This window comes from Erythrolamprus reginae, chromosome 9 (assembly GCF_031021105.1).
Source record: "Erythrolamprus reginae isolate rEryReg1 chromosome 9, rEryReg1.hap1, whole genome shotgun sequence".
NCBI lineage: Eukaryota > Metazoa > Chordata > Lepidosauria > Squamata > Dipsadidae > Erythrolamprus > Erythrolamprus reginae.
The window spans coordinates 24,843,037-24,961,906 of record NC_091958.1 but is presented as its reverse complement, the minus strand read 5'-3'; the positions used below and the strand labels follow the sequence as shown (position 1 = coordinate 24,961,906).

The 118,870-nt window shown below is 43.3% G+C and overlaps 2 protein-coding genes across 3 annotated transcripts; one reads left to right on the top strand and one right to left on the bottom strand.

The window, feature by feature from the left end:
• The first annotated feature begins 4,455 nt into the window (after nucleotides 1-4,455).
• LOC139171964 (UDP-GlcNAc:betaGal beta-1,3-N-acetylglucosaminyltransferase 9-like) lies at nucleotides 4,456-25,990 on the top strand. Of its 2 annotated transcripts, none has more exons than XM_070760514.1 (2): nucleotides 4,456-4,535; nucleotides 24,535-25,990. In XM_070760514.1, the coding sequence occupies exon 2, from the start codon at nucleotides 24,599-24,601 to the stop codon at nucleotides 25,844-25,846; it is 1,248 nt and encodes a 415-aa protein (XP_070616615.1). In that variant the 5' UTR covers nucleotides 4,456-4,535; nucleotides 24,535-24,598; the 3' UTR covers nucleotides 25,847-25,990. The 2 variants fall into 2 exon arrangements, with proteins under 2 accessions (XP_070616615.1, XP_070616616.1); XM_070760515.1 differs by lacking the exon at nucleotides 4,456-4,535 and adding an exon at nucleotides 12,892-12,911.
• Nucleotides 25,991-29,660: 3,670 nt separating this feature from the next.
• On the bottom strand, nucleotides 29,661-110,616 carry LOC139171963 (phagosome assembly factor 1-like). Its single transcript, XM_070760513.1, is given in 18 exon segments — nucleotides 29,661-32,192; nucleotides 36,506-36,578; nucleotides 38,116-38,174; nucleotides 40,613-40,656; nucleotides 41,696-41,739; nucleotides 43,628-43,710; nucleotides 46,424-46,507; nucleotides 47,257-47,390; nucleotides 48,721-48,833; nucleotides 50,337-50,434; nucleotides 52,220-52,314; nucleotides 58,200-58,279; nucleotides 62,550-62,593; nucleotides 65,405-65,488; nucleotides 80,706-80,788; nucleotides 107,949-108,027; nucleotides 108,029-108,073; nucleotides 110,590-110,616. Coding segments are annotated over 18 exon segments (1,359 nt in total). The 3' UTR covers nucleotides 29,661-32,102.
• Nucleotides 110,617-118,870: the final 8,254 nt, after the last annotated feature.

The window sequence follows — 118,870 nt, the reverse complement described above, 5'->3', positions numbered from 1 at the left end:
CTGGCGTGGTGAACGAGAGAGAAAGAGAGAGAGAGAAAAAGGAGGGGAGAGAGAATGAGAGAAAGAAAGCAAGAGAAAGAGAGGGAAATAAAGCAAGAGAGAGAGAGAAAGGGGGAAAGGAGGGAGAGGGAAAGACATAGAGGGAGGGAAGGAGGGAGAGAGAAAGAGAGCAAAAGAGAGAGGAAGGAAGAAAGAAAGGGATGGAGAGAAAGAAGGGAAGGAAGGGAGAGAAAGAGGGAGGGAGAAATAGAGTGAAATGGAGGAAGAGATATTTTTTTTGTCCAAACTTTTCTTTAGCCCCCCCCCCCCGCCCGCCCCTTCAGTGTTCCCCAGAATTTTGAAAACATGAATAATGTGCCGCGGCTCAAAAAAGGTTGGGAAACACTGCTCTAGAGGCTGGAAACAGCCTGTTTCCCAACTTCTGCTGGGCCCAGTAGACTCGTGTTTCAGCCTCCCCAGGCTCCAAAGGATTCCCTGGAGCCAGGAGAACGTAAAAACACCCCCTGGAGGCTCTCTGGAAGTGAAAAATCAGCTGGCCGGCACACACATGCATGTTGGAGCTGAGCTAGGGCAACGGCTCGTGTGCCAGCAGATATGGCTCTGCGTGCCACCTATGTCATAGGTTCGCCATCACTGATCTAGGCCAGTGTTTCCCAACCTTTTTTGAGCCGCGGCACATTATTCATATTTTCAAAATCCTGGGGAACACTGAAGGGGGGCGGGGCGGGGGGGCGGGCTAAAGAAAAGTTTGGACAAAAAAACCCTCTCTCTTCCTCCCTTTCGCTCTATTTCTCCCTCTTTCTCTCTTTTCCTTCCTTCCCTTCTTTCTCTCCATCCCTTTCTTTCTTTCTTCCTCTCTTTTTTTCTCTCTTTCTCTCTCCCTTCTTCCCTTCCTCTATGTCTTTCTCTCTCCATTGCTCTCTCTCTGTCTCTCTTGCTATCTCTTTCTTGCTTTTCTCTCTCTCTCTTGCTCTCTCTCTTTCACTGTCTTGCTATATGTCTCTTTCTTTCTCTTTGCCTCTCTTGCTATCTCTCTTTCTCTTTCTCTCTCTGTCTCTCTTGCTATGTCTCTTTCTTTCTCTTTCTTTCTCTTTCTCTCTCTCTCTGCCTCTCTTGCTAAGTCTCTCTTTTTCTCTTGCTATGTCTCTCTTTCTTTCTCTCTCTCTCTGCCTCTCTTGCTATGTCTCTCTTTCTCTCTCTCTTTCTCTATCTCTCTTTCTCTTTCTCTGCCTCTCTTTCTTGCTCTGTCTCTCTTTCTCTGCCTCTCTTGCTATGTCTCTCTTTCTTTCTCTCTCTCTCTCAGCTGACTGCAAGCGGGAGCCCTGACGGCGGCAGCTGGACGTGCTGCTGGACAACGTATATGCCAGGCCCGCAGCGCCAGCAGCACGTCCAACCGCCACCGTCAGGGCTCCCACTTGCAGTCAGCTGAGAGAGAGAGAGAGAGCTCCCTCTCGCCACCGACATCTCCCTGCGACTGCCTGCGGCCGCTGCGGCCACCCCCCCCCCCGCTCCCATCGTCAGTGCCCTCCCGCCGGGCCACAAAGGACACTTGCCGCAGGTCCAACCGCCACCATCAGGGCTCCCGCTTGCAGTCAGCTGAGAGAGAGAGAGCTCCCTCTCGCCGCCGACATCTCCCTGCGACTGCCTGCGGCCGCTGCGGCCGCCCCCCCCCCGCTCCCAACGCCAGTGCCCTCCCACGGGGCCACAAAGGACACTTGCCGTGGATGCCAGAGAAGCTCCAGCTGGGCGGGGCGCTGCCGGTACTTCCGTCCTGGGGCTCCCGCTCGCAGCTGTCCCCCGGCTCCTGCTCGATGCCGCGGTTTTCGGCGCTCTCCTGCTGGGCTCCAAAGAAGGAAGGCGGGTTCCCGCCTTCCTTCTTTGGAGCCCAGCAGGAGAGCACCGAAAACCGCGGCATCGAGCAGGAGCCGGGGGACAGCTGCGAGCGGGAGCCCCAGGACGGAAGTACCGGCAGCGCCCCGCCCAGCCGGAGCTTGGCGGCACACCTGGCCATGTCTCGCGGCACACCGGTGTGCCGCAGCACACCGGTTGGGAAACGCTGATCTAGGCCTTCCTATCTTCGACCATCCTCTGGAGTCCATTTGAGTTCACGCCGACTGCTTCAGTGACTCTATCCAGCCACCTCATTGTCAATCGTCCCCTTCTTCTTTTGCCCTCCATCGTTCCCAGCATCAGGCTCTTCTCTAGTGAGTCCTTCCTTCTCATTAGGTGGCCAAAGTCTTTGAGTTTCATCTTCAGGATCTGGCCTTCTAAAGAGCAGCCTGGATTGATCTTTAGGACTGACCGGTTGGATCGCCTTGCAGTCCAAGGGACTCGCAGGAGTCTTCTCCAGCACCAGAGTTCAAAGGCCTCCATTGTTTGGAACTCAGCCTTTCTTATGGTCCAACTTCCACACCCATCCATTGCAACTGGGAAAACCACAGCCTTGAGATTATAGCTATTGTAGATTATATAGAAATATCTCAGCTCTACCAACTATTACTCCATAATAGACCGTATCCAATCTCCACTAGGGCCCTGCTTTCAAGCTCTAATAATTTCCCTTTGGAGTTGCATCTACTATGATATTTTTTTAAGATCAACATTTTTATTGCGTTACAAAATAAGATACAAAATATGAAAGTAAATAGGAAAACTGGGGAGGAAGAGAAGTGGAGGAATATAAGACGAAAAGAAAAGATGTATTGATCTCCAACTCTGTTACTGGCATTAACATCAAATCACAACTTCAAAGCATCAAATCTATCAGTCTAATCCAGCAGCCACCAACTGGTGGTCCACTGACCACCGGTGGTCCAAAGGAAAATCCACAGAAAAATTATTTCCATGTTTTATATTGCACTAAATCAGGGGCCCTCAAACTACGGCCCCTGGGCCGGATACGTGCAATGAACGTTTGTGTTTCTGCAGAGAGTCGCCCCCCTTTAGGGTCTTGTGCAAGTGAGAGGGGGGCAGAAATTTGTTAGTAGGGGCTGCTTCAGCCTCCTGGTGTGCCGCTGGTGCCTGGCCTTGCACACCCTCAAACAGTGAAGGGCTACCAAAATTTTTACTTCTGCACCGTGAGCGTGGCTTATGCAGGACGCCCTGCATTTTCTTTCTACATCTTTCAGTGCAAATTAGGTGCTCTGGGATGGAGCTCCATTTTCACTACCCCCCCCCCCCGGTCGGGCAGTAGCCCACCCCTGCCCTCAAGTCTTTCCTCTGCTTGGAAAGCCTATGCTGGTAGTCCTCAGTGAGGGGCTTCTTCTGAACCTCCTTGGTCAGATCCAATTTGGACTGAGCTGTTTTGTCAACTTTCTCGTGGTGGCTGCTTGGCTCCAACAACTGCTTCCTGTTGGGGCCCTAAGGAGCCCGGGTGGGCAGGCGAGGAGTTTCTGGGAGGGGAGGGGTGAGTAGACGCCCCTTGACCTGAGTGACATCAAGTTGGCCATGCCCACCCAGCCATATGACCACCTACCCAGCCAGTCATTAGGCCTATTAGATATTAGTGGTCCGCGGGATTTAAAATAATGAATTTAGTGGTCCCTGAGGTCCAAAACGTTGGGGACCAAAACCATTGATAAGTTGTGAGTCACCCCGAGTTTTCGGAGAGGGGCGGCATACAAGTCTAATAAATTATTATTATTATTATTATTAAGTTGAACAATATTATTACAAGTTTGTGCATTATGTAGGAATTGTATTTGTAGGGGAAATGACTTTTGCATATGGAGGGATATATGTGTTGATAGGTTGCATATATTTAAAAATCGGGTATGAATGGTATTTGCTGTTAGGTAAAACTTTATGGAAAGGTTTGAACCAGAAAAGTCACACTATGGCCAATGTTTTTAATTGTTTATTCAATTAAAAAACTATTTTTTAAAAAGGTGGAAGTTCTGCTGGCAATGTAGAATAGAATAGAATAGAATAGAATTCTTTATTTGCCAAGTGTCATTGGACACACAAAGAATTTGTCTTATGATTATACTATTTTTTAAAAAAGAATAAAAAATGTCCAGCTTTTGGCAAGGCAATTTCAGCAGAGGTTCTGTGTACCGAACGAACGCTCCACCTCTGCCAATTTTTTTGGCTATTGCTGGCAAACATCTGTATGGGGCAGGCTACCAAGAGCACAGACAAGCCTTTTGACCTGAAACATCTGCTCAAGATGTCACGTGAGTAGGACCAGAGGCCAACTCAGCTGCCTCGCTTTATAGGCGCAACTGGGATTCTCCTTCCTCGGCAGGCGTGCACACGCAGGGGAGCAGCTTTGGGCTGGAGTGGGAGGAAGAGCGGGGTGGAGGCGGTCAGCGAGCCCTGTTCCCAGGCAATCTTGTTTTAGGAGAAGCAGACCCTGAGTGAAATGCTCCAGATGGGGAAAGCAACAGCAGCTCTCTTGCTACAGCTCAGCTACGTTTCCCAAGCGATACGTGGAGAGGGATGCCAGGACTAACACAATCCAGATGTGCCAAGTTGGCAACCGTGGGGCGGAGGAGCCTTATGGAACAGAGGCGGACGCTGGGAAAGCTGTAGAGGTAAGAGTTGAGGTTTTGCTGGGGATTGGGAGGATTTGCTTTAGGCTGGGTGATTGACACATTTGGAAAGGAGAAGGTCCTGCGGGGTTTTTTTGGACCCACTGCACTACTTCAGTGTTTCTTTCTCGTCTCCCCATCATCAGCAAAGGGGCATAAAGATCCCTAGCACCACCCCAAAATCGACTTCCCCACAGCCGTGTGTTTTTTCTCTTGAAGGGGCGGCAGGGCTGAGCTGATCTCCCAGCGAGTCAAGAAAAACAGGGTTTTATTTTCCAAACATTTCCAAATTTTAAGGACACGTCTGCCCAAAAGGCCACTCGCGCCCCACCCTGCAAATAAGAAGCCAATAGATCATGCATCCTAGATTGAAGAACTTTGCATCCCTAAGGGATAAAATGCAACAAGCAAAATAAATAAAATGGAAACAAACAAATAATAAAAGCCTACATTCAACCCTAACAACAGCAAAAAGAAAAAAAATGATAATGTACAAAAAAGGAGGAAAAAGTGGTCAATTAAATTTAACATGTAAATCTAGGATAAAACAATAAATCAAAGAATTTCATGTTCCAAACAGGAAAACTGCAGAAGGAACTATTTTGTAATTCACTTGTTAACTTCACCCAGGCTAATATTCCTGGAAATTGATGCCTGCATATTGCATGCAATGGGGTAGCTGAAAAAAGATCCCAAATGCAGTGGCTGTGGTGGGGTTATGAGCAATCCCCCCCCCCCACATTATCTCTCCCTGCACCCCTTTTCTGGTCTTCACAGGGAAGCAATGAGACAAAGTCCTTGATTTATGAAAGATATCAAGTGCAAGCACCTTAAATCAAGGAGAAAGGCAACCTAGCATTAAGGAGAAATTTCCTAACAATGAGGACAATTAACCAATGGCAGTCTAATGAAAAAAAGTGAGGAAGAGTGACAACTGACTTCCAATACTTGAGGGGCTTGTGAGGAGGAAGAGGGGGTTGACTTATTTTGCAATAAGGCAGAACAAGAAGCAATGGATGGAAGCTCATCAAAGAGAGATGCAACCTAGAACCGAGGAGAAATTTCCTGATTGTGAGATCAACCAGTGGAACAAGTTGCCTTCAGAAGTGGTGGGAGCTTCATCCCTGGAGGCTTTTAGGAAGAAACTGGACCCCTAAGGGATAAAATTGGTTTGAAATGGTTCAGGGGTTTCTGCTCGAGCAGAGGGTTGGGCTAGAAGACCTCTGGTGTCCCTTCCAACTTGCTATGCTGTTAAATATATGTAAGTCTTAAGTGATCTTCCTTCCTTCCTTCCTTCCTTCCCTCCCTCCCTCCCCCCCTCCCTCCCTTCCTTCCCTCCTTCTGTTAGAATGCAGTATTGCAGACTAACTGCACCCACAGCCAGAAGTTCAATCCTGACCACCTCAAGGTTGACTTAACCTTCCATCCTTCTCATGTTGGTAAAATGAGGACCCAGATTGTTGGGGGTAAGCGGCTGATTCTGTAAAGTGCTTAGAGAGGGCTGTAAAGCATTGTGAAGTGGTATAGACACCAGAGGGTTGTTGTGAATGGCGAGTATTCTGAGCAGAGTCAGGTTACAAGCGGTGTGCCACAAGGGTCTGTTCTGGGTCCTATTCTTTTTAATATGTTTGTGAGTGACATAGGGGAGGGTCTGGTGGGGAAGGTTTGCCTATTTGCCGATGACTCTAAAGTGTGCAATAGGGTTGATATTCCTGGAGGCGTCGGCAATATGGTAAATGATTTAGCTTTACTAGATAAATGGTCAAAGCAATGGAAACTGCAGTTTAATGTTTCCAAATGTAAAATAATGCACTTGGGGAAAAGGAATCCTCAATCTGACTATTGTATTGGCAGTTCTGTGTTAGCAAATACTTCAAAAGAAAAGGATTTAGGCGTAGTGATTTCTGACAGTCTCAAAATGGGTGAACAGTGCAGTCAGGCAGTAGGGAAAGCAAGTAGGATGCTTGGCTGCATAGCTAGAGGTATAACAAGCAGGAAGAGGGAGATTATGATCCAGCTATATAGAATGCTGGTGAGACCACATTTGGAATACTGTGTTCAGTTCTGGAGACCTCACCTACAAAAAGATATTGACAAAATTGAACGGGTCCAAAGACGGGCTACAAGAATGGTGGAAGGTCTTAAGTATAAAACGTATCAGGAAAGACTTAATGAACTCAATCTGTATAGTCTGGAGGACAGAAGGAAAAGGGGGGACATGATCGAAACATTTAAATATATTAAAGGGTTAAATAAGGTCCAGGAAGGAAGTGTTTTTAATAGGAAAGTGAACACAAGAACAAGGGGACACAATCTGAGGTTAGTTGGGGGAAAGATCAAAAGCAACATGAGAAAATATTATTTTACTGAAAGAGTAGTAGATCCTTGGAACAAACTTCCAGCAGACGTGGTAGATAAATCCACAGTAACTGAATTTAAACATGCCTGGGATAAACATATATCCATCCTAAGATAAAATACAGAAAATAGTATAAGGGCAGACTAGATGGACCATGGGGTCTTTTTCTGCCGTCAGACTTCTATGTTTCTATGTTTCTATATAAGTCTAAGTGCTGTTGCTATTAAAAGGTACTGAATATTCTGATTAGATCTGTTTGGGCTCTTAAAAATGAAGGCAGCAGAATGAAACAATTATGAGATAGCATTGAGACAGTGGCATGAGATGCAATGACAGTTCTCAACTTATAGCCATTCCTTTGGTGACAACTAGTCAAAAAGTGATAACAGCTTTGAACACAAGTGACTTATGCCCAGTCCTCGAATTTACGACTACAGTGATCCCTCGATTTTCGCGATCTCATTCTTCGCGAAACGCTGTATCGCGATTTTTCCCACCCGATGACGTCACTCTCTTCCTTCCTTTCTCATCTTTCTTTCTCTCTCTCTTTCTCTATCTTGCTTCTTCCTCTCTTACACTCTCTTCCTCCCTCTCTCATCTCTTTCTTTCCTTCTCTCTTTCTCTATCTCCCCCTCTTGCTGGCGGGCGGCGGGCGGGCGAGCGGGGGCATCAGCGAGGAAGACCCAGGGAAGGTTCCTTTGGCCGCCCAGCAGCTGATCTGCTCGGCAGCGCAGTGAGGAGCCGAATCGGGGTTTCCCCTTTGCGTGGGCGGCGGGGAAACCCCGATCTTCGTCTGCTCGTTGCTGCTGCGCTGCCGAGCAGATCAGCTGCTGGGCGGCCGCAGCAGCAGCGAGCAGACGAAGATCGGGGTTTCCCCGCCGCCCACGCAAAGGGGAAACCCCGATTCGGCTCCTCGCTGCGCTGCCAAGCAGATCAGCTGCTGGGCGGCCGAAGGAACCTTCCCTGGGTCTTCCCCGCCGCCCACGCAAACTCCACCATCTGCGCATGCGCGGCCATGAAAAAAGGGCACACATGCGCAGATGGTGTTTTTACTTCCGCAACCCTACATCGCGAAAAATCGATTATTGCGAGGGGTTTTGGAACGGAACCCTCGCGATAATCGAGGGATCACTGTATTGCAGAATCCTCATGTGACCACATGATCAACATTTGGGCATTTGGCAATCAGTACACATCTGCAGTGTCCCCAGGTAATGTGATCTCCATTTGAAACCTTTTCTGCCGATGTCCATCAGTGGCAGGAGCCGAATTCGCTGAACCTACGTTAGCAGCTGCAGTGATTTCCTTAACGACAATGGTGAAAAGGTCATAACGCCGAGCACTTAACTCACTTACCCTGTTTCCCTGAAAATAAGACAGTGTCTTATATTAATTTTTGCTCCCAAAGATGTGCTACATCTTATTTTCAGGGGATGTCTTATTTTGTTTCAATTAAGAAGAATTCACATTTATTGCTGAACAAAAAAAATGAACATTTATTATATCCTGTATAGTAGTTGTCCTCACAAATCAGCATAACCAGACAAACTGTGAATCCTATGAAGAATTTCTTACTACTACCATACCATTATTTTCATGTACAACAATTAACGGTATGGTACATTTATCAATATTTACCGTTTGAACAGAAACGAAACGTCTCCTACGTCTTATTTTCGGGGGATGCCTTATATTAGGCAATTCTACGAAACCTCTCCTAGGTCTTACTTTCGGGGGTGACTTATTTTCGGGGAAACAGGGTAACAACCAACTTGCTTACCAATGGAAATTCTAGGCCCAATTTTGGTCGTAGATCGAGGACTATAGCTTGCTTAACGGGATATATGTTATAATATATAATTAAATAAAGATTGCCTGACTGGCTGGGGAATTCTGGGAGTGAACTCCAAATCTTTTAAAAGTTACCAAGATTAATGAACATTGCTCTAAACATTTCCTGTGATTTTGAAAGTTTGTCAGCACATTTCCTTGAAACAAGACGAGTCTCGGGTATTTTGTATAGAACTGTTGTATTTTACTCAAATTTATTTTTTTTAAAGTAGACATTTGAGAATGCAAGTCTGACACATTCCTTGGTAATATTTAATAGATCTTTAACAGACTAACAGAGTTGGAAGAGATTTTATAGGTTATCTAATCCAGCCCAACACACCCAAGTAGGGAATTATTTACACCAACAGATTTTTCTAGGTTGGCCTTTTCAATCTCTTGAGTCATTCAAGAGGATGCTTCTATACCAGTATTTTTCAGCAATTTTTAAGAGGTTTGGAGTTGAACTCCAAACCTCCTAAAAGTTACCAAGATTTAAGGAATACTATTATATACATTTTTTGTGATTTTGAAAGCTTGCCAACATATTTAATAATAATAATTAATAATAATAATTTATTGGATTTGTATGCCGCCCCTCTCTGTATTTCCTTCAAACAAGATGAGTCTCAGGTATTTGGTATAGAACTGTCATATTTTATTAAAAATCATTTTTTAAAAAAAATAGAAATTTGATTATTGGGCTCGAAACAAAAAAGTTTGGTCTGCCTGACAATGATTTGACTCTTTAAAAAAAAAAAAAAAAGTTGAGCAGGGAAATTGGGCACATGTGCACTTTAATCTTTATAGTTGCTGTCCTTAATTGCTTGCTTCTTTTAGTCTTTTAATTAGTGCTAAAACATGGAGAAACATTTAACCTATTAGCATCATAATGCCGTAATGCTAAATCAAATACTGTACTAACAGTTATAATTTGACAATGATTAAAACCTTATCTCTTTTACATTAAAATAAACCCCAAGAGCATATAATACTAGAGTGCTATTTTAAAAAAATCTAGGAGTAAACTTTCTGAAGCACTGCTTCTGTTTCAAAATCTTATTGTAAATGACTCTCATCTTCTAGAATCATAAACACTTTAGTGATATTTCACTAATATTTCACTGCTCTTTTTAATCAGAGCTGTACCTTTGTTTTCATTCAAAGCGATGAAAGGGCAGCAATATCAATATCCTGGAGGCCTACCAGAAATTGTTAATAAAGATCTCACCTACAAAAAGATCTTGATAAAATTGAACGGGTCCAAAGACGGGCTACAAGAATGGTGGAAGGTCTTAAGCATAAAAGTATCAGGAAAGACTTAATGAACTCAATCTGCATAGTCTGGAGGACAGAAGGAAAAGGGGGGACATGATAGAAACATTTAAATATGTTAAAGGGTTAAATAAGGTTCAGGAGGGAAGTGTTTTTAATAGAAAAATGAACACAAGAACAAGGGGGAACAATCTGAGGTTAGTTGGGGGAAAGATCAAAAGCAACATGAGAAAATATTATTTTACTGAAAGAGTAGTAGATGCTTGGAACAAACTTCCAGCAGACGTGGTTGTTAAATCCACAGTAACTGAATTTAAACATGCCTGGGATAAACATAGATCCATCCTAAGATAAAATACAGGAAATAGTATAAGGGCAGACTAGATGGACCATGAGGTCTTTTTCTGCCATCAATACTCTTATGTTTCTAAGATTGCGCTAAGATTCCAAATATATTTTTGTCTCCCATCAAATCATGGATAGAATATGAGAAGAAAGAGCATGAAAATAGTGAGCCGTGGTGGCATTAAAAAAAATCAATTATAATTCTGATACAAATTATAATATATGCCTATACAATATATCCAATATACATCGTGATTTATTCCACTGATGATGCTGAGTCTACCATTTTTTAAACATGGTTGCATCTAATCGAGATTTTCAGACTGTAGCTCAGTGCTTCTCAAATAGTGGGGCAGGCCCTGGGGCGGGGTGGGTGGGTGTGGAGCAATGCCAGAGGGGTCGCATGGCCCCAGGGAACCTACTTTATTTTTGCCGCAGGGAGTGGGGTTTTTTTGCACCGAACAATAGCACACAGCACAGAGCAGGAGATATGAAGTGCAGATACAAACTCTTAAGAGACCCCATGGAAAAATATTTAACAGGGATGAAAAGAAAGGAGGAGGGAGACGGAGATAATAAGACAAATGTAAGTCTCACGAAAGCTAAGACGAGGAAATATGATGAAACGTATGTAGCGCTTGGCATCACTGTGACTACGGTGGGAGACAAGGAAAGACTGGGATGTTTACTGTGTCTAAAAATGTTGGCAGTGGACAGCATGAAGCCAAATAAATTAAGGCATCACTTAAACACATTACAACCCAATCACACTGTTAAGCCGCTTGATTTTTTTCACCAAAAATGTGCCGAACATTGCAAACTATCATCCTGGTGGAGTGCTTGGGTGGGTGGGTGAAATGTTTACTCCTTCCTGAGCACTGGTGTAGCCCAATACACCCCTGTCTTCACCTCCACTGAACTTGAGCAAAAGTAAATATGCAAAGGGCCTGTGGACATAAGTCACGTTCAATAGCGTGCAAACTCCTTATTCTGGAATCTCTGCTGGATTCTTTGCTTGCCTCTGCAGCATGCTAAGCAAAAACCTCTGGAAACATGGGCTGAATATATTTATCGTCCTATCACGCTCTCAATCAGATTCTTAAATTGACTTAACAGCCACAACTCTATTGCTGAAATCGTATCTTCTGCAGTCTAATTTGGAGCGATTTACATTCAGTTTGCATCTATTACGTAGATCCCCTCCTCTCTGTGACATCCCCTCGTATACTTGTAGACTGCTATCATGTCAGCTCTGGCCCTCCTCTTCTCTAGGCTATCCATGCCCAGTTCCCTCAGTCTCTCTTCGTAAGTCTTGGTTTCCAATCCCTTAATCATCTTGGTTGCTCTTTTTTGCACCTTCTCCAGAGTTTCAATGTCTCTTTTGAAGTGTGGTGACCAGAACTGAATACAGTACTCCAGGTGTGGTCGGACCAAAGCATAGTACAGTGGTATTAAGACTTCCCTGGTCTTGGAGTGTATTCCCCTGTTGATGCAGCTTAGGATTGTGTTGGCTTTTTTAGCTGCTGCTGCACATTGTTGGCTCATGTTTAGTTGATTGTCCACCAAGACTCCGAGGTATTACGTGCTCTTGTGTTGTTGTTGTTAAAGGTGAAGTAGTCACTGACTACTGATGTATGATGTATGATTTTATGAACAACAGTTGAATCAGTTTGGAGACAACGTAGTTGTAAATTTTCTAGACGTAGTATTTGAAGTCTGGAGGAGTAGGGAAATTTGTTACGTGAGCAGGAGTGGAGGACTCCTCTTGTGAAGTATTTCTGGACTCCTTCAATTGTATTAATGTCAGTTATGCAGTGTGGGTTCCATACAGGTGAGCTGTATTCTAGAATAGGTCTGACAAATGTTTTGTATGCTCTGGTTAATAAATCAGTGTTCTTTGGCAATGGGCTCCAGCATGAGTCCGTAAGCTTGGAAGACAAAACGTCTGGTTCTGGGGACCGATGCAGATGGGTCTTTCCTAGCTTTGTGGTTCAGCTCTTGTGGGATCTCTAGGTTTTCCACCTTCTGTTTGTGGATATCATTTTGGAAGCTGTTCGTGTTTGGAAAATCAAAAGCAGAATTCCAGCTGAAGACATCGGAACCAGCCCTGGCTCTCTTCTCTATGATCCTTTCATTAATCAGCTTTGATTGGAAACAGTCAGAAAAATGGGGGGACAGACACAGATTGTTTTTCAAACCCTGCATGGATCTGGCTTCCTGTTTTGCACAACCAGGCCAGATCCAGATCGTTTCAAATGTTGCGTCAGATGCCTCGGCCATAGGCTAGATGGGCTGGGCCTTCCTTATGTTAATATGCAACAGGAAACGGTTAGCCTCCCTTTGCTCGCTCTTCTCCTCTTAAAAAGAAAAAGAAAAAAGGGCCTTTGGAGAAGGTTGCCGGTTGCAAAATGTGTTGGAGAAGACTGTGATGGCTAATCTGGCTTTCCCCTGCGGCACCCATCAAGTCTGCACTGGCAGGAACAGCCAACACCCCAGGCAACAGGCTCAGGATTCACAAGGACCTCCACAGACTTGAAGACGAAATGAAATAAAATTCAACTGTGAGACAAGTAAGGTGGTACACTTAGGCAAACCAAAAAAACCAGGTATCAAATAGGTGGAACTTTCAGGAGAAATTTCCCGACAGTGAGGACAGTTAGCCAGTGGAACAGCCTGCCTCCAGAAGTTCCATCCCTGGAGTTTTTCAAGAAGAGACTGGAAAGCCATTTATCTGGAATGGTGTAGAGCAGTGATGGCGAACCTTTTTTTCCTTGGGTGCCAAAAGAGAGTGGGCATGCACTATCGTGCATGGGAGAGTGCCCACACCCATAATTCAATGCCTAGGAAGGGTGAAAACAGCTTCCCCTGCCCACTGGAGGCCCCCTGGAGGCTGGAAATGGCCTGTTTCCCAACTTCTGGTGGGCCCAGTAAGCTCGTGTTTTGCCCTCCCCAGGCTCCAAAGGCTTCCCTGGAGCACAGGGAGGGTAAAAACGCCTTCCCCCATTCCCCTGGAGGCTCTCTGGAAGCCAAAAACACCCTCCCAGAGCCTCTGTGCAAGCCAAAAATCAGCTGGCCGGCACACACATGCACATTGGAGCTGAGCTAGGGAAACAGTTCACGTGCCTGCATATATGGCTCCATGTGCCACCTGTGGCACCCGTGCCATAGGTTTGCCATCACTGGTGTAGTCTTCTGCCATAGGCAGGGGGTTGGACTAGAAGACCTCTAAGGTCCTTTCCAACCGTCTTATTCTGTTAATGTTATTTTCTGTTATTTTCTTTTGATGGTGATTAAAACACTCCATAGCTTAGAATCAAGAAAATGGTTCCTTCTGTGCTCTCCTTACCAAGATTTCTAGTTAGACATTTCTTGCCTTTTTGTTTGTTTGCTCCGATATTTTAAAGGTGGTCCTGGACGTGGGAGAAAGAGTTATTGCTGAGCGCGCAGGAGGTTGGCCTGCTTTCCGTGGCCTTCAAAATATTAGCCAGCAAAATCTGTTCAATCATGGAAATGTTGGCGTGTCTTCGCACAAGAGTGGGTTCCAAGGCCTGCGTTTATTGACTCACGCCGTGAAGGCAGCCAAGAATCACATCCAAAGTTGTCATATTTATCCTGAATCTTAAGTGCCAAGCCAGCTTCTCACTAAAATCCTCTTTAATCCAGGGTTGAAACATCACTGGGCCTTTCTATCATCTTCTTTTTGTGCATTAAATTCTCTGCCCGGACTGGAAGAAGTTCTCCAATTGTATGCAGAATTATTTCTCTTTCATAAAAACAGCATAGCTTGCATAAGTCAAGACTGAGCAGTCGAAGTCCAACGGGTGGGCCTCGGTTTGCTGGAGGGACCCAGAAGACACTAAAGAAATGAACAAGTTTTGACACGTCCTCCAAAAATCAAGACTTTGCATGACTGGTAATCACATAGAATCGGCCTCCTCCAGGTCCTGTCGACTAAACAATGTAGGTTGGCGGGAGCACGGGAGAGGGCCTTTTCTGTTGCCGCCCCAGTTCTATGGAACCAACTCCCCCATGATGTCCACACTGCTCCCACTCTACTGGCTTTTCGAAAAGCTGTTAAAACCTGGCTTTGTCGACAGGCCTGGGGGCAGTGAAGTTAACAGCAGCTGTGCCCGAATTATATTTGGTTGATGTGTATGTTGTTAGATTGATTTGGGGTTTTTTAATGGGCTGTTAGGGTTACAGGATGTTATTTATTATTGTAGTTCGACTTCTTTTTATTATTGTACTGTATTATTTTTTTATTGTTGTAAACCACCCTGAGTCCTACAGAATTGGGCGGCATAGAAGTGAAATAAATTACATTAAATTTTCCCACCAAGATGGTCCCTATTTTTCTTTTTTTTCTTTTTTTATTTTTTTTTTTCTATTGTAAAATAAAGTTTATTGAGTATATATACAAAACTATATACAAAAACAATACAAACAGTATGGACAGGACAGGGTGTTCTTATCATATGTATCTAATTGTTATTCTCATTAAGGTCGAACAAACCATATCTAACACTAACAAACAACAAAACAAAAACAAAAACAAAAAACAAACGTAGGACGCCCCTCCCCCCCCCCCCTCTGCCAACCTGCAGTTATATTTATATTTCATTTTTCCGGTTATATTTTCAGTGGTATCCTGTTTCTTAAAATTTGCTTGATCTATTAGTCTAGTGTTTCCTTTTCTAGGTGTTGGGTTTAAAATTCTGATTGTTATGTTTCTGGTATATTCCTTCGTATTGAATAAATAAATAAAAGAATAGAATATCGGCGAGCAATCAAATAAGTTGTTCTGTCTTGTTCTTCTCCTCCCTTCTTTTCCTTCCTGGTCTCTTTGTAATTTGTTCTAGTTTCTTCTCATTTCTGTCTCTCTCTCCCTCTCCTCAATCCAGTTGTAAAATTTATCCCATGTGGTTATATTTTCTGTTTCTTTATTATCTTTCAATTTTTGTGTTAGGGAATCATATTCGGCGCAGTCAAATATTTTTTTAATTATTTCTCTGTCTGATGGTACCTCCTCCCTTTTCCAGTTTTGAGCTATTGATATTCTGCTTGCTGTTATAATATGTTGAATTATATGATAGTCTGTTTTCCTTATTTTTATGCCTATTATTCCCAATAGGAAGATTTCTGGCTTGAGAGGTAGGTTTGTGCCCGTAATCTCGAATATCCAATGTTTTATTTTAGACCATAATTTTTTTATCTTTGGACAGCTCCACCAAATATGGAAAAAGGTTCCCGACGAATTTGAACACCTCCAGCAATTTGGTCTGGTTTTGGGAAAGATCTGTGCTAGTCTTGATGGCGACATATGCCACCTATAGAACATTTTTATGCTGTTTTCTTTGAATGATACTGACTTCGTAATTTTATAATTTTTATTCCAAATTGTCTCCCATTGATCTATATGGATGTTGTAGCCAAAGTTCTTTGCCCAGCTAGTCATTGGGTCTTTAGATATTTCCGTTTCCATTTCATACATTATTAAATAGCTATATATTCTTGTAATAAAATGTTTATCACTTCCTAATATAAGTTTATCCAGGGGAGTGTTGTGTGTTGCTATTCCTTCTTCTTTAGTGTCTTTTTGCCATTTAGAAAATATTAGCCTATATGGCCACCAGTTCAAGATTATGTTCTGCTCTGCTAGCTCTTCTTTCGTTTTTAAATTTCCTTCTGTAGTTAATAAGTGGTTATAAGTTATCATATTTTTTAATTCAATAGTGTTCGGGTGAGTAAGAGCTTCCAGACTGGAATACCATCTAGGTATTTTTGTATAATGGTCCTTTTTTAATTTAAGCCATGTTGTTATTAAAACATCTCTGATCATGTGGTTTTTAAAGTAAATCGGGATCTTTTGGTGCTGATTCCATAGCATATTGTGCCAACCAGAGAGTAAGTCATGGCCTTCTAGAGCTAATGTTCTCTCTGCTTTAAGATCTATCCAGTCTTTTATCCATAGCAAATTACAAGATAAGTGGTAAATCTTAAAGTCCGGTAATCCTAGACCCCCTTGTTTAGTTCTATCTTGTAGCCATTTTAATCTGATCCTGGGCCTTTTGTTGTTCCATATGAATTTAGAAGTGATTTTGTTCAATCTGTTGAAGAAGTCATTGTTTAATTTTGTTGGGATTGTTTGAAAGAGGTACAAGAATTTCGGCAGTACTGACATTTTAATTGTCGCTATTCTACCTAGTAATGAAATTTGCAACTTGTCCCAGTCTTTTAATTGTTTCTCAGTTGTCTTTAATAATTTTTCGTAGTTATCTTCTTTAATAGTACTACATTTTTTTGTAAGTAAAATCCCCAAGTATTTAACTGTTTTGACTATTTTAATTTTCAAAATTTCTTCCAAATCATTTTCCTGCTCCTTTGTCATATTTTTGGTTATAATTTTGGTTTTTTGCATATTTATTTTTAAACCTGCTACCTCGCCGAAATCCTCCACCTCTTTCATAGTAAATTTCCCCGATTCCAGTGGGTTTTCTAGTATCAGGGCCAGATCATCCGCGTATGCCTGTAATTTAAACTCTTGTCTTTTAGTTTTTAATCCTCTTATTTTAGAGTTGGCTCTAATTTGTCTTAGCATAGTTTCTGTAGTGAGAATATATAGTAATGGGGAAAGTGGGCAGCCTTGCCGAACTCCTTTTTCAATCTGGATTCTCTCGGTTAAATCTCCATTTATTGCTATTCTTGTGTGTTGTTTGTGGTAAATTGTCTCGATCATTCTTATAAATTTGGCACCAAATTTCATATGTTTTATTACTTCTATCATAAATCCCCAATTTAGATTGTCGAAAGCCTTCTGGGCATCTAGGAAAATAAGAGCTAATTGTTTGTCTGAGTGTTTTTCATAAAATTCCAATACGTCTAATATTATCCTCGTGTTATTCCTTATATGCCTGCTGGGTAGAAAGCCGTTTTGGTCAGAATGTATCTTATTATTTAAAACTGTTTTTAATCTGTTTGCCATTAAACACATAAAAATTTTATAATCCACATTTAGCAGGGAGATAGGTCTATAATTTTGGATTCTATGTTTCTCTTCTTCATTTTTAGGAATCAGACTTGTAAATGCCTCCATCCATGAGTTGGGCATTAGGCCTTTTTCTAGGACTTCATTATAGAGTGTTAGTAGGAGATCTCCTAACTCAGTGGAGAATTCTTTATAGAATTCAGAAATAATGCCATCTGGGCCTGGGGCTTTATTGTTTTTTAGATTTTTAATTGTTTCCTCCAATTCCGTTATCGTAATTTCTTTGTTTAATCTTTCCCTTTCGTTGTCTGTCAATTCTCCCGGTTCCGATTTTGTTATATACAATTTTTGTTTCTCTGGGGTTTTTATTTCCCTTTTATATAATTCTGTATAATAATCAGTAGCAATTTGTTTTTTCCTTTCTAGAGTGAATTGTCTTTCTCCCCTATTATCTTCTAACGACTGAATATATCGTTCCTTTTCTTCTTTTTTTAGTTTGTGGGCAAGCCACCTGCCCGGCTTGTTTGCATTTTCGAAGTAGTCTAATTTAGCTCTTTTTATTTTCCCTGCTAACTCCTCCTGAGCCATTAGATTGATTTGGTGAGTTAATTTATCCTTTTCCTCTGTGAGTTTCTCATTCGAGAGATCTTGTTGTATTGCCATTTCTAATTGTTTAATTCTAACTAGATAATCTTTAATCTTTTGATTTTTAATTTTCTTTACTCTAGAGGAGTATGATATAGTGATTCCTCTTAGATATGCCTTTAAGGTGTCCCATAGATTTTGTACAGAAGTATCGTCATTCCAGTTATCTTTTAGAAATAGAATTAGTTCTTTTTTAACCTGGTCAGTGTAATTTTTTTCTTTAAGTAATAATTGGTTCAAAGACCACTTTTGAAAGTTTTTCCTTGGTTCTTTTATCATGATTGTGATTGGGTGGTGATCTGCCCAAATATTGGGACCAATCTCCACTTGTTCTGTATATTTATCCATGTTCAGGTCACCCCAGGCCATATCTATTCTTGACCAGGATTGATGTGGGTTAGAAAAAAAGGTGTATTCACTATTCCCCTGGTGTCTTTCTCTCCATAGATCCATAAGATTAAATTCTCTTGTTAGTTCAAAAAATTTGTTAGGTAGGATTTTCCTATCCTGAATTTTTTTTTTAGATGTTTTGTAGTCTTTTTTTTTATCAGTGATCGCGTTGAAGTCTCCTAATATACACACATTCTTCGCTTCTAATTGTATTAATTGATCTTTTATTTTTTGGTAAAATTCTGATTGGTTTGAGTTTGGGGCATATATCACCATCAAGACTACAAGACTTTGACCAATTTTGATTTTCAAATTGAGTATTCTTCCGTCGGGATCAGCAAAGATTAGCTCTGGTTGTAGCCTCTCTTTTACATACACTGCTATGCCTCTTTTCTTTGTTTCTGCTAGCCCCGTAAACAGTTTCCCTAATTTTTTATTCTTAAGTAGGTTTTGATCTTGCGATCTAATGTGCGTTTCTTGTAAGCAGATTATGTCTGCTTCTTCCTTCTTCAATTTAATCATCGTTTGTTTTCTTTTTATAATTGAGTTTAGTCCGTTTATATTAACTGAGAAAATTTTTAATAATTTCATATTTATTTATAAAGGATACGGGGAGTGAGAGAGAGAGAGAAAAAGAAAGAGGGAGGGAGTAAAAATAATTTGCTTGCTCGCCGATGGGCTCCCCTGTTGTGTATTATTTATCTAAATGTATGGTCTGTTATGGTTGATATTGTGTATTTTCCTTTCTACTTCCTCTTTGCTGTTGCTCTTGTTGTTACTCTGTTTTCTTCTCTAAAACTAAGATCCTTCTCGCTTTCTGCACTTTGTTGTCCTTGCTCGTTTTCTTCTGGTCTGGTCTGAGGGATTCCTTCAGGGCCAAGTGTGTTTTCTCCTTCTAGGTTTTGTATAATAAAGTTGTCTGCTTTTTCGAAAGAATCGATCTTATATTTTCTTCCTTTCCATGTCACCAACAAGCCTTCTGGGATCAGCCATCTATATGAGATTCCCCTTCTCATCAGTTTAGCGGTCAAGAAGTGAAACTCCCTTCGTCCCTCTCTAATTCTCTTGGGTACCTGCTTTAGTATAGTTATTTCTCTGTCGTTAAACAGAATTTGCTCGTTTCTTGTGTTTTTATAGATCGCATCCCTTGCGGTTTTTTTTGTGAAACGGATATGTACCTCTCTTGGGACTTTGTTTTTTTTGGCATAGTTTGTCTGGATCCTGAAGACCTCGTCTATATGATTTTTTACTTCTTCTTCGTCTATCTGCAGATTTTCTGATAAGATTTTTACCATTTTAGAAGTCAGATCTTCGTCCGCTTGCTCGGGGACGTTTTGAAAACGGAGATAATAGGAGGCTTTCTCCATCTCTAGGACCGCCACAGCCCCTTCCAACTCCTTATTTTCCGCCCTTAGTCTTCCCTCAACAAGAACGGTGTTTTTGTCTGCTTTTATTATGTTTTCTTCCATGTTTCTGATTTTCAACTCATGGTTATTGACCGTTTCTTGGATTGATCCCATTTTTGCCTCTAGGCCTTCGATTTTATCAGCCATCTTCTCAAAATTTTTATTGATTTCTTCTTGGTTTTTGGCCATTGTTTCTTGTGTTGCAATAGAGGTCTCTTGGCTTCTAGCCATAAATTCTTGGATCAAATCCAGAGAGGCTTGGATTGACTGTAATGTTGGTAATTGATTTTGTTTTTCTGTCAAGGCCATCTCTGTAGTCTGTTTCAAGTTGAGGGTGTTCGGGCTTCCTGTAATGTTTGTTTTCTTGGCTGTTTTGGTAAAGGTGGTTGACATATTTGGAGGGAGATTACTTATAAAATTAATAGTACAAGGTTTGTTGTTAAATAATGCCGTTTTCTAACAGTGTTTAGTTGATAGTTAGTCTGCTTCTTTTTCTCATAAGCGGGTTTACAAATTTGAGCCACTTCTTCTTTTGCCCTCAGACCATCTACCTAAGCTTTCTTTTTTTTTTTATTTCATCGTAAATTGTCTAAAATGTTTAAATATCTTACTGCTAAAAAAAAACCTAAATCCGTTTCTTATTGAATTTACTAAATGAATGATTTTATGTGTAGTGTGTCTTAACACTGTTTAAATGTTTTGGTTCAGTCAATAAATAAGTCTTCCTCTGTTTTCCACTAGACCACAATTCCCAGTCACTTCTATCTTTTCAAGTCTTTTCGTTATACAACGTATATTATAAACAGGTTGATTATATAAAAACAATTAATTAGATTTCAGCTGAAGTACCAAATATCATAGATTGTAAAAGACTTGTATATCACTTTGTATGGCCCTTTTTAGCGTTAAAGATAATTTTGTAGGGTTAAAAATTCTCTTAGTGCTAATATATTTAGTGTACTTATGTTAATATATTTAATAAACTTATATAATTGATCTTCAATAAATATTAAATATTAAATATTAAATACTATGTTTTAAATATTTAAATATTAACTTTTAAATATCAACCATTAAATGCTAAACATAAAATTCTACCAAATACCAATACAAATCATTGAGTCTCTCAGGTCTCTTAAGTCTGTTTAGTCTACCAATAAGTAATAATCAATATTAAATATTTTTCTACTTGCATTTTTACATTCTTTCGAAGGTTGTCAGAAGCTGGGGCAAGTAACAGGAGCTCAGTCCGTTATGCAGTGCTAGGGATTTGAACCACCAAACTGCTGACCTTTCTGATCAACAAGCTCAGCGTTTTAGCCACTGAGCCCCCGCGTCCCCAGCCACCTTCCTAGTCACATACAATTTAAGTAGAAAGAATAGATACACAGCTTTTGCTAGGAAGTATAATATGTGGGCAGTTAAAAGAGGTTGGGGTTAGGTTGCAGAAATCTAGTCAAGCCAACAGGGGGTGGCAAAGAGGGAAGAAATCTGTGATCCTTTGCTGCCACCTCGTGGTGGTTCAACATTTTGCAGCCCTGTATTGGTAATTTAAAATTAAGATTAAAATCGAGCTCTGACACGTATGCCAGAAACCAGAAAGAAAAAGAAAAAAAGCAAGGCCAGAATAAAATTTATTCTTTGTTTTCCTAAAGGGTTTCCAGTTTCTAAAAGCCTAAGCAAAACCTCGATCCAATTTAAATTATATTTATTTTGGTAAATTGACACGATTATTCAACAGCTGGCAAGTCATTATTTCTCCTTCTTCTGTCACATTAAAAATTACAATTTGGCACAGGATAGGGATCGGCTCTGCAGGATCCAGAATTAAAATCTATGCAGAGTTGAAAACACTTCTACCCTCTTCCAATTTTTTTTATATAGCTACACACCTTAAAAACACTGATTTTGAAAGGGGGGAAAAAAGCACAGTAGTAGGAACATAAGCTATGAGCAGGTTAAAAAAAAAGGTCAAGATGGGAGTTGCAATGCCATGATTGAATCCCTGCATCTTTTTTTACGCCCTCGTGATATATTTTAGAAAGAATAGGACTTTCAACTTCACAGTCCTAACTTCCATCTTTAATTCCCACCACCCATTACACCACGTGCAAATCCCAGTCAATCCAGATAAACTCCTTTGGCCGGGAGAGATAATTCCGCTCCGTCCAACACTATGAATGAGGGATGATTGATTGTTTTATGCTGGGTCTTATTTTTATTTTTCTTACTCTTTTAACTGTATTGCACAATTTTTGTCTTTGCCTATACTTTATTTCTGTAAGCCGCCCCGAGTCCACAAGGACAGCCTATAAATCTAATAAATAATAATAATAATAATAATAATAATAATAATAATAATAATAATAATAATAAAATAAATGCTTTCTTGAAATGGGAATGTGAATTTTCCACCAATCAAAATGTATAAATATGTATGATTGCTATATTTTAAGGTATGTGTGTATTGATATACAAATGGAATTGTGGAGAAAATTTTTAAAACAAAACTTTAAAAATCCAGATCAGTGACTGTTAAGACAGTCCAATGATCAAACTTTCCCAAGCCGAATCCTCACGAATTATCTTGCAAGAAGCCGAAATCAGACAGTTGATTCCAACAAACGATCCATGGTTCAGGGCCATTGTTTTTGTAATATATCAGGCTGCAACCTCTTTAATCAGAGCCTTACCCTCTTGCTTGGCAAGGAACCACATAAAATGCCTTTGCCCTTTGCATCACACTACTCATAGGATGCAATGGGTTTGCTTAACTATTGCAGTTGTTTGCATTTGTGACACGTTCACACTTGTCAAGAGTCTGCAAAAGACACTGTAAAATCAGGCCAGCCATGAGTTAAGACAGGCTGTAGCTCAAGGATTTCCTCGATCTAACCGTTGTTTTGTGGGGGCTACTCTTCCCGCTCCACGAGACTGCTTTCTACATCACTCTGATGTCATGTATTTAACGCTGTGGACAACTAGGCTGCTTCCCTGATCAGGCAGTGGAAGTAACTGCTGGATGGGTTTGGTCTGGCTTGTTTCCTCTACCATCTATTGAACGTTCAGAAAGGTAAACGGGGACAGATGAACTGTCTTAACTAACACATGACCTGGAACAATGCCGTCTGGCGGGACCCAGGGGAAGAGCCTTCTCTGTGGCGGCCCCGGCCCTCTGGAATCAACTCCCCCCAGAGATTAGGACTGCCCCCACCCTCCTTGCCTTTCGAAAGCTCCTAAAAATCCACCTATGTCGCCAGGCATGGGGAAACTGATACACCCCTTAGATATTATGGTTTTTTATTTTTGGTTTGTTAGGTTGTATGATTGTTTTTTTTATAAGGGTTTTAAATTGTCTTTTAACATTAGATTTATACATTGTGTATTGTTGTTGTGAGTGGCTCTGAGTCCTCAGAGAGGGGCGGCATACAAATCTAATGAATTATTATTATTATTAACTGTATTTCCAAAATGAAACGGGCTTGATTAAGTTATTGCTCCTAACTTAAGAGGCTGAAAAATTGGGTGAGTCTTATACTCTGAATGTAGCTTTTATTCAGCTTTTTTTTCCAGCCCTAAGGAGGTGCTAACGTGATCTCCCGTGCTTTGCTAGCTAAGCGATCTTCCCTTTGCCTGCTTCTTTCATTGACAATCAGCTGAGACTTTTTTGAACCCTAATTAACAATGAAGGGATCTTCTGTGCTTTGCTAGCAAGTGATCTTCTTCCTTTTTTCCAGACCTAATGAGGTGCTAACGAGTGAAGGGATCTTCTGTGCTTTGTTAGCTAAGCAATTGTCCCTTTGCCTGATTTTCTCATTATTTCTCTCTGAAGAGAGAGAGAGAAGTGAAGTGTTTTAGAAATTGTTTTATGTCTCCAACCAGGGGATAAAAAGCAAGCACGTGGCCTCAAAACCAGCAAACCAATATGCTGAAGCAGACTAAGGACCAGCCAAATGAATACAGTGGTACCTCTACTTAAGAACTTAATTCGTTCCGTGACCAGGTTCTTAAGTAAAAACGTTCTTAAGTAGAAGCAATTTTTTCCACAGGAATCAATGTAAAAGCAAATAATGCTTGCAAACCCATTAGGAAAGAAAGAAAAGCTCAGAAATTGGGTGGGAGAAGGAGGAGGAAGGAGAGGAGGAGGACAGTCGCTGCTGAAGGAAGGTGAGGTGAGCGCCCCCTTTTGCTAGACGCTCCGGGAGGCAACCTCGTGCCGGGTGTATGGGAGGCAGCGAGAGGGAGTCACCACAACAAAGTGGTTTATTCCCTCTCCCAGAGAAAGGAAAACGCTCCGTTCACTCTGGGCTGCCAAAGCCTCCTTAAGCGCCACCGAAAGGCTCCTCTGGCAGCCCAGAAAAGCCCGAGATGGCCGGGATTAAAGGGGGAATGGCAGGAAACTGGCTGGGCCTTCATACTGCTCTCAAATTTCCTGGGAAATTTTTCTGGGCTCGGGTTCTTAAGTAGAAAATGGTTCTTAAGTAGAGGCAAAAAAATCTTGAGCCCCTGGTTCTTAGTTCTTAAGTAGAGATGTTCTTAAGTAGAGGTACGACTGTACCTGGCAGGCAGATTATTTATACTCTGTTGTGTTTTATACTCTGAAAAATAAAGTAGCTCAAAGTTGCTGGGAATTGGACAGCATGTACAGTACATTTAATGAATTATTATGAAGTTATGATTAATACCCCAGCCCTGAGCGGAGGACATTTTTGAAATTCTGAATGATGGGGTAAAGTTTGTACTAATCTAGTGTGTCTGTCTTTGCAGATGGAGCTCTCCTGCAAAGGTTTCCCCTAGTGCTACGTTGGATATTTCTTTGAGATTCCTGGAAATGATGAAAATTCAACCCAAAAGCGATGCTATCTGCACACTTTGCCTGGTGATAGCTCTTTTCACCATGTTGTATTCCCAACTGGGCCACCCATCGCAGACAGAAGAAAAAGCAGAAGGCCAGAAGAAGATCTCAACCACGTTTCACCGGCATCTTCGTATTCCCTTTTCCCAGAAAGAGTCAAATGTAGAGAGTCACGCCTCGGAGCCTAGAATCATCTCGTTTATGAAAGGTGCCATGTTCGGAAGCCGGAAAGACCACGTCACCCCTCCGCCCTCCCCGACTCACTCCACCTTTGATTTTGGACTTTACCTAAGGAACAAGGACAACAGGAAATTCAACCTTCTCATTAACCAGCCCAAGAAATGCGCGAGAAGCACAGGGGCGCCTTTCTTGCTCGTCGCCATCAAATCGCTGGTTGAGGAATTCGACCACCGTGAGGTTGTACGCAAAACATGGGGGAGAGAAGGTCTAGTGAACGGGATGCAGGTCAAAAGAGTTTTCCTCCTCGGAGTTCCAAAGAATAAGACGACGCTCCCAACTTGGGAAAGTCTTCTCCGTCAAGAGAGCCAGTTGTACCGGGACATTTTGCTGTGGGATTTCCTGGATACCTTCTTCAACTTGACCTTGAAGGAGATCCATTTCCTAAGCTGGGCTGCTGAATTTTGTCCCAGGACCAAGTTCATATTCAAAGGGGATGCGGATGTTTTCGTCAACATGGAGAACATTGTCAACTTCCTGGAAAGCTGCAATCCTTCCAAGGACCTCTTCATCGGGGACATCATCTACAATGCGCGCCCAATCCGAAACCAGAAAAGCAAGTACTATATTCCAAAAACAATGTATGGGCTAGATATGTACCCAGCCTATGCTGGGGGTGGCGGCTTCTTGTTGTCCATCAGCACCTTGAAGAAACTTGCTCAAGCTTGCACCCAAGTGGAACTCTTCCCAATTGATGACGTCTTCTTGGGCATGTGCCTGCAGCGCATCAACCTGAAGCCTGTCTTGCACACGGGGTTCAAGACTTTTGGAATACCCAAACCTTCCGCAGCCCCCAACCTACAGACTTTTGATCCTTGTTTCTACAAAGACCTCATGGTAGTCCATGGCTTGAAGATAGCTGAAGTCTGGCTCATGTGGACGCTCCTGCACAACCAACGGCTCTCTTGCACCCAGAACAAGCTAATAAGGAAAGCTTTCCGATGGAAGAAGACGATCAAAGACACTGCCAAAAATTATGGTGCCTAACGGCTGGTGACCACCAGGGCTGGGTTTGCACTAGGAAGTTGAATTATTCGCCGTTGCTTTTTTCGGAGTCCACTCAGTACACTGAACCAGAAGCCAAGCAGAAACCATTTACTAACCCACAAACCAATAAACCAAGATTAACTCTAATCAAGCTTACCATGTTGTGTGAAGGCAGGTGTTAGGTCTTCAAGGGACCTGGATCAGTTCTGCTGAAGGCGTTCTTGAAGGCTGTATAGTGTAACTTTTGTAGGGTGAGATATTGAAACACAATAATGCAACCATCTTAGTTCATCTTTTATAGCCAATACCGGACATGAAGTCACCTAATACTGTATTTTTCATAGTATAAGACATACCTTTTTCCTCCTTAAAAGAGGCTGAAATTTTGGGTGCGTCTTATACTCCGAATGTAGCTTTTTATTTTAAAGCTTTTTCTTCCAGCCCTAAGTTTTGAAGGCTTGTTTTCATTGCTGCTTCCTACGAACAGTACAATGGGCAAACCGCAAGTGTATTTCCTGAGGCGCATGAATGGGTGGTAGCATGCGTGTGTAGGGGAGAAAACGGGCCTGGGCATGTGCTAGCATACACACATCCTTTTGGTATGCGAACCAAAAAAGGTTCACCATCACTGGTCTAGTCTCTTTTTAAAAACATTCAGTGATGGAGCAATTTCTGGTGGCAAGCTGTTCTCCTGGCTAATTGTCCTGTTAGGAAGTTTCTCCTCAATTCTGTTTTGTCTCGCTTTTAGCCACCCAAGAGCGAAGTAATAAATCAAACACACAAACTGATAACAGTAAAACAAAAAGGGCTCCTTTACATACAGAGGACTGTACGCCTCCTTGAATGCTAGACCAATGCTGATTTATTAATCCAGAAGGTCAGAGTTACTCATTCAAAGTCCACACGATATGTTCAGGCTTGTGCCAAAGCAATGCTGAGTTATTAGTCCAGAAGGTCAGAGGTACACACTGAAGTCCACACAGCCCTTCCTGCTTGAGTGTCAGAAAGTTCACAGAAATCCAAACCAAAACGAAACCATGCTACGTTTCTCTCTTCAAAACTCAAATGATAATCACCCATGCAATGTACTCCAACCATACCTTTTTTATCAGGGTTTCAGCAGCGTCATTAAATCTTACCGGCTGTGTTTCTACGCTTGCACAGCTGCTCCTGCCTTCCCAATATACTCCTCACCCGAGGATTCAGAATAGGGTTACTCATTATTTCTTCTCCTTCTGATTCCGAGGAACCTCTGGCTGGAGGGCTGGCTGAAACCATTCCCATCTGTCTCTGCTGTCTCTTCCTGTTCCTTCTCTTTCCCGGCCTCTGACTGGATTGCTGTCTGACGTATCTGCCTTGTGCTGCAGCCAGAGTGGTCTTCTATAAACAGATGACTCCCACTGCTCTTCATCAAAATCCCCAGCCACAGGAGCTGGACTGAAGCCAACCACAACAAATTCTGGGTTGCTTCTCTCCTTGATTAGTTTCCAATCATTATTTCTTGTCCTAGTCACTGGTGCTTTGGAGAATAGTTTGATCCCCTCTTTTTTTCTGGCAGAGCCTCAAATACTGGAACACTGCTATCATGTCACCCAAATCTTCTTTTCTTTACAATAGTCAAACTGAATTTATTATTTTTTATTGCCATTTTAATATATTGTGGTTTCCTTTTCTTTTTTTATAGATTATTTAAAATTTATGATGAGGTTGTTGGTGGGCAGTATACAACTAAAGAAAACTAATCATCTTCCTTCCTGAATTTGCTCCTGAAGATGAGAACTTTTTAAAAAATGATCTAATAAACACTATTCAGATTTACTCTGTTTTTGTGTTTGTGAGTCAGGAAAAAAAACTTGGGAGAATTAAATTACAGTGGAAGAAATAATTAAGCTCCGTTTATTTTCTAGAGCCCTCTGATCAGATTCCTTTAAGGAATGTGATTTTTGCTTTGATTTGCACGTAACACTAAGGGGGGGGGAAACTTTTTTAAAAGTTTCCAAGTTAGCCGTAGGGTCTGGAGAACCTGATTTCACCAGTATTTTGTGGGGAAAGAGGCCCAAAAGTTAAAATCAACATTTGCAAGTCAGATCACATCATCTGATGATTTTACCGCAGGGGGAAAAATCTGTTTCAAATTAAGAACAAACGGAAGATTGTTATTATGTTGTGCTGAAAGCAATTGTCTAGAGAAATAAATATTAGAGAGAGTAAAACATTTTTCTCTTTGTGGCTGGCCTAACCAACTACTGTACTTCAGGAGAGAGAGAAAAATGGCTGTTTGTGCAAGAAAGCAATAATGTTATAATCTTTATGACTGTAAATGCTTATATCCAGTTCACACAACCTGGTTATGAATCTGTGCAGCAAAACAAACAAGCCATAATTAGAATACAGTGCATGGTGGTTACCTAGAAAGGCTGGAAGGGACATTGGAAGTCACCATGTGTGTATTATTCATTTATTTGTTAGATTTCTATGCTGCTCTTCTCGAAGCGACTCAGGGCGGCATACAACATTAATATAACCACATATAAGAAATCCAATAAAATATGAAAATTTACGAAAACATTTAAAAGAACCCCATGAACACTCACATACATTCATCCGATCCAATCGTATCTCATATCGGCTGGAGACAGTCTTATCAGATTGATGAGTGGGGCGGCATACAAATCTAATAAATTATTAATTATTATTATTATCACTCATGGCCCCCATGCCTGCTGGCAAAGGTAGGTTTTTATGGTTTTGCGAAAGACCAGGAGGGAGGGGGCGGTACGTATCTCCGGAGGGAATTCGTTCCAGAGGGCCGGGGCCGCCACAGAGAAGGCTCTTCCCCTAGTCCCTGCCAGTCGACATTCTCTAGCTGACGGGACCTGGAGAAGGACGACTCATGTAGCCGCTGGGATACATGAGGCATGTGGCAGCAGATGGTCCCGTAGATAATTTATTTATTATTTATTTATTATTTAGATTTGTATGCCGCCCCTCTCCGCAGACTCGTATGTGGTATGTGTGTGTGTGTGTGTGTTAGAGAGACAGAGACAGAGAGACAGAGAGAGAAAGAGAAAGAGAGGACAGAGAGACAGACACAGAGAAAGAGAGAGGGGGACAGTAACAAAGAGAAAGACAGAGAGAGGAAAGAGACAGAAAGATAGAGGACAGAAACAAAGAAAGAGACAGACAGACAGAGAAAAAGAGAGAGGGGCAGAGACAGAGAGACAGACAGACAAAGAGGACAGAGATAAAGAGACAGACAGAGAGACAGAGAAAAAGAGAAAGGACAGAGAGAGAGAGAGGCAGAGAGAGAACACACAGAGAGAAACAGAGAGAGAGGATGAGAAAAAGAGAGAGAAAGGACACACAGAGAGGACAGAGGGACAAAGAGAGGGAAAGAAAGAAGACAGAGACAGAGAGAGAACAGAGACAAAGAGATAGAGGTAGAGAGAGGGAGAACAGAGACAAAGAGAAAGAGAAGGAGAGAACAGACACAGAGAGAGAGAGAACATAGGCAGAGAGAGAGAGAGAGAGGGAGGAACAGATGGATGGATGGATGGAGGGGGCCATACTGGAATTTTAATTTACTTGGTAGGCTAAATGAAAAGTTGTGAATCAAGGATTACCTGTAGAGTACGCACACGAGCTCACAGGATGTATGAAAGTAATCCTAGCCTTAAAGAAACTTACCTTTGAGCACTGTACAAAGTTTACTCAGCCAACATCTCTTGCAGCCTAAATCTACTTTGCAAGGTAGCTCTGAAAGGTTTCTTCTGCAGGATCTTCTAGGCGGGAAGAGAAATCCAAGACCGACTCATTTATTGCAAAGTACATATATACTCAGCCACTGTAGCTAAACCCAGTGACCGAGTCTTCTTTATTTGCCCTGTTAAGGTACATGCTAGATGTTAACGCATTTCAGAGAATTTACAGGAGAATGATGAAAACACAAATTCATGGGATAATAAAAGAAAAGAAAATTTCTCAGCAAGCAATTGTCCAGGGAAAAATAGGATTTGGAGAAACATTTAAGAATAAAGGTAAATCCTAAACCATTTCTTCCAGTTAGCCCAATTGGGCTTCCTTGATTGATTAGTCCAACAGTGTATAGAGGTCCTTTTGAATGGCAAACAGTCATTCAACAGTCCTTTTGAATGACAAAAAGGAGGGACACAAACACACACACACACACACACACACAAATTTACAGCAAATTCACACAACATTTATCCTGCCACAGGTCCAGGATTCATAACTTTTCAACACTCTGAAATTCCCTATTCCTCATTTGTGGATAAATGTATACACACGCTTTTTAGCTGTACACAGAATTAAAATTACAAAATGTTTTTTTTCTTTGTATTTACAAAAAAATCTGTATTTACAGAGTTTTAAAACTCACAAAAATCATCTATAATTTATATCACAAGTTGCTACACCAAAATATTAAAAAATGGGATAAAATTATAAACGTCTCTCTATGCAGTCTTTTTTTAAAATTCTCTCTGCTGTTGTAAAAAGGGTTCGAAAGAAGAGCGAGGCCATTTATTAATTTACTTTTTTTCTTTTAGATAAAAAGCAGCAAAAGAATCGCATGTACCCCTTAAAATCTTTTTGAAATAACAAGCATTTAAATAACTTTTCCTTAACTAGAAGTCACAGAATTATTTTTTTCCCTCCCTGCTACAGGTGGAGGAGATGAACCTGCCCAACACGTATCTCTATTCCTATCTATTTCTATCTATTACATGTAGAAATGTTGAAACTAGTTTAAGGATCTCTTTGGCTAAAATTTTGGCATTAAATTTAAAAAGAGAGAGAGAGAGACAGAGAGGCAGTCCTCATTATGCTGTGCTCCAGATAAGACAACCCAGAAATGTCTTCTGCAGGGTTGGTGCTCTTTGAAAAGTTAAGGCGACCTGTTTTTCATTTCATTCAGCAAGATATATGTGAAGGGGAAAGAGGGACCTGGTTCAAACCATCCCAATTCCCCACCCCTGCTAACCTGGTTCACAGAAGGAAGAGGAACTGAAGACGGTCTAAATCGGGATCCATGTTACACTGCGGACAGTTAAAATAGCTGCATCCTTCTTCCAAGAATGCATGTTAGTTTATCGGTTTTGAATCCAAAGGGGAGGGAGAAAATGACATAGCCAACTCTTCCTAAAAAAGCATCCTAACGTGTAAGGAATCATCTAACTCGAGTTTTTTGTTCCTCCTCTCCAACCCCGGAAGAAACTGGGGTTTAGTTCACCGAACGTGGCAGGAGATAAAATTGTTTCATTGCGTCAAGTAAACATTAAGTGCAGAAAAAATTGCGTCGGATTCCCCTCCACCCGCGCACTGTTTTAGGTGTAGCAAAACAAACCAACCAACAAAAAACCCTTAACCCAGCCTCCACTCTCACCCAGCACTCAGTAAAATTCAAAAGGTTTTCTCAAGTAATTAAAGTGTATGTAGTGCAAATATATATATATATTTGTAACATATATATATTTACATATATATGACCACCGAGTCTTCAGGTTGCTTTGTGCCTTATCTCCAACAATGGAGGTCTGAAATTATGGACGTGTTGAGCCTGAAGCTCCTGAAAAATCCATATACTTAATTTTATATATACATCTATACATGAGCTCTGTGTGAGTCTGTATCCACCCATATCCTTGTCTTTCCACCACCACCCATAAAAACACAGAAACGTGACTCTCTATATGTGGAACGCAAACGCGGATGGGAAAGAAAGGGGGGAAAAAACCTATACATACATAGATGTATGTCAGATATATATCTATATATATGTTTATATCTCTGCTTTCAGATGCCCAAGGATGATAAACTTGTGCTTTTAAAATGTGCAGTTTTTGATGGATGCTTTGGATGCTCTTCCCCAGTCCAGCACTACAAAGCCAAACTCTTTGCATTTTATGTCGTATCTTCCAAGGGCCAAGCAAGAAGGGAGGATTAATGGTAGTGCCTGGCTAGTTGTGTGTTTGTGTATGGGTGTGTGTTTGCCTCTGCCACTGGCTCCAAGTCCTGCAAGGTTCAGCTCCAGAGGCTTTCTAGCCTGTGCCATCCCCAGATGTTGGGGGGGGGGCACGGTTTCTTGTACCCCCCCCCACTCTCTCTCCCTCAACCATAAACACGCACACTCGCACACGCTCTCCACCCGTTTTGTACTTTTCCGTATGATAAGCGGCAGCAACGCAAGGCACGCTGAGCTAAATTATGTAGCATTGTGTTCAAACGGATACATCGCTCACTGGGGAAGGTCCAAGATCTTGGCCTGGATGGTGGGCCGGGCTGGGCCGTAGAGCGTGACGGACGCGATGTGGTTATTCTGCATCACCTGCGGATAAGAAGACGGACAATAGATTTAAGACGGCAGCCAAGGGGGATTGGGAGCCAGATAATGCATTTATTTATTTATTTGTTTGATTTAAAAAAAATAAAATAACAATAATAATAATAATAATTTATTGGATTTGTATGCCGCCCCTCTCCGTAGACTCGGGGCGGCTAACAACAATAATAAACACAACATGTACAATCCAATAATAAAAAACAACTAAAACCCCTATTATAACACCAAACATACCATGCATAACTTGTAATGGCCTAGGGGGAAGAGCTATCTCAACTCCCCCATGCCTGGCGGTATAAATGAGTCTTGAGTAGTTTACGAAAGACAGGGAGGGTGGGGGCAGTTCTAATCTCCGGGGGGAGTTGGTTGCAGAGGGCCGGGGCTGCCACCCTTCTTAGACTCAACTTACAACATGTTAGCAATAGCACTTTTTAACAGAGCCAGCATATTGCCCCCACAATCTGGGTCCTCATTTTACCCACCTCGGAAGGAGGGAAGGCTGAGTCAACCTTGAGTCAGTCAGGATCGAACTGTTGGCAGTGGGCAGTTAGCCCACAATACTGGATGGATGGATGGATGGAAAGAAGGAAGGAGGATAGCGATGATACTTAAGAGTTATATACTGCTTCACAGTGCTTTTATAGCCCTCTCTAAACGGTTTACAGAATCAGCATATTGCCCCTACAATCCGGGTCCTCACTTGACCCACCTCGGAAGGATGGAAGGCTGAGTCAACCTTGAGCCGGTGATGAGATTTGAACCGCTGACCTGCAGATCTAGCAGTCAGCTTTAGTGGCCTGCAGTATAGCACTCTACCTGCTGCGCCACCCCAGCTCACTCCTTGGGCCTTCTGGGGTGACCCTTTACCTGAAGGTCACCCCAGGAGGCCCAAGGAAGGACTGGCTCAGCCCGACCCACGGAAAGGGACTGTGAGGTTGTTCCAGGCAGGAAGCGTTCCTGGGTGAACTACAGAGAATCCTCAATTAACGTTTGTCCGTTCAGGGATTGTTTGAAATTTTGAATGGGACTGAACGAGGGTATATAGACCCAGCTACCCAAACACGACAACCCCTCTGAAGTTAAATCAACGATTGTTTTATTAGGAGTGCTGGCAGTCGCAACAAAAAAACCATAACAAGTCTTCCCAGCAGGGAGATGAATAGTTCTCTGCCACTTCCATTCATCTCCACCTCCTGCCTTTTATCCACAGAACTAGGGTGGGTTTTCATTAGCAGCAGTGGCTCTTCCGTCCCGAGGACTGGCCCATAGATTTCCACTGCTCTCCTCTCCTCTGCCTTCTGCCCATCAGGCACTGGACCCAGCTGTTCCTCCTCTTTTCATCAGCCACCTCCAGACCTGGGGGCTGTTGACTCTCCCTCAAGGGCTGACGGACAGTCCAGGTTTCAACTCTATCTGTCTCTCACTGCCATCTGTATTTATCTCCACCCTGTCTTTTATCCCCAGAACTAGGGTGGGGCTTTGCTAGGAGTGGTGGCTCTCCCATCCCAAGGACCAGCCCATAGATTTCCACTGCTCTCCTCTCCTCTGCCTTCTGCAAATCCGTGCAGGCACTGGACCCGGCTGTTCCTCCTCTTCCTCCTCAGCCACCTCCAGACCTGGGGGCTGCTGAAGCTCCATCTGCGGGCTGACGGACGGCCCAGGCTCCGCCCCTCTCTCTCTCTCTCTGCCAGCTCCATCCCCTCTTCCCTCCCTGGAGCTCTCAGGTTGCCTTGATGCTGACCCAGACTCCCCATACCTCCTCCTCCTTTGATTCAGCTGCTGGAGGGGCTGGCCAGCGACAAGCCACAACAAATTGGAACTTACATCAGATCCTTGAAGTTCTGGCTGTCGCAGCATCTCTGAGCAACATGATCCCAGTTTGGTTGTTTGACAACCAGCTCAAAATGGTTGTAGGGTTTCATGGTCATGTAACTATTCCAATAAAGGACAATATTTGTAGTTCAAGGTTGAAATGAGGGGTCTTTGGTGCTCTCGGAGCTTGTTTTCTTATGAATGCTATGACCTGGGGTGGCACAGTGGTTAGAGTGCAGCATTGCAGGCTACTTCAGCTACCTGCCAGTTGTAGTTCAGCAGTTCAAATCTCACCACCGGCTCAAGGTTGACTCTGCCTTCCATCCTTCCGAGGTGGGTAAATGGGGACTCAAATTGTTGGGAGCAAGAGGCTGATTCTGTAAACTGCTTAGAGAGGGCTGAGAAAGCACTATGGAGCGGTATGTAAGTCTAAATGCTATTGCTTTTTGCAGCCTTCCCTGCCGTCTTCTCACAAGCAATTCAAAAGGGAAGAGAGCAAGGTTGCAAATTGTTCCAGACCTTCATCTATTAGCAGGAGCTACCTTTGGCCCCACCACACTCAAAGTGTCCATCTTCGGTCACCCACCCACACAAACCCTCTCCTCCCACCCAACAGCAGTAAATCCCCTGACTTCGGGGCTGCTTCCAAGCTTGTGAGAATATGGCAGGGAAGGCTGCAAATGAATGTTCACATGGCTTGAGACTTTCTCAATGACTCCACAATCCTTTTTTAACAATGGCCACAGTGAATGCCATCACTTAGCAATGGAAATTACCAATTACCATTGTTAACCGAAGACTACCTGTAATCCTACTCTATCGTAAGGTTATATTAACACACTCTTGCAAGTCTGAGAGTAAGTCCCCTCCCTCTTTGCCTTTACATACTAGAAAACTAGGGAGGGTCATTCCTGAGATATCTGCCACCCACCCACCCGCATTACTTCTGAGGGTTCAGCTCCTTCTAATCTGGCCATTCACACATACCATCATAGAACAAATCATTATAGAAACAACTTTAGCCCTGGGATAAGAAAGCAAAATATTTCAATACAATAATAGCATAATTACTGTATTTTTCGGACTACAGTGTTCCCTCGATTTTCGCGGGGGATGCGTTCCAAGACCGCCCGTGAAATTTGAATTCCGTGAAATAGAGATGCGGAAATAAAAACACTATTTTTGGCTATGAATAGTATCACAAGCCATCCTTTAACACTTTAAAGCCCTAAATTGCAATTTCCCATTTCCTTAGCAACTATTTAGATTATTACTCACCATGTTTCTTTATTAAAGTTTATTAAAAAAAATATTTATTAAAGGTGGACGAAAGTTTGGTGATGATATATGACATCATTGGGCAGGAAAAACCATGGTATAGAGGAAAAAAACGCAAAGTATTTTATAATTAATAATTTTGAAAAACCGTGGTATAGACTTTTCGCGAAGTTCGAACCCACGAAAATCGAGGGAACACTGTATAAGACGCACAGGATGAAAATGTTGGTGCTTCTTATACACTGAATACAGCCATTTCTGGCCTCCTGAAACCCCGCCCCCATGTCCCATTTTTGCTAAAAATGGCTTTGGATGTCACAAAAATGGAGTGGACAACGGGTCTGGGAAACCTGCAGAGACCTCCTGGGGACTGGGGGAAGGCAAAAATGACCTCATTTTTATGAAAAAACGGATGAAAAACAGCCAGTTTTCCACAAAAACGGGGGTGTTTTTACAATCCCCCAGCACCCAGGAGTTCTCTGCAGGTTTCCCAGACCCTTTGGTTGCCCCATTTTTTGGGGGGAAAAGACAAAAATGGCCCAGTTTTTGCAAAAACGGGGGTGGTTTTGCCTTCGAATTACCCCATCTAGCATGACTGGAGGAGGAATTCTGGGAGCTGAAGTCCACTAGTCTTAAAGCTGTCAGGTTTGAAGTTTGAAAAAAGTGTACAGGGTTGTAAAAAGTATTCTGCTACACTGGTATTTTATTAAATAAGATATTACTACATCATTTGGTTCAGAATACTTTTTCCTTGTTTTCCTCCTCTAAAATCTAGGTGTATCTTATACTCTGAAAAATACTCAAATAAATGCTTCCAATGGTTGCGGAATTGGGAAGCCTCTCCATGGAATAAGCAAACAAATCAAACCAACATACTTGGAAACATATCCAATATACATTGTGGCCTTTTGTATCTCAAATCCGTCTGTCCGTCCATCCGTCCATCCATCCGTCCATCCCTCTCTCCCTCCATCTATCCATCTATCTTGTATTTATCATTTATCTATATTTATCTAGTTATCGTCTGTCCATCCGTCCATCCATTAATCAAACTTGTATTTATCATTTATCTACTATATCTATCTAGTTATCGTCTGTCCCTCCCTCCCTCCCTCCCTCCTTCCTTCCTTCTTTCTATCTGTTTTTAAAGATTTTAAGTATTTCAACCCAACCCAACTCCAACTCCAACTGATGGTTGCTTTCCTCACCTCAAAGATCATCCTTTGTAATCCGAAACAAAAGGTTGACCCAAATGGATTTGTGTTGTTTGGAGAGGACGACCTGTAGACATGAAAGAAGCAAGTTGTGTTTGCCAGATATATGAAAGCAAATCTCAGCTAGAATTAAAAACCGCCCGTGTAGGAATGTTGAATTTTCCAACATGCAGTGCTATTTTGCAATGTATATTTTGCAGGTCTCGAGCCGATCTTATCAGCTTTCCCAAAATGCAAATACTCCACATTCTTTGCTATGCTACAGATTATTCAGGAAGTCATAAATTCTGTTGTGAAGCACATTATTCAACAAGAAAAATAATGATGAAGATGGATTTCCAAAAGTAGAGCTAATTATAACCATTCCTTTAGTGGCCATTTGAAGTTAAACTGGTTAGAATGCATCATTACAGGCTAATTCTGCAGATTTCCAGGAAATGTTGTAAACTGCTTAGAGAGGGCTGTAAAGCAGTATATAAGTCTAAGGGCCATTGCTAGTTATGAAAGTGGTGGGCAGGTTCCATTATAACCAGAATTTAATTTCATTTAATTTATTAAATTTATAAGCCGCCCAATCCTTTTGGACTCTGGGTGGTGTAAAAACAATGTAAGAACAGTTAAAACCCCCAAAATAAAAAAAGTCATTCCACAAAACATTCATTTCTTCTTGGCCAGAACTGGATGGTCTTGTTCAACACACTACCAGTATTTGGGGCTTCTCTCCATAACAGCTGCCAACCAACAATAGTTGAAGAACAGTTGCAGGAATTAGGTATGGTTAGTCTAGAGAAAAGAAGAACTGGGATGATATGATAGCAGTGTTCCAATTTTGAAGGGCTGCCACAAAGAGGAGGGGGGGTCGACCTATTTTTCAAGGGCAGGAAAAGAAATGATGGATGGAAATTAACCAAGGAAAGAAACAACCTAAAAGTGAGAACAATTAACCAGTGGAACAGCTTGCCACCAGAAGTTGTGGTTGCTCCATCACTGGAGGCCTTTAAGGCAAACCTTTTTTCCCTCGGGTGCTGAAAGTGTACGTATGCGTGCTATTGCACATACATGCGTGCCCATACCCATAATTTAATGCCCCGCATGGGCGCACGCCCTCTTCCCACTTTCCTGACTTCCAGTGGGCCAAGTAGGGCCGGTTTTTTTTTTATCCTCCTCAGGCTCCACAGGCTTCCCTGGGGAGAGTGGAAACTGCCTCCCCTGCCCTCCCGGAGGCCAAAAACGCCCTCCCAGAACCTCCGTGCGAGCTGAAAATCAGCTGGCCAGTGCATACTTGTGTGCTGGAGCTAAGCTAGAGCAATGGCTTGCCACCTGTTTGCCATCCCGAGTATAAGGTCTCCTGCTCGAACAGGGGTTGGACTAGAAGACCTCAAAGTCCTTCCTCGTTCTATTCTGTATTCTCTTCTGGCACGGAGTTTGGCATGGCACAAAACGGCAGAATTCTACAAGAGCACTAATCTAAGCTAGAATCTCTCCCCTTCCAGCTCCTCAAAATCATTTTTTGGGGAGCTGCATTTTACTTTCCGTCTCTCGCTTAGCAAGGCATGCTATTTCGTCCCAAAGGAAAATCGTTTTTTATTTTTTATTATTTTTACCTGTGAAGAACTACAGGTTTTTCCACAGGACGTCCAAGAAGCTCCTGAATATTATCCCACTACAAGGGTAAAGAAATGAAAGGAAGCTAATGAAGGCCGTTGTGAACCTCCTCATTTAAAAACAAAAGCAAAAAGGTTTTGCGCGCATCACATTTCTAGATTTCAGAGGTGCCATTGTGGAAGAACTGCTGACATCTCTCAGTGGGGGCCCTAGAGCTGTGTTTATTGCAGAGGCCTCGCTTCTGGCTGAGCCTGCTCTTCCTTGGACATTCCTGGAAATATCTGGAAATATCTCAAAGTAAGCTGTGTTCTGGTAGGAATCCATCCGCTCTAGATTCTTCTGAGACCCCATGGAAAACGGTCTTTTTCAGCAGCCCTCCTATTAACTTAGGGTGACCTGCTCCCTTCTTGATGTAGAGAGAGCGGAGAATCCCTTGCAGGGCAGAGCCCAGGAATTTGTTCAGTTCCTGATGGACAAAACCGCTCAGATTCGGGTAGACCCGGACTCCAATTGGGCAATGTCAAGCGAGGTGACTGGAGTTAGTTTTAGTCCTGTTGTGTGGGATGAGTTTGATCCTGTGACCCCCAATGAAGTGGACAAGGCCATAGGAGCAATGAGCGCCTTCACTTGTGTGTTGGACCCATGCCCCTCCTGGCTGGCTTCAGCCAGTAGGGAGGAGACACGAGGCTGGCTTCAGGTGATTGTCAACTCTTCTTTGAGTGGGGGACCCCTCCCACAATCTTTGAAGGAAGAGGTTGTAAGGCCCCACCTCAAGAAGCCTTTTCTGGATCCAGCCTCATTGAATAACTATTGTTTTGCCTCCAACCTTCCCTTTGTAGGGAAGGTGGTTGAGAAAGTGGTGGTGCTCCAACACCTGCAGACCTTGGAAGAAGCGGATTATCTAGACCCATTTCAATCTGGCTTCAGACACGATTACAGCACGGAAACCGCTTTTGTCGTGGTGATGGATGATCTCTGGCAGGCCCGGGGATAGGGGGCACTCCTCTATCCCGGTGCTTCTTGACCTCTCAGCGGCTTTCAATACCATCGACCATGGTATCCTTCTGCGCCGGCTGGAGGGGTTGGGAGTGGGAGGCACTGTTCTTCAGTGGTTCTCCTCCTACCTCTCCGGTCGGTCGCAGTCGGTGTTAGTGGGGGGGTCAGAGGTCGACCTCTAGGTTTCTCCCTTGTGGGGTGCCTCAGGGGTCGATCCTCTCCCCTCTGCTATTTAATATCTACATGAAACCGCTGGGTGAGATCATCCAAGGGCATGGGGTGAGGTATCATCAGTACGCTGATGATACCCAGTTGTACATCTCCACCCCATGTCCAGTCAACGAAGCAGTGGAAGTGATGTGCCGGTGCCTGGAGGCTGTTGGGGTCTGGATGGGTGTCAACACTCAAACTCAACTCTGATAAGACGGAGTGGCTGTGGGTTTTGCCTCCCAAGGATAATTCCATCTGTCTGTCCATCACCCTGGGGGGGAATTACTGACCCCCTCAGAGAGGGTCCGCAACTTGGGCGTCCTCCTCGATCCACAGCTTACATTAGAGAACCATCTTTCAGCTGTGGCGAGGGGGGCGTTTACCCAGGTTCGCCTGGTGTACCAGTTGCGGCCCTATCTGGACCGGGAGTCACTGCTCACAGTCACTCATGCCCTCGAGGTTCGACTACTGTAATGCTCTCTACATGGGGCTACCTTTGAAGAGTGTTCGGAAACTTCAGATCGTGCAGAATGCAGCTGCAAGAGCAATTATGGGCTTTCCCAAAACTGCCCATGTAACACCAACACTCCACAGTCTGCATTGGTTGCCGATCAGTTTCCGGTCACAATTCAAAGTGTTGGTTATGACCTATAAAACCCTTCATGGTATTGGTCCAGAATATCTCTGGGACTGCCTTCTGCTGCACGAATCCCAGCGACCAGTTAGGTCCCACAGAGGTGGCCTTCTCCGGGTCCCGTCGACTAAACAATGTCGTCTGGCGGGACCCAGGGGAAAAGCCTTCTCTGTGGCGGCCCCAACCCTCTGGAACCAGCTCTCCCCGGAGATTAGGATTGCCCCCACCTTCCTTGCCTTTCGCAAACTTCTTATAAAACCCATCTCTGCTGTCAGGCATGGGGGAACTGAGATAGCTTCTCCAGGCCTATATTGTTTATGTATGGTATGTTGTGTGCATGTTTTTTAAATTACGGGTTTTTAGTTTTAAATATTAGATTTGTATTGTATATTGTTTTCTACTACTGCTGTGAGCCGCCCCGAGTCTACGGAGAGGGGCGGCATACAAATTTAATTAATTAATAAATAATAATAATAATAATAATAATAATAATAATAATAATAATAATAATAATACACATCCCTCTCCTGGTTCTTGAAATCCATGACCAGCTGAGCCGGATATGAACCACTCGCAACACTAACCTGGACAAAAAAACCAGGTAAAACACCTCTAAAGGTTAGGGCTATTATAGGAATCTCCGCTTTGTGATTTACCTTGCTGTACGTTGTGCAGGTTTCCGTCTGTGACTCGGTGCTTTCTAGTTTGGAGGGGGAAAATAAAAAATATTAAGTTTACATGTAAGCAGCACATTCCTCCTATCGAATAGCAAATAGAATACAATACACTAACACAAAAATTGAAAAACGATAAAAAATCACAAGATATAGACACATGGAAAAACTTTTACAATTGGGTTAATAACCGGAAAAAACCCCCAGATGTACGTAAGGTTGAAATAAAATAGGAAAGAAAACACAACAATTCAAATACAGTGTTCCCTCGATTTTCGCGGGGGATACATTCCGAGACCACCCGCGAAAGTCGAATTTCCGCGAAATAGAGATGCGGAAGTAAATACACCATTTTTGGCTATGGACAGTATTACAAGCCTTCCCTTAACACTTTAAACCCCTAAATTACCATTTCCCATTCCCTTAACAACCATTTACTCACCATTATTACTGGTACTCACCATTGAATAAGACAGTGATCCTGATATTTATAAACATAATTATTTATTAACAATAATTATTTTTTTTGTTATTTATTTGCAAAAATTATTAGTTTGGCGATGACATATGACGTCATCGGGCGGGAAAAACCGTGGTATAGGGGGAAAAAAACGTGATGTATTTTTTAATTAATATTTTTTGAAAAACCGTGGTGTAGGATATCCGCGAAGTTTGAACCCGCGAAAATCGAGGGAACACTGTATAGATAAATATCACTTTATTTATTTGTTGACAAATTCTTTTTATCTGAGCTATTATTATTGTTGTCTCTATATAAGTATAGATATGTATATATGTATAATTTATATATGTATATGTATATAATCTCACTGATACGAATATCCGTGAATTTATAACAAGATAAGCTGCAAAGAGGCCGCAGGGAAGGGGGTGGGACGGGAATATATGTTGTATCGTCCTTTAACAGACAACCTACAATTGTACTCACAAACTGATAACACGTTCTGTTTATGTGTTTTTTAAAATATGTATATAACTCAATAAAATTTAATTTTTAAAAAAAGAACTTAGACTTATAAACCATATAATACTCTTCTTTCTTACCTCGTTTAATAACGAGTGGGATCTTGAATTCACAACGGTGATAACTGCAAGAGTGGAGAAAGTACAAGCATAAGCGGGAATTTTATTTCAAAACAATGTTTGACTCTAAATCAGGCATGTCCAACAGGGGCAGATTCCCATCACTGCTACTACTGGTACGCTGTGTGCACAGCTTCTGTTCTGCGTGTTCACGTATGCACGTCCCAGCGTGTTTTTGCTTCTGCGCTTGCACAGGAAGTAAAATCTTGTGATGGGATGCGCACACAAGAGAGGTTTCGGCAAAATTTTGCTTCTGTGCATGTGCAGAAGATTTTAAAAAGCCAAAATCTCTCTTGTGGTGTGTCCCTTTGCGAGATTTGCGCATGTGTAGAAGCAAAAACACGCTGGGATATGCATATGTGTGTGCAGGAGGACAGAAGCTGGGTGTGCAGCGCAACCTTTGCCACCAGTGCACTGTCTTCATATGTACCTGTAGCAACCTAATACTGATGTGCAACCTTGGCAACTTTAAAGACCTGTGGACTTTAACTCCCAGAATTCTCCAGCCAGCTATTGGGCTACACCTGTGTATCCAACCTTGGCAACTTTAAAGACCTGTGGACTTTAACTGCCAGAAATTCCTTAGCTAGCATGGGCTGGCTAGGGAATTACGGGAGTTGAAGTCCACAGGTATTAAATTTGCCGAGGTTGGATGCTCCTGCTCTAAATAAATTATGTTTTAAGTCGAACTGTTCTGAATTCATGGAACCTTGTTTTGAATTCAAAACATGGTTTCTAAGCGCCTTCCAAAATGATCAAAACAGCCCATTTCGCACTCAGAATGGTTGTTTCAGACTTGAGAGCCTGTATATGTGTTTATGTGTGTGTGTGGTCTGATACTGATTTATTTATTATTTATTAATTGGATTTCTATGCCGCCCGTCTCTGTGGACTCGGGGTGGCTCACAACATATAAAATATACAATACACAATATCTTAATCCAATTAACTAATTAAAAATCTTTTTAAAAAACCCCAAATCATAAAAAACAATCGTTCTATTCACTCCATATTCTCTCAACACATTCATTGGGCAGGGGGCAAAGATCTAATGGTCCCAGGCCTGGCGGCATAAGTGAGTCTTCAGACTCTTAGAGAAGGCAAGGAGGGTGGGGGCTGATTCTAGAGGACTGGGGCCCCCATAGAGAAGGCTCTCCCCCTGGCCCCCGCCAAATGAAATTGTCTGGTTGACGGAACCTGGAGGAGGCCGACTCTGTGGGAGCTGACCAGTCGCTGGGATTCATACAGCAGAAGGCGGTTTCGGAGATATTCTGGCCCGATGCCATGTAGGGCTTTATAGGTCACACTTTGAATTGGGTCCGGAAACCAATTGGCAACCAGTGCAGACCATGGAGTGTTGGAGAAATATGCGAGTGTCTGGGCAAAGCCATGATTGCTTTTTGCACTTGAAATATATGTCAAATTCAAAAGGACTCAGAGATAAAATATTATGGAGATTTTATATTCTGCAGTCTTGCGGGGGTCTTGTAAGAATATTCACTATATCAGCATCAACAGTTATGGGACTATGATTTTCAACATTTCTGGCAAAAACATCTATTCGGGGGAAAAATGGATTTGCATTACAGCTGTTATAAAAATCGAATTAAGTTACTTGGTGGGCTGCTTAATAATAATAATATAATAATAATAATAATAATAATAATAATAATAATAATAATAATAAACCGCTTTTGACTGTCTGAACTTCTTTTGAAAAATTTAGAATCCTTCCTTGAATGTTTGATGAAGATTTAGCAATGATAAATTAGGCATTGTGTGTTTCCGCTGGTGGAAATTCAGGAAAACGCTCCTTCCCTATCTTTCTACTACTAGCTCATAACTTTTCAAACTGAAATGGGAAACGGGGTAGGTTAGAGCTTTTTTACTCACATGTTAAAGTTATAATGACCAGGATAATTGGTGTGCAAAACGAATTTTTTTACTCTATGCGTATTTGCATCAAAAAGGATGTCCTGTGGGAGAAAACCAGAACACAGAGAAATACATATTGTTACTACATTTGATGAAACAAGTTATCGTAATCAATCAATTGACCTGTTCAAGTTATTGTAACACCCTATATGTCAGCCAACATGTACCCAGCTCAACAGTATTAACTATAGAAGGGATCCAGTTGTCCTATTAAACAACCACTTAAATATAAGCTGCACTGTGTATCAATCTGCTAAATAAATAATTCCCTCACAACTGTCAAACTATTCACTAAGGCTACGTCACTATTACTATTACTCTTCTCATCGCTCCTATCACCCACCTCCTCCCACTTATGACGGCATGACTGTAATTGGTTGCTTGTATCCTTACAATTTATATTAATATTGATTGTTTCCTGATTGCTTATTTGTACCCTATGACAATCATTAAGTGTTTTTTATCTGATGATTCTTGACAAATGTATCTTTTATGTACACTGAGAGCATATGTACCAAAGACAAATTCCTTGTTTGTCCAATCACGCTTGGCCAATAAAGAATTCTATTCTATTCTGTTCTGTAAGCAACTTGGGGGGGAAATTAATTAATTCAAAAATGAGCAGCAAAAATATCTGCTATTTTTTTTTAAAAGGTGGATTTCAATTTCACATAATGTCATGTGTGGCACCTCTATGCCTTTCTTTTAAAAGCGAAAGGTATGAAGATCTTACAAGCTTTTTACTCTCTTTCATTTATTGAGTTTATGGAGGCCCTCAAGCACCATCTAGTGGCGTTGCAGGTCCAGGAGCTGCCTTTTGGCCCTGGGATTTTTGACCAGACAAGCTCAGGTAATGCTAGAACTCAGGTGACGTGGTTCAGCATACAGGGTGACCCTGGCCACTTGTATTTATGGTTAAACAAACACGGTTTAGTGGCGTGTAACAATGATGTGTAAACTATAAAGCTATGACAAATCTAGACAGCATACTAAAAACGAGACATTACCCTGCCAACAAAAGTGTGTATATAATGATTTTCCTAGTTGCAATGTGTGGCTGTGAAAGTTGGACCATAAGAAAGGCTGAGTGCCAAAGAATGGAGGCCTTTAAACTGTGGTGCTGGAGAAGACTCCTTCGAGTCCCTTGGACTCCAAGGTGATCCAACCGGTCAGTCCTAGAGGAGATCAGCCCTGATTGCTCTTTGGAAGACCAGATCCTGAAGATGAAACTCAAATACTTTGGACACCTAGTGAGAAGGAAGAGTTCGCCAGACCACTTCTCGAATACAGCTCACCTGTCTGGAATCCGCACTTCATATCAGACATTAATACAATTGAGAGAGTCCAGAAATATTTCACGAGAAGAGTCCTCCACTCTTCTGCTTGCAACAAAATACCTTATACCAGGCTTGAAATTTTGGGCTTAGACAATTTAGAACTACGCCACCTTCGGTATGACCTAAGTGTAATTCATAACAGTATCTGCAACAACGTCCTACCTGTCAATGACTACTTCAGCTTCAACTGCAACAATACATGAGCACACAATAGATATAAATTTAATGTAAACCACTCTATTGAAGATAATATGATTCAGTAACAGAGTGATCCATCACTATCTGACTGTGGTTTTATCCCCAAGTGCCCAAAACCTTATCCTCAGACTGTCAACAATCGACCTTACCCCAGTTCCTAAGAGGTTTGTAAGGGGTGTGCATAAGAGCATCATGGGGCCTACTGCTCCTGTCTTACTGTCCTCATTTATCTGGACTTACTTTGTATGTGTTTATGTTTATGCATATACAGTGATACCTTGTCTTATGAACTTAATTGGTTCTGGGACGAGGTTCGTAAGGTGAAAAGTTCATACGACGAAACAATGTTTCCCATGGGAATCAATGGAAAAGCACTTAATGCGTGCAAACCCAAAACTCACCCCTTTTGCCAGCCGAAGCGACTGTTTTTGTGCTGCTGGAATTCCCCTGTGGCTCCCCTCCATGGGAAACCCCACCTCCGGACTTCCGTGTTTTTGTGATGCTGCAATTTCGCTGAGGCTCCCCTCTCTGGGAAACCCTACCTCCGGACTTCCGTTGCCAGCGATGCACCCGTTTTTGCGCTGCTGGAATTCCCTTGAGGCTCCCCTCCATGGGAAACCCCACCTCCGGACTTCCGTGTTTTTGCAATGCTGCAGGAGTATCCCAGCACCCGTTTTTGCACTGCTGGGATTCACCTGCTGGGATACTCCTGCAGCATTGCAAAAACATGGAAGTCCGGAGGTGGGGTTTCCCATGGAGGGGAGCCTCAAGGGAATTCCAGCAGCGCAAAAACGGGTGCTTCGCTGGCAATGGAAGTCCGGAGGTGGGGCATCCCAGTGGCGGCGGTGGGTTCGTAAGGTGAAAATAGTTCGAAAGAAGAGGAAAAAAAATCTTAAATCCCGGGTTCGTATCTCGAACAGTTCGTATGACGAGGGGTTCGTAAGACGAGGTATCACTGTACCTGTTATCTTGTACTGTACATGTTTGACAAATAAATAAATAAATTAAGAGCCTAATCCTGGGAACGACTGAGGGCAAAAGAAGAAAGAGACAACAAAGACCAAGGTGGCTGGATGGAGTCACTGAGGCAGTTGGCGTGAGCTTAAATGGACTCCAGAGGATGTTAGAGGACAGGAAGGCCTGGAGAAATGTCATCCATAGGATCGCGACAGGTTGGACACGACTTCACAACTAGCAACAAACCCCATCTTTAACTCACCACTCCAAGTGTGAAGTAGTTGAAGAAAAAATCGTTGCACTTCGAAGGGACTTGCTTGTGAGGCGAAGGTGAGTGGATTTTCATCTGTTTGCAAAAAATAAGAAACAGCTTCATCTTCACACTTAACGGTGGCTGGTATTTATTGGAGAAAAGGGAGCCCTAAGCTTTGAATGGATTAAATGACATCTACGAGAGAAATCAGGAATTAATTCCACTCTGTACAGGAGGGATCAACAACCGTGGCAACTTTAGGACTTGTGGCTTTCAACTCCCAGAATTCCTCAGCCAGCCATGTTAACAGCTGCGGTGATTTACTTAACAGCAGTGGCAAAACTCCCTTAACAACTGTCCTGTTTAGCAACAGAAATATTGTGCTCAATTGTGATTGTAAGTCAAGGATTACATCCCCATATTGAGTGGAAAACAACCACCATCCATATGCCATTTTCTGCATGCAATTAAAAATCCCACAACGCTCAATAGATTAAAATGATGTTAAAAATATTTCACTGAAAAACACAGGCAGGAAAAATGAATGAAAACTAATCAGAACACTGTTAGTCCTCAACTTAACAAGAGTTCAGTTAATGACCATTCAGTTATATTAAAGGAATTAGGAACCCCTCCCAACAGTCCAATGCAACCGATATGGCCCTCCCTCTCCTTACATTCCCCAAAAGGCGCACACACACCAAGGCGCTTAGGCGTCAAGCAAAACGGTTATAAATCAATAGCATGCAGGACATAGGGGGCATGGAAGAAAGCCATAAAGAATGTAACCGTGATCCATGCTTTCCCCTGAAGAATGGAAGACTCATGGATCTGACACTAACCTTATCTTCAGATTTGTAGAAAACCTTGTGAGGGGACCCCAAAGTGCTGAGAACATCTTGGCACGAATCACCGAAATACACACAACGCTCAGATACCCGTATTTTGGCATCGGCTAACACACCAGGACCGCAACCTACAAAGAAACATAGAAGTCTGACGGCAGAAAAAGACCTCATGGTCCATCTAGTCTGCCCTTATACTATTTTCTGTATTTTATCTTGGGATGGATATATGTTTATCCCAGGCATGTTTAAATTCAGTTACTGTGGATTTATCTACCACGTCTGCTGGAGGTTTGTTCCAAGGATCTACTACTCTTTCAGTAAAATAATATTTTCTCAAAGGAAGAAAGAAAGGAGACAGGAAGATAGGAACACTGCATAATAATTCTGAAACCACCTGCACTGACCCCAACAGTCTCAGGAAATAAAATTATGTAGATGTGAGTAGTCAGAGAGGGGGGGGGAAAACATTTTTAAAAAAACCCAAAGACAAATTCCTTGTGTGTCCAAACACAATTGGTCAATAAAGAATTATATTCTATTCCATTCTATTCTTATTTCTATTCTCTTATGTTCTATTCTATTCCATTCTAATCCACATTCTATTCTATTCTATTTTCCTTCTGACAGCCCCCTGGATAATGGAAGATTAGTCAGAGAGAAAGAAAAAGCCTTTCCTCTATCACACAATACTAGGACAAGGGGGCACTCCCTAAAGCTCATAGGTAAGAAAGCAAGGACAAATAAAGGGAAATATTTCTTCACCCAGGGGGTCCTTGGTTTATGGAATTCACTTCCAGAAGAGGTCGTGACAGCTGCCAGCCTTGATAGCTTCAAGGCAGGATTAGACAGATTCATGGATGCCAAGTGTATCGGTGGTTATTGAAACGGATGTCCATGTGCCGCCTCTATGTTGATTGAGGCAGGCAGGATTCCCTTGAGTACCACACATTGGGGGTTCAAGGGAAATGGAGGGTCTTGCCTTCTCTTTCTGCTCAAGATCCCCATGGACAATTTGGTGGGCCACTGGGTGACACAGAATGCTGGACTTGATGGGCTTTGGCCTGATTCAGCAGGGCTCTTCTTATGTTCTTTTTAAAAACCCAAAGACAAATTCCTTGTGCATCCAAAGAATTCTATTCTATTCTGTTCTATTCTATTCCATTCCGAGTCTATGGAGAGGGGCGGCATACAAATCTAATAAATAAATAAATCTAATAAATTCCAATCCACATTCTATTCTATTCTATTTTCCTTCTCTGTGACAGCCCCGGGGACAATGGAAGATGGCTATCAAGTCACCCCAGTTCTTCTCCTCATTAGATTAGATGCACCTAGATCCCTCGAAGGTTCATCATACGTTTCTGCCTCTAGGCCCCAGATTCATCTTTGTTGCTCTTCTCTGCGCTCTTTCTTTTTTTTAATATCGTCGTGATGAGAACTGGACATACGGTATTATACCTGCAGTGAGTAATCGCAGTCGTAAACCTGAGGGTCCAGCTGCATCTCGGAGAACATCAACGTATTCTGCATACACATTTCCGAGGAAACAGCTGAGTGGCATCGTAGGAGCCCTGAAAGCATAAAACAGGGCAAATTATTTAAAACAGGAATCCTGAAGGTTTCCATACCCCAAATTCCCTAACTCAAAACAGACACCATAATGGAAGGGTTAATCCGACTGGAGGATGATGGGAACTGTAGTCCAATGCAGAGGTTGTGAGAGCTCCAAAACCGGAGACTTTCAAGAGGAGATTGGACGGATATTTATCTGAAACGGTGTAGGGCCATGATGGCGAACCTATGGCACCATATCAGAGGGCACGTGAGATTTTGCCATGTTTCAGCACCAGCATGCACATCCAGATGGTTTTCGGCCTTCCCTGAAGCCCCAGAGGCAAAAAAAAAAAATCACCCAACGGACAAACTGGAAGTTTGGAAACATGCATTTCCAATTTGCTGTCGTGCTGTTTTTCGCACTTTGGAAGGTTCAGGGAAGTTTCCTGAAGGCTCCAGAGTGCAAAAAACAGCACAATGGCAAAGCGGAAGTGCGTTTTTCCAAACTTCAAGTTTGTCCATTTGGGCATTTTTTTCACCTACCAGGCTTTAGAAAGACCTGTGCGCATGCGCAGAGGGCAGTGCGGTGTGTGCGCATATGGGTGGGGGGCAGCGACGGGGTGCGGGCATGGTCCCATTATTTTTTTTAATTAGATATATTAATTTAGGAAATGATTATTTGTATTATTAGTATTGATTATAATAAAATACTGATTTAGATCATTAAAGACAGAGTGAAACTGTATTTTTATAACTTTATAAAATTACATTTTATAAAATAGTAAAAATTTAATTTTATAAAATTATTTTTTGTATAAATAAAAACTATATTTCTAATATTTAGAAACTTTTTTCTTCTTTTCTTAAAATGACTGAAATTGATTGATATTTAAGATTAAGCATTAAGTAAGAAATGTAGATAAGCATTAATTGGTTAATGGGTTGAAATACTGTAATCTGAAAAAAATGAGAAATGTACTATTTAGAGGGGGAAGAAGTCTGAAATTTTTGTGTTATTATGCTTTGTTTTTTATAATTTCTTTTTGCTAACATTTGGTTATACAAGGTTTTCTTAGTTTCTAGAAAAATGTATTAAAAAAGGAAGGAAGTACTATTGCAATATTGTTTTATAAGTTAGAATTATGATGGTTGTCATATTTTTTGAAGGAACATTAAGGAGGGAATTTAATCAAAAGAAAATGTATGTACTGGCTGACAAAACCAGAAAAACTGCAACTTTTTTGATGATTGATGTCAGTTACTAACAAAATACTGTGTTTTATTTATGGAAGTATACTGCATTGTTTGAATATATGTTGAAAGGAAAAAATAAAATTAAAATTGCCCCAAAAAAGAGAGCCTACCTAAAATATTTACAGTTTATATCCCCAGATTAATAAATTATTAATCTAGTTGATTGTTAATCAATTAATTAGCAATCAGATTCATTATTGAGTATAGGGGGCTGGACTAGAAGACCTCCTGGGTCCCTGTGACTCCACAACATCCGAGCGACGTACTTCGTATCCTGTAGACTGTTCCCGCTGTAGATGTACATGCGTTTCACAGTTGCGCCATGTGGGATTTGCAGAGAGGCTAAGCCATGGGCAAAGTTTGGCTGTGGAAATCAAAATGAAAAGTTATTGCGAATAACTGGACAACTCTTTCTTTACAATCCCTTCGTCTCTTATAAAGCGCTTAGCGGAAAATTTAATCCCTCTCTTGCAAAACCCAGGATCTGCTTCACACATCTCGGAGATTCGTAAGTGGATTTGTATGTGTTCTGGCAGGAGAATGTAGCCACTGGGTCTCTAGATTCAAGATTTATGGTTTAGTGCAGTGGTAGGCAAAGTTGGCTGTTCTATGACATGTGGACTTCAACTCCCAGAATTCCTGAGCTACCATGATAGGCTCAGGAATTCTGGGAGTTGAAGTCCACATGTCATAGAAGAGCCAACTTTGCCTACCCCTGGTTTAGTGGATAACTGTCCTGACCCACCTCCTCAAACACGACAAACGCTTTGAAATTAAATCAATGGCTCCTTTATTAGAAGCACCAGCAGCCCGAGCAAAAGGTTTCTCTCACTGCTGGATAACATGTCTGTCTGGCAGGGGACACGAATAGTTCTCTGACACATCCATTCATCTCTGCCTCCTGCCGTTTATCTCCAGAACTAGAGTGGGGTTTCGTTAGCAACAGTGGCTCTTCCATCCCGAGGACCAGCCCATAGATTTCCACTGCTCTCCTCTCCTCTGCCTTCTGCACATCAGGCACTGGACCCAGCTGTTCCTCCTCTTCTTCATCAGCCACCTCCAGACCTGGGGCCTGCTGACACTCCATCTGAGGGCTGACGGACGGCCCAGGCTCCGCCCGTCTCTCTCTCTCTGCCAGCTCCATCCCCTCTTCCCTCCCTGGAGCTCTCAGGTTGCCTTGATGCTGACCCAGACTCCCCATACCTCCTCCTCCTCCTTTGATTTTGGTTGCTGGAGGGGCTGGCAGGCAACAGGCCACAACGAATTGGAACCTATATCAGATCCTTGAAGTTCTGGCTGTCGCAGCATCTCTGAGACATGATCCCAATTTGGTTGTTTGACAACCATCTCATAATGGTCGCAGGATTTCATGGTCATGTCACTATTCCAATAAAGGACAATATTTGTAGTTCAAGGTTGAAATGAGGGGTCTTTGGTGCTCTCAGAGTTTGCTTGTTTTCTTATGAATGAGGGTTGATGGACAGCCCAGGCTCCATCTCTGTCTCTATCTCTGACAGCTCCACCCTCTCTTCCCCATCACAGCTCTCAGGTTGCCTTGATATTGACCCTTACTCTCATGCCTTTTGGCCGCTGAAGGGACCAGCAGCCAAAAGGCCACCACATAGTGTTAACCTGGGCAATGGTGGTTTATTCAACCAAACATGGATAACCATACTATGGCATGATGGCTACATCATTGGGGGGGGGGAGGATTCAATCCTCCTGATCAATGGCATTTGTTGGAACAGTGTGTCCATCCATGCGTGCGTAAGCGCATGTGTGTGTGGAGTTCAAAATGATGCCCACCAACCCCGCTCTTTTTACACGTATCCTGAATTAGTATGAAAAGATGTGCGGTCTCCAATTCAGGCCTCCAAGATGGGTATTTTCTTTTAGTTTTCTCTGGATTCACCCTGCCGTAAAGTCTAAACCAGTCGTCTCCAAATTTGGCAACTTTACAACTTGCGGACTTTAACTCCCAGAAGTCCACTCTGGGAGTTGAAGTCCACAAGTCTTAAAGTTGCCAAGGTTGGAGACCCCTGGTCTAAATGACACATTTTTACAAATCCAGGAAAGGGAACGCAGGGAAGAAATGACTGCATTATTTTCCTATTGCATTGTTAAATTTCTTTTCAATAAAATAGCCGACCTCATACTTTGGAGTTTCAGTCCATGAGTCCAACTGAAAGGAAAAGGAGAGGCCCCTGAAGTTGAGATGGAAAAGTTGTTCAGCAGAGTTGTAAACTGGGAAAAAAAACAGACAGCGACTTGTAAAAACAATGGCTCTTTTTAAAGCCCAAACTGGGCAATAATATTGATATAGCCAAACATTGCATTCACAACACTCCCATACATATAATCCTTGATTTACGACCTGTCACTTAGTGATGTACTTAGTGATACACCCCCCCCCACACACACAGTTACATCACTGTATTTTGGGTGGCTGACAACCAGCTGTTTGTAGCATCCCATAGTCACATGTCCACGGTATTTCCATAAACCAACATTTATTTCCCATTTCTGGTAAATGCCCCATAACAAACAATGGTTTTGCTGAACGACTACTGCTAAAAGGATTGTAGAATCAGGCATGGTTACATGGTGATCCAGTTTATGACCATCAAAACTTACGCGTGAAATTGTGGGTTCAATTATTGTCGTTGAAGACTAACTGTATAATAATCTAAATATTTTTCTTCTGTCCCAGAATTGAGCTCTTCATTATAACATGTCTCAGCTTTTTTCCAATCACGTGGTAAACAGTAGGAGTTTTAAGATATGAAAATTAAAAATACAGAATAACAGGGTTTGAAGGGACCCAGGAAATCTTCCAGTCCAACCCCTTGTTCAGGCAGGAACTCTTATGCCAGTGATGGTGAAACCTTTTTGGGCTCAGTTGCCAAAAGGGGGCGCGCGCACGAGATAGGGCGCTCGCGTGTGCCCACACCCATATTGCAATGCTCTTCCTTCGCCACGCATGCACACAACCATTGTGCTGCCCCGCAACGCATGCACACAACCCCCCATACTGCCCCCCCATGCATGACCCTGGGGACAGCGAAACACGACCCAACAGCCCAACCTTAATTTCTTTTCCGACCTTCCGGTTGGCCCACTGGGCCATTTTTCACCATCCCCAGGGTTCACAGGGCAACCCTCAGATATACAGTGGTACCTCGTGATACGAACCCCTTGTGAAACGAACCCAGGATTCGGAAATTTTTTGCCTCTTCTTACAAACTTTTTTCGGCTTACGAGCCCACCGCAGATCGCAAAATGGCGCTCCGCTGTGCGCCGCCGCCCAGCTGTCACCTTTTAAAACAGCCAGGGGGCTTCTTGGCATTCTACTGAACGCTGAACCCGGAAAGTTTGGGTTCGGGTTCCGGAGGCCGCCGAGAAGCGCCGCCGCCCGGTTGTCACCTTCTGAAACACCCGGGGGGCTTCTCGGCGTTCTCCTGAATGCTGAACCCGGAAAGTTCGGGTTCGGGTTCTGAAGGCCGCCGAGAAGTGCCCAGCTGTTTCCGACCGGACGTCTTCGTGACGTCAAAGCTCCACCCATGGAATCCCCTATTGGGATTCCCCACCTCCTTTCCAGCCTCCAGATCGGCCGAAAACGCCGCCGCCAATCGCAAAAACGGTGCTCCGCCAAGCGGCGGCGCTCGGCTGTAACCTTCTGAAACAGCCGGGCGCTTCTCGGCGGCCTCCGGAACCTGAACCCGAACGTCTGGGTTCGGGTTCAGGAGAATGCCAAGAAGCCCCCCGGCTGTTTTAAAAGGTGATAGCCGGGCGGCGGCGCCCAGCAGAGCGCCATTTTACAATTTTTTTTCTTTTTGCATGCATTAATCGCTTTTACATTGTTTCCTATGGGAAACAATGTTTCGTCTTACAAACATTTCGCCTTACGAACCTACTTCCCGAACCAATTAAGTTCGTAAGATGAGATATTACTGTATCTCCATGTGCCATCTGTGGCACATGTGCCATAGATTCACCATCACTGCCTTATACCATCCCAGACCTGTGGTTGTCCAATCTCCTCTTAAAAACTTCCAGTGCTGGAGAATTCACAACTTCTGAAGGCAAGTTATTCTACCGGTTAATGCCCAGTGAAAAAAACACACACGAGGGAAGGCAATTTTTCATGAGATCACAGTCAGCATTTTTAATTGAGTGAAAAATTAGATGTTCCTCTTTCTGGATTCTTGGGGCATTGTTTTCTGTGGTACGCAGCTCAAGCAGGATCTGCAAGTTTCTACAGTTGCAGCAGAACCTACCTAACCTGCTTGGCTAGACATGATAATGGGGCTATAAACGAGGGTTATCTGGAAAGTACGGTTACAAGGCCCGTAGCTCTCTCGTGGGGAATGTTCGTGGGGGAAGTTGGTGTTACTGTCGTGTAGGGGAGAAACCAGTGGAAGAGAACAAGCAGTGCCAGTGGTCAGTAGATCATTGACTGGCGTTGTGGTGAAGGTTATAGATGAGCATCCTCATTCCGTTTCCCTCCAAGTGTGAAGTGCTTGCTGTAATGCGCTATCTGAATGCTAAGGGCATGAACACTGCTGTGATATGTGCCCAAGATTTGTGCGGGATGGGTCCCCAAGATTTTTCTCGCCGACTGCTGAGTTTTGAATTTTTTGGCTGAAGGAGAATGGGCATGGCGCCACTGCATTGATTGACGTTTGCTCTCTGGAGTAGGGTGATAAGCCCAAGTTTCATCTCCTGTCACTATACAGTTGAGAAAAGCCTCGCCTTCAATCTCGAAATGGTCATGAAATTCTCGGGTGGCAGTGACTCTATCGATTTTGTATGCTTCATTGAGCATCTTGGGCACCCATCGCAGCAGGGTTCATGCCCTCAGCATTCAGGTAGCGCATTACAGCGTGCACTTCGCCCTTGGAAGAGAGGGATTTAGGGGTAGTGATTTCTGACAGTCACAAAATGGGTGAGCAGTGTGGTTGGGCGGTAGGAAAAGCAAGTAGGATGCTTGGCTGCATAGCTAGAGGTATAACAAGCAGGAAGAGGAAGATTGTGATCCCCTTATATAGAGCGCTGGTGAGACCACATTTGGAGTACTGTGTTCAGTTCTGGAGACCTCACCTACAAAAAGATATTGACAAAATTGAACGGGTCCAAAGACGGGCTACAACAATGGTGGAAGGTCTTAAGCATAAAACGTATCAGGAAAGACTTCATGAACTCCATCTGTATAGTCTGGAGGACAGAAGGGAAAGGGGGGACATGGCCGAAACATTTAAATATGTTAAAGGGAGGGAAGTGTTTTTAATAGGAAAGTGAACACAAGAACAAGGGGGCACAATCTGAAGTTAGTTGGGGGAAAGATCAAAAGCAACATGAGAAAATATTATTTTACTGAAAGAGTAGTAGATGCTTGGAACAAACTTCCAGCAGACATGGTTGGTAAATCCACAGTAACTGAATTTAAACATGCCTGGGATAAACATATATCCATTGTAAGATAAAATACAGGAAATAGTATAAGAGCAGACTAGATGGACCATGAGGTCTTTTTCTGCCATCAGTCTTCTATGTTTCTATGTTTGGAAGGAAACGGAATGCCAGTCGATGATCTACTGACCACTGTCACTGCTCATTCTCTTCCGCTAGCGTCCTGCTACATGATAGTAACACCAACTTCCCCCGTGAACATTCCCCACGAGAGCTACGTCCCTTGTAACCTTACTTTCCGGATATTCCTCATAATAAGAAGAAAACAAGGAAAAGACACAAAGAACCATACAACAGAATTAAGAAACGAGATAGGAGGCATAAAGGGATAAATGCAGTCCTTGGCTTTTGACCACAGTTGAGGCCAAAATCTATGTTGCTCAGCGAGACATTTGTTAAGGGAGTTAACCCCATCTTACGACTTTTCTTGCCACGGGTTGTTAGGTGGATCACTGCAGTTGCTAAGTTAGTAGCACAACTGTTAAATGAAACCTGGCTTCCTCATTGACTTCGCTTGTCAGAAGGTCAAAGTAGGGGATCATGTGACACCTCCCCTCCCCCAGCATACTGCAAGCGTCGTAACTATGAGTCCCTTTCCAAGGTTATGAATTTGATCACCTAACCACAGGGATGCCGCAATGGTCGTATGTGTGAAAAACAGTCGTAAGTCACTTTTTTAGTGTCATTGTAACTTCAAATGAGTGGTTGTAAGCCAAGGATTACCTGGATAAGTTTCTGATGTGAACTCAAACCTTTGTCTTGACTTCCTGTCTTGCACAAATACTATTTGGATATATTTTGTTTCATCCTGGCTTTTAAATCCTTTTTTTGTTGATCAGCTTGATTCGTTATATAATTGTGAATGGCAAATATTTAGAGCTTCTTTTTTTTTTTTGCATTTTCAGTTTGATATTTACACTGTTACTATTGCAAGGAACAGTATACAAATTTAGTAACTGCGTAATTTGGATGGTTCACCTTTTAGTAAAACCTTCAGTTTGATGACTAAGACAAACAAGCAATTGAGCAATTAAATGTTATTGACAAGGAAAAAGAAAACCCTGTTAACACACAAGCCGCCATGCAAATTCCCTTCCCAACAACTTTGGTGCTTTCCTGGTATGAATCATTTACACTATTTTGAGGCATATAATGAACATTTAAAACAAATGGCTGCAGATTATGGGTCTGGCTAGTCTAAAGAAAAGAAGAATTAGGGGTGACATGATAGCAGCAATTCAGTATTTGAGGGGCTGCCACAAAGAAGAGGGGGCCAACTTATTATCCAAAGCATCAGAAGGCAGGAGAAGAAACAATGGTTGGAAACTAATCAAGGTGAGAAACAACCTGGAATTAAGGAAGAGCTTCCTAACAGTGAGGACAATTAACCAGTGGAACAGTTTGCCACCAGAAGTTGTGGGTGCTCCATCATTGGAGGTTTTTTAGAAGAAACTGGACAGTCACTTGTCTGAGATGGTATAGGTTAGTGATGGTGAACTTTTTTTGGTTCACGTGGCAAAAGTGGGGTGTGTGGGTATGCTAGCAGGAATGTACATGCATGCACCCCTTCCCTCCCCCCCACTCATGTACACACACATGTGCTGCCACACACACATGCGCACAGGCCTTTCTGAATCCTGATAGATGAAAAAAATGCCCAAACAGACAAACCGGAAGTTCGGGAAAATGCACTTCCGCTTTGCTGTTGTGCTGTTTTTTGCACTCCAGGGGGTTTAAGGAAGCTTCCTGAAACTCCAGAGTGCAAAAAATAGCACAAACTGGAGGTTTGGAAAAACATATTTCTGGTTTGTCCATTGTGTTGTTTTTTGCACTCTGAGACTAGACCTTTATTACAGTCAAAGACCATCAATATAATAATAATAATAATGAAAAACAGAACATCCAAGAACCGTTTCAGATTCTTAGAATCTAAACATTTTAGTATCTCTTTGATCCTAGTAGCAGATTCTTGGGTGATAAATGTAGTCCTTGACTTACAGCAGTTCATTGACCATCCAAAGTTGGTTGTCACCCAAGTCAGCAAAGGCACGCTAGATGTTGAGGTTCCTGGACATCTGGAGACAAATGACTTACAAAATTCATGACTTTTGCCTGACCAACCAAAATTGACCCATTGTAAATATACAAAAGATGTACATATCTCGCTGTGATGAAGGCACACATTGGGTCTCTCCTTGATAAGTGATGGAGCACTTATGTATGTATGTATGTATGTATGTACGTACGTACGTACGTACGTACGTACGTACATACGTACGTACGTATACCATTTGTGGCCAGCTTTTAAGTGCTTAATACACCTTAGCTAATTTATACGACAAATATGACAACTTTGTTTATTCCTTTCCCTAATACAGTAGTATCAAACTGAATATAAACCTCACATCTTATGGATTGTAATTTTAGTAGTATTGACAATGCATAATTGATAGACTGGATTTTATCATGGATTTTATCTGTTGTTTATCATTTTATCCTACAATGTTTGATTGTGTATTCACTAAGTGTTTTTATTAGTTTTGGTCTATGACTGTAATAATAAAAAACTGAATTCGAATCTAATTTAACATGACCAAAGGGTTCTTCTGGACATGAGCTGCCAAGCAAGATTTTCACCCTTTTGACTGTCCGAAACTCACCTCCTGGATGGGTGGCTCCAAAAGACTGATCAATTTGTTCAATGGTAGGAGGAATAGCCTGGGAGTTAAAATGAACACCACTGGAGGGAAAAAAGAAAGATTGATTAAAACCTAATCAGTCAAACGCAAAGCTACCCATGCATTCACAAACTGCTTGAAAATCTTTTTATTTTCACTGTTTCTTTTCCCCCCGATTCCCACAACCCTAACAAACTAGAATTTTGCTATTTTTAGCAGCGTGAAAACTAGTAACCGAGATCAACTACCTTGCCCAAATCCAGAGATCTTCAAACTTGGCAACTTTAAGAGTTGTGGACTTCAACTCCCAGAATTCTCTAGCCAGCATAGCTAGAGAATTTATGAGATAAATGATAAATTTATGAGATAAATCACAAAGCAAAGTGCAGGAATATTTCTTTGTCCCATTTTTTTGTAAATCTATGTAGCCTACAAACTCCAGGATTGTTTGGAGAGAAATGCATCTATCGACAGGCTCTAAATGCGAGGAGGAAGGGCAAGCAGTAAAAATGAAAGTGAAACCTTCTAAGCAGCTAATAAATATAATATTAAAGAGCACCTGTCATTTCAGACCCATCATGGCAGAGCCTGTTACCGGGCATCCACTCACCTGCTGCCTGCCACGTCCCTCATCTGGTGTCACTGCTGCATTACCATAATTTACTTTAATTCCGGCCTAAATAAGACTTGACTGGGAACTATGACATGGTATGATTGTATTAGTGAGGGTTTAACAGGGTTTTATATTATTGTTATTGTTGTGATTTATTTATTTATTGATAGATTAGATTAGATTTCTATGCCGCCCTTGACCTGAGACTTGCAACAAAAATTGCTTATACTGTTTTTGCTATTTTAATAGGGTTTTATATTATTGTTATTGTAATTTAATTGTTTACACTGTTTTTGCTATTTTATTGTTGTAAACTGCCCTGAGTCTTTCAAGGGTGGGTGGCATACAAATTAATTAATTAATTAATTAATTAAATCAAGCCTTTTTTTACTAGTGATTTAAATCACGATTTAAATTGACTTGATTTCAATCATATTTATTGAATTAAACCAAGCTCATTTATTTCTTCCACATACCTAGATTCTTTTGCTGCAATGTCTTTCAAAACTGTCAAACTTTTTCTCAGGTGTGTCCCTTCCCCACACATTTCCACACACGTACAGACACACCCTTCCAGCAAGATCGACACAATGGGATGTGGAGAATGGGATAGCACGTGGCAGAATTGACCTGCTTTATTTCTCCCTCGGAAGATCAGCGTGGGAAACACAAATCCTATCCCAACAATTTGGCGGATTCAGATCAACCGAAAGATAAGGGCTGCTCTAAGACACCAGGGAGTGAATTTTGTGACACAGAACTTAACAATAAACTTATGGTAACCCAATAAGGCAGTGTTTCCCAACCTTGGCAACTTGAAGATATTTGGACTTCAACTCCCAGAATTCCCCAGCCAGCATTTGCTGGCTGGGGGATTCTGGGAGTTGAAGTCCAAATATCTCCAAGTTGTCAAGGTTGGGAAACACTGCAATAAGGAATCAACCAGGATGCCCAATGCCACACAATGCTGATTTGTCCTAAAGGCTGTTTCAAATAGGCCACGTTTCATCCTGAAAATAAACCATCATTCTGCACCAAATATGCAACGAGAAACTGACATTAAATACAATTTTGGGGTTTGCTGGTTAACCCCATCAAAGGTAGGCATTATTTTTTTTTTAAACCCACACCTAAACTTTGTTTACTTGTTCAGTTTCTAAGGGACTGTTTGCCCCAGGTCAGATTGAAAAAATGACGCTTGATTTAATAAATGTTTCTCTCAGATAAATTAAGAAGGCAAGCAGCCATACAGCAGCTATCCAACGTTTTGCAAAAAAATAAAATAAGCTCCTATCTGAAAAAAAAATCAAATTATCTGGCTTCCTCCTCTGAGACAACTCAAAATTCTTCTACACTGTGCCAAATCAGAGAGGATACAATCTGTAAACTCTATTCTCTCTTTTTTGATCTTTTATTCCTTTTTAAGCATGCTTTAGACAAGACACGGTTCTTTTGAAGCAAACCAGTTTCCAAACCATTTTCCATCAAAGAAGTATCTTCAGAAATGCAATGTCCTCAGGGTGAGTCCAAAATGTCAACTCGGTAGTATTCTGTCTAGACCAGTGTTTCCCAACCTTGGCAACTTGAAGATATTTGCACTTCAACTCCCAGAATTCCCTAGCTAGCGAATGCTGATTTCTCACAAGGTTTTCCCTTATATAGCCACCAGGCGTGGCCAAGTGTTCTATAGAGCTAAAGCAAAGACCATTTTTCCCTCAAATAATCCTGCCTGGTCATAGTTCTATGCACTCTTGCGTCTATAATTGGTTCTATATCATCACCAGAATCACTGGATAACACCTCTGGGGTTGCTACAGCCTCTGGTTGGCTTTCAGTCCCTAACTCCTCATCGTCTTCACTCTCAGACTCAGGTGCCAAGCAAACTGGTCTAGGATACCAATATGCATCCATCTCTCGATCTTCAAAATCCTGATTAGCTAAGCAGGACGTGCAATATGTAGTCACAAGCATCTGACTGAAGTTTTATGGTGTACATCAGGAGTTTCTAAACTTGGTAACTTTAAGGCGTGCAAACTTCAACTTCCAGAATTCCTCAGCCACCCATGCTGGCTGAGGAATTCTGGGAGTTGAAGTCTGCACGCTTTAAAGTTGGCCAAATTTAAAGACCCCTGTGTACATTAAAAAAAGGCAGGAATTTGGTTGCATAATTGCATCCATCATCCTTTCTCCTCTAACACACTCTTCCTGTAGACCAGTGTTTCCCAACCTTTTTTGAGCTGCGGCACATTATTCACATTTTCAAAATCCTGGGGAACATTGAGCGGGGGGGGGGGGGGGCGCAAAAAGGTTTGGACAAAAAAATCTCTCTTCCTCCCTTTTGCTCTATTTCTCTCTCCCTCCCTCTTTCTCTCCATCCCTTTCTTTCTCCCTTCCTTCCTCTCTCTTTTGCTCTTTCTCTCTCCCTCCTTCCCCCTTCTTGCTGTCTCTTTCTTTCTTTCCTTTCTTTCCTTTCTTTCTCTCTCTCATTCTGTCTCTCTTGCTATCTCTTTCTTTCTCTCTTCCTTCCTTCCTCTCTCTTTTGCTCTTTCTCTCTCCCTCCTTCTCCCCTCTTGCTGTTTCCTTCTTTCTTTCCTTCTCTCTCTCACTCATTCTGTCTCTCTTGCTGTCTCTTTCTCTCTCTCATTCTTTCTCTCTTCCTTCCTTCCTCTCTCTTTGCTCTCTTTCTCTCTCCCTCCTTCCCCCCTCTTGCTGTCTCTCTTTCTTTCTCTTTCTCTCTCTCTCTCATTCTGTCTCTCTTGCTATCTCTTTCTTCCTCTCTTCCTTCCTTCCTGTCTTTTGCTCTTTCTCTCTCCCTCCTTCCCCCTCTTGCTGTCTCTTTCTTTCTTTCTTTCTCTCTCTCATTCTGTCTCTCTTGCTATCTCTTTCTTTCTTCCTTCCTTCCTCTCTCTTTTGCTCTCTTTCTCTCTCCCTCCTTCCCCTCTTGCTGTCTCTTTCTTTCTCTCTCTCTCTCTCTCATTCTGTCTCTCTTGCTATCTCTTTCTTCCTTCCTTCCTCTCTCTTTTGCTCTCTTTCTCTCTCCCTCCTTCCCCCCTCTTGCTGTCTCTTTCTTTCTCCTCTCTCTCATTCTGTCTCTCTTGCTATCTCTTTCTCTCTCTTCCTTTCCTTCTCTCTCGTTCTCTCTCTTCCTTTCTTCTCTGCGGAGGCCGGCAAAGCTTTTTCTGGGTAGGCTGGCTGGGGGATAGGGCGCGCGCATGCACGCACCCCCGACGTTCCAAAGAACCTTCTCCGACCTCCGCTGTGAGAAGGTTTTCTCCGAGCGCTCGCCGCCGTTGCAGCCACCACTGCGGGAGGAGCTGGAGAAAGGGGCAGATCGGGCGGGCGTCAGCGGCAAGAAGCCAGGGGCGCGAGGGGAGCGGAGGCACTGGGGGTGGGGGCAGCCGCGGAGCCGGCCTCCGCACTTTCATCGCTCCCCACCCCAAACTCCAACGCCCAGCTCCTTACGCGGAACGGAAGAATTAAGCTCTCCTTTTTCCTGCCTTCCTCCTTTGGGGCCCAGCAGGTTGGTGCCGGCAGCGCCCCGCCCAGCTGGAGCTTCCCTAGAAGCTTCACGGCACACCTGCCCGTGTCTCACGGCACACTAGTGTGCCGCGGCACACCGGTTGGGAAACGCTGCTGTAGACAGCCCAGCTGCAGCGGAATTGAAAATGTCTCAATAAGTCTTTTTTCATGGCCATTGCAGAGACCGTCTGGCTACTTACCAGTACTTTAACTTCACTTTAGTCAAGTCATAAACTTCAATCACCTAAAAATGAAAAACAAACTGTAAAACCTTCATGGCTTGGGACCAGGTTATTTCCCCAACACATTGGAGCAGGGAGGCAGGGAATGCTGTGGGTCATACTCCCAAGGGAGGCATATCTGGTGGAACAAAGAAGGGCCTTCTCCATGGTGGCTCCCTCTCTCTGGAACATCATTTCCCCAGAGATTATAATGGCAGCCACTGTAGCACTCTTTCGGAAGGCGCTGAAGACCTGATTCTGCCAGGTGGCATGGGGAATCCAGAGCAGGCTGAAGCCCATTAACGTGATCTAATGTAAACTCATGTGACCTGCTGTTGCTGGGACAGGGGGTGATTTTGTTATATTGTACTATATTAATTAATTTGATTTTTTTGGTTACTAAGTGCCCTAAGTCTTTCCAGGCTTGTTTTCATTGCTACTCCCGGTGAAGATTTTATTCCCCGCCCTAGCCAGGAATAAAATAATGTGCTGAAACTGACCAGACTAAGGATGCTAGCCAGATGAATACCTGGTAGGTAGGTTTCCCCCCCTCCTATTTTCCTCCCCAAAAACTAAGGTGTGTCTTATATGCCGAAATACAGTGATACCTGGTCTTATGAACTTAATTGGTTCCGGGACGAGGTTCGTAAGGTGAAAAGTTCGTAAGATGAAACAATGTTTCCCATAGGAATCAATGGAAAAGCAATTAATGCGTGCAAGCCCAAAACGCACCCCTTTTGCCAGCCGAAGCGCCCGTTTTTGCATTGCTGGGATTCCCCTGAGGCTCCCCTCCATGGGAAACCCCACCTCCGGACTCCCAGCAGGGGAATCCCAGCAGTGCAAAAACGGATGCTTTGCCGGCAACGGAAAGTCCGGAGGTGGCGGCGGGTTCGTAAGGTGAAAATAGTTCGGAAGAAGAGGCAAAAAAATCTTAAACCCCGGGTTCGTATCTTGAAAAGTTCGTATGACGAGGGGTTCGTAAGACGAGGTATCACTGTATATGGTACTTTTGTCATGGATCATTGAATCTTCATTTACATATAACATTAACAGGAGTGCTCAGTGCAGAAAGCCAAAGCCAAATCTTATCAGTCTAAAAAACTGCAAAACCAATTTTCCGCCTTCCTTTCCCTTGACCCCCAACAAATGGTAGTCAAGGGAACTCTGCCTGCCTCAACCAACATAGAGGCAGCACTTGGACATCCGTTTCAATAACCATTGATACACTTGGCATCCATGAATCTGTCTAATCCTGCCATGAAGCTATCCAGGCTGATAGCTGTCACGATCTCTTCTGGAAGTAAATTCCATGAACCAAGGATCCTCTGGGTGAAGAAATACAGTGGTACCTCAAGATACGAACCCCTCATCTTACGAACAACTCGTGATACGAACCCGGGGTTCAGAAAAATTTTGCCTCTTCTTACGAACTTTTTTCGAGTTACGAACCGGCGTTCGGAGACTGCTGGGAAGCCGCGCGGCTGTTTTAAAAGGTCGCAGACGGCCTGGGGGGCTTCCCAGCACCCCCCAAACCCCAAACCCGGGTTCGGGGGGTGCTGGGAAGCCCCCCAGGCCGGCTGTCACCTTTTAAAACAGCCGCGTGGCTTCCCAGCAGTCGCCGAAAGCCGTTTTTTTGCGGGGGGTTTTTTGGTTGCACGGATTAATTGACTTTACATTGTTTCCTATGGGAAACAATGTTTCATCTTACAAACCTTTTGTCTTACGAACCTCCTTCTTGCACCAATTAAGTTCGTATCATGAGGTATTACTGTATTTCCCTTTATTTGTCCTCACTTTCCTACCTATGAGCTTTAGCCATAGGAACCCGCTGCTGATCAGAGGTCTTCAAACTTGGCAACTTTAAAACTTGTGGACTTTTAACTCCTAGAATTCTCCAACCAGCATAGTCCTCAAGTCTTAAAGTTGCCAGGTTTGGGGACCCCTGCTGTACAGGGAATCTAAAACCAAGGCATTAAATCAAGACCAACAAAAGCCTCTATCATTCTCATTGCAGCAGCAACAGCCAGCCCCGTGAACACACAAGACATAAATACAGTGGTACCTCATCTTACAAACGCCTCTTCTAACGAACCGTTCGAGATACGAACCCGGTGTTTAAGATTTTTTTGCCTCTTCTTCCAAACTATTTTCACCTTACGAACCCAAGCCGCTGCTGCTGGGATGAAGGGGTTTCTTTTTTTCCCCTTTTTTGAAGAAAGAAAAGGGAGGGGCGGCTTGGAGGGGGAAAGAGTTTCCATTTTAAAAAGTAGAATAGCGTGCTTGCACAGGCACTGAAAGGGTGTCTTTTGAAGAAAGAAAAGGGAGGGGCGGCTTGGAGGGGGAAAGAGTTTGCATTTTAAAAAGTAGGAGAATAGCGTGCTTGCACAGGCACTGAAAGGGTGTCTTTTGAAGAAAGAAAAGGGAGGGGCGCCCCCCTTGCCTTTCTTCCTTCCCACTCACCCTGTAGCCTAGCCTTGCTTCTTCCACCCACCCCCTTTAGCTGCTCCTCCCTGCCCTCTGTTCACCTCCCTTCTAAAGTTTGGGATTTTCCTGAAGGATTTGCAGGCATTATTTGCTTTTACATTGATTCCTATGGAAACATTGTTTCGTCTTACGAACTTTTCACCTTACGAACCTCCTCCTGGAACCAATTAAGTTCGTATCATGATGTACCACTGTACTGGGGAGAAGCAGTAGCCGTGGAGACAGAGTTGCACGGTTGTGGCTCCGAACATGGTGTCGGTTTTGCGATAGCCTTACACCACCAACGTGCGTTATCCCTTTTGATAGATGTGGAGAAAGAGACAATTGTAACTTCTGGACCATGAGTTTACCTTCAGTCTTTGATTGAAAGCATCAAATAGCAGTTTGATTCCGTCCTGAGTCAGGTTAAGGATGAGGTCATGGCTGAGAGGAGACTGGAAAACAAAGCAAAGAAATTCATTTTGGAATTGCTGGCAGCGAATGCCTGGAGCCCCGTTTTCTCCGAAAGCCAAAGGAAAGAACCGTGGCAATGATTTCTCCCAATTGGCACCAGGAAAGGTTGCATGTTCGCTGGAGGCTGCCAAGAAACAGCCAGGCTCAAAACCTGCGGTTGCCAAGTTCCTTTTCTTCATATTATGGAAATGAAATATAGAGGCGTTAGCAGCACTCGGATTACGTTTAAAATCTGCTTTCACAGGAATAACGGCCAAATCTCGTGTTTCTGGCTGAGAAGGCACCACCAAAAGGCACCACCAGAGGGAGACACTCTTCAGCCCAAGTGCAACATTGCTTTGAGAAACAAAAAGGTGAAATTCTGCTGATTCACATCAACTTTCTGATTCCGTTTCAGATTTTATATCCATCCTTATTATTAATAAAGGAGAATATTTGTAGCTCAGGGTTGTCATGGTGCTCTCTATGCTTGGCTATTTTCATGCACATGTTTCATTACCCGTAGTAGTAGTCGTAGTCGTAGTAGTAGTAGTAATAATAATAATAATAATAATAATTTCTTAGATTTGTATGCCACCCCTCTCCGAGGACTCGGAGCGGCTCACAACAGACAATACAAAATCCAAATCCAAATCCAATACTAAAAACAAGATTTAAAACCCCTGTTAGGAAACAATCATGCAATCCAAACAAATCAAACATAAAGAGGAACAGCCAAGGGGTATATCAATTTCCCCATGCCTGGCGACATAGGTGGGTTTTCAAGAGTTTATGAAAGGCAAGGGGTGGGGGCAGTCCTAATCTCTGGGGGGACTTGATTCCAGAGGGCCGGGGCCACCACAGAGAAGGCTCTTCCCCTGGGTCCTGCCAGACGACATTGTTTAGTCGATGGGACCCGGAGAAGGCCAACTCTGTGGAACCTAATCGGTCGCTGGGATTCGTGCGGCAGAAGGCGGTCCTGAAGGTATTCTGGTCCAATGCCATGTAGGGCTTTATAGGTCATAACCAACACTTGGAATTGTGACCGGAAACTGATCAGCAGCCAGTTCAGGCCATGGAGTGTTGACGAGACATGGGAATATTTGAGAAAGCCCATGATTGCTCTCGCGGCCGCATTCTGCACGATCTGAAGTTTCCGAACACTTTTCAAAGGTAGCCCCATGTAGAGAGCGTTGCAGTAGTCTAAAGTAGCTAAGAACATCAGTGAGCAGGCCCACCAGCCAACATTGTTTAGATGACGGGACCCGGAGGAGACCAACCCTGTGGGATTTCACCGGTCGTTATGTGGCAGAAGGTGGTCTCAAAGATAGTCTGCCCTAAGCCATTTAGGGCTTTAGAGGTAATGACCAACACCTTGAATTGGGATCAGAGACCAATCAGGAGCCAGTACAGCTCGCGGAGTGTAATGTGGGTGTACCTAAGTGCACCCACAACAGCTCACGCAGCTGTATGCTGAACCAGATTTAGTCGCCGAGCACTCTTCGACGGTAGCCCCATGTAGAGCACGCTTTGTAATAATCTAACTGTGAGGTGACAAGGGCATGATTGACTGTGAGGAGTGCCTCTCGATCCAAGTAGGGTCGAAGTTGGTGCACCAAACGAACTTGTGCAAAGGTCCCTCTAGCTACAGCTGTCAAATGTTGATCTAGTGTTAGCTGTGAGTCTAGGAGGACACCCAAATTTCGAACCCGTTCTGAGGGGGACAATTTCTCTCCTCCCCCAAGAGCCAAGGATGGACAGTTGACATAGTCTTTAGGAATTTTTAGAAGACAATATCCACAGCCACTCGGTCTTGTCTGGGTTAAGTCTGAGCCTCTTGCCTGCCATCCAGACCCTCACAGCCTAGAGGGATCAGCACATCACATCCACTGCTTTACTGAATTGATGCGGGGTGGAGATATATAACTGGGTATTATATATTGCTGATACCTCACCCTGAATCACTGGATGACATTGGTTTCATTTATTATTTTTATTTATTATTTAGATTTGTATGCCGTCCCTCTCCGCAGACTCGGGCCGGCTCACAACAAAGTGAAAACAATTTACAACAAATCTAAATTACTGTTTAAAAATATTTAAAAGACCCCATTTTCTAAACACACATACATACAAACATACCATTCATAAATTGTATATGCCCGGGGGAGATGTCTCAGTTCCCCCATGCCTGACGACAAAGGTGGGTCTTAAGGAGCTTACGAAAGGCAAGGAGGATAGGGGCAGTTCTAATCTCCGGGGGGAGTTGGTTCCAGAGGGCCGGGGCCGCCACAGAGAAGGCGGGGTTGATCTCTGTCCTCCTTCTAACACCAACTGAGATCGACCGGAGAGATAGGAGGAGAACCACCATAACATGGTGCTTCCTTGCCCCAAATCTCTTAGTCGTCGCAGAAGGATACCATGGTCAATGGTATCGAAAGAAGCTGAGAGGTCAAGTAGCACCAAGATGGAAGAATGACCCCCATCCTGGGCTCGCCAGAGATCGTCCATCAGTGTGACCAAAGCAGTTTCCGTAGCCAAGCCTGAAGCCAGATTGAAAGGGGTCCAGATAATCCATTTCATCCAATGACCATAGGAGCTGGAGTGCCACCACTTTCTCTACAACCTTCCCTACAAAGAGTAGGTTAGAGACTAGACAAGGGTTCACCTGGGTCCAGGGAAGTCTTCTTGAGAAGGAGTCACACAACTGCTTCCTTTAATGGTTGTGGAAAGGATCCCTCACTCAAGGACATGTTAACTAACGCCTGGAGCCAGTCTCGTCTCACACCCTTGTTGGCTGAAACCAGGAGGGACACAGGTCAAACACACAAGTAGAGGAACTCATCGCTCTTACTGCCTTGTCCACTTCCTCAGGAGTCACAGATTCAAATTCATCCCACACAATGGGACTATGACCCATCCTGTCATCTGAGTCAAAATTGCCCAATCAGAGTCCAGGTCTTCCTCTTCCTCCCCCCTCCCCTGCAAGCACCCCTCTCTTCTAGCACTGATGATGTTACCTAGTTTGGGTAATGAAATAGGTCTGCAAGAAAATAACCGAGCTCCGAAAACACCAAGGGCCACACAGTCTCCCTCCTCCTCCTCCTCCTCTCTAATGTTGATGATGCTAAGTAGTTGGGTAAATTATGGGTTTTTTAAATTATGGGTTTTTAGCATTCTAATTATTGAATTTGTATTATATATTGTTTTCTGTTGCTGTTGTGAGCCGCCCCGAGTCTGCGGAGAGGGGCGGCATACAAATTTAATCAATAAATAAATAAAATTAATGAAAAGACTTCAAGAAAACAAGCAAGCGCAGTTGGCACCAGTCCGATCCGTACAGTTAATAAACCGGCCCTGCTGTTCTGTGGCTAATTAGAACCAGGGGATAATTTTATCAAACTCCTTCTCAGCTTCCGAAGGCAACAGATTGAGAAACGGAGGATTGACACGTGCATGTCAGTTGCTTGAAAATCACAACACCCTTCCAGAGGGTTTGCAGTGGAAATGACGTCCCAGGAACAAAGCTGTCAAGTTGTCCCTGCCAAAGTGAGATGTCATTCCAACAGAGCCAGGGTTTACAGCAGCCACTCCCAAGCGGATGCTCTCCTGAGATACAGGTAGTACAGTATTCCACAAATTACAGCCACAATTGGGGTCACAATTCCCATCGCTAAGCAAGAAGGTTGTTCAGTTAATTGCAAGCCATTGTATGACCCTTTTTTTGCAGCAGCTGCAATGCGATTCACTGTGGTTGTTAAGAGAATCATGTGGTTGTTAAGTGAATCATGTGGTTGTTAAGTGAAACTGGCTCTCCTCCCCCCCACTTTGTGTGTTGGAAGCCGGCTGGGAAATATCTTAAATGGCAATCATGTTGACCCCTGCAAATGGTCATAAATCCATCCTGGTTTGCCAAGCTCCCTACTTTTGTTCACACCACTTTAGAGATGTTGCAATAGTGGTCAAGAGTGAGGACCAGTTATAAGTCATTTTCTTTCATCACCATTGTAACAGTCACTAAGCAAACAATTGTAAGTCCAGGACTACCATATTTTTCGGAGTATAATATATACCTCCCCCCAAAAAAGAGGTTGAAAATTTGGGTGCGTCTTATACTCCAAAGGTAGCTTTTACTAAGCTTTTTTCAGCCCTAATGAGGTGCTAATGTAATTTTCCCTGTTTTGTCTGCTTCTTTCATTGCTGCTCTCTCCAACAATCCGCTGAGCCTTTTTTCAGCCCTAATTAGCAATGAAGCATCTTCTGTGCTTTGTTAGCAACCAATCTTCTAATGCCCTAATGGGTGCTAATGAGTGAAGAGATCTTCTGTGCTTGCCTAACAAATGATCTTCTGCCTTTTTTCCAGCCCTAACGGGGTGCTAACGAGTGGAGCAATCTTCATACTTTGCTAGGCTAAGAGCCAGGGTGGTGCAGTGGTTAAAGTGCAGCACTGCAGGCTACTTCAGCTAACTACTAGCTGTAGTCCAGCAGTTCAAATCTCATAACCAGCTCAAGGTTGACTCAACCTTCCATCTTTCCGAGGTGGGTAAAATGAGGACCCAGATTGTTGGAGGCAAGAGGCTGAGTCTGTAAACTGTTTAGAGAGGGATGTAAAACACTATGAAGCAGTATATAAGCCTAAGTGCTATTGCTATCTCCCTCCATCCCTCATTCCTTCCTTCCCATTGATCCATCCATCATTTACAGTGATTGGAATGCAGTAATGCAGGCTGACTCTGCCCACTGCCAGAAGTTCAACACTTACCAGGCTCAAGGTTGACTGAGCCTTCCATCCTTCCGAGGGTAAAATGAGGACCCAGATTATTGGGGACAATAGGCTGACTCTGTAAATCGCTTAGAGAGGGCTATAAAAGCACTGTAAAGTGATATACAGTGGTACCTCGAGATACGAGTTTAATTCGTTCCGGACCTGGGCTCTTAAGTCGAGCAGCTCTTATCTCGAACGACTTTTCCCCATAGGAATTAATGTAAATAATTTTAATTGGTTCCAGCCCTCAAAAAACTCACAAAGTTAGTCTAAATTATGCAGAAAGACATGTTTTTAATGAAGAAATGTACATGTACATATAAATGAATAATGAAGTTTCTTTCACTTAACTTGTAAACTTTCTTAAACTTTTAAATTTACATATGTTCAACTTCTCTGCCACCCAATCCTGTAGGACAGAGGTCCCCAACCCTTTTTGCACCAGGGACCGGCTTTAAGCGATCAAGAGAGGAATGGGTGAATGAATGGACGGAGGGTGGGAAGGAAGGAAGGAAAGAGGGAAGGGACAGGAACAGAGGAAGGAAGCAAGGAAACTTATGAAAGGGGAGAGTAAGAGAGGAATGAGTGAAGGGAGGGAGGGAGGGAGGGAAGAAGGTGGGAAGGAGAAAGAAAAGAAGAAATAGAGGAAGGGAAGGTAAAAGAGAGAAAGAAAAAGAGCAAGAAAGAAAGCTGCAAGCCCCCCCCCCGAGCCCCCCAGGCCGGCTGCAACCTTTTAAAACACGCGCGCCGCTTCGCAGCTGTCTCCTGAAGCCGAACGCGGAAGTTAGCGTTTGGCTTCAGGAGACAGCTCCTTGGCGCTTGTATCTCGAATTTGGGCTTGTAAGTAGAACAAAAATATCTCTCCCCTCCCAGCTCTTATCTCGAGTTGCTCTTAAGTAGAGCAGCTCTTATGTCGGGGTTCCACTGTATAAGTTTAAGTGGTAGTCTTTCCTTCCTTCCTTCCTTCCTTCCTTCCTTCCTTCCTTCCTTCCTTCCTTCCTTCCTTCCTTCCTCCCTTCCCTTCCATGTTGCAATAGTGGTTAGAATGCAGTACTGCAGGCTAATTCTGCCGACTGCCAGCAGTTCAATCCTGACCAGCTCAAGGTTGACTCAGCCTTCCATCCTTCCGAGGTGGGTAAAATGAGGAGCCAGATTGTTGGGGGATAATATGCTGACTCTGTAAACCGCTTAGAGAGGGCTGTAAAGTACTGTAAAGCAGTATACAAGTCCAAGTGCTATTGCTACAAGTCAAGCTTTTTCAGTCCTGTTATGATTTTGAAAGGGCACTAAACTAATGGTTGTTGAATCAAGGACTACCTGTCTTCAAAGGATTAAGTCTAATCACATGCTGGTCAGGAACAGTCAATCCCTCATGACTCCTATGATATATTAACTCCCACTTCTGGAATCACTTCCTACAACTCTTGTGCAATCTGCCTTGGGCCAATACAGTGGAACCCCGACTTACGAGCAGCTCGACTTACGAGCTACTCGAGATACGAGCTTGGGAGGGAGCGTCATTTCCGTTCGCCTCACGAGCTCATATCCGGGATACGAGCCTCGCCTCCCTGACTCTTTCGGTGAAGGAAGGAAGGCAAGGAAGCGCCCGGCTCGTCTCTGCTCGAAGTACAGTACAGTACAGTACTCCAACTTGGTAAGCATTCGCTTGGCTTCTGTTTGGGGGTGGGGGTCCTTGGCTTCTGCTTGGGGGTGGGTGGGGGGACGAACGGCGTCGGGAAAGCGAGGTCGGGAGGTTGTGCAATCGGCCATGCGGTCGGAATTTTCCCCGACCGCTCGGCTTGCTTTGCTTTGCTTTGCGGGGGCTTAGGGGCAGCCGGGTTGGGGGTTGGGGGGGGGCGCTTGGCTTCAGGGCTCAGCTGGGGAGCGGCACGGGTGGTTTAAAAGGTCTCCGCCGGCATGGGGGGCTTCCTAGCACCCCCCAAACCCGGGTTGGGGGTTGGCTAGGAAGCCCCCCATGCCGGCGGAGACCTTTTAAACCACCCGTGCCGCTTCCCAGCTGAGCCCTGAAGCCAAGCGCAGAAGTTCGCAATCGGCCATGCGGTCGGAATTTTGCCCGATTTTTTTCTCCGCTCGGCTTGCTTTGCTTTGCTTTGCGGGGGCTTGGCTTCAGGGCTCAGCTGGGGAGCGGCACGGGTGGTTTAAAAGGTCTCCGCCGGCATGGGGGGCTTCCTAGCACCCCCCAAACCTGGGTTGGGGGTTCGGGGGGGGGGGCTAGGAAGCCCCCCATGCCGGCAGAGACCTTTTAAACCACCCGTGCCGCTTCCCAGCTGAGCCCTGAAGCCAAGCGCAGAAGTTCGCAATCGGCCATGCGGTCGGAATTTTGCCCGATTTTTTTCTCCGCTCGGCTTGCTTTGCTTTGCTTTGCGGGGGCTTGGCTTCAGGGCTCAGCTGGGGAGCGGCACGGGTGGTTTAAAAGGTCTCCGCCGGCATGGGGGGCTTCCTAGCACCCCCCAAACCCGGGTTGGGGGTTCGGGGGGGGCTAGGAAGCCCCCCATGCCGGCGGAGACCTTTTAAACCACCCGTGCCGCTTCCCAGCTGAGCCCTGAAGCCAAGCGCAGAAGTTCGCAATCGGCCATGCGGTCGGAATTTTGCCCGATTTTTTTCTCCGCTCGGCTTGCTTTGCTTTGCTTTGCGGGGGCTTGGCTTCAGGGCTCAGCTGGGGAGCGGCACGGGTGGTTTAAAAGGTCTCCGCCGGCATGGGGGGCTTCCTAGCACCTCCCAAACCCAGGTTGGGGGTTCGGGGGGGCTAGGAAGCCCCCCATGCCGGCGGAGACCTTTTAAACCACCCGTGCCGATTCCCAGCTGAGCCCTGAAGCCAAGCGCAGAAGTTCGCAATCGGCCATGCGGTCGGAATTTTGCCCGATTTTTTTCTCCGCTCGGCTTGCTTTGCTTTGCTTTGCGGGGGCTTAGGGGCGGCCGGGTTGGGGGTTCGGGGAGTGCCTATCACTCGCTGCGGCTGTCGCTGCCGCCGCCATCACCCTCCCGCTGCGCGCCGCCTACCGTGTGTGAGGGAAAGAGATAGCAAGAGAGGGAGTGAGTTGCCCGCGGCTGCATCGCCCAACGCCGCCCTTCCGCTGTCGCTACCGTGTGAGAGGGAGAGAAAGAGATAGCAAGAGAGGGAGTGAGAGAAAGAGAGAGGGAGAGAGGGGGGGAGAGAGAGAAAGAGAGAGGGAGAGGGGGGAGAGATAGCAAGAGAGGGAGAGATGGAAAGAGGAGGGAGAGGGGGGGAGGGAGAGAGAGGGAGAGAGAGAGAGGAGATAAAGGAAGAGGATAGATAGAAAGGAAGAGGGAGAAAGAAAGAGGGATAGAAAGAGAGTGGGAGTTGCCTTTCTTTCTTTCTCTCTTTCTTTTGCTCTCTTGCTCTTTCATTCTTTTTTCTTTCTCTTTCTTTCTTTCTCTTTTTCTTTCTCTCTTTTACCTTCCCTTCCTCTATTTCTTCTTTTCTTTCTCCTTCCTACCTTCTTCCCTCCCTCCCTTCCTCTCTTACTCTCCCCTTTCATAAGTTTCCTTCCTTCCTTCCTCTGTTCCTGTCCCTTCCCCCTTTCTTTCTTTCTTTCTTTCTCTCTTTCTTTCTTTTGCTCTCTTGCTCTTTCATTCTTTTTTCTTTATCTTTCTTTCTTTCTCTTTTTCTTTCTCTCTTTTACCTTCCCTTCCTCTATTTCTTCTTTTCTTTCTCCTTCCTACCTTCTTCCCTCCCTCCCTTCCTCTCTTACTCTCCCCTTTCATAAGTTTCCTTGCTTCCTTCCTCTGTTCCTGTCCCTTCCCCCTTTCTTTCTCTCTTTCTTTTGCTCTCTTGCTCTTTCATTCTTTTTTCTTTCTCTTTCTTTCTTTCTCTTTTTCTTTCTTTCTCTTTTTCTTTCTCTCTTTTACCTTCCCTTCCTCTATTTCTTCTTTTCTTTCTCCTTCCTACCTTCTTCCCTCCCTCCCTTCCTCTCTTACTCTCCCCTTTCATAAGTTTCCTTGCTTCCTTCCTCTGTTCCTGTCCCTTCCCCCTTTCTTTCTTTCTTTCTTTCTTTCTTTCTTTCTTTCTCTCTTTCTTTCTTTTGCTCTCTTGCTCTTTCATTCTTTTTTCTTTCTCTTTCTTTCTTTCTCTTTTTCTTTCTCTCTTTTACCTTCCCTTCCTCTATTTCTTCTTTTCTTTCTCCTTCCTACCTTCTTCCCTCCCTCCCTTCCTCTCTTACTCTCCCCTTTCATAAGTTTCCTTGCTTCCTTCCTCTGTTCCTGTCCCTTCCCCCTTTCTTTCTTTCTTTCTCTCTCTCTCTCTTTCTTTTGCTCTCTTGCTCTTTCATTTTTTTTCTTTCTCTTTCTTTCTTTCTCTTTTTCTTTCTTTCTCTTTTTCTTTCTCTCTTTTACCTTCCCTTCCTCTATTTCTTCTTTTCTTTCTCCTTCCTACCTTCTTCCCTCCCTCCCTTCCTCTCTTACTCTCCCCTTTCATAAGTTTCCTTGCTTCCTTCCTCTGTTCCTGTCCCTTCCCCCTTTCTTTCTTTCTTTCTCTCTTTCTTTCTTTTGCTCTCTTGCTCTTTCATTCTTTTTTCTTTCTCTTTCTTTCTTTCTCTTTTTCTTTCTCTCTTTTACCTTCCCTTCCTCTATTTCTTCTTTTCTTTCTCCTTCCTACCTTCTTCCCTCCCTCCCTTCCTCTCTTACTCTCCCCTTTCATAAGTTTCCTTGCTTCCTTCCTCTGTTTCTGTTCCTGTCCCTTCCCCCTTTCTTTCTTTCTTTCTTTCTTTCTCTCTTTCTTTCTTTTGCTCTCTTGCTCTTTCATTCTTTTTTCTTTCTCTTTCTTTCTTTCTCTTTTTCTTTCTCTCTTTTACCTTCCCTTCCTCTATTTCTTCTTTTCTTTCTCCTTCCTACCTTCTTCCCTCCCTCCCTTCCTCTCTTACTCTCCCCTTTCATAAGTTTCCTTGCTTCCTTCCTCTGTTTCTGTTCCTGTCCCTTCCCCCTTTCTTTCTTTCTTTCTTTCTCTCTTTCTTTCTTTCTTTCTTTAAAGGAAGAGAAAGAAAGAGAGAGAGAGAGAGAGAGAGAGATGTCCATTGAGCATTTCTTTCTTTCTTTCTTTAAAGGAAGAGAAAGAAAGAAAGAAAGAGAGTGAGGGATGTCCATTGAGCCTTTCTTTCTTTCTTTCTTTCTTTCTTTAAAGGAAGAGAAAGAAAGAAAGAGAGTGAGGGATGTCCATTGAGCCTTTCTTTCTTTCTTTCTTTCTTTCTCTTTCTTGCTTTCTTTCTTGCTCTTTTTCTTTCTCTCTTTACCTTCCCTTCCTCTAAACTTTCTTACTTGGCTGATTTTAAGTTTTCTGCTTGCAGGCAAGTTGGCTTCCGGTTTTCTCGGTGGTAAAAAAGAGGTCTCGGTGGTGTCGGTGTTTAGAGCGAGCATGGCTCCAAAAAAGGCCGCTGAGAAGAAGAAGGTGATGATACCCATAGAAGCGAAGCAGGAGATAATCAATTTGCACGAAAAAGGGACTCGTGTTGTTGACCTTGCGAGGAAGTTCCAACGCAGCACATCCACCATCTGTACAATCCTGAAGCAGAAGGACATCCTTAAAGGTGTTAAACCAGCAAGAGGAGCGACAATAATTTCCCAACTCAGGACGTCTGTTCATGAAGAGATGGAGAGGTTATTGCTAATTTGGATAAAAGAAAAGGAGCTGGCTGGAGATACAATAACAGAGGCGGTCATCAGCGAGAAGGCTCGTGCGATATTCGCCGATCTGAAGAGCAATGAACCATCCTCGTCGGGAGATCCAGATGAGTTCAAGGCAAGCCATGGGTGGTTTGACAGGTTCAGAAAAAGAAGTGGCATTCACTCAGTGGTTCGGCATGGGGAGGCAGCGAGTGCAGACATCAAGGCAGCGGAGGAGTTTGTTGTGCATTTTGCTAGCCTGGTTGAACAAGAAGGCTATGTCTCTCAACAGATCTTTAACTGTGATGAGACTGGGCTGTTTTGGAAGAAAATGCCCCGTAGGACTTTCATTACTGCCGAGGAAAAGAGCCTGCCAGGACATAAGCCCATGAAGGACCGTCTAACCCTTGCATTGTGTGCAAACGCGTCGGGTGACTGCAAAGTGAAGCCACTTCTCGTGTACCATTCGGAGAATCCTCGCGCGTTCAAGACGCACAAAATCCTGAAGGAAAGACTCCATGTCCTGTGGCGCTCCAATGCAAGGGCATGGGTAACGAGGCAGTTCTTTGTGGACTGGGTAAATCTTGCTTTTGGTCCTACGGTGAAGGAATATCTTTTGGCTAATGAACTCCCCCTACAAGCCTTACTGCTGCTCGACAATGCTCCAGGCCACCCACCTGCTCTTCAAGACGACATCCTTGAAGAATTTCAATTTGTGAAGGTTGTCTTTCTCCCACCCAACACGACTTCAATCCTGCAACCAATGGATCAGCAGGTCATAGCCAACTTCAAGAAGCTGTACACGAAGCATCTGTTCCGCCGATGTTTCGATGTAACAGAGAACACCAACTTGACACTGCGTGAGTTTTGGAAGGATCATTTCAACATCGTTTCTTGCCTTAACATCATTGACCTTGCCTGGCAAGAAGTGTCAAGGCGAAACTTGAACTCGGCGTGGAAGAAGTTGTGGCCTGCTGCTGTTGCACCAAGGGACTCTGCTGAGCCCGAGGGTGAGACCGAGGACATCACCGAGACTGACACCCCATTGGAGGAGATTGTGTCACTCGGTAAGTGTATGGGTCTGGAGGTAGACGAGGGTGACATCAATGAGCTTGTCGAAGAGCATGAAGAACCGCTCTCTACAGAGGACCTGAAGGCGCTCCATGAGATGCAACAGATGGATCTGACCCAAGAGATGAGCAGCAGTGAGGAAGAGATGCAGGAACCACCGAAACCCATTCCTACCAGTGAGATAAAAGCGATGCTAGCGCAATGGGAGAATGTTGTCAGTTTTGTGGAAAAACATCACCCAGAGAAAGTAGCCACGAGTCGTTCAGCAGCACTTTTCAATGACAATTCATTGACTCACTTTCGGAACATTTTGAAAAGCAGGCAAAAGCAGATGTCATTGGACACATTTTTTACAAAAAGAGCTGCTCCAAGTGAAAGTGCAGAAAGTGCAGCCAAAAAGGCAAAAACATGATTAGGCTAGCTACTGTGTACATATGTAAATTTAAAAGTTTAAGAAAGTTTACAAGTTCAGTTTATTCATTTATATGTACATGTACATTTTTTCATTAAAAACATGTATTTTTGCATAATTTAGACTAACTTTGTGATTTTTTTGAGGGCTGGAACCAATTAAAATGATTTACATTAATTCCTATGGGGAAAAGTCGTTCGAGATAAGAGCTGCTCGACTTAAGAGCACAGGTCCGGAACGAATTAAACTCGTATCTCGAGGTACCACTGTAATAGGTTTTGTTTACCTTGTAGTTCCTCATTCCACCTATCATCTTGAAGAAACTTCTGCTCCTCTCAAGAAGTTAACAACTGCACAGCTGGTTGCAAGCAGATTTCTAAGCTCATTTCCAGAATCCAGCTGTTTTGCACTGCTTTTTTAAAAATGCCATGGCTTTTGACCTACTCAACTGAGAAAAGCTAAAATTAAAAGAATTAGCAAGGGATACAAGTGCATGCAGTGACTTTGGACTTATACTTCTTCTTTCCTACCCTGAAGGATTTGCTGGGATAGAACCATTTGTGTTTTCATACATCTGAACAGCACCTTCAAAGCTACTGCTTACACTGCTCATGCAAATTTCAAAACTTGGAATGAATTTCCTGAGCAGTGCAAGGCAGTAGCTTTTGGAAGGGGCTGTTCAGATGTTTGCAAACACAACTGGTTCCATGCAAGACTTAAGCACTCATTCATTCATTCACTCACTCACTTATTATTTTATCCTTATTATTATATTATATTTTATTTTTAAATGTAGCTTATTTGACTTAAGGCTGCCCAATGCCATGGGACTCAGGGCGGCTTACAACAATGTAATTTACAATCTTCCAAACTTTGAAGCAGAGCAGAACAGCTTCTGTTCAAACGAGGGGTGTTTCTCAACCTAATCAACTTTAAGATGCATGGGCTTCAACTCCCAGAAGAACTCAGCCAAAACACTGGCTGGGGAATTGTGGGAGTTGATGTCCACATATCTTAAAAGTTGGGAATGCCCAAATCTGAAAGCTTCCAGGTTTTCCCCACTCAAAAGAAAGTCGCCCACATGTCCAATCAATGCATCAACTGGAGATGCCTCCCAGGCACATCCCTCCAGGTGCAGGGCAGAGTGGCCTTGACTCTCAGAGAAAGGAGTACTATTTTGACTATATCTCCTCACTCACACAATCTCCCTTCCCAGTTTCCCACAGCATTAAATGTGGCAGGCCAGACGATTCAATGCCCAAGATTTACAGGCCTGACACATTGCTGATTAAACAGCTATCTGTGCGAAATAATATTGATTAAGAGTTAATAAACAGGGCAAAATATGTGTATATTAAAAGTTACAAAAGGCATATTAATGACGGTATGTACCTGAAGACAAAAATCAGCCAGATACTGAACCCGGACAAAAGGTATGACTAAGAATATAAACTCTTTTCAATTTCTTTCTTTCCAAGAAGCAAAATCCATGTCAGAAGGAATTCAGTGATTCCTAGGTTTTTCTTTTTAAAATCCTCTCAGACTTTCCTTACCAAAAATATAACAGAGTGCAAAACAAAAGCACATTTCAATCTGAATGAATGGAAAGCATTGTGAAACTGGACTGGAAAGTGTGAATCTGAAAACAGGGCTTGCAGTAACTAGCTTGAGATTTTAATCATGTTTAACAGTTATTTCCTCAAAGTGTCAATATGTCTTAAATTCTCTTGCAAGAGAATTAATTGGTTTTTATTAGATTCGATCCCTGACACAACCCTAAATATATGATAGAAGTACATTATCTCTGAAAATCCACCACAATCTCTTGAACAAGAGATTCTCTGAAGCTGCTAAATGATTTTTTTTTGTTCCCCAATCCAAAAAGTTTAACCATCTTTTTTGGTAAACAATCTGTTTCAGAGATTTAACTGGGAAATTCAGGGATTGGATGCAACCGAAGGACTAAATTGTTTTGAAATATGAGAGACTCTCTTATTTCCAAATGAAATCAAAGATACAAATCAAAGAAACTGATTCAATTCGGCTTCCTGAATCCAATACATTTTTTTCTGATTGTAAAAAGCTAAATAGGTCCCAAGGTCCCTTGGGAGTTGCATTTATTTATTTGTTTGTTTGTTTGATTTGTATGCCGCCCCTCTCTGTAGACCAGGGGTCCCCAAACTTTTTACACAGGGGGCCAGTTCACTGTCCCTTGGACTGTTGGAGGGCCAGAATATAAAAAAACCCCTATGAACAAATCCCTATGCACATTGCACATACCTTATTTTAAAGTAAAAAACAAAATGGGAACATACTATTTAGAGGGGGGGGAAAGAAGTCTGAAATTTATATATGTTTAAGTTTTGTTTTTAATTTTCTTTTGTTAACATCTGATTGGCTATACAAGGTTTTCTTGGCTTATAGAAAAATGTATAAAGAAAGAAGGAAGCACTTTGGCATAATGGTTAATAAGTTAGGAATATAATTGGTGTTGTACTTTTTTGAGGAGGGAATTTAATTAAAAGAAAATGAATATAACTGGATGACAAAATTAGAAAAAAAAATTGCAACTTTTTAAATGATTGGTATTAGTTACTAACAAAATACCGCATTTTATTCATGGAAAATTAGATGTGCTCCTGTCACTCACCCGCGGGCTGGATAAATGGCCTCAGCGGGCTGCATGTGGCCCGTGGGCCATAGTTTGGGGACCGTTGCCGTAGACTATACAGTAGTCCCTCACTATACCGCGCTTCACCTACTGCGGCTTCACTTCATCGCGGGTTTCTGAGGAAGTCGATCGGCAGATTTAAACAGCCCGCCGAACTCGATCGGCAGGGTTTTTTAAAAAAAAATATATATCAAAAATTGTAAATACTGTATTTAAATACTGTATCTAAAATAAATACTGTGTGGGAAGGGTTTATAAACACTTAAAACAATGAAAACTTACCAAACAATTACAATATAAATACTTAAATAAGTACTATCAGTCGATAAATTCCCCATCGCGGATTTCACCTATCGCGGCCAGGTCTGGAACGTAACACCAGCGATAGGTGAGGGACTACTGTACACCTTGCATGCCCAGGCGTACAGCCAAAAAAAGAATTTATGCACTTATGCACACCTGACACTACGTGAAAGCCACCGTGTTGGTTAAAAACCACATTCCTCAAGATGTGGCAACAGCCATATAATGCTTAGACATTATATGGACCAACACACGCACCACAATAACATCACACAACACTGAGACACCTTCCTCTTCCTGGCAGAGTGTGTGGCAAATAAACACCAAAAGCAGAAGCCAGAAAGCTGAAGCCAAACTTACTTGTTCACTGTAGAGAACCTGGATATTTTTTATGATGCGGCAGTGCTTCTGAACAATTGCTACAGCCTGAGCCAACGGCATTCCTGCAGGGGAGGGGGAAAAAAAGGAAAACAGACTTAGAAAATTGCTCCTACTTTAACCAGGCTGATGCAAAGGTGTTGGCTTTCAGCAGAGCAATATTTGTTCCCTGGGGAAGAACCAGTTGACCCACTGAAACATTTCAAGGCGGTGAGTAAACTCAGCTCCACGTCAAATCAGGAAAAGTCACCTGTGTTTTCAAAACAGCAACGAGCCATAAAATTAGGCACATTTCTCTTAAGCCGGACACAAGAAGTAAACTGAAATTGGCTTTTTTTTAAAAAAGAAAGAAAGAAAGATTACATCTTCAGTCACCTCTAGGAACTGCAATGTAAGAACATTCCTTCCATTGATGAAGCATTGAATTTAAGAACACTGTGTATATTTTGTTTTTCACTTTGGTGGCCACCCTGAATTTTCATCCATTAAGAGGATTTGTGAATCCAGAGGCTGGAAAGGTTTTTGAGCCAGCAAACCGTTGGTTTAATGACCATTTGAAGTGACAATGGCACTGAAAAAGGTGACTTCTGACATCATCATCATCATCATCATTATTATTATTATTATTATTATTATTATTAGATTTGTATACCGCCCTTCTCCAAAGACTCGGGGCGGCTCACAGGGTACAAAAGCAACACAACAAGTCTAATTAATTAAAAATTACTACTAAAATCCCATATACAGTGTTCCCTCGATTTTTGTGGGGGATGCGTTCCGAGACCGCCCGCGAAAGTCAAATTTCTGCAAAGTAGAGATGCGGAAGTAAATACATTATTTTTGGCTATGAACAGTATCACAAACCTTCCCTTAACACTTTAAACCCCTAAATTGCAATTTTCCATTCCTTTAGCAACCATTTAGATTATTACTCACCATGTTTATTTATTAAAGTTTATTAAAAATATATTTATTAAAGGCAGACAAAAGTTTGGTGATGACATATGATGTCATCGGGCGGGAAAAACCGTGGTATAGGAAAAAACCCGCCAAGTATTTTTTAATTAATTTTTTTTTAAAACCGTGGTATAGACTTTTCGCGAAGTTTGAACCCACGAAAATCGAGGGAACTCTGTATAATAAAAACAGTCAATCAATTCATTCACAACCACACATTGCATCTCGGAAACAGAGGAAGCGTGTTTCATGCTTGTGACCGTTGCCACATCCCCACAGGTTCATGTGAGTAAAATTCAGCCACTTGGCAACTGACTCATATTTACAACAGTCGCTGTGTCCCGGTGTCATGTGATCATCTTATGAACAGAAGGACCAGGGGAGATATGATAGCATGTTCCAATATCTCAGGGGTTGCCACAAAGAAGAGGGAACCAGGCTATTCTCCAAAGCACTTGAGGATATAACAAGAAGCAATGGGTGGAAACTAATCAAGGAAAGAAGCAACTTTGTCAATATCTTTTTGTAGGTTGGAGACCTCACTTACAAAAAGATATTGACAAAATTGAACGGGTCCAAAGATGGGCTACAAGAATGGTGGAAGGTCTTAAGCATAAAACTGATCAGGAAAGACTTAATGAACTCAATCTATGTCGCCTAGAGCAGTGTTTTCCAACCTTGGCAACTTGAAGATATTTGGACTTCAACTCCCAGAATTCCACAGCCAGCGGATGCTGGCTGGGGAGTTCTGGGAGTTGAAGTCTAGATATCTTCAAGTTGCCAAGGTTGGGAAACACTGGCCTAGCGGTCAGAAGGGGGGGGGGCATGATTGAAACATTTAAATACGTTAAAGGGTTAAATAAGGTTCCAGGAGGGAAGTGTTTTTAATAGGAATGTGAACACAAGAACAAGGGGGTACAATCTGAGGTTAGTTGGGGGAAAGATCAGAAGCAACGTGAGAAAATATTATTTTACTGAAAGAGTAGTAGATGCTTGGAACAAACTTCCAGCAGACATGGTTGGTAAATCCACAGTAATTGAATTTAAACATGCCTGGGATAAACATATATCCATTCTAAGATAAAATATAGGAAATAGTATAAGGGCAGACTAGATGGATCATGAGGTCTTTTTCTGCCATCAATCTTCTATGTTTCTGTGTAACTTAGAACTAAGGAGAATTTTCCTGACAGTTGGAACAATTAACCAGTGGAACAACTTGCCTCCAGAAGTTGTGAATGCTCCAACAGGGGAAGATTTTAAGAAGATGTTGGATAACCATTTGTCTGAAGTAGTGTAGGGTTTCCTGCATAAGCAAAATCAATAATGAATAGAAGGCCTCCAAGGTCCCTCCCAACTTTGTTAAATTATGAATATCATTCGATAATTAGAGTGAACGGGAAGCCTGATTAACTTAAGAACCACATTACTAACTTAACAACTGCAGTGCTTCACCAAATAGCTGAGGTGAGAAAAGTCATAAAATGGGGCAAAACTCACTTAACAGCTGCCTTGCTTAGCAGTGAAAATCTGGGGCTCATCTATGGTCATAAGCAGAGGCCTACCTGTATTAGAGCCCTTCAGAAAATGGCCACTCCCATGGAAGCCATTTTGTGAAAGCTCCCACAACATACTCTCAAAACCTGTGAGTTACGATAAGTAGGTTTTCCATGCCTGCTTTAAAACATTGGAAGTCAATGCTGTATTTTTGCCTAAATGAGCATTAATTACCTTCATCATAACACAAGGCCTTCTAGGAACATTTCAACACATATGTAAATTTGGCAAATTATGCTGTGGTTTTGTATCTGTTATCTTCCATGAAAATTTTAATTGCTCAATAGGGTTATCTTTATAATTCCAACTCCATAACTTTTAGATTATCTACACGGTGCTGTAACATCCAAATTTAAATCAGAGTCCAAGTCAAGGTATTCCTCAAAGAAGAGAAGCAACCTAGAACTGAGGAGAAATTTCCTGATAGTGAGAAGAATTAACCAGTGGAATGGCTTCTCTCAAGAAGTTGTGGGTGCTCCAACACTGGAGGTTTTTAAGAAGAGATTGGACAACCATTTTTCTGAAATGGTGTTGGGTTTCCTGCCTAAGCAGGGACTAAGACCTCCATGGTCCCTTCTGTTAATCTCTTAGTATCGCTGGTTGGGGAATTTTAGGAGCTGAAGTCCAGACATCTTAAAGTTGTCCAAGTTGACAAACATCAGTCTACCATGAAGTATCCCAGGTGTCAAGCCGAAGCCAGAATGCTTGGAGTTCTTGGCCTACCACATTATCTTTAGGGGTCAGATGCAGTATCTAATCCATTGGAAGGGTTACTCTTTCGCAGAATCTATCTGGATGAAGAGTTGGAAAGTTCAAGATGACAGACTGATTAAGCAATTCCATGATAAATATCCAAACAAGCCAAAGGGTCCCACGTGTGTGGGTGTGTACGTGCGTGTGATAATACAAAAAACTAACCCCCTACTAGCTATTTCCTTTCTCTTTGCAGGACATGCTTTTTTCCTGAGGGGAGGCCGCCTGTCAGGCCGAAGCCAGAATGCTTGGAGGTCTTGGCCTGCCACATTATACTATGTTCTTTTGGATGTTCCTTGCTGTGGGGAGAGGGGAGGAGCGGTTGCATGCGGAGTTAGAGGTAAACAAAATAAATTCCTTTTAGAGTTTCAAGGTCATCTTTTGCCAGCACTGGACCGGAAGAAGATGGACACGTATTGACCCAGTGGCAGAAGAGTGACAAACTTGTGGGTGTGGGACAGGAGAATGAACTGTAACCTGGAAGTAGAAATCCTGGGGAGATGAGATCTGGGTTTCCCCAGAGATGCACCAAGATGCCTCTAAGAATAAATTGGAAGTTTGAGGAAGTATTTCCCTTGGACTCTGATTTAAATTTAGATGTTAGTCGCAATGCTGATACCAGGATATTAAATCAGCACCAGCTCTGGAAAAGTAAGATATCACCAATAGGCAGGGAGCAAGGCCGTATTCTGATTTCACAGAGTGGAAAATTTTAGCATCTCCCAGAAGCCTGGATGTTTTATAGCTTTGTCTTCGACGGATCTCTTTATTACCCGAAGAAAAACACACGCAGGGCGACACAACTGATTTTAGGCTGTGAATTTATTGCCGGGTTTACTGGGTAACTCATGAAATATATATGAAGGAGAGCAAAAAATAATAATAATGGTACAAGAATCCATATTTTTCTTTGGAAATGTCACACGGAATAAAAGCACAGGGGAAAAAAATCTGTTTTGTTGGTAATTTTATTGTTTAATTAGCTATGAGTCCATATTAAAAAAAACGGAATTAAAAACACAGAACATTACTATAAAATGGGACATCCCTATGAAATGGAATAAAAGAAACAGATTAAATAAAAAGTGTAGAGAATGCAAAGCATACTTTGGTATCAGCCTTATCATTTTTATTTATATTTATAGTGCCCCTCATAAAGTGGATTATGAGTTATAAATCAAGCCATACAATTATTAAAATGTTAAAAGTACACAGATTACAATTTATTCCAACCACACCCACATAACGCAAATCCCAACTGGACTGTTTTATTGAAATAAAAGCTGTGTTAGGTGCAATATTTGAATTGCAAATGAAATAATGTTGTTTTAATATAAGGCTCTCAATACATCCTTCATCTAATGCAGTGTTTCCCAACCTTGGCAACTTGCAGATATCTGGACTTCAACTCCCAGAATTCCCCAGCCAGCATTCGCTGGCTGGGAAATTCTGGGAGTTGAAGTCCAAATATCTTCAAGTTGCCAAGGTTGAGAAACACTGATCTAACGTACAAGCTGATCTCTTTCTTAATCAATTGACTTGTTCAACAGGGAAAATCGACCTGTACGTCCCATCTTAGATAAAGCTAAAGGTTCCCCTCGCACATATGTGCTAGTCGTTCCCGACTCTAGGGGGCGGTGCTCATCTCGGCTTCAAAGCCAAAGAGCCAGTGCTATCCAAAGACATCTCCCTGGTCATGTGGCCAGCATGACTATAAATGGCAAAAGCGCACAGAGCGCTGTTACCTTGCCACAAAAAGTGGCCCCTTGCCTTTTTTATGTGCTTTTAAAGGTTGGCAGAAGCTGGGTCAAGTAACGGGAGCTCACCCTGTTACGCGGCACTAGGGATTCGAACCGCCAAACCGCCGACCTTTCGATCAACAAGCTCGGTGTCTTAGCCACTGAGCCACAGCGTCCCATGGCCTCCTTTCTTAGGCAAACCCTGTGGAGTAAATTGTACAGCTCAAACCTCAGACCGGGATCTTATCAAGCACAAAGCAGATATTTGAGGAGAAGAATTTGCTTTTCCAAACTCATCATTTTCAAATCATTTTTCCAAGGAGGAAAAACAGGGATAGAATACAGTGTTCCCTCGATTTTCGCGGGTTCGAACTTCGCGCAAAGTCTATACCACGGTTTTTCAAAAATATTAATTGAAAAATACTTTGTGTTTTTCCCCCCATACCACGGTTTTTCCTGCCCAATGACGTCATATGTCATCGCCAAACATTCGTCCATCTTTAATAAATATTTTTTTTAATAAACTTTAATAAATAAACATGGTGAGTAATAATCTAAATGGTTGCTAAGGGAATGGGAAATCACAATTTAGCGGTTTAAAGTGTTAAGGAATGGGTTGTGATACTGTTCATAGCCAAAAATAGTGTATTTACTTCCGCATCTCTACTTCGTGGAAATTCGACTTTCGCGGGCGGTCTCGGAACGCATCCCCCGTGAAAAGTGAGGGAACACTGTATTGAAATTGATGAAAAAAAGTAAGGTTTAGGTAGGAAAAACAAAATGCACAGGTACAGGAAATGTGGTACCTTGCTCAAGAGTAGTAACTGTGCGAGGGATCTTGGAGTCCTAGTGGACAGCCATTTCAATACGAGACAGACTATAGTTTTAATGCACCATTAACCATAGAACAAATATAGAGGAAATGAAAGGAAAGGTAGAGAAATGGATATTAATAAATTAAGGAGATTTATGTGTATTAGTAAATACGAACCAAAATTGTTACAAATGAATAAGCTGCAAAAACCAATTATTCTGCAATCTAGCAGGTATGTTTATTAAGTTCTGATACCAAAACTACTCTATGTATAAAGCATAATGCTTTATTTTGTTTTGATTGTATGTATGCATGTTTCTTTTTTCTTTTATTTTTCTTTCTTCTGTCAATGTTGTGTTGTTTCTTTTTCTAATGTAAATAATTAATAAAGATATATATATATATTTTTTAAAAAGGAGCCAGCCGTGTGCAGCAGCTGCCAAAAAAGACAACACAGTTCTAGGCTGCATTAACAGAGGGATAGAATCAAGATCACGTGAAGTGTTAATACCACTTTATAAGGCCTTGGTAAGGCCACACTTGGAATACTGCATTCAGTTTTGGTCGCCACGATGTAAAAAGGATGTTGAGACTCTAGAAAGAGTGCAGAGAGGAGAAACAAAGAGGATTAGGGGACTGGAGGCTAAAACCTATGAAGAAAGGTTGCAGGTAGCCCAGTGAAAAGAAGGACCTGAAAGCAGTCTCCCAATATCTCAGGGGTTGCCACAGAGAAGAGGGAGTCAAGCTATTCTCCAAAGCACATGAAGGCAGGACAAGAACCAATGGATGGAAATGAATCAAGGAGAGAAGCAACTTAGAACTAAGGAAAAATTTCCTGACAGTTGGAACAATTAATCAGTGGAACAGCTTGCCTCCAGAAGTTATGGATGCTCCATCACTGGAAATTTTAAAGATGTTTTTAGTATGCCTGTTGACTGAACGTTAATGGAAGTTTTTTTAAAAATCAGAATTTCAAGGATTGTTTTTTATGGATATTAATTGGATTGTCCTACTATTGTCTTTTTGTATATGTTGTGAGCCCCGAGTCCTCGGAGAGGGGCGGCATACAAATCCAATTAAACTTGAAACATGCTGGATAACCATTTGTCTGAAGTGGTGTAGGGTTTCCTGCCTAAGCAGGGGGTTGGATTAGAAGACCTCCAAGGTCCCTTGCAACTCTGTTGTTATTATTATAGAATAGAAAGGTCTGTGGCTTCTCAGTCATCCAGGTCATGGTTGTCTCGAAGGTGCTTTCTCGAAAGGCAACTCAGACTTTGTTTTTACTTGAAAACATTTTGCTTCTCATCCAAGAAGCGTTTTCAGTTTTGACCAGAGGTGAAATGCTCCTGGTTTGCTGGTGGCTGTTGATTTGTTTGTTTGTTTATATATTTATTTATTGTATTTATATGCCACCCCTCTACAAAGACTCTGGCCGGCTTACAACATATTAAAAAAAAACAATAGAAATATCCTAAATCCAATTTTAGGGTTAAAACTAACTAATCTAAAACTCGAGATCCTTAAAAATCAATCCCTCCCATTCAAACAATCAAACGTACATTATATTCCTTAGCAAGGGGACTAACATCTAATGTCCCCAGGCCTGTCGGCACAAATGGGTCTTTAATTTCTTGGAGAAGGCAAGGAGGAAGGAGGTGGTACGAATCTCTTGGGGGAGAGGATTCCAGAAGGATGGAGCCCCCACAGAGAAGGCTCTTTTTCCTCTGGGTCCCGCCAAGTGACATTGTCAAGTTGACGGGACCTGAAGGAGGCCGACTCTGTGGGATCTAAGCGGTCGCTGGGACTCATGCCCAGCATTGTTGAACAGACGATTGCAAAGAGAGTGCGAGGCTCTGCCCACTCACCTGGATGTCACAATTTGGGGCTCTTTTACCTTCTGCGCATGCACAGAACACAAACGGCGGCTTCTGGGTGAGTGGGCGGAGCGTCACACTCCCTTTGCAACCGGCTCTCCAATAACTGGCAGCCACGAGTGAACCGGGAAAATTTCACTCCCAGTTTTGATTAAATGATGAAGAATGGAAGAACTGAAGAAGCCTCTTGGATGAGAAGCATCTTCAAGCAAAAACAGAGGAAGCCCAGTTGCCCCTTTGGAAAAGCACCTTTGAGACCGAACGCATAGAGAAAAATAAGCCCCTGAAAACCTTTTCATTTTAAATTTATTTATTTGTTACATTTATTTTCTTCCTGTCTTGCCGATGGGCGTATAAGCAGATTGTAAAAAAGTAAAAACAGAGAAATGAAAAGCAGGCAAAACATAACAGTGTTAAAGTAATGAAACAGTAAAGATAGACATTGTAATAAGCAATGAAGATATAGTAATATGGGATTAAAAACAGACGAGAGACGAAGCAAGTTGTGCAGGGCGAAGGTGGAGGTCTCATGACAACATTTCTTAATAAAATCATTTGTCTTACAAATAGAGAACTCCATTAAATTAGAGTCTAAAACCACAAAGTTAACAGAGGCTATAAAATTCAAAACAATTTTCCTTGTTTGGGCAAACAAGCGGATTATAATTCAACAAACAAACACAATCTTAGAAAGTTACGAAGTTTAGGTAGTTATTTACCAAGCTCACCTAAATTATATTAAACTAACCACAATATATTTACAATCCCCAAGGTTTGTCACAAACTTCAGAGCATCCCTGCTGTTTGGAAACTGAAAACTGGAAAATTTGACACGCCCTGAACAACAGCATCAGAAGTCCTTGACTTACGGCTACGACTGAAATCAGAATTTCCATTGCTAAGCGAGGCAAGTGATTCCTATCTGAATGTCTATGAATGTCCCTTTGGATGAGAAGTGAAACATCTTCAAAGAAAAACGGTTGCTAAGTGAATGGTGCAGTCTTTAAGCAAATTCAGCTTTCCCACTGACTTGTTCGTAGGAAGCTGTCTGGGAAGGTGATCTCGTGACCCTGGGCAAGTGCCACTATCAAAAATACATGCCAGTAGCCAAGCACCTGAGTTTGTATGGACTTCAACTCCCAGAATTCCCTAACATGGCTGGCTAGAGAATTCTGATCATTGAAGTCCAAACATCTTAAAAGTTGCCCAAATCAGGTGAAACAGTGTTAAGGCCTTTAACCCTATTACTACTTTAAAAAGTTGCATTTGTATATACTGTATAATCATTTCAAATCAAAATAAAGCTATAGGTAGACAATATTAAACTTATAAGTGAAAGAACTTTCACATTTATAATACCATAAAAAAAACCCAAACATCCGACCTTTTTTTTTAAAAAAATGTATTATTTGGGGGATCCAGTAAACCTCAATGATTAACTAATCAGTTAATTTCATTTTTAAATTTTAAGTAGTGTATGTCAGCGTTTCCCAACCGGTGTGCCGCGAAGCCTAGGGAAGCTCCAGCTGGGCGGGGCGCTGCCGGTGGCGGACCGCCGATGCCTCGGACCTGGAGCTCCCACTCGCAGCTGTCCCCCGGCTACTGCCCGTTGCAGCTGTTTCCGGCGCTCTCCTGCTGGGCCCCAAAGGCGGGAAAAAGGAGAGCTTCATTATTCGCGCCTCCTTTTCCCCACCTTCCTTCTTTGGGGCCCAGCAGGAAAGCGCTGGAAACAGAGGCATCTGGCAGTAGCCGGGGGACAGCTGCGAGCACCGTTCCCCGTAAGCTGCCCCCTCTCCTCCTCCTCCTCCGCCACCTCCTGTCTTGGGGCACGATCTGCCCCCTCTCCTCCGCCGCCACTTCCTGCCTTGGGGTGAGCAATCCGGGAGTCCGGGACTGTGTGGCTTTGCGCCATGAAGAGAAAACGGCCGACTTTTCCCTGCTGCCCGAGCCGTTTTCTCTTCATGGTGCAAAGCCACACAGTCCCGGACTCCCGGATCGCTCGCTTCTCCGGTCAGCAAAGCCTTCTGCCCAGGAAAGCGCCGCACATTGAAAAAGTGTGATGCTTTTCCGGCAGCCGGCTTGCTGGCTGGAGAAGCGAGCGATCCGGGAGTCCGGGACTGTGGCTTTGCGCCATGAAGAGAAAACGGCAGCAGGGAAAAGTCAGCCGGGCTAACGGGAGGCGGCGCGTGGCTGGGCGCTGGGGACGTCTGGGAGGGCGAGGGGGCTGATCGCTGCTGCCTCTTAGCTGCAGAGCCGGCTGGCAGAGGCGAAGACAACAGCCGCCGGCTCTCTCCCTCCACTCTCTCCGGCTCTCTCACTTTCTTTTTCTCTCTGTTGCCGGCGTGGTGAACGAGAGAGAAAGAGAGAGAAAAAGGAGGGGAGAGAGAATGAGAGAGAAAGAAAGCAAGAGAGCGAGAGAAAGAGAGGGGGGAAGGAGGGAGAGGGAAAGACATAGAGGGAGGGAAGGAGGGAGAGAGAAAGAGAGCAAAAAAGAGAGGAAGAAAGAAAGAGGGATGGAGAGAGAGAAAGAAGGGAAGGAAGGGAGAGAAAGAGGGAGGGAGAAATAGAGTGAAATGGAGGAAGAGATTTTTTTTGGTCCAAACTTTTCTTTAGCCCCCCCGCCCCCCCCCTCAGTGTTCCCCAGAATTTTGAAAATATGAATAATGTGCCGCGGCTCAAAAAAGGTTGGGAAACACTGGTGTATGTTGTATTTCTTAACACATTTGATATAGTGGCTCTTAATTCCACAATTCACCTAATATTAATCTTCATTTTACTTTTAATTCTTTATAAAATTGGTTAAGCACTGCATCTTTTAAGGATCTCAAAACATCAGGTACCTTGGAGGCTTTTCAAATATCCATACTGCACTGTATAGTTAATGCATATTCCAGCTGTATATATTATCAAAGAAATGTTGTATAGAAATCAAATTCAAGATGTTGCGACACTCAAGGTCTCCAAAATAGCCATTAACAGAATGACTGATTTAAAATACTGATTCCTTGTTTGGTCCAAGCCTTCCAGTAAAACATCTTCCCCACAATTTTCAGATTTGGGTTATCTTAATTTCTGACGAGATTTGCAAATCAAAACACAACTGCTTATTTGTCAATGACCAAATACTGTATATCTGACAACTTCAAAGCAGGAAACTTTCAATATTATTTTTGAGCTAGGATTTCTCTCTAGAAGGCAACATTCTCATCAAAGTATTTGTTCTAAAAGAATATTGATATTAAAATAAAGGCCCAAGGATATTACTGAAAATCTGGAAAGTTAAAGCCAGCTTCATTATGAAGTAGCTTTAGTTTGGTCAAAGATATTTAAGGGCTTAGTTTACCCTAATACATTTTCTTGTTAACTTAATGCTTTTTAAAGTATCTTATTGGGGTTAATACTTTAAAAGTTTAAAGGCATCTCTGCAGGCTATGCTCAAAAATACGAACCAGAGATATTGGAGAACAATTTCTGTTAAGAAGTGTTTGCACAGTGGACTTGTAGTGAAACAAATAAGACACTTGAAGATCAAGTGTTGGCCAACAGCGCATATTATACAAAACTTGTATGCAACCCTCAATAGCCAAACCCAATTCAAGGGTGAAGAAAAATATTTTTCCAAAGTTGACTAAGTCACTCAATCAGCTGCAACTTCCTGGTGCTTTGCCCCCATTTCTCAATGAAGAATTTCATTGTGATGTGTGCAAGGTGCGACTGTCGCAATGACACACAGCAGCCTGGTTGCATTAACAGAGGGATACAATCAAGATCAAGGAAGGTATTAATACCACTCTATAAAACCTAGAACATTGCATCCAGTTTTGGTCCCCAAACCATAAATAAGAGGTTGAGACACAGTGGTTCTCAACCTTTCTAATGCCGCGACCCCTTAATACAGTTCCTCATGTTGTGGTGACCCCCAACCATAGGTCTAACTTGCCAATTCTCCCAACAGAGCTTTAAGCTGATTGGCAGGAAGGTCAGAGGGACACCCTTTCTGTAAAGGCCTGATTGGTCAGATTGTAAAAATATGTTCCAAGGCACCAGAATACAAGCTTTGGGCCCTAACACCAATGGAAATTTGTCTTTTCCCATGGTCTTAGGTGACCCCTGTGAAACGGTCGTTTGATCCCCAAAGGGGTCCTGACCCCCAGCTTGAGAACCACTGCTCTAGAAAGAGTGCAGAAAAAAGCAACCAGGATGATTAGAGGACTAGAGGCTAAAACATACGATGAATGGTTACAGGAACTGAGCATGGCTAGTCTGGTGAAAAGAAGGACCAGGGGAGACATGATAGCAGCCTTCCAGTATTTGAGGGGCTGCCACAGAGAGGAGAGGGTCAACCTGTTTTCCAAAGCACCTGAAGGCCAGACAAGGAAACTAATCAAGAGAGATTCAACCTGGAACTAAGGAGGAATTTTTTTTGACAGTGAGAGCAATCAACTGATGAAACAGAAGTTGCCTTCGGAAGTCGTGAGAGCTTCATCATTGGAAGCTTTCAACAAGAGACAGGACTACCATTTGCCAGAAATGGTGTAGAGTCTCCTGCTTGGGTGGGAGTTTGGACTAGATGACCTACAAGGTCCCTTCCATCTCTGTTAATCTAATCTAAACAAAGGTGTCAAGGTAGAGAAAAGAGGCCCTGATGCCATCTGTTAAATTGGTTGGCCCAGCTTTGTGTTAAATCACAGTATGCTCAGTTTGCCAACTGAGTTAGAACTGGATAGAAGATTCACAAATTGCCCCAAATATATAAAGCATTTCATGGTCTGAAACAGGAAGTTATTTATTTTGTGCCCTCTGTAAGAACATCTATGCAGGTTACATCAACCCATTAGCAGTGAATTTTCCAGGACACTCACTTCCATCCTCTGTGCTGACTGTCAGGTCGGAGGGACTTAATTTCTCTAAATGTCTCTAAATTGCAGCAGAATGCCAGCGGGATTTATACCAGGGTTGATGGACTAGATAATGAACGCTTCCCTGACCTGGTTGGTTTTAGTCACCGTATTAAATGTGTATTAAGTGTTCGGTTAATATTTTTGGTCTCTGACCGTCACAAGGAACTACAGCCGAAGCTGCTCTTGTTGTTAATGATAAAGTCAAGAGCTCGTAGGCTTTTAAGGGCGACCATGGAAGCAGGGAATTGTGGACTCTTTCCATCCCAACCAGGCATAGATAGTCCACGGCTGGCAGCAGTTCATTTAGTGACCGTTTCAGCATTTGTGAGAAACAGGAAATCAAGACAAATGTTTGAGTTCAGATGAGAAACTTAGAAACATAGAAACATAGAAGACTGATGGCAGAAAAAGACCTCATGGTCCATCTAGTCTACCCTTATACTATTTCCTGTATTTTATCTTACAATGGATATATGTTTATTCCAGGCATGTTTAAATTCAGTTACTGTGGATTTACCAACCACGTCTGCTGGAAGTTTGTTCCAAGGATCTACTACTCTTTCAGTGAAATAATATTTTCTCACGTTGCTTTTGATCTTTAGACAGACGATCCTGAATAAATTGAATAAATTGATTTATAAATAAATCCTTGACTTTCAACCATTCAAAGAAAGGAACTTACGACCGTTTTTCACACTTACGACCACTGCAGCATTCCCCATGGTCACATGATCAAAATTCAGACTTTATGACGGTTGCACTCTCCCGGAGCCATGCGATCCCCTTTTGCGACCGCCTGACAAGCAAAGTCAACGGGGGAAGCCCTATTAACAACTTAACAACTATGTTACTAATTTTAAGAACTGCAGTGATTCACTTAACAACTGGGGCAAGAAAAGTCATAAAACGGGGCAAAACCCGCTTAGGAAATGTTTCACTTAATAACAGAAATTTTGGGCTCAACTGTGGTCGTACGTCGAGAACTACCTATACTGACAAAGGTCCCCCATTCACATAAGAAGGAAAAAACTGTGACGCAAATGTGAAAAATAAACTCCAATCACTCTTTCAATAATAACAAATGCAAAGTAGAGCTAAGGAAATATATATATATAAACTAGTAAATATTTGAACCCCCTGCAATTGGTGGTAGTGGTGATGATGGTTATTGTCAGTCGGGTGATGGGCACACGCACTGTGCACTGTTTTATGTTTGTTTTATGTAACCATATTTACAAAATCAATAAAAATATACAGTATTAAAAAAAAAGAAAAGAAGGAAAAACCCCCAGAATTTGCAGATGTAATTTGAGTAAGGACTCCATTTATGTAGCTATGGAATCCGCTCCTCCTAGACTTATGACCACAACTGGAAGCGCAACTTCTGGCACTGAACTGCAACTGTCATAAATATGAACTGGTTGCAAAACCATCCAAATTTTGATCATGTCACTGTGGAAATCACTGCAATAGTCGTAAGTGAAAAACAGCTCTAAGTTACTGTACTTTTCATAGTTTAAGATGCACCTTAGTTTTGGAGGAGGAAAATAGGGGGGAGAAATCTACCTACCAGGTATTTATCTGGCTAGTGTCCTTAGTTTGGTCAGCTTCAGCACATTATTTTATCCCCTGATTTGGGCTGGAAAAAAAACTTCTTCAGAGGGAGTAGGAATGAAAAAAGCCTGCAAGTCTGGAAGAGCAGGGAAGAGCAGGGAAGATCGTTGGGGCTGAAAAAAAAGCTTTATTAATTCAACTTCTATGCCATCCAATCGTGATGCACCCAAATTTTCAGCCTCTTTTAGGGAGGGAAGTGTCTTATACTCTATAAAATATGGTACTTTTTCTGATGTTGTTCTAACTTCAGTCAATAAATGAATGGCGGTAAGTTGAGGACTACCTGTACAGTGGTGATGGGGGCACCCATGCAAGACATGATTCACTTAGCAACTACAGTGATTTATTTAACGACCATGGCAAATAAGGTCTGAGATCACATCGCAATTCGGACATTTGGCAACCGACTCGCATTTACGGCCATTTGCAGAGCCCTATAGCCACTATTTATGCTTTTTGCCAGAGATCGGGATTCTCCAAAATATAATGCTCATTGCAGACCGTAGGTTCATCACTTAACGACCATGGATTCACTTAACAACCATCTTTCAAAAGGAGTGATGATCCAGTTAATGAAGAACAAATTACAACTGCAATTCTGGGCTCAATTACAGTCCTAGGGCAGGAGTCAGCAACCTGTGGCTCTGGAGCTGCATGTGGCTCTGGAGGAGGGGGAACCGGATTTCCGGTTGGCTGCAGAATTGAACAGGGGGCTTCTGGTTAGGACCAGGTAACCCAGAACACTGGAGAATCTTTTTTGCAAATTTCTTTTTGAAGCAACTATAGATCCAGAAATTATTGTGCCATTGTAGAAAGGAGCCTGCAACCCCAGGAAAAGACACACACACACACACACACACACACACACACTTGAGTGGCTAACAGGTGCCTCTTGTGTGTTGTGTGTTGCTGAAGCCACACTGTTGCATAGTCCTAAATAACCTATTGCTGCTAGCTCTTGCTTAACTCATGTTCCTCAAACTGCTTTTCCTGAGAAACCTCTCACCAGTTAGCAAAACATCCCAAGAGTAAAATCTTTCTACGCCTTGTTTCCCTATCTTTGAGATGATTCAAAGCCTTCCACAGCTGGACGACAACCCCAATACAGGCAGTTCTCAATTTATGACCGCAATGGCACCTGAAACCTCTGAGATGGTCATGCCCACTTTCCCTTAGAAAGTCTCTTATATACTGGCAAGGTGTGGCCAGGTGTCTCATAGATCTGTTAATGCCAAGAACTTTTGCTTTTCTTTTCACATATTCCTGTCTAGACCACATTCTCCTGACTCTTGCATCTAACAGGGGGTCCTCCTCCTTTAATTCCCCATCATCCTCTGACTCACTAAGTCCCATAATTGTTCAGTGTTCGCCCTAGAACAAGGATAGAAGCATCAGCCTGAAGATGACGAGTGGGACCTTGTCGAAACATCACCAGAAATCTCTGAATCCTACATGGGAAGAAACCTGAATATGCCAAGACTTTCATACCTGTACCCAGGAAAATCTACAAAAACAAATACACACACACGCACATATTCACAGTAATTCCTCGCTACTTCACGGTTCATCTTTTGCAGATTCGCTACTTCATGGGTTTTCAAAGGGGGCTTAAATCCAAATACTCGTTAAATACATAAAAACTATCTTTCCTCTACTTCACGGAAATTCGTTTTTCACGGGTGGTCTTGGAACACATCCCCCACGAAAAACGAGGGATCGCTGTATTCCTGATGTGGCATAGAGTTCTTTGGGTAGCAACTTAACCAAGAGTCCCAGCACTGTAACACCCCCAATACATACTACATAAACAGAGATGGGATTCCTGTAATTTCCCCTATTAGTTTGCCCATGTAAGTGTGCGCCTGTGCTCACTTCGGTCACGCATCTTCTGCACATGCATGTGGCCTTTTGCACATGCACTTTGCTCACACGTGCCGCTTGCACGCATGTGCCCGGCTTGAAAACATGGCTAAATAGGACGACATAGCACCAGGGCGGGTGGGCACACCCCTCAGATTGCTACCACCCGTTTGCCTGAACCGGCCAAATCGGCTAAATACCACTTCTGTATATAAACATAACCTATTTTTCGGAGGACAGTATAAGACACACCTTTTCCCTCCCTAAAAGAGGCTGAAAATTTGGGTGTGTCTTATATGCGGAATTTAGCTTTTTTTTTTAAGCTTTTTTTTCCAGTCCTAACTAAGTGCTAACAATCTTCCCAGCTTTTACCTTGCAAGCTTTTTCATTGCTACTCTCTGCAAAGAATGTTTTCCAAGTCTTTGAAGTTTTTTTTCCATTGCTTTACTTGCTCTGAAAGTTTCTTTTCAGCCCTAACCAGGTGCTAGCAATTTTCCCAGCTCTTACTGGCTTGCAAGCTCTTTCATTATTACTCTCTCAGAATAAGGATTTTTTAAAGCCCTAACCATGAGATAAAATATTGTGCTGAAGCTAACCAGACTAAGGATGCCAGCCAGATGAATATCTCGTAAACAGATTCTTTTCCCCATTTTCCTCCCCAAAAACTCAGGTGTGTCTTATACTCAGGGCACCTTATACAGTGATACCTTGCCTTACAAACCCCTCTTCATACGAACTTTTCGTGATACGAGCCCGGGACTTAAGATTTTTTTGCCTCTTCTTCCGAACTATTTTTGTCATGTCCCTGGCAACAACAGGGGGCGCTAGTTTGGCGGGAACAAGGTTGGTTTCCTATTGGTTGCTCAATAAGTATAAATAACCTGTCAGGGTGTATTGTTCTCAGTTCCCTGACTGAGGTTCTGTTATGTTAATAAAGCTGTGTTGCTGCATCTACCGTATCTTGGGGCCATTCACTATAATTTTCACCTTACGAACCCAAGCTGTCGCGGCTGGGATGCCCTGCTTCCGGACTTCCATTGTCAGCCAAAGCGCAAGGATTTCCCTGAGGCTCCCCGCGCTGGGAAACCCCACCTCCGGACTTCTGTTGTCAGCCGAAGCATGGGGATTCCCCTGAGCTCCCCTCACTGGGATTCAAAGCAGCGCCGGCAAAAATGAAGGGCGTTTTTGTCTTCTGGAGAGCCTCCAAGAGGATGGGAGAGGGTGTTTTTGCCCTCCCTGGGCTCCAGGAGAGCTTCTGGAGCCTGAGGAGGGTGAAAAACGGGCCTACTGGGCCCACCAGAAGTTGGGAAACAGGCTGTTTTTGGCCACCAGAGGACCTCTGGGGGAGCAAGGGGAGGCAATTTTCACCTTCCCCAGGCATTGTATTATGGGTGTGGAGACTCGCACAGGCACGATAGTACAGTGGTACCTCAAGATACGAACCCCTCGTCTTACGAACAACTCGAGATACGAACCCGGGGTTCAGAAAAAATTTGCCTCTTCTTACGAACTTTTTTCATGTTACGAACACCAAACCCGAACTTCCGGGTTGGCTTCGGGAGGTTGCTGGGAAGCCCCCCAGCCCGGCTGTCACCTTTTAAAACAGCCGTGCAGCTCCCCAGCAGTCTCCGAAAGCGATTTGCTCTCCATGTGTCCTCAACCTTTCACAGAGGGTTTTTCACCTCTCCTCTTCCCAGTTTGCTCTCCATGTGTCCTCAACCTTTCACGGAGGGTTTTCCACCTCTCCTCTTCCCAGTTTGCTCTCCATGTGTCCTCAACCTTTCACGGAGGGTTTTTCACCTCTCCTCTTCCCAGTTTGCTCTCCATGTGTCCTCAACCTTTCACGGAGGGTTTTCCACCTCTCCTCTTCCCAGTTTGCTCTCCATGTGTCCTCAACCTTTCACGGAGGGTTTTCCACCTCTCCTCTTCCCAGTTTGCTCTCCATGTGTCCTCAACCTTTCACGGAGGGTTTTCCACCTCTCCTCTTCCCAGTTTGCTCTCCATGTGTCCTCAACCTTTCACGGAGGGTTTTCCACCTCTCCTCTTCCCAGTTTGCTCTCCATGTGTCCTCAACCTTTCACGGAGGGTTTTCCACCTCTCCTCTTCCCAGTTTGCTCTCCATGTGTCCTCAACCTTTCACGGAGGGTTTTCCACCTCTCCTCTTCCCAGTTTGCTCTCCATGTGTCCTCAACCTTTCACGGAGGGTTTTCCACCTCTCCTCTTCCCAGTTTGTTCTCCATTTGTCCTCAACCTTTCACGGAGGGTTTTCCACCTCTCCTCTTCCCAGTTTGCTCTCCATGTGTCCCCAACCTTTCACGGAGGGTTTTCCACCTCTCCTCTTCCCAGTTTGCTCTCCATGTGTCCCCAACCTTTCACGGAGGGTTTTTCCACCTCTCCTCTTCCCAGTTTGCTCTCCATGTGTCCTCAACCTTTCAAGGAGGGTTTTCCACTTCTCCTCTTCCCAGTTTGCTCTCCATGTGTCCCCAACCTTTCACGGAGGGTTTTCCACCTCTTGAAAGGGTTTTTTTTTGGTTGCACGGATTAATTGACTTTACATTGTTTCCTATGGGAAACAATGTTTCGTCTTACGAACCTTTCGTCTTACGAACCTCCTCCTTGCACCAATTAAGTTCGTATCATGAGGTATTATTCATTAGATTTGTATGCCGCCCCTCTCTGTAGACTCGGGGCGGCTAACAACAGTAAAAAGACAACATAAACAAATCTAATATTAAAAAATCTAAAAACCCCAATTTAAGAGATCTGTCGTACATACAGTCATGCCACACATAAATTTTATAAGCCTAGGGGAAGGGAATATTTCAATTCCCCCATGCCTGACGACAGAGGTGGGTTTTTAAGAGCTTACAAAAGGCAAGGAGGGTGGGGGCAACTGTGATATCTGGGGGGAGTTGGTTCCATAGGGTCGGGGCCGCCACAGAGAAGGCTCTTCCCCTATAGTGTGTGCGCGCACAGTTTTGGCACCTGAGGGAAAACAGGTTCACCATCACTGACATAGGGCAATACTTGCATGCCCTCCGATATGGTTCCCTGTGCCACCTGTGGCATGTGTGCCATAGGTTCACCATCACAGGCCTAAAGAAAGCTGCTCCAGGATCTACAGAAACCACTTGCTTAATGTCTGTTTGGAGTTGCAACAAATTGAAAAAAGTGACTCGTGACAATTTCTGACACCACCATCGCAGCATCCTCACAATCACATGATTGACAACTAACTCAGATTTATGACGGTTGCAGTTTTTTGCGAATTTCTGATAAGCAAAGTCAACGGGGAAGCCATATTCACTTAACAACAGTGTTACAGCGCATTACATTAGAGTTTTTAGTTGTATTTTACGTTATTGGATTTGTGCTACATGCTTATGTTTATATCTATTCTGTGAGCCACCCCGAGTCTTCAGAGAGGAACAGCATACAAATCTAAATAATAATAATAATAATAATAATAAGAAGAAGAAGAAGAAGAAGAAGAACAGCAACAACTTAACAACTGCCGCCACTCACTTAACCCTGGTGGCAAGCAAGGTTGTAAAATGGGACAACATTCACTTAACAACTGTTTTGCTTAGCAACAGAAATTTGGGGTGTCGTAAGTTGAAGACTAGCTGTAGAATAAACAGAAAAAGTTTCAGCCAAGCCCGGCCAGTTTAGAACCACAGGAAAACCAAAATTGAGGTGTTGTGTTTTACAACTGCCTTGCCAAGGGATAAAGCCCCAAGTCAGCTTCTTTCCTCCACAAGACATCAATGCTGACCACCGCAGAAGCAACACAGAAGAGCAAACAGTGATTAAAATGCAGATAAAAATAGAACAATGCGTATGAAATTAAAACAGGATGCTAAGCGAATAAAATGGCTTTTTTCCCCTGGAGCTGAAGAAGACACAAGTGAGGAGGAAACGGGAAATTACCCCATTCTGACATATGTAGAAAAGCGTCAATGTAGATAAATAAGGGAGAAGTTGATCTGTTAATAATTCTGGAAGTTGAAGTCCACCCATTTTGAAGAACCTAGGCAAGGAAAAACCCGAAGTAAATCTACAGACAGACTTAATAGCAGGAACTGTGAGAAATCTCGGTCTTAGTAGACAACCAGCAAAATATGAGCTAGCAGTGTGCAGCGACAGCCAAAAAAGCCAACACAAACCTAAGTTGCATTAATAGAAGGATGCAATCAAGATCAACAGAGGTACCATACTAATTTCACTCTATAAGCCTTATTAAGTCCACACCTAGCATCCAGTTTTGGTCACCACACTATAAAAAAGATGTTGAGGCTCTAGAAAGAGTCCAAAGAAGAGCAACCAGGATGATTAAGGGACTGGAGGCTAGAAACATATGAAGAACAATTACAGGAACTGGACATGGCTGCTCTAGTGAAGGGAGACACCGCAACAGTCTTCAGAAACTACTTATATGGCTATTTTAAACCATCTGCTAGCAAAATTTGATTTTCTCCAACTTTTCCCTTTTTTATCCTTTTTTTTCACTCCTTCCTCCCTGATTTGAGGGGCTGCCACAGAGAGGAGGGGGTCAAGCTATTTTCCAAAGAACCTGAAGGCAGGACAAGGAATAATGGATAGAAACTGATCAACTGATTCAACCTGGAAAATAAAAAGTTTTCTGACAATGAGAACAATCAACCAATGGAATAAACATGCCTTCGAAAGTTGTGGGAGCTTTATCACTTGGAAGAGATTGGACTGCCATTAATTAAAATTGGGGAGGGTCTCCTGGGGGGGAAGGGGTTGGACTGGATGACCTCCAAGGACCCTTCCAACTCTGTTAATCTAATCTAAACCAAGCTGTCAAGGTAGAGAGACGCTGCCCTGATGCAATCCATCATCCAAAGGATACAACTGGGTGGGAGGATTTCACTCAACTATGTAACCCTCCCTCCTCTGCCTTTGGGTAACAAAGTGAAGAAATCTAGAGGTTTAAGGCAGCCTTCATTAGCATCCTAGGCAAGAAGAACATTCTGTTTAACCCAGGCATCTAACCCAGATAGACTAAACTTTTAAAAGCAGCTGTGGTGTGGAAATAAAAGTAACTGGGACTGCCAATTTGGTCATCAAGTGAAGCAGTCGCTCAATAACACCACAACTGTATTTTTGACGTTTCCTTTGACATAGGCCATAAAATGTGAAGATTGCTCAAAAAGCTACGTTTCCAAAACCACTTGTGAACGGTCGCTAAATGAGGCACTCACTAAACAGAAACTACTTATATGGCTATTTTAAACCATCCGCTAGCAAAATTTGATTGTCTCCAACCTTTCCATTTTTTATCCTTTTTTTCCCACTCCTTCCCTCCCTGATTTTTCCCATTTGAATTATTTTTCTTGTGACATAAGCAGTCCTTGATTTGTGACCATGCATTTAGTGGCATGGCCGTTTTTCACACTTACGACCATTGCAGACCATTGCATGGGCACGTGATCAAAATCCAGACACCTGGCAACTGACCCATACTTATGACGGTCACACATGTGACCCCCTTTTATGACCTTCTGACAAGGAAAATCAATGGGGGAAGCCAGATTCACTTAACAACAGTGGTGCTAGCAACTGCAGTGGTTCACTTGGCAGCTGTGGCAAGAAAGGTCTTAAAACAGAGCAAGCCTCACTTAACAACTGTCTTGTTTAGTAATGGAATTTTTGGGACTCAGTTGTGGCAAGTTAACGATGACCTATATTTCATTTTTCATTGATTCTCCAGAAAGTTGTGGAAGAAAAAGTAAATGCAAATATTAATTGTTAAGTTGCTTTTCGATCACCATTGTAACTGTAGTTGGTCACTAAACAAGAACAGCATGTATGTGATTAGCATTTCACTTCACCTCAAATAAAGTCCCCAGCAGACACTCCAGGCATAAAAATAACCCAGGTTTCAAAGCGACCCAATAAGAAATTCTGGTAATGCAAATTCAATACTGAAACCAAGACGAAAGTATATTAGATTCTTCCTTTCAGTCGTGGGTTTCTAAAATTATTTTTCGTCCTGTTTCTCCCTCTAACAAAACTGTTCATAAGGCTAAACTGTTCGAGCATTTTACAACCTTTGTTTGGCTGGAGTTGTTAAGTGAATCAATGCAGTTGATAAATGAAGTTACATGGTCGTTAAGTGAATTGGGCTTCTCCCTTAACTTTGCTTGTCAGAAGGTTGCAAAAGGGGATCACATGACCCTGGGACACGGCAACGGTTGTAAGTCTGAACCAGCTGCCCAGCATCTGAATTTTGATCACACGGCCATGGGGAAAGCACCAAGGTCATACGTGTGAAAAATGGCCATATAAGTCATTTTGATCTGGGCTGTTGTAACTTGAAATGGTCATTAAACGAACAGTGTTAAGTCAAGGACTACATTCCATTTTCTCTTTTAAAGAGTGCTAAGATTAATTTGGTATGTACTGTATATTTGTTTGATTGGATAGTTGGTCGGGTTTTAAAATGGGTTTTTACTGTTTTTAGTAGTTATTATTTGACTTTTTAACTATAGTATTGTATTTATTGTTATAAGCTGCCCTGAATCCCATGGGATTGAGTGGCATAGAACAGTGTTTCCCAACCGGTGTGCCGCGGCACACTGGTGTGCCGTGAGACATGGTCAGGTGTGCCATGAAGAAATAAGCTCAGCTTCTGGTCTCGCAACTTTTTGCGAAGAGAAAAAAGTTACGAGACCGGAAGCTGAGCTTGCTTCTTTGCGCCTTCCAAGTTTTCCAGCAGCTGCGGCGCCCCGCCCAGCTGGAGCTTCCCTGTCAGCAGGTGAGCTTTGGGGCTTGGTGGGAGGGCAGCGGCAGCAGGAGGGTGGTGCGCAGCGGGAGGGTGATGGCGGCGGCAGCGGCGGCGGGCAGGAGCCATGCCGTGGGGCGGTGGCAGGGTGGTCCCTCTCTCTCCCCCTCTCTTGCTTTCTCTTTCTCTCCCCCCTCAGGGAGATCAGCTCCCCGTCAGGGAGATCAGCTGTGAGGCGGAGCTCCGGAACAGAGGAACAGAGGCACCGACGGCGGCGGCTGGAAATGCTGGAATTGCGTGGCTGGCACTTGCCTGCTGGCTGGACCAGGACGGAGGCTCAAGCCCCACGTCCATGCCCAGCGCAACGCCAGAAATGTACGGCGTCTAGCCACCGCCGTCTGTGCCTCCGTTCTGGAGCTCCGCTTCACAGCTGATCACCCTGCCGTCGCCCCACGGCTACTGGGAGAAAGAGAGAGGGAGAGAGGGGGGAGAGAAAGAGAAAGCAAGAGAGGGAGAGAGAGAAAGAGAGAGGAAGAGAGGGGGGGGGAGAAAGAGAGAGAAAGATATAGCGAGAGGGAGAGAGAGAAAGGGAGGGAGAGAGGGGGGAGAGAAAGAGAGAGAAAGAGATAGCAAGAGAGGGAGAGAGAGAAGGAGAGAGGGAGAGAGGGGGGAGAGAAAGAGATAGCAAGAGAGGGAGAGGGAGAGAGGGGGGGAGAGAGAAAGAGATAGCAAGAGAGGGAGAGAGAGAAAGAGAGAGGGAGAGAGGGGGGAGAGAAAGAAGGAGAGAGAGGGGGTAGAGAAAGAGAGAAAGCAAAAGAGAGAGAGAAAGAGAGATAGCAAGAGAGAGGGAGAGAGGGGGAGAGAAAGAGAGAAAGCAAAAGAGAGAGAGAGAAAGAGAGATAGCAAGAGAGAGAAAGAGAGAGGGAGAGAGGGGGAAGAGAGAAAGAGAGAAAGACAGCAAGAGAGAGAAAGCAAGAGAGAGAGAGAAAGAGGGGGGAAGGAGGGTGAGGGAAAGACAGAGAGAGGGAAGAAGGGAGAGAAGGAGGGCAAAAAAGAGAGGAAGGAAGGGAGAAACAAAGAGAGATGGAGAGAGAGGGGAAAGAAAGAGGAGGGAAGGGAGAGAGAGAGAAAGAGGGAGAGAGAAAAATAGAGCGAAAGGGAGGAAGAGAGATATTTTTTGTCCAAAATTTTTTTTACACCCCCCCTCCCCGCTCAATGTTCCCCAGGATTTTGTAAATGTGAATAATGTGCCGCGGCTCAAAAAAGGTTGGGAAACACTGGCATAGAAGTCAATTAAATTATATTAAATTATATTAAATTAAGAAGATAAGGATATTGGCCAGTCCAAGAATATTCAGCATAGTACCTTGACCTTTTAATTTTTTTTTACATCCAGTGTTTTTAAGTTTCGATATTTTAATTTCTTTACCACCCAGAATCTCTCTGCGATGGAGATGACCTCTTTCCAAGGATTCACTTGGGTTCAAGTGAAGTTATGGGAGCTTCATCACTGGAGGCTTTCAAGAAGAGAGTGGACTGCTATCGGTCAGAAATGGTGTAGGGCAGAGGTCTTCAAACTTGGCAACTTTAAACAAGTGAAACAATGCATCTTTTATTTTCAATATAATTTAATTAAGGTGGATTTGTAGATACAGCTTTTTTGAAAAAAAAAGTTTTATTTATTAATTTTTTCATATTTAAAACATCACGATAATTTTAACAAATAGCTGGGTGGAGAATTTTAGAAGTTGAAGTTCACAAAGTTGTAAAGTTTGAAGTCCTCTGGTGTGGGGTGTCCTCCTTGGGCGGGGGGTTGGACTAGATGACCTACAAGGTCCCTTCCAAGACTTGTGAATCTGCTAAATGATCTTCCATTTTGGGTCCTAAACATATACTAATCCTAAACTATCTATTACTACTTTCCCCCTAGGCCTTACAATTTACGTATGGTATGTTTGTTTGTTTGTATGTATGTTTGGTTTTATAATAAGGGTTTTTTTTTAGTTGTTTAGTATTGGATTGTTACATGCTGTTTTTTGTCACTGTTGTTAGCCGCCCCGAGTCTGCGGAGAGGAGCGGCATACAAACAAACAAACAAACAAACAATATAAATAAATAAATAAATAAATCTCTCTCTCTCTCTCTCCATCCTAAGATAAAATACAGAAAATAGTATAAGGGCAGACTAGATGGACCAGGTCTTTTTCTGCCATCAATCGTCTATGTTTCTAAACAAATAACTCCATCAACACTGTCAAACTAATCTATTACTACTAATTTTTTCTCATCATTCCTGTCACCCATCTCCTCCCACTTAGGACTGTATGACTGCAACCTGTTGCTTGTATCCTTAAGATTTTTATTAATATTGTTTCTCCATTGCTTATTTGACCCCTATGACAATCATTAAGTGTGGTACCTCCTGATTCTTGACAAATGTATCTTTTTCTTTTATGTACACTGACAGCATATGCACCAAAAACAAATTCCTTAATTGATAGAAGAATTCTATCTTCTATCTATTTCAAAGTCAGGATCGGATCACTTCCTCTGCCTTTCTTTCCACCCTGGGAGGCCACCAAGAAAGCTGGTGAGAAAGCTTTGAGTAAAAACTCAAACTCGCCCTTCCTGGAACCCAACAGCTGTCATCCTCACCGCTTCTTCTTGGCATCCCGGCTGCCAGTTTCTCTCCGAAATACGGCACCCGGAGCAGAATGTGGAAAAACACCCCATCATCTCTTTTTAGACCAGGCTTCCCACAAGGCCCTGTGCCAGGTGATCTGAGCAACACCCATGTGATGGCTGATACATGTTGCTAAACACGCCGGAGTCCCAAAAGCCAAACCAAAACAGAACACGACCCCTTGTAAGGACAGGCCAAGAGAAGGCAGGAAGCCGTCTTAAAATACTTTAGCAGAGTTTTGCAAAAGGAAAAGAAGACTAAAAAAAACCACAAACCAAACAAACGAAAAAAAATATCCTAGCCTCAGGATAAGTTCAGTGAGGTGATAATTTTACCACATGCAGGCAGGAAAGATGGCAAAATATACCCCCATCTTAGCTTTACTTTCTTTTATTACTTTATACAGGTAGTCCTCGACTTACAACAGTTCATTTAGTGACGGTTTGAAGTCACAAAAAAGTGACGTATGACTTGTTTTTCACATGTGGTCCCTTCTGATGAGCCGAGCCAATGGGGAAAGCCAGATTTATTCAGTAACCACGTTACTAATTTAACAACTGTAGTGATCCACCTAACAACTGTATCAAGGTCGTAAAATGCGGTAAAATTCGCTTAACCAATGTCCCACTTGGGGACAAAAATTCAGGACTCAACACAGGACTACCTGTATTTTCAAAGTGCATTTCAAATGTATACTGTACATACATATAAAAACTTTTAAAACCGTTGTGTTAGATCTCCACTTTGCAAAACGCTAAAAATGGGGAAGTTTAAAGCAACTTTTTTCAAGCTTAGCCAATTTAAGCAGGATGGACTTCAACTCCCAGGATCCTCCAACCAGCCATGCTATGAATTCTGGGAATGGAAGTCCACCAGCTTAATAAAGATACTGAAATGGAGAAAGATTAGTTTAAAGCAGTAATCGCGAACCTTTTTTGGCTTCTATGCCAAAAAGGTGGGTGCGTGTGTGCTAGCACCCATTCCCTCCACCCCCCCCCATGCTTGTGCACTCTCCGCGCTGCTCCTGCACATGCGCACAATCCCTCCACTCCCCACACTTGCGCACAGGCCTCACTGAAGCCTGGGACAGTGAAAACGCAGCCAAACGCACAAACCAGAAGTTCAGAAAATGGACTTCTGGTTTTTGCGTTGTGCTGTTTTTTGCACTCTGGAGGCTTCCGGGAAGCTTCCTGAAACCCTGGAGCGTGAAAAACAGCCCAATGGGAAAACCGGAAGCCCGTTGGATTGTTTTTCGTACTCTGGGGCTTCAGGGAGGGTGAAACGGCCACCCCCAAGGTCGAAAATCAGCTGGCTAGCACGCGCATCAGCTGACACAGGGCAAAGCCTCATGTGCCCTCCGATATGGGTCCATGTGCCACCTGTGGCAGGTGTGCCATAGGTTCACATCAGGGTTTTAAAGGTTCCCGGTCAATTACTTAAGTGTAAGCTTCCAAACAGCCCTGGAGATGAGTATTCCCCTTCAAATAGATGGGTTGGTCAAGACTGAGATTCCCTCCACCCACAGATGGTGCTCTGTTGGTAGTGGATGATGGGATTGAAGTCCAACCCAGTGAAGAAACATGAAAATGTTGGGGCCAATGAATGCTTCTTCCAACCTTTTCTCTCTTCCCCTGCTAATTCTGGGAGGAAATGACTGTTTCTTCTCCTTTTTCTCCCTAATCCTGGGAGGAAAGCCCCACAGGGCAGGGATCCGGTACTTACCCAGGGTGAATTCCCATTGTTCATTCCCAAGAGATCGTTCGGGCAGCACTTCTAAATCTAGCATTGGTTTAAACAGAATGGCCCGGCTGCCTTTCGCTGGTTCCCGATGCGAACCGTAGTTTGTCCTGATAGACAGGAGAGAAAGGGTAGGTCATCCTCGCTTCTCATTTTCAGGTCTCACCCCAAATTCACCCCAAAATAAAGCCCTACATTGCTTAGGACCAGATTATTTACGGGACCATCTCCTGCCTCACACATCCCAGCAACTGACTAGATCCCACAGAGTCAGCCTTCTCCGGGTCCCGTCAGCCAAACAGTGCCGGCTGGCGGGATCACGAGGAAGGGCCTTCTCTATGGTAGCTCCGGCCATCTGGAACCAACTCCCCCCCAGAGATTCACACCGGCCCCACCCTCTTGGCCTTCTGAAAGGCCTTAAAAAATTCAACTTTGCTGGGCAGGCCTGGAGCCCGAGCGATAACACTCTGCTCTGGCCAGTAGGATGCTAGTAGTTATGGATGAGCGATGAACAAATGGTTTTTTAATAATTGGGGTTTAAAACTTTGTATTCTTGTTTTATTTCTGTATGCCACCGTGAGTCCATTAGGGGAAGGGCGGTCCATAAATTTAAACAAAACAAAACAAACAATAGCCATAGTGTTAATTATTAGATTTGTATTTATATTGTGTTATTGTTGTTGTGAGCCGCCCTGAGTCTCCAGAGAGGGGCGGCATACAAGTCTAATAAATTATATTATTGTTGCCATTGTTATTGTTGTTATTATTATTATATAAATAAATTCCCATTTCTATCCTGGCAATCCTGTGGCTCCTTTCTTCACAAGAACCTTCCTTTTCACACACACACACACACACACACACACACACATCCTTAAGATCTCTGTTTAAAGAGCAGGAGAAAATCCCCAAGCCCTTTAAAGATGCGGTTATCTTGCAGCAGGCAGGCGAATCCCATCCTATTCCTTTCCTTTGTGGGAAGCCAGACAACAGAGATTGTGTTCACAAGTGACAGGCCGATAGATAATCTGTCTTGTTTGTTCTCTCCTCTTCCTCCCTCCCCTCCCCGGTCCCATTTGTCCCTCTGCCAAGAGTCAAAGTGAATCTAATCGATGGCTCCCCTGCCTGCCTGCCTGCCTGCCTGCCTGCCAAAGTTTGGCATAATCTTCTTCCCCAATCATGGACATACCCAAAAAGCAGAGAGGGGTTTCCCCAAGAGGTGGACAAAAACAACCCTCCCCCCATGGGCCCAGATTACTTAGCGGGGGACGTTCGCGCACCCATCCGGACCCACAAGTCTTGAGTCCCACAAGTCAAATCCAGGGAAAGGGGCAGATTCCACTCCACCTTGGTATGTTCATGCCAGGAGGTGCCAGGAGCCTGACCGTCTTGAAAAAGTCATGCATGTCCCACCCACCCCACCAAAAAAGATAGGAAGACAGGTCCCAGCAGCCTGCCTGAGAGAGGGGGGAGGGGAAAAAGAGACAGTGAGGAGGGAGGGAAGGAAGGAGAGAGGAGAGAGAGAGAGAGAAAGGGAGAGGGAGAAAGAAGAGAGGAAGAGAGAAAGAAAGGGAGAGGGAGAAAGAGGCAGTAGGGGGGGAAGAAAAAGATAGAGGGAGAGAGGGGAGAGAAAGAGGTGGGAGGAAGAGGGGGAGAGGGAAAAAGAGAGGGATGGAGAAAGAGGAAAGAGAGAGAGGCAGGAGAGGGAGAGAGAGAAAGATAGAGGGTGTGAGGGAAAAGAGAAAGGAGAAAGAGAGAGGGAGAAAGAAGAAAGAGAGGGAGAGAAAGGAAGAGGGAGAAAGAGACAGTAGAGGGGAAAAGAAAAAGATAGAGGGAGAGAGGGGGAGACAGAAAGAGAAAGAGAGGTGGGAGGGAGATAGAAGAGAGAGGCAGGAGAGGGGGAGAGAAAAAGATAGAGGGAAAGAAGGAGAGAGGAGAAAGAGAGAGGCAAAGGGAGAGGAAGAAAGAGAAGCTGGAGGGAGGGAGAAAAAGATAGGGGGAGAGAGAAGAATGCTGGGGATTCTAGCTTTCCCACACCTGGAGGACACCCCCTCCTTCTCTCCCCTGAGAAGGATGAGGAGGGGAAGGGGGGATGCTATCTATAGGCTTAATCCCCTCCTGGACTCATTGTGTGTGTGTCTTAGCAGGGACAATAGCCCCCCACCCTCAAAGACACCCCCCTCCCAAGAAGCCCACCCAGGGGCCCAGGAAGGGCCCTCCTCCCTTCGTCTTATGTAAGCACGGGGCTGCTTCGCCCCAGGGGCCCTCCCCCCCAAAGAGGGGTCTGGCCCAACACAGGCCTCCCCTCTTATGGGGAGGGGGCTAGCTCCAGTCTTCCTCCCCCCGGCTGCCTTCCTCCAACCTCCGGAGGTTCGGGAAGCGGCTGGGAACGATGGGGGGTGTAGTGCGGGAGGGGAGGAAGGGCCCCTTGAAGCCCCCTCAGAGGAGCCCCCCCTCCCGGCGCCTCCCGCCCCACAGTGTGAGGGGGGCCCCTCCTTGCAGCCCCGCAAAGGCGCCCGGAAGGACCCCTCCCCGCCCTGTCCCCCCCTCCTCGGCAGCGCCCTCCCCTCCCTTCCCGGGGGTCGCTGCTGTCCGGGCGGGGGCGGCGGGGCTGCAACTCACTCACCTCACTTGCGGCTGCCGCAAAAAGCATGAAAATCGCCGCCGCCGCCAGCCCAGCAGGGGAGGGGAGGGAGGTAGGGAGGGGAGGAGGAAGAGGAGGGGAGGGAGGGCCCGCGCCTGCGCGCTAGGAGGGCCGGCCGCGGAGAGAGCCCCGCCCCAACTCAGGGGCGCTCCGCCTCTTCCCTTCGGGGAGGAGGACTCTGCGCATGCTCAGAGGGTTTCTTTCGCCCTGTGCGGTGGGGGGGGCGAATAAAGAGCTCTGCACATGCTCAGAGGCCACCCCATCTCTTCTTCCCAGTGGAAAGGAGACGCGTTTCTCTTCCTCCCCCCGCAATGGGAAAGCCCTCGGGGGAGGAGGGAGAAGTCTGCGCATGTTCAGAACCCTCCGCCCTCGGAGGGGGGGAGAAGTCTGCGCATGCTCAGAAGTCTCTTCCATGCCTACCATCCCTATCTTACTGTCCTATCATCCTCATTTATCTGTATTTGTTTTGCTTAGAATAGAATAGCATAGAATAGAATACTGTAGAATAGAATTTTATTGGCCAAGTGTGATTGGACACACAAGGAATTTGTCTTTGGTGGAGATGCTCTCAACATACATAAAAGAAAAAGACATTTGTCAAGAATCATGAGGTACAACACTTAATGATTGTCATAGGGGTCAAATAAGCAATGAAGAAGCAATCAATATTAATAAAAATCTTAGGATACAAGCAAAAAGTTACACTGATTATGTTTATACCTACACCTGCTATCTTGTACATGTTTGACAAACAACTAAATAAAGAAGTAAGCATGCAATTCTGAGTACCAAGTAACATCAGAGTGAGAAAGCTGCCCGAAGTCTGCGGAGAGGGGCGACATACAAATCTAATAAATAATAATAATAATAATAATAATAATAAAGATGCAGGGTGGATTGAAAGGTCTGGAATTGTACCTATGCCCAGTGGAAGGCTCTCCTTATACTGAGCAAGCCCATGTTCTGTCCAGGCAGAACCTCTTAACCATCAATTATCCAGGTTCGATGCAGTGTTTCTTGAACTTGGCAACTTGAAGAACTGAAGAAGCTTCTTGGATGAGAAGCGAAATGTCTTCAAAGAAAAAACAGAAAGTCCAGTTGCCTCTTGGGGGAAAACCACCCCCCCCCACCTTTGGGTTTAAGATGCAGGGGCTTCAATTGAACCTCAGACTACTTGGGGAATTCTAGAAGTTGAAGCTCCCACATCTTAAAAGTTATCAAGTTTTTTTAAAAAAACAAAACACTGCCGCACCCTAAGACCAAGCCAAAGGAAATTGACTTTTAAAGTTGAAGTTTAACAAGATATATTAACCATGTTGTGCAGCAAAGGCCAAAAGAAATGCAAACACGAATTGTTAACCAAAGTTTTGGGTTGTGCGAGCTGTAGAATTTTGAAAAGTAAAAGATTGGTGCCATCTAGTGGCCGTTCGGAATCAGCATTTGAATAAAAGAAGAGAATTCTTTATTGGCCAAGTCACACAAGGAATTTGTCTTTGTTGCATAATATGCTCTCAGTGTACATAAAATAAAATATACATTGGATTGGACACACAAGGAATTTGTCTTTGGTGCATATGCTGTCAGTGTACGTAAAATAAAATATACATCGGATTGGACACACAAGGAATTTGTCTTTGGTGCGTATGCTCTCAGTGTACGTAAAATAAAATATACATTTGTCAAGAATCATAAGGGTCAAATAAGCAATCAGGAAACAATATTAATAAAAATCTTAAGGATACAAGGAACAAGTTACAGTCATACAGTCATAAGTGAGAGGAAATGGATGATGGTAATTATGAGAAAAATCTAATCATAATAGTAGTGCAGACAGTAAATAATTTGACTGTTGGGGGAATTATTTGTTTAGCAGAGTGATGATATTCGCGAAAAAAACTGTTCTTGTGTCTAGTTGTCTTGGTGTGCAGTGCTCTGTACTGAGGTCTGGAGGGTAGGAGTTGAAACAGTTTAGGCCCAGGATGCGGGGGGATCAATAAATATTTCCACAGCCCTTTTTTTTTTACTAGAATAACATTGTAACAGAGTTGGAAGGGACTTGGAGGTCTTCTGGTCTCACCCCTGCTCTAGCAGGAAATTATATAAAACGGATGTCCAAACTTGGCAATTTGAAAATCTGTGGAATCTTACTTCCAGAATTCCCCAGCCAGCCATCAAAAATCACCTGGGTGACTTTGGGCCAGTCGTTCTCTCTCAGCCCAACCCACCTCGCAGGGTGGTTGTAGGGATAATCCGAAAGGATTTATTTATTTATTTATTTATTTATCTATTTATCTATCTATTTATTTATTTATTTATTTGACTTTTATGTCGCCCCTCTCAGTGGACTCGGGGCAGCTCACAACACATCAATAAAAACAATATACAATAACATATCTGATCCAATTAATATAAATAACTAATCTAAAAAACTGATTTTAAAAAGGCTAAAACATTAAAAATCATTCTTCCAGATTCAAACCACAGACATACCACACATTCATTGGCCATGGGTCTAGTGACCCGAAGCCTGGCCACATAAATAGGTTTTCAGATTCTTGCGGAAGGCGAGGAGGGTGGGGGCATAATGAATCTCTGGGGGGGGGCATAGAGAAGGAATATAAAGTATGTTTTCTGGGTTATAAAAATAATAAAGGTGAGATAAAATAATAACAACAGCAACAATTATGAGTAATAAAAATAAAAATAATTACACGGCCTATTTCTGGAAAAAAATAAAATAAAAAGTGGGCAGTGAAAAAAATAGGTTATGTTGAACAACTGGTAACTTTAAAGAAAGAAACAGAATCACTGACCCTGGCTATACAAGAACAGGTAATTCGCACAAATGCCATAAGGGCCAAAATTGATAAAACCTCAAACGAAGCTAAATGCAGATTGTGCAAGGAAGCTGATGAAACTGTAGACCATGTGCTCAGCTGCTGCAAGAAAATCACACAGACTGATTGCAAATTACGGCACAACTCTGTTGCACAAAGGATCCATTGGAATTTATGCAACAACTATAACATCCATACTGCTACAAACTGGTGGAAACACAAGCCTGAAAAAGTCATTGTGGGATTTTCGCATACAAACAGATGAAGTACTGGTGCATAACACACCAGACATGACGCAGGTTGAGAAAAACAAGGTGACTATCATTGACATCACAATGCCAGGGGATAGCAAGGTCAATGAAAAGGAACACACACACAAAAATTGCAAAACACCAGGGCTTAAAAACTGAAATTCAACAATTATGGCACAGACCAGCAGTGGTCATTCCAGTGGTGATTGGAACACACTAATGTTTAACTACGTAGCATTGTGCAGAAAAAAACTCAGAACTGGTTTGTAATTTTTCATTACCGAAATGGGTATCCAATAAAGGTTTACTTTTGGGATTTTAAAATGTTTGACAGTGCCTATTGTTCCTAGGTAGACATTATGCTAGAAGAAAAATCACAATTCGTTTTTTCTCCCTTTGGCTCCATCTTGTGGACGGTTCCAGTCTTGTGGAACGCGGCTGTAGAATTCACATCAATGTTCATTGGCCAGCTTCTTAAACTGGTCAATGAATAGTTTTATCCCTTTGCTTTTCTATGGGTGGCTTGTTTGTTTGTTTTTTCTTGTTTTTTCTTGTTTTTTTCTCCACAATTTTCATTTTTACATCAACACATATACCTTAAAATGTCAAAACATACATATTTATACATTTTTGTTCAATCAATCAAAATTAGCAACTTTTGAAGTGTGCAGACTTAACTTCCCGGAATTCCTCAGCTAGCAACCAGGGCTGGGTACTGACATATCTTGCTGCCAATTTGCTTTCTCACACGCCATGTGGGGCCACACACACCGCATGGGCATGCTTGCACAGTGCTAAAAAAAATAGATTCTGTGCATGCGCAGAAACGAAAAACAAGATGGTGCTGCTGTAGATGCTGCCAACAGAGTCAATTTGGGGGCGTCTCCAGCCAAATGTCACTGCGAATTCTGCAAGCAGGGTAAAATTCCTGCTATCGGTTCTATACAACCGGTCCAAACTGGCAGGACCCCCACCTCTGCTAGCATCACAAATTCTCATATGTTAAACCTTCCCTCCCTCCTATCTCCCCTATCTCTTCTCCCTTGTTCCCTCCCTCATCCATCCCTGTTTTATAGAATAGAATAGAATAGAATACAATACAATACAATACAATATAATAGACATACGAAGAGAGGTTGCTGGATCTGGGCATGGATAGTTTAGCAAAAAGGAGGGCCAGAGGGGACGTGATAGCAGTATACAGATATTTGAGGGGTTGCCACAGAGACGAGGGGGGTCACACTATTTTCCAGGGCACCAGAGGGACACACCAGGAGCAACGGATGGGATTTGGCCAAGGAGAGATTCAACCTGGAAATAAGGAAGAACTTTCTGACGGTGAGAGCGATCAACCAGTGGAACGGCCTGCCAGCGGAGGTTGTGAACAATCCATCACTTGACACATTCAAAAGGAGATTGGACTGCCATCTGGCTGGGGTGGTGTAGGGTTTCCTGCTTGAGCAGGGGGTTGGACTTGATGACCTGCAAGGTCCCTTTCAACTCTAATAATAAATAATTAAAGAATAGGACAGAACAGAATTGAATAAACACAGTTGGAAGGGTTCTTGAAGGTCTTCTAGTCCAACCCCTTGCTCAGGCAGGAAACCCCATACAATTTCAGATAAGTGGCTGTCCAATCTCTTCTTTAAAACTTCCTGTGTTGGAACATTTACAACTTCTGGACAAAATTTGTTCCACCGGTTAATTGTTTTGTCAGGAAATTTCTTCTTAATTCTAGGCTGCTTCTCTTCTTCATTAGTTTCCATTCACTGCTGCTTCTCCCTTGACCTCTCCTTGCCCCTTCCACTTTTCCTTATTCACTTCTCCATTCTTCTTTTCTTCTCTCCTTTCTCAGATCTCTTCTCCTCTTCCTTCCTTCCTTCCTTCCTTCCTTCCTTCCTTCTTTCCTTCCTTCCATCCATCCATCCATCCATCCATCCATCCATCCATAACTTGCTTCATTTCCTGCAACTTCTGGCAATTTCCCCTTTTCAAAATCATTTTCTTTCTGAACCTTGCAATTGTTTGAATTGAAATGATTACCCTGTTTGGTTTTGCCAGGGTTTTGATTTTTCTGAAAACCAGTTGTTTGTGTTTTTAATTTGGATTTCTAACCGAGAAAGGAGGAAAGCAGAATTTAAAACAAAACAGGCTGGGCAGAATCTTCCTCCTTGAAAGATAGAAAAAGAAAAACAAAATAAAATTACATTCTTTGTGAGAAAGACTTTCTGACAGGTATGACAGAGCGAGGAATTGATCATAACATATCTGTGATACAGACAGAAATAAAGGACACGTTCAGAATTCCGACTGCAGAGTTTTTAAAGAAGCGAAGTGTTCTGGGAAAATAAAAAAAAGGGTCTCTGGAACGTAGGTTTTTTTGTTTTAATACATTTTATTAATTTTCATAAAATGAACAAACAGACAAACATACATTTAATACAAAAAATGGGGTTGCATTTCCCCCGCTTCTTTCAAAAGTATAGATTTGAATACAGAAAAAAGAATACATATTTAAAATTCAATTCATTGTTGTAAATATAAAAAAATAGTTTGTTTTACTTTTCATAATAGTTCTTCATATATAAACTAATTCTAATATACTTCTAAAATCATATTCTAATTAATTTTAATATAACATATAAATCTTATCTCTACAAAAACAGTTCACTCATTTATTTATTTATTTGTTTATTTTAACCTTTTACTGTTTCTTCTTATTAATCCACATATAAACTTTTTTTAAAAAAATCTAATTTGATGAACCCCTACAATTCTGAATGAAGGAAAGAGCAAAGTGGAATAGATCCACTCTGTTAAGGGATCCCTTTTGAGGAGAGCCCAGTGCAGAGCAAGGAAGCTCAGCTGAGAAATCCGACTTAACAGCCCTTGGCAGGCGGAAGCTCAGCCGCAGCTTCCCCAACCTGGTTTTCATTTCGAGTAGCCCACCCCAGCCCACCCCATCCCACCCGCTAAGCCTGAGAGAGCCGGAGGGAGGTGGGGGGGGGCTCACAGTTGCTCAGTAGCTTTGACAGGCTGTTAGTGGCACTTTCAAACCCATCATTTCTACAGTGTGTGCGTGCGTGTTTTCTCCCAAAGCCTTGCCCAGATGTGCCGAAAAAGGCTGGGGTGGGGGAGACCACAGGACCCCCGCACATGGCAGGAACTTAAGGTCACCCCTCCCCAAGGCAGGGGCAGGGGAGGGGAGGCCATCAACCACAAAGTAGCAGCCGGCGCTCAACGTCTACCTTCCCCCCACCCCATCGCCACCCTGACGTGGCTTCTCCCATTCGGGCTCATTACAATGGCATCAATGTACGAAATCTTGTCCCGTGCCAGATACCGTGATTCATGCCGAGTTAGGTCTAAATTTGTACCTCTCATTAGAAACAGATGCCCAACCTTTTCCCACCCGCTGCTGGATTTTTTTCAAGCTAACTTTACTGATAATACATCCTGCATGTGGGATCAGAGGCTCACCGCTTGCTGGCTGGGTTACACCTAAGAGGAGGCTGCTTCTCGTCTCTGAAGTTCAACCTTGGAAAGGGAGGTTGGGCTGAGTCTCAACAGAAGCAAGAAAGAGGCTTGTGGTCACGGAAACCCCCTCTTGTGAATTAATGGCATCCATCCACTGAAAAGTCCAAGCGACAGACCTTCAAAGAGTTAACTGCAACAACAGACCGTCTCAGTTCTTTCTGAGTTCTCAGCAGCAAAGGTGCAAATTAAGTTTTGGCAAGCAGTCTCTGAGGAAGGAAATACAATGAGCCAAATCTTCAGAAATCCGAACTGTTGTCTCCTACGACCACTGCTCCCCTTTCCTTCTATTTATTCTCCAGCCAGGGAGGGAGGGTCTCTCCTATATCTTTTCTTCTATTCTTTCATTGATATATTTTATTTATTTATTTATTGCATTTGTATGCCACCCCTTTCCGCAGACTCGGGGCGGCTAACAGCAGTAATAAAACAGCATATAATAACAATCCAATACTAAAAACAATTAAAAACCCATTATTATAAAAACCAAACATACATACAGATATACCATGCATAAAATTGTAAAGGCCTAGGGGGAAAGAGTATCTCAATTCCCCCATGCCTGGCGGCAGAGGTGGGTTTTAAGCAGCTTATGAAAGGCAAGGAGGGTGGGGGCAATTCTAATCTCTGGGGGGAGTTGGTTCCAGAGGGCCGGGGCTGCCACAGAGAAGGCTCTTCCCCTTCAATTGATGGGACCCGTAGAAGATCCACTCTGTGGGACCTAACTGGTCGCTGGGATTCGTGCAGCAGAAGGCGGTCCCTGAGATTTATTCCTATTTCTTCTCTTCTTTCTTTGATATATTGTACTACAAGTGTATCCTCTATAACAGTGTTTCTCAAGCTTGGGTGTTTGAAGATGGGCGTTTGAAGATGGGTGGCGTTGCTGGCTGAGGAATTCTGGGAGTTGAAGTCCACCCATCTTCAAACACCCAAGGTTGAGAAACACTGCTCTATAACCTTCATTGTGTATTGGACAAAATAAATAAATAAATAAAATAAAAATAAAAATCCCGCCGTCCACGTATGCTTTGCTTTCCAAGTCAACTCCTTGTCCTCCATTGTCCACCTCTCATAACTGCTCTGTGCATACATGCATCTGGAACAGGCTCCAGCTATTCCTCCTCTGCACTCATCTCTGACTCCAAAGGCAGCTGGGAAATGTCTGACGGCCTTGGATCTATCTCTGCCTCTGACACAGAGCATCCATCAGAGTCTTCCCCAGACTCCAGAGCTGGCTCAAGTCCCTCTCCAACCTCATCATCGTCTTAGTCTGCCACCAGCTCTGTTGTCAGCTGGCAGGCCACAACCCTTGCCTTTCTGCTTGAAACAAGAGAATGATGGGAGAGAGTGGGGTTTCTGCCATAGAAGGAGGTGATCCAGAAAATAAGGATGACATTGTTTGAAGCCCTGACCTTGTTTTTTACATGCATTAAAAAAATATTCAGGTGACGTGATAACAGTCTTCCAATATTTGAGGGGCTGCCACAAGGAAGAACTTATTTTCCAAAGCACCAGAAGGCAGGACAAGAAAAAAAATGGATGGACACTAACAAGGAGAGGAGCAACCTGGAATTAAGGAGAAACTGCCCCAACAGTGAGGACAATTAACTAGTGGGACAGTTTGACCCAGAGGTGATTTTT

Bases quoted from the DNA above. Each gene is read 5' to 3' on its own strand.
- LOC139171964 (XM_070760514.1), top strand. From the start codon at position 24,599: ATGATGAAAATTCAACCCAAAAGCGATGCTATCTGCACACTTTGCCTG.